This window comes from Curcuma longa, chromosome 18, assembly GCF_044706935.1.
Source record: "Curcuma longa cultivar G26 ecotype Majalengka, Jawa Barat chromosome 18, ITB_CL_G26_1.1, whole genome shotgun sequence".
Classification (NCBI taxonomy): domain Eukaryota; kingdom Viridiplantae; phylum Streptophyta; class Magnoliopsida; order Zingiberales; family Zingiberaceae; genus Curcuma; species Curcuma longa.
Genome location: NC_133878.1, coordinates 2,425,996 through 2,570,174, shown reverse-complemented (window position 1 = coordinate 2,570,174; position 144,179 = coordinate 2,425,996). Strand labels below are relative to the sequence as shown.

Sequence of the window (144,179 nt, the reverse complement as noted above, 5' to 3'; positions counted from 1 at the left end):
ACAGTTGCACTTGGAACATCAAAAATCAATTACCTTGATCCAAGGATATCAGTTGCCTGGTGCAAGAGGCACGAAGTGCCCATGGAGAGGATATTCAACAAATCACTGCTTGCAAAATTTGCATGGGCAATGGATGTTGATCCCGACTTCAGATTCTAGGACATGCTTGCCCTGATCGATGCTTATGCAGCAAAGACAAGTTTTGAGCCATTCAACTTTCAGTTTCAAGTAAATTTCAACAGTGCTACAAAGTCTGTTCTCCCACGAATGCGATGACAATTGTCATGGGGCATTCTTTTCTTTGTTTCTTTTGGTAGTTGGCAGATTGCGGCCCTGCGTGCCTAATTTTTTATTTTTCTTTTGATATATTGTAACCAGTGTTAAAATATACACGAATTTTAATTCAAAATCATTAGCAATAAACTAAATGTCCAAAGTTAGATTTGCTCAAAGTAGGACACTATGAGGTTGGCCAAATTAGTATTCAATTCAAACTCAATTTCTAGAGGCGAATCTCAAAGTAGGGCACTATGGAGGTTGGCCAAATCCTATAAATTTTCTCAAGAGTACAATAAAATTGTCTGTAACTTATAGAATTTGTTGCTAAAGTTGCTAAAGAAGAATCTATGGTTCTCTTGACTTGAAGACAAGGTAACCACCATGAAAGCTATGCCTTTTGCAGAACTAGCTTTGGTCCGTATATGATTTAGTTTTGGATTCACAGCTGACTAAACTAACCGATTTGATCCGATTGTGAAAATGCTGAACTCCTCTGTTGCATTCATCACCATCGAAGAAGCCTGATGATGTACTCATCAATGAAATTATCTTTACACCAAAGAGAGAATGGATAACAAGACATAGCAACAAATAATCCGAGAGAGAACAAAAAATGTGTTCATTATCATTAAGTCGAACAGAAGAGCACCATTGTCCTTGCCGTGATGATAACACATTAGTTCTGACAATAAAAACAATAATAAACCCACGAATTTCCCAATCTTTGGAGAATTCTATTGAAATTCTGATTGCATTGAAGTTCAGTCAAATGACAATACAATATATTGATGCTTACATATCGGGATTAAAAGGCGTCGAAATTAATTCGTGTTGCGAAATGGTTGATTTTGCCGTTGGCGGAAGGGCTTGCAGCTCTCAGTATGGAAACCTACAATAACACACAGCTTTTATCAAACAAAAATAGAAGGTGAAGCCTCGAAGCTATGGAGCTCTAAGTACTCAAAATCAAGTTAACTGGGATTTATCATCATTTTTTTTTCTAAATACTCAAAATCATGTGTTGTTCTTGCTGACATACCCACCACCGTCGGCAATTTTTCTTTTTTCCTTTTTTTAAAAAAAAAAAAGAGCCATCGGACGAACTGGTGGTTTTGCAGGTCCTACTTTATAATAAACAACTCAAAATCAGGTTCAAACACATTTTTCTATTGATTTGGGTTAACCAGTTGCTGTTTGGTCTAGTTTTGGAAACACTGATTAGCGTGCATAATTTAGAACTCCAGATATGTAAATATTCAAAAATTGAATGATGATATCTCGAGAAGATAACATGTTCATTATGCATGGACTTTACGTCTAACTAGTCCATCGAACCACTTAAGCTTCTTAGGATTGTCTAACAAACTAGTTGCTTTTTAGAATGTTCATACCTTCGGATGATCCATTGAGCTTCCGAAATAGCCGACCCCAAAGGAGGACGACGAATAGGCAGCCACAATCTCAATTGCTTTCAACAAAGATACATTTTCTTGAGTCTGCAGAAGAAAAAACAAAAGCCTGAAATAGACCCAGAATCTTCATACGAAGGTGTAAGAGATGAATACCTTCACAGTATCTGCCTGGACTAGTAGCAAACCAGAGCCTGTATCATAAAAATTTTCACAGCAATTCTGGGTAACAGCGCGAAGGATTTTTAAGCAAGAAGCGGCAGGACCTGAGTGTGATCTAAAATCAAAGAAAGTTATTAGCTAAAGATGGCATTCAAAAGTGCAAAAACAATTTAAATGAATGGCAGCACATTTCAGCTATCAACATGCTGGGAAAAAAGAATAGGATTTATAGTACACAAGAATGGGATCTAGGCAGGGTGACAGTCAGTTGTAGCAGCAATAACTCTTCATCTTCACCTGGCCTAGGTTATTAAGAACACTTGTTGAAGATTTCTAAATCAATACCCTGACCCTGCTCCATCCTCTAGTCAAGGTTCAAGTCCAACCAGGGCAAATCTGAAGGTGAGGACATGAGGCTTATTTCAAAGTACCATTACACTCGATACTTAATAACTGTTAGGCTTTCAGTGCAAGAAAATACTCACTTAACCTGAAGTTTCTAACTTTAAGTGAAGAAACTTCCAACGGATAAACATTTAAAAATAGAGCAAATATTCGAATAAGAATTTCTTTAATATCCTTTCCTGATTCTTTAACTAGACTCCACATTTGCAGTGAAGTGACCCCGGTACTCCTGTGTCAAAATCAAAAAATTGTCTACTCTAAATCATCATAGGCACACAGTTGGCAACTTATTTTAGATAGAGATAGGCCATCATATAATTAGATGAATAGAATAGGAAGTTAGATTAAACCCAATTAGTCAAATTTAAGCATCCTGTTGAATCCAGAGAGTCAATCTATGCATGACGTAACCAAACAAAGCTTTGATATGAATTATATGATAGTGCATGAGATCTGAAGACTGAAACTTATTAAAAAAAAAAAAAGGCTTCCGAAATGATGTTGATATTCTCATCTACTAAAGCACTTTGACTTGAGGAAGAGTATTTGTCACTCCATTAAGTTTTTCATTCTAGAACAACTCATAATCTGGAGTCAAAGAATTGTCGGCTGAAGAAAAGTAGACAGCTAGCCCCAGTAAAAGTTGGCAGATGCTTTAGTGCAGTAATTGTCTAAATATAAATAGCACAACCAAATTGCAATCGGGGAGTATATCTGAGTGTTTAGTAAGGCGAGTGCTTATACCTTCACAGTATTAGTATAATTAAAGTAAAAGGATATTCAAGATATATTTGGATTTCTATGTTTCACTAGGATGTTTGGTTGAGCTACTAACATACAAGGAACAAAATGGATAACGTAGTAGAACTGACCGTCAACTCAAAATGCTTAAATTCAAATTAATAATTATTCGAACATCTAATAGCTATAACCCCTTCATTAACTCGTAATGTTTCATAAGCGATTAAGCTGAGATTTACACTCTCACCTACCTAAAACTAGGCATCACTATTCCCATCAAGGTCCACATTCCTAATTACCTGAAAGTTGCTTGTTGATCTCTCTCTATTGGTAGGAGAGGAATCCATCAACAGTACCCTTTCCATTCCTTTTCCTTTATAATACAGATCAAAACTAAATTGATCACATTGAACTCGGTTTAATTATAAATTGGACCAAAAAAGTTTGAGGTTGATTCAACCCTAAAGTTGAACTGAATCAATAATCCACTAATGTAACCTAATGGAATCTGATTCAAGTCATTTAAATATACTAAACAATAGTAGGAAAAACTATAAAATATATAGCAATAAGTAATAATTGTGCCTACTTTCTATATAATGCTAAGTCAATTCGCTATGAAATTTATTTTTTAAATTTTTTGTAGCTAAATTGTTGAAGTCTGGAGATCAAAGAGGTGCAGCCAATCTAAAATTAGGTTGGGATGGTCGGACATCCAACTAGATGGATTGTACTCATATAAGTTGTCAAAATAGGTACCAAAACTTGTGTCAATTTACAGCTGGAAAATCTCACTTTTCCTAAATATAAACTTGCTATAATACCAAGTATTACTCATCCAAATTAGGGAACTAGTTAATCAATTTTGATAGACAAAAACTAGTCTAAAATCATTGAACCCAATAATAGTTGACCACTTTACCTAACTCATAAAAACTTCCCTCAGTAGCTCACAACTTTGCTTGTGGGGCTAAATTGAGATAATATCTTATCATCAAAAAAATTTCTTGGCAAAGAAGAAAAAAGGTGATAATTTATGATACAATCTAGGAAATAGGTATGAAACACGCCAGTAAACATAACACTCACAATGTAATTATACTAATTGGTGTTGCCTAAAATAATCTTGAAATGGTGTAAGTAAAAGCATGCAAGTCATGGAACATACAATGATGATGAGACACAACATTCGCGTGCTGCAAATCCTTTAATCAAACACTCTCCAACACCAGTTGCACAGCAACCAACCACACAAGTACCACCAAAAGGATCCTTCATTGCAGCCCAGCATCCTGAACCATACATTGCAGCTAATCCAACACGCCCATCTACCTAAAAGCCAAATTAAATGCTTTCATATTTACGGAATCAAATGGTAGTGTTACTTGGGGTAGAAAAAGAATATATCACTTTATTGAAAGATGAGGTATATTTATATACAAGACTAAAAATCCATTTTAGAAAACTAAACTTATCTTAAGAAACTATCTCCAATTAGGAAGTTAATAAAGTTAATTAATAGTTAACATAATATGGTATCATATATACAGCTAATACTCCCCCTCAAGTTGGAGCATAGATATTAATCATCCCAACTTGTTACAAAGATAATCAATCAAAATTCCATTTAAAGCTTTTGTAAAGGTGCCCTTTAGTTGTTCACTAGCCATTACATATCTTGTAGAAATCAAGTTTTGTTAAATCTTCTCACGAACAAAATGACAATCAATTTCAATGTGCTTAGTTCGCTCATGAAACACAAGATCCGATGCAATATGAAGAGTAACTTGATTATCACACCATAGTTTTGCAGGTACTAAAGTCTTAAGTCCTACTTCAATCAAGAGTTGATATATCTACATTATCTCACACATAGACTGTGTCATAGCCCTATATTCTGCCTCTACATTGGATTGTGACACAACATTTTGTTTCTTACTCTTCCATGAGATAAAATTTCTTTCAACAAAGATACAACAACCTAAAATAGATCTTCTATCCATTTTTGAACATGTCCAATCTGCATCTAAAAAACATTCAATATGAGTGTGTCCATGATTTACATACATGATACCTCATCCGGGTGCCCCTTTCAAGTAACACAAAATTTACTTTACTGCTGCCCAATGATGAATTGTTGAAAATGACATAAATGGACTAACAACACTAACTGAATATACAATATCTGGACGAGTTACAGTAAGATAATTCAACTTCCCAACCAATCTTCAATATCTCTCAGGATATTCGAATAGTTTCCCATCTCCCGTGAGATGCATGTTCTGAATCATTAGAGCACTACAAGGCTTTGCCCTCAATTTTCCTATCTTAGTTAATAGGTCAAGGATATATCTTCTCTAAGATAGAAATATACCGTTTTTGCTCCTTATAATTTCAACACCTAAGAAATATTTTAGTACCCCCAAGTCCTTCGCGTGAAACTGAGTATGAATAAAAGACTTAAGAGATGAGATTCCCATAACGTCACTTCCGGTGATAACAATATCATCCACATACACAATTAATAAGATGATATCAACAGCTCCTGATTGCTTGTAAGACATAGAATGGTCAGATTTACTTTTCATCATACCAAAATTTTCAACAACCTGACTAAATTGTTCAAACCAAGCACGAGAACTCTGTTTCAAACCATACAAGAACTTTCGAAGACGACAAACTCGCCCTGACTCCTCCTGAGCAAGAAAACCAGTAGGTTACTTCATATACACTTCTTCTTGAAGATCTCCATGAAGAAAAGCATTCTTAATATCAAGTTGATGTAAAAGCCAATGATAAGTAACAACCATTAAAATAAACAATCGAATAAATATCAATTTTGCAATAGAAGAAAAAGTGTCAGAATACTCCACACCATAAGTCTAAACAAAGTCCTTTGCGACAAGACGGACTTTTAATCTGGCAACTGATCTATTTGGGCTGACCTTAACTGTGAACATCCATTTGCATCCAATAGCCCGTTTCCCTTAAAGTAAATCAACCAAGTCCCAAGTGTCATTGTCATCCAAAGCATTCATCTCCTCTATCATCGCATCATACCAATCAAGATGAGATATGACTTCATGGGTAGTTTTAGGAATAGAAATAGAGTCAAGTGAAACAATAAAAGAACAAGAGGAAGACGATAGGTCGTAAGAAATAAAAGAAGTAGGATAGGTACACTATTGTTTACCTTTGCGTAACGCAATAGGAAGATCATCACTCGGGACTAGATCAACTGACGAAGGAAGAAGTGCGGGACCTAAATCAAGAGGTTGATGCTTGGAGTAGAATTGAATAATAGAAGGTTTGACATCATCCGATTCCGAGATAAGTGCTGAGGATTTGACAGAATATACCAACAAATCATCATCCTCCCTTTGACAAGACGGAATAGATGAAAACTAAAAATAAGTTGCATCTTCCATGAAGGTTCCATCAATTGAAATAAGATATTTGTTAATAATGGGACAATAACACCTATATTCTTTCTGAAGACCTTTCTGAAAACGAGAGTAACCAAGGAAGACACACTTTAAAGACTTGAGGTATAATTTAGTAATATGCAAACTAACATCCAAAACAAAACAAGTGCTACTAAATATCCTAGGGTTAACAGAAACAATGAGAAAAAGAATTTTAAAAGGGATCTCACCATGAAGAACAGAGAATGACATGCGGTTAATGAGAAAACATGCTATAGAAACTGTATCAACCCAAAATGTTTTGGGAACATTCGTTTGAAATAAAAGGGTTTCTGTGGTTTCAAGAAAATGTCTATTCTTCCTTTCTGCCATACCATTTTGGAATGAAGTATCAACACAAGAGGTTTCATGAAGCATGTCATTCTGACTCATATAAGATTGAAATAAACCAGACGTATATTCTTCGACACTATCACTTCGCAAGGTGCGGATGGACATATCAAACTGAGTTTTAATCTCAGCGTAAAATGCACAAACTAGAGAAAATAACTCAGAATGACTTTACATTAAATATAACCAAGTTACACAAAAATAATCATCCACAAAAGTAATAAAATATCTAAATCCAGGTTTAGACAAATTAAGACAAGGACCCCAAATATCAAAATTAACTAATTTGAAAGGAATAATAGCACGCTTATTTACTCTAGGACTCGAACTAAGACGGTGGTGTTTTGCAAACTGACATGACTCACAATCTAATAAAGATACCATATAATATTGTAGACAAAGCTTCTTGAAGAAAGGGAGAGATGGATGGCCCAACCTACAATGAGTCTCAAAAGAAGAAGTGACACTCGAACAAGCAAAAAATTGTGAAAGTGATATGTCAAGAATATAGAGGCCTCCAGACTCATGATTTTTACCAATAATCTTCTTTGTTAAAATATTCTAAAATAAACAATGATTAGGAAAAAATGAAATGCAATAGTTAAGATTACAAGTTAATTAACTGACAGAGAACAAATTAAAGGATAAATTAGGTAAATGTAAGACAGAGAACAGAGAAAGCAGGGTAGTATTGATAGTGTTGACCCACAAACATAAGATGGTGACCCATCAGCTAAAGTAACAATAGAAATGTTAACTTTGGACTGAAAGTAGAAAAGAAATTAAAATTACCTGTCATATGATCTGTAGCACCAGAATCAATGACCAATTTTGTAAAATACCGAAACTTATAGGGACTAATTTGTAATAATATAAATTAATCCCTGAATTTTGTAAGGGTTATTAGGGGCTAATTAGGCTTAATTAGAAAGCCTAATTAAACAAACCAATTGATTAAGCCCATATAGCCCAATTAAATCTTAATAGGTTATTGGGTTATGGGTTATGGATCCAAACCCGTTAAACACAGATCCGCCCATTAAGAAACCATAAAAGGCTCAAAGTCGCGATTCTCTCGAGCTCTTCCTACTCTGTTCGTCGCCCTCTTTCTCTGTTCGTCCTTCGTCGTTCCGATCGAGTGTCCACAGCGGAGCTCCGACGGTGCCGACGACAAGAGGAGGCCACAAGGGACAAGGGGTTTCCATCTAGGGCTCAGCTCTTTGCTTGGAGGTGTGCGGATCGGGCAGCAAACGGTGGCGCCGAGAAGGAGGAGATCGGCGACGCGGTGAAGGAGGAAGAGGTAAGTTCGGTAGATCTTGGATTTTTAGGGTTTATTGAGCTAAGATCTGTGGTTTCTGTTGGTTTCCATAGATCTCTTGGACTGATCTTGAATCAGTGAGGTTTCTTTGTTCGGATCGGTGGGATTGAGGTGTTTTCGGCCGCGGGTGAAGAAGAAAAGGGAGCAGCCGACTTTGTAAGCTTGATGTAAGATCCGATCATTCGGATCTTGTTGGAACCAGCCGAAGCTGTGGAGAAGGAGGAACTTATTTGGTAAGCAATTGATTCGTGGATCTTGGTTGTTCTTATAGTTCCTTGGGATCTTGATTCGAATTCTTGAGTGGAAATTGTATTCACAGTTAGGTTGAATTCCTTCGGTTGATTGAGCTCCATACCTTGATTGTTGGATAGGAAGGAGCAGAGAATTCTTGTTAGTCTCGGGCACAAGGAAGAGGGCAGTAACTTGATTGAGCTAAGCTAGGGCAGAGGATCTAGGGTTAGGCTCAATTTGAGGTAAGATTTGATTTTGATTAGTAGATGGGATCTAATTAACCATGATTGGTTTAGTTGGATTAATATCTATTAAACCTAACATAGATAAATTAGGGTTGATTAAATGGAGAATTAACTATATTAATGGATTAATGTAATTAATTAATTAATTGGTTAATTCCTATTTAATATCAACCTAAAGATTTAATTAGTCTAACCTAAGGTTGATTGATTAGCTTAGGTTTGATTAAACATGATTTTAGTTGTGTTGATCGATTCGATTAATACAATTAATTGATTGATTAATTAAACCATGTTAATATCAACCTAAAGGTTAGATTAATTTAACCCGAGTTAGGTTAACGAGATTGAGTTAAACTAACCCTTAAAATATAACTTAGGGTTTATTTGATACATTCTGGTATTTAGGATGTGATATTGTATTTGCAGGTCCTTGATTGATTTTGGGACCTTCGATATTATACGGGATTATATTTTCTGGAGGTTCTTATTCGACATACGGTTACCAGGTGGATAGTCTACTGTATTTAGTCAATACAGTTTCTTTTCTTCTTTACAGTACATGCTTCCTTTCATTTCTAGTGATTAGATTACTTATCATGCTCTTATACTTGTTATAGATTAGATACTTTCGATACTCATGTTTATCACATGCTTGATCTTATTTCTTTGACCTTGTTATCAGTTCTGTTTATACTCTTTGATGCTTGAGATCATCGTGTATCTATGCTTATGATTACTGTCTCTGTTTTGGTTATGTTATCATCATGTTGATACCTGTGATCAGTAGGACTTTTCATTAGTACCTACACATGTTAATTAACACGGTGTTAATTAACATGGTAGAGGATGATTATGCTGACTTGATCATGTCATCATTACGCATGAGCTTGATTGTAAATCCCAAAGATGTGGGTGTATCTTGCCGGTAGTTGGCCTATAGTGATATAGGTGGTTATTACCCTTCCATCATGGTGATGGGGACTGTATGGCCTGTACGCAGTCCGGCTGTATGGCCTGTACGCAGCCGAGTCAGTGGCCTGATCTCGACACCGCGATGGGGTGGTACTCAGTCTGGCTATATGGCCTGTACGTAGCCCGGCTGTATGGCCTGTACGCAGCCGAGAGTTATTCTCTGGACGAGTATTGAGGACAGCACTGGCCATAGGTATTGTACGTAGCTCTTGTCGGGGCTACCTACTGAGGGTGCTACCAGGTTACTTTGTTGTAGTGCTGGATTCATAGCCCCGCTATTGTCTTACACCTCCGACTCATTAGACATGAGGCGCTGGAGTCAGTGTAGACTGATGCATTACATGCACATATTTGCATGATGAGATTTATATACATGCATTGGACCGTATGTGTGTGCATTACATTATGAAGTGATTGTGTATTTGTATTGATACCTGGTTGACACATTGCATATATGATCATGCATATGGATTACTACGTGTACCTGAGATATGACATTGCTTATATGATACCTGTAGGAGTTACGATACCTTACACTGTTCTTCTGTTACTTATGCTTCTTCCATATCTGCTCTATTATGATTTACCCTATTGAGCATGTACTTCTTTCTGATTATCCACTGAGTATATTTGTACTCACCATTTGGACTCTGGGATTTTTCTGTCTTCCCAGATATCAGGTAGGAGTCTACAGCTGATGCCGAGGAGATTCTGCCAGTCATGCTACCTCACAGCAGCTTGTGATTGATTTTTGTATTGTGGACTTGTGGTGGTTTATACATTGTTGTAGTAGTTTCTATTGTCGTGATTTGCTTACCGTTGAGTTTATTCATCGTATTGCTACTATGGACTTTATTACACTGCTTTCATCGTATATGTGGTTACGGATTTTATTCTCCGTTCGAAATTTTAGTATATTGTGTTTTCTGCTGCGTGTTATCTCTTTTGCGAAGAATTAACGAGTTTTATACGTTAATACTTTTACGGATGCATTGCATATATAGTAGGATGTGTTGAGTGGCCGTGTGGGTCACATTTACAGTTATTTTACTTGTATAAATCCATAGCCTGTTATGGATTGGCCGTGTGGGCCTTATATATGTGTATGTATCCAGGGAATTGTCATAGATACAGGGGAGATGCTGCCGAAATTTTTCGGACAGTCCTCTCCCGGGTCGTGACATTTACCAAAGCACCACTAAGTGAAACAGGTGTAATACTTTCTGTGCAGAGAATTCGACTAAATACATCTTGTAAAGAGGAAACCTCAGAACCAAAGAGAACTTGTGACTTAGCAGACTCAAAATCAGGAGATAGACCAGCGAGAAAGGTTATAATAGCCATCTACTCTGATTGGCATTGTCGAACCTTCACATCAAGACTAAAGAGCAGCAACATATTAAGTTCCTTATATATCTTCTTGAACGTCATAAAATAATTGATTAAAAGTTGATCTTGTTTTTCCACATGGTAAAAGGCTTTGCAAATCTCATACATGAGAAAGAGATTTCCTTTTCCAGAGTACAAAAATTTCAAATAATCCACCATTTTTTTAATAAATTCACAATGGTTGATCAAATTAATTACCTCACTATCAATACAATTCCGAATCTGAAGGAATAAGCGAGCATCCTCTCTAAGTCATGTCTGCTTTGAATCATCTTTAGGAAGATCATCAGTCAAATAACCATCTTTATTAATATTCCGTAAATAAAGACGAACAGTTTTACTTCAATCCAAATAGTTCAAACCATTCAGCTTATAGTCGGTGATTTTAGACATCACAGGCACCACATCCATTATAATAGAAGATTTACTCTCAGCCTGATTTTTTAATTGATTTATTATTGGGCTTTTGCATGAAAATGATTATTTCTTGAATCGATTTGATCATATTTGTCCTATATTGCATAAATTGAGGCTTGATTATAATTTTCCTGATTTAATGGCAATTTTGGCATTAATTTGGTTTTAATTGATTTTAGGGCTTGAACCGGACCCAACTCGAGCTCAACCGCGGTCAAATCGAGTCAAATTCGTCAAATTGATCAAGCCAACATGGAGGACATGACTTAGATCGAGACTGATCAAAATCCCTGAATTTTTTGGAAACCCTAGACTGCCCTAAAGCCTAGATCAAGTTTGCACCGTTGAATCAAGATCGGACGGCTGAGATTAATGGGTTAATCGGCAGTATTTAAAGCTCTAACTTAGGACGTGAACAGTGGCTCGCCGACACTGTTCATCGTCCCAAAACCCGCGATCGCGCCCGCCTCTGCTCATCGACGTACCTCCACAGGCAGCCCCTTCCTCCCAAATTTCTTCCATTGCGTTCCTTGATCCACGAGGAGTCCAAAACCGGTTCGTTGGTTAAAATCTAGCAGCTGGAGAGCGCACGACGGCAGGGGTTCTACCGGCGGCGTTCTTCTCTGATTCAGCTTGTTCCGGAAATCCACTGTGAAAGACGAAGCCGCCAACTGACGAGGGGTTCTCTAAGGTTCGACGAGCACTCCGGAATCGTCATTGAATTGATTGGAGCAAGAAGAAGAGAGAAATCCGGTTTTTGCAGTTTAAAGGAGCTGTTGCACGAGCTGTTCTTCCGGAGAGGGTTTCTTCGGGGTAATTCAGCATTCGGGCAGCGAGTACAAACACCAGCAACGACGTTGAAGACTCCAGATGGATTGTCGAGCCACATTTCTGGTTTCGACAAGTTGTTGACACCAAATTGAGAAACCAAGGGAGAAGAATGGCCGGAAGTTCATTGTTTTTTCAGTTTCTGCACGATTTGTTTGTGAAGTTTCTGTTTAATGTTGTTTTTCTGATTTCAGCAGCCTCTAATCCATTTCTCAGCAATTTGTTAACTTAGGTTATGTGTTTAATGGCTAGCTTTGGTTTGAGTTTAGATTTGGTGAGTTTAGATTCGGTATTGTCTGAATTCATTTCTGAAACCTGCAAATGCAACCACTGTTCCGTGCCAAAAGGGTTTAAGGTTTTCTTGTTTGTGTAGCTGTAGGAATTTGTATTTTTGAAGCTCATTACGTTTGGTTAGTTAGATTTAGTTCATATAGTTGAATTTTGTTTCTTCCTCGCTTATGAGTTAGGATTTTGCTATTCTAGGATTTATGCTTGACAAGAATAGGTTTAATTTTTGCATTTTGCATTTAGTTATTGATTTTCATTTATATTTCATTGTAAAACACCAAAAACCCCATCTTATTCGAAAAACCCAAAAAGAACGACATCGAAAGCTCAATTCACGCAATTGTCTACTAGTCCTTGGAAAAACACGACTCGAGGCCCCTATACTTCATTTATTTGAATTTCTCGTGGGTTTTCGATAAAAAAATCTAAATTCTAATTTGAAGCCCTATCGTGACACCTAGTTAAGGGCTTTTCAATATGCTGGGTGCACATTGGGCCTCATCATCACATATTATCCGTGATAAGAAGGAATCCTGACACAGTGACCAGATCACCTTTACAGCTGGTGATCAATAATACACACTTGACAGATAAGAAGGAATCCTGACACAGTGACCAGATCACCTTTTCAGTTGATGATCGTACCAATAATACACACTGATATAGTGCACTAAACATAGTGCGCTATATACCAATAATACACTCAGACATAGTGCGCTAATAATACAGATGCGCATTAGGACATTAATAATTCACACCACGGATAAAGGAGAATCTTTTCTTTACCGAGTTGGAAGGAGGCAGTTCTTTTGCTAGCATCTTCTGTTAACTTTACAGCTGTTTCTAGCTGGTCATCAATTTGTCATATTGTGGGAAGCCATTCACCCCACCAGTTGTCCTTGCCTCCACTTCTGGCTATCCAGGCTTGTAATTTTAGGGAAAGTAGCAGCCGAAGCTGCTGGAGGGCTTGGATTGCATGTTTAGATGCTTGTTGCTGGATCTTCTGTAGGTGTTCAGAGTTTTGCTTACATTCTTCGAGGGAAAGTCCTCTGTGAACTTTTCGCTGTTCCCCAAGGAGTTGTTCTTTAAAGAGTAATTGTTGGTATTGATAAGAGAACTGTTGATCTGGTTTAGGACTGGGCCATCTGGTCCTGGGCCTCCTTGGTTGGTTTCTCCTGGACCTCTTGTAGAGTTGCTGCTACCAACTCCAACCTGCTCAAAGTTCCTTGGCTCGGCCATTCTGTCAAAATAAGAGAATTAATTAGTCTGGAAAGGGCATCAAGTTCGGCTTGGTGCTGGTAATAAAGTTTGCGAGGACTCTGGAAGGTTTATTTGTGGAAGATTTGTCAAAGAAGCTAATAATTGTTTGGCAATCAGTATATTTCAGAAAATAAATCTTTAGTGCATCCAGGGAATTCATAACAGCATATATTTCAGCATCAATGGCAAACTTTGGTGGATTGAATTTACCGCTAGCATATGCACAAATTTTTTCCATTCCTCTGGGATCATACCTTTTGAACTTCCATTTACAAATTCTACCCCATCCTTCCATGCAACCATCTACTTCAAGAAGGACAAAACAGTCTTCAGGTGGAACTTCTAAGTCCGACAAATTTTATATTATTTTATTAATTTCTTGCACCAAAGCCCATTCTTGATTATTCATTCGTTTGTCTCCTGTTGGGCTTGTGTTGGCATATAATGGACATAGTAGTATGCCAAGATTAGGTATATAGTTTTGGGCATAATTTAATAACCCGAGGCACGACTTCATACCTTTGGTGGTCTGTAAGTCTTCATTTCTGAACTCAGTTATCTTGGAGATAATGTGAGGTTGTAACTTTATCCTTTTGTTACCAAGTATTGCTCCAAGGAATTCAATCTCTGGTACAACAATCTTCATTTTGGTTGGGTTAAGAACTAACCCATTCTTCTTACATATTTCTAGCATAGTTTCCAGGTGTTTGTCATGCTCATCCAGATTTCTAGAAAATACAATAATATCATCAATATATACCGCAATAAAGTCAGAAGTACCTTCAAAGCATTTGTCCATTTTTCTCTGAAAAATTGCTAGGGCGTTTTTAAGTCCAAATGGCATTGCCAGCCATTCATATAATTCATCGGGTACCCAGAAGGCACTCCACGGTATGGACTCTAGATGCATTGCTACCTAATGGAATCCACTTTTTAAGTCGAACTTAGAATAAATTTTGCTGTTACTGACCTTTTGAAGGATAATGTTGATTCTTGGCAAACTGTATTGATCCTTGTGAGTTAAATCATTGAGACGCTTGTAATTAAACACCATCCGCTCCTTTCCTTTTACTTGTTTGCCTGTTTTAGGGTCAATAGAGGTACCTGAATTAGCTATTATTGTCGTTGTCCTATGACGACTGGTGCTTGGACGAATTACTCCAATCTTTAGCAAATCTTTTACATGTTTGGAAAAAGACTCCTTTTGTTGTGGTGTTAGGTGCTTCAAAGGCCTATCTTCAATTGTGAAATCCAGGTTTTTGATGTCAAGGTAACACATAACTTTGGGGAGTAAACTGACTCCTTTTGTTGTGGTGTTAGGTGTTACAAAGGTCTATTTGCTCAGAATTATTTTGTGAATCGCATGAAATCAATTCTTCTTCTGTAAATAGTAGAATCTACCACTCTAGCGGCTCCACACGGTCGGTCCATGACCATTTGTAAAGAGGCAAATCGAAAAACTACAATTGGTCACGACGGAAGAGCGAGAGTATTATCTTGACTTCGTCGAGATTCAACCATTGTCCCCGGGGCAATGGTGCAACGGTAGGACATCCAGGTTGTGACCCAGGGACCTGCGGTTCGATCTCCAGCTACGGCGTATTTGCAAGAATTTTCTTCCAAATGGGGAACGCAATCAAAGGATGTTGGGCATCTAGATTGGCCGCCGTATGCGCTTCCCGATTTACCCTGGTGGTCGGTGGAAAACTTCTGTGAGACCGGATCGGCTACCCCTAGGGATTGAGTCCTTGAGACTGACTGGGATTTTTTTGTTGAAGTGTCTTATCCCAAGTGGTAAGCATGGAGACACCTGTTGCTTGAGGTTTCGAGTTCAAATCCTCTTAGCAACATATATTTGTTGACTGAGGTGCTGTGCGATTCATGTGTTAGCTCGGCTAAAGTACTGTTTCGGCAGTATGCTCTTATCAACCTAGTGGTACCATGCCTCCAAAAAATCCTTTAGGGGGTTTTCTGATATGGGGCCGTTTCGACGGTGGGGTCGGTCACTATAAAAAGTTTACCCACTACAGTTTTTGTTGAAGTGTCTTATCCCAAGTGGTAAGCATGGAGACACATGTTGCTTGAGGTTTCGAGTACGAATCCTCTTAGCAACATATATTTGTTGACTGAGGTGCTATGCGATTCATGTGTTAGCTCGGCTAAAGTGCTGTTTCGGCAGTATGCTCTTATCAACCTAATGGTACCGTGCCTCCAAAAAATCCTTTAGGGGGTTTTCTGATATGGGACCGTTTCGGCGGTGGGGTCGGTCACTATAAAAAGTTTACCCACTACAATTTTTTTTTCCCCGGGGTAATGGTGCAACGGTAGGACATCCGGGTTGTAACTCACGGACCCGCGGTTCGATCCCCAACTACGACGTATTTGCAAGAATTTTCCTCTAAATGGGGAACACAATTAAAGGATATGATGCTGGGCATCTGGATTGGCCGTCGTATGCACTTCCCGATTTATCCTGGTGGTCGGTGGGAAACTTCCATGGGACCGGACCGACCACCTCCAGAGATGTGGCTACTGGGATTATCATTTTTCTCGTGTTGCTCCTATTTTGGTGCTATCATAGAAAAAACCATTTATGCTGCAAAAGGTTGGAACCGCCAACCTAGCGGCCCCCCCACCCCGGCCCCACAAGTATGAGGGGGAGTAAATCACGGTGAATGCGGGCCCGATTACAACATGGTGGTTGAAGGCATTTGAACATGGACAGATATTGATGTTATCGCATTTGCTGCCATGGACCTTCGAACCGCCTACCTCATGCTGCAAGCATCCATGTCGTAACCGGCTGACCCCGCCCGTGGGGGCTAGAAAAAACCATTTATGCTGCAAAAGGTTGGAACCGCCAACCTAGCGGCCCCCCATCCCGGCCCCACAAGTATGAGGGGAGTAAATCACGGTGAATGCGGGACTGACCTAGAAAAAATCATTTATGAGTGCATAAGTGGTGGCTTTGATTTTTGAAAAAAAAAAACAATGAAAACATGACCATTTATTTATGTGTGGGAGAGATCATTTTTTATTTCTTCCTTCACGTTGAAGCAATTTATAAAGCACGGGTTGAAATTAAATAGCATGACTTAAGTGGTACCGTAGGTCCACGTGAAGAAATGATGAAAAAGGTTAGTTATATTTACTAGAAATTTAAAAGTTCCTATGACTAATTATAAATTAACTGGCCCATTCAATTCAAATGCTAAATTGGCATCACACTGGTGTCTTCTTCACATCCATCCTGCAATGCTCACATCCATCGTGCAATAAATTAATACATTATTGATAGAGGGACATAAAAATCACAGTATGCATTCCTATGTATTAAGTATGATCGTATTGATATATGCTCTCGAAATATAATTGAGTTAGTTACGATAGAACAAAATTATTAAAATGGATAAAAATTGGATCTTAACGATATTTTTCTAAAAATTTTAATTTAGTCCTCGATTTGGCACTAATCTATAATTCTTCATAAATTTAAATTGTCTCTAAAATATTTTTTTAGTTTTTCATTTCATCCTAATTTTTCTAACTAAATTACATTTTTTAATCCTACAAAGTTCTCATTTTTTTCACTAGATAAAATTTATTTTAAACCTAAAAGATATATAATTTAACTATTTACCACAATTCTATATAAAATTCTAATTTGATACTATATTTTTCATTTTAAAAATTTCCCATCACCTCCTAGGTTTATAGTTTTTAAATTTTCCTTAAAAAATTTTATTTTTATTTCCTCCTCACATATTTTCATCTGAAATTACACTTTTTATTTCAAAAATAATCAAAATCATTATGAGTAAAGCTTAATTATTTGAAGGTAAATTCTTAATGATGAAAATATATTTTGGTTAACAAATTGTAGGCAAGTCAAAGAAAAGACAACTATTTTTTTTTATACTGATGCATGAACAACAAGAGGCACTGAATTAATTTATAATATTTTGTAAATAAAAGATAAATATGTATAAATTCATCAAAACATGTCGTATTGGTTTGGTTAGTCACTTGTGCCCAACGAAGGGTCAACTTTAAATAGTAATCCATGGTCAGTATACATATACTAATATAACCTAAATATCAATTGTACAATCAAAATAATTGGCATCAAATAGGGGCGCAACCAGTGCTTGGCTGCACTAGGCTAAAGCCCAGTGTTGCTTGGGGCCCAGTGTAGCCCATCAATTAGAGTCAATACAATCCAAATTCAAAAAAAAAAACTTATCAATAAATGACTTGTTTCAATTAATAGAAGAAAAAAAAGAATTTTCTTTTGTTTGCCATTTGACGCATTGAAGAGTAGTAAATAGGAGCAGCTTAATCTCAAAAAGTACAATCTCATAATAACAACAGGGGCAGCATAGTTGGGATCCATTTTTCAAGCCGTTCAATGGGTCCAAGGTTATCTCTTTTCCTCTGTGTTCCTTTTTCTAGTTTAGCAATTGAGTTTTATTTTACAACCATTTTCTCAGTTATAGTTGCCACAACAAGTTTTGAAGCTTGTTATCATTTTTTCTTTCAATTTATATTGTTTCCTTAGCATTAAAGAGAAGCATTACATTATTCCTTTATTGAAGAATTTCTATTAAAGAGAAAATATAAATATGTAGGTATAGACAGACAAAGTGGCATTATCGACAATATTTACATTTTCAATTTGTATATTTATTCCTTTTTAAAGTCTTTTATTTTGATTTCAGACATTTCAAATTTCAGCACTACACTGGGTTTTACGGGTAGGTAGTCAACTTTTCTTATCTTGAAGTGATAAATTATAGATAATTTTAAAATTTTAGTTGTCATTTTATTTGAAACTATTTAAATTTTTTAAATTATCTAAAAATTATGACTCTAATATTTGAGAATGTTATGATATAATAAATTAATTTATTATTATGTTTGAGTTTGTTATAATTGATTGGTAGTCATTTTTATTACTTAGATTATAAATAATTAATTTTTAGTTATTTTTTGTCCTTAGGTTATAAATAGAACACCAACAACCTTCAAATAAAAAGTCAAAAATATTATTATCATTTTTTAGGAAGAGAGATGATCAATCTAAATCTAATAGTCAATTGTAATGTGATATACCTCTGAGACCAATAGTTGTACCCTCTACTTCTAATTTACAATCTCATTCTTACTGTCATTTTTTACGAAGAGAGATGATCAATCTAAATCTAATAGTCAATTGCAATGTAATATACCACTTATACCAACAGTTATACCCTCTACTTCTAATTTGCAATCTCATTCTATATCTAGGCCAATAGAACAAAGAGAGGAAGAATTTTATATTTTTTCTATTGAACGAGATCAAAAATTGGAAAGCAAAATCGTCGATTTCAATATGATTGGTTCAAATAATTTCCTTGACTAGAATATTCACCTTCAAAGGATAAAATATATTATTTTCCAACTTTCTTTTTGAGAATGTAAGTAATTCATCGGCTTGTTCTGCACTTGTTTTTGAAGGGTTTAATAGTTGGAAGAGAATTAATGATGAAGAAAAATATGTATTTCTTATTCATGTTGGTTCATTGTCTTCATCACATAATAGATGTGTGAAATGTGCTCAGGATATGATGAAACCAAAGTAAAATATTGACAAAGTGATGAATGCTCAATCTATGAAAGAAATTATAAAGAATATGTTGCGTCTAAAGGCAATAATTGAAGGTTTATTATGGCTTGTTACTCAAGATTGCCCTTTTAGAGGCTATAATGAATCAGAGAGTTCCTTAAATCGTAAAAATTTTATTGAATTGTTGAAATTTCAAGCACATTTAAATGATAAAATTACAAAAGTTGTGTTACATAATGCTCTGCAAAATGCTAAATACACTTCTCCACAAATTCAAAAGGAAATATTAGATATTCTTGCTAATAAAATAAGAACAATGATTCGAGATGAATTGAGAGATGCCAAGTTTTGTATTCTTATTGATGAAGTTCAAGATGAATCTAAAAAGGAGCAAAGATTTGTTAATAATTTTGATTTTTTGGTGGAATGTTTCTTCGAGATTTTGAGTGTTGAGGGCACAACATTAGCAAACCTTAAGAAATCGATTTTTGACATCTTAGTTCACAAGGGTATGATGATGTTAGTAATATGCATGGTGAATGGAATGAACTTCAAATATTATTTCTTAAATATTATTCATGTACCTATTAAGTACATTATTTTGCTCATCATTTATAGTTAACATTGGTTGCAGCAGCTAAGGATGTGCCTTTTATTTGGCAATTTTTTCTTATTTGACTTTCATTGTAAACTTCATGACTTTGTCTCCTAAATATCTTAGTGATTTACAATCTACTTAATATATAAGCAGAGATTGCATATATGTTGGCTATTGGCGAGCGTAAGTCTGGTACATGGGCTAATCAAATTGGTACAATGTATAGACCTGGTGTTACTCATTGGAGTTCTCATTATAATTCTGTTAGGAATTTGATAGACATGTATTCAACAACTTGTAAGATCCTTGGAAATCTCAGTGAAAATAGGTAAAATGGTGCAATACGTGGGGAAGCTAGTGGTTTATGTAACATAATTATGAGTATTGAATTTATATTTATGTTGTTTTGATAAAAAAGATTTTAGAAACCACTGGCATTCTTTGTCAATCTCTATAAAATAAATTACAAGACATTATGAATGCTTTAAAATTTATCTAAGCCACAAAAGTCATCCTTCTATAATTTAGAGAAGATGGTTGGGATGAATTTTTTGAGAAAGTAAAGACTTTTTGTGAACAACATAACATAACATTGAGATGCCTAATATGAGTCGTATTTATAAAGTTAGTCGTTTTGTCAACAATGAGATCATGTCACAATTGAGCATCATTATTACTATGATAGTTTTAATGCTGTAATAGATTTTCAAATGATGAAACTAAATTATAGATTCAGTGAAGCAACAATGGAACTTCTTGCTCTTTATTCGGTTTTAGATCCTACTGATTCATTCCAAAACTTTAATGTGGGCAACATTTGCAAACTTGATTCAAAATTTTATCTTATTGATTTCACTCAACAAGAAATTCATGCTTTGAAAGCTGAATTGGAACACTATCAACTTGACATAGTTTGTGATCTTGAGTTTCAATAAATTTCTACTCTTTCTTCATTATATAGAGAAATGATTGTGACCAAAAAGGTTAAGAGTTATGTTATGATTTAGAGATTGATTCATCTTGTATTGACTCTTTCTGTATCAACTACAACGGTAAAGAAAGCCTTTTCAGTTATGAAATTTCTCAAAACGACATGTTGCAACAAGATGGATGATGATTTACTTTCCGATTGCATGATTTTCTACATAGAATGACAATTATCTAAGAAAATAGATTGGAATCAGTAATAGAGAGTTTTATACTCTTAAATCTCGTCAAGCACAACTTAAGTAGATATTGAAGTATTTTATATGAACTATGTAAAAGAATATTGGTATCTAAATGTTATATGTTTGTTAAATGTTCATTATACATGTATGTATTATTATTTTCATAATTTAGCCTAGGGTAATTGAAGATCCTGACTATGCCATTAGCATCAAATCCTTGCAGTGTTAAGTATGATTGGGAAATTCCTGACCACCAAAATGCATCCTCTAATGCATGCTCCATCCTTTCATGTTGCACAACCACAAACCATAGCTTCCTCCATGTTTCCGTCCACACCAACTCCTAAGCACTTGAGCACTACCTCCCTCCATTACACCTAAACAGTCGAGCGACCATATCTAGGTGTATGCCTGGTGATTACTTGGCTTTCTTAAGATGTCGAGCACTCGCATGCATCATCCATAATATCCTCTTCTTTCAACTACTCTTTTCTTGAGCAATAGAGTTATTCCTAGGTGCTCTATATTCAGTCGGGGCACTATGCTCACCTGAGCACCTACCTCCTTTACATCTGTCTGAGTGACTCGTCAGAGTAGATTTCTAGAGTCTAGTAAACATGGACTTAGATATTCTAGAAGACCATCTCTGTATCAATCTGCATCCCCTCAAACCTTTATCAGTTATTCCTTGTAATCCAGACATGATGGATCATTCTGTTGAATTATTTCTAATTTGTGTATGAGCTTACATGTTAATTAACAACATACGGATATGTCATTACGGATATAACTCGATATAGTGATCTTGATTGTGGGTTTATGTGATGTTGGGTGTGAATCATATATATGACACCCATTAACTTGATATCGTTAATAATGATGGGTTGTTAATGAGTTTTGGGTCTAAAGTTTATAAGAGGTGTGTGTTGGATCAATAAAGAGCTAGAGGGGGTGAATAGAGCGCTTCGTACGCATTCAAAAATCATTCGAATTCAAATCGTTGCAACAAAAATAAAATAAATTAACAAATACACAAAGTTATTTTACTTGGTTCATAGCTACTTGGCTACTACTCCAAGGCCCACAGTTAGTTTAACCACTTACGTTGGATAATCACTATTCATCTTATTCTCAAACGAGAAAAGGATTTATTTCTTTACAATAGTAGGGTTCGGTAACAAACCTACCAACCCTTAGAGATTAAGTTCACAAAAGAAACGTAAAAAAAAGTAGCAACTAACAAGGCATTACCAAAGACTAGGCTCATTTAATCTCGTAGCAATTCCGTGGTGTCGTTGCGTTGTTGAAGTTTGAGCACATCATCTCGGAGACTTCGATTTGCAGAGTAGCACTTGGATGATCAAAGAAGTTGTTCTGTAGCTTTGATCGAACCCTACTTTTATAGGGTTATCTGAGAGCTTGGATCCACATCCGGGTGCCTCCAATGAGGCCAATCCGATTCAATCTGATCTTATCGTTGACTTATCCATTTTCGAGCGTTTGGATCCCTTTTGGCCCTTAGAATGCTGATGTGGTGGCTATTGGATCAGACTTTGCTTTGACTATGACTTATCCTTTTCTGGGTGCTTGGATCCTTCTGGATGCTTAGACGATTACGTGTGCCAACCAATCAAAACCTCCCAACTCAGCTGCTCACTGTGTTTTATATCATCTAGGCGTATAAAACCATTCCAAGTGCCTGGAACACTTCTAGGGGCTTATAACTCTTTCTAGGCACTTAGATTTGCCCAGGACCAAACTTCAAAATGCATTCCAATTTACCTACATCGATCACAGTGCTACTACAAGCATAATATAGTGAGTATGAATGACAACTTTTAGCTATCCGATCTCAACTTTTGATCTTTCATGAAATCTCAAGTTGTAGAGATATGATATTTGATGAAAGAGCCATGTTACAACATACTCAGGGGGAAGAGAAACAAATACCATAAAATTGCTACAATGATAAAGATATTGTGTAGGTGGAGCTAGAAACCCAGGGTTTTGATGGTGGTAGCTCAAAGCACATAAAACATCAGACTATAGCTGGAGATAGGACCGATGTACAATCAAGCCACCTACTAGGTATGATTTTAAGGACTTGATTTCTTATGCACTCATTACCAGTAGCAGAAATCCTACTACTTTTCAGGAGGTAGTACACAACTTAGAGAAGGACAAGTGGATAGGTGCTATGATGGAGGAGATAGAGTCTACATAATAACCAAATGTGGGATCTGATCGAGCTTCCTAAAGGGAAGAAGGCTTAGGATGCAAGTGTGTATACAAGAAGAAATAAGTCATATTAGAAAATATAGATGGAAAGTTCAAGGCTCGGCTAGTAGCAAAGGATTACTTACAGAGGAAGGGGATTGAGTACGATGAGATATTTTCTTCGGTAGTTAGACATACATCTATTAGGATAGTGTTGGCTTTGGTAGCACATCATGATTTATAGTTGGAGTAGATGGATATGAAAATAACGTTTTTTAAGGTAATTTAGAAGAACAGATTTATATGTCACAACCAGAAATATTTAGTTAGCCCCAGCAAGAGCACTTAGTCTATAAACTAAAGAAGGCACTTTATGAGCTAAAATAACCTCTAAGATAGTGGCACAAAATGTTTTGATTCGTACAGGGTTCAAAATAGGTACAGAAGATGTGAGTTTGATTACTACATTTAAATGAAGAACCTTGACAATGATTCATTTATCTTCTTGCTATTTTATGTGGATGATATGTTGATAACTACGAAGAGTATGACTGAGGTCAATAAATTGAGAAGCTGTTGAGCAAGGAATTTGACATGAAAGATTTGAATGTGGCCAAGAAGATTCTTGGGATGGAGATATATAAAGATAGAGTTTCTAGGAGATTATGACTATCTCAATGCAGCTACATTAAGAAGGTGCTAGACAGATTTAACATGGGTAATGAGAATACACCTCTAGCGCATCATTTTAAATTGTCCATTGCATAATGTCGGTGCAGTTGGTTGTCTGATGTATGCCATGATTTACACAAGACTTGATTTAGTGCATGCTATTAGTATGGTGAGCAAGTTTTTTTTTAAATCCTAGTCGACAACATTGGAATGTGCATTCAAGTGGATTTTCAAATACCTAAGGAATACTATAGATTATGACATCATGTTCAGTAGACAACAAAATGATCTTTCAGTTATAGGATATATAGATGCAGACTATGCAAGGGATTTGGATGATAAGAGGTCTACTACATGGTATGTGTTTACTGTGATAGGAGGACCTATCTGTTGGAAGTCCATGGTGTAACCCATAGTTGCATTATCCACTACTGAGTCAGAATACATGACAATAACTAAATCAAGTAAGGAAGCATTGTGGATTATAGGGTTAGTCAGAGAATTGAGTGTACAAGGTGGAGTAAATTTATATTACGATAGTCAGAGTCAGAATTAGCGAAGAATAGATCTAGCTTAATGGTGAAGAATCATGTGTATCATGCGAGAACCAAATATATATTGATGTGAGGTTTCACAAGATCAGGGATGATTTATTCTAGGGAGATTATACTTGATAACTTCCACACTTCTGAAAACATTACATATGTTAACAGAGTCAGTTACCATAGAGAAACTCAATTATAGCTTGAACTTGATCCATTTCTCTAGTTGCTAAAGCCGAACTCGATGTTCTAGGTGGTATTCTCAGATGCTCATGTTTCTTCAAAGAGTTGGATATTTACCAAGATGGAGATTGTTGAGGAGATGACTCATTTGCTTAGAAGCCAACATGGTCGTGCCTGATGGCACTGTTAGGGCATGTTAACTATTACGAGACGGGACACCATGCCGAAAACACCGTTGCACGCCGTGCCATTGGACACGATTGTATTGTGTCTAGGTCTTAGCGCATGGGCACACCCAAGGCACGAACGTGTACAAGGGCACGACCTAGTCATTGCACCGTGCTAGAGCCGTTGGGAATGAGATTTTGACAAGACTAGTTTTTTTGGTCCAAAATATATATATATGAATTGTGATGTATAAATAGGATCATTAATTCAAACTTTAAACCTAATTTTAATTAGAGAATTCTTAGCTATTTTGTAGAGTAGACATATATCACCGAATCATGTTAAGTCTCCGTGCTCTCTTTTTTCTCTTTTTTATCATTTTTAATGTTTTTTTCATGATTATTGCGGCGCGATCTCAACAACCTCCTAGATTAAAAATAAAAATACTAGATGTACCAAATTATTAAATTAGCACAATAATTCTTAATGCAATAATCTTTCTAAAATAATTGTTTGCATAATTGAAAAATAAATCATGTCTAAAGTTCATATTAGGATGACATATGCATTGAAAAAAATTAATTCTTAATATATGGTTGGACGTGTTACCAAATGCCAAATTAGCATATTATAATTAACTAGTAAAAGATATCAAACTGATTTGACCAAATACCAAATTATAGATAAAATTTATATAAAATAATTTTCACAAACTTAATTGAATAAAAAAAACTCACTCTGATAGGAAACTCAAGATCATATTTTGTCTAAACTCAATCAAGGTGATGAACAAATAAATGCAAGTCTTAAACACTCTAACCCTCTTTTTAGATAGTGTAATTCTTTTAATGAAGTGTGTATTTAAGTACCCCAAATGCCACTATTTATAGGCATGTTCTAACTATCATAGAATATATCTTTAAAATTATGACAAATTAAATAAGATAATGTTTTTAAATATTCTTTAAAATCTTGATATATGACAATGATAATATTTGATAAATACCTAACAAATATTTAATATATTTAAATTTCATCTAACCTATTTGATAAATTCAAATATTCATCTAATATATTATTTAAATATTTATTTAGTCGAATATATCAAATCATATATCAAAATCTCATGTTATTATATTTGACATAAGCAAATATTTATCTATTTTGGCATCATCATGATCATCCATAATTCTCGGATAAAATCAAATACATTGAATGGGCCTTAAACAGGCCTAGACAAGCCCAAATCTAAATGGGCTAACAGTTGGCTGGTTTTGATTTTCCAGAGCAAATCCACCATCACCATCAAATTCTCGATGCCAAGTTCGCCTCCTCTCTTCTTCTCCTCCATCTTCCCTCTCGCTCTCCAGTTGCCGAATCCAAATCCCTATCGCCCTCCGATCGATCTCCGATTCCTCGTCTCGCCTCCCCGATCCCCCTCGGCCGCCGCCTCCAATGGGAAGCAACGCCAGAGACAAAACGCTTCGAGGCGGCCGGAAGCCTCGCCGCGCCGCCAAGCACCCTCCGGAGCCTACCGCCGGGGCGATCGCTCCATCCGACCCTGTCCTCGACGCCCCTTCGTTCCCTCCCGATTCGGCCTCTTCTCCCTCCGATCCCGACCCCAGCTTCGGGATCCCTAACCCTAGCTCAATCCCTGGCTATGGCGATGCGGGGTGGGGCTACTGCACGGAGGAGCAGCTGGAGGAGCTCCTCTTGACGAATCTCGAATTTTTGTACAAGGAGGCGCTCGCGCGGCTCGTCTCTCTCGGATACGACGAGGACGCTGCGCTCCGAGCGATCCTCTGCAACGGCCACTGCTATGGGTCCATGGACGTTCTCTCCAATATCCTCCATAACGCCATCGCTCATCTCAACTCGCCTCCGGCGTCCGCTGCTGCTGCGGCGCCTATCCAGGATACCTCCACAACCCTCCCTGCCGCTGCGAACGGGTTCACTGACCTCCGCCATCTCCAGGAATACTCCCTTGCCGGGATGGTCTGTCTCCTCCGGCAGGTGCGCCCTTCTCTAACCCGCGGCGACGCCATGTGGTGCCTTTTGATGAGCGATCTGCATGTCGGCCGCGCCAGCACTATTGAGATCCCGACACTGCCACCGTCGGTCACTACCTATCCCTCTCCTACTCTGGCCCCACCCGCTGCTCCTCTGGTCGCCTCCATCCCCGGTGCCGATGAGTTCACTCCTTATAATATTTATAAAACCTTTCCTGCAGATGATGCCACGACACCTTCTGTTTGTCTTGACAACGTTGCTGCGGATCCCAGGCGCTATGATCTCTCTCCTTCTATGAAATATGCTATGAGGAAGAATGCTTCCACTTTCCCTCCTGGTTCTGGATTTCGCCCCTTCGTAAGGCCATCAGGACGCCAAGGGGTCTCTGATCTATTATCAGAGCAGTCGCATCCAAAGGGAGACAATGCTGTTGCCCCTTCTGATATAATGGGCAATGATTCTCTCAATGTTGGCGTTGTTGATTCTGTCCTGGATGCCTTGGACGGTATGAGTCTAGAAGACAATGGCACCGAGGACCCTAAGAAAGAGATGATCATGGATGTCATTCGCCAAATTCGGGAGCTTGAGGTGCAGGTGAAGGACCGGAAAGAGTGGGCTCAGCAGAAGGCATTGCAGGCTGCTCGCAAGATGAACAATGACCTTACTGAGCTGAGAAATTTGAGGATGGAAAAGGAGGACAACCTGCGGTTGAAGAAGGGAAAGCAGGCATTGGAGGATACCACTATGAAGCGATTGACTGAAATGGAGAATGGACTAAAGAAGGTGAGTGGGCAGGTAGACCGAACAAATTCTGTGGTTCGGCGGCTGGAGACAGAGAATGCTGAGATAAGAGCTGAGATTGAGGCTTCCAAGTTGAGTGCATCAGAATCTGCAAAGACATGTGCAGAAGCGGCAAGGAGGGATAAGAAATGTATTAAAAAGATGATGGCTTGGGAGAAGCAAAGAGAGAAGATGCAAGAGGACATTGCAGAAGAGAAGAAGAAGATTAAACAGATGCAACATCAATTGGATCAGGTCAAGGATGCAACAAAGGGATATGAGGTAGGCAGGAAAGAGAATATATTTACTTATTGTTCCTATTAACTTGTTAAGCTCTTTCTGAATATTGCATGTGTGTGGTTAAATATCATCCTTACTAAGAATATTAATTTTGATGTTTGAGATCTCAGTACAAGACCAAATATTTTTGTAAGGATCAGGGAACAAAATTAATTGCTTCATATAACAGAAAAGTAGAAACTCAGACTCAGGACTTCATGTTGCAAAAATAAAAAAAAAAGGTGTTGTAATGAGCTTTAAACTTGTAATTACTGCATCACAACAAAAGGCTTGAGCCACTAGTTGCATGAAATTCAGGAGCATAGAGCAAGTTCTAACTGCTTGCATTGGAATGATTTTATTGAAAATTTATGGTTAAACCACATGACTTCTCTGAGAAACTAATTTATGTTGCATGATAAATTTGAAAAACAAAAGGTTGAGCCACTAGTCGCATGAAATTCAGGAACATAGACCAAGTTCTAACTGCTTATATTGGAATGATTTTATTGAAAACTTATGGTTAAACTTCATGACTTCTCTGAGAAACTAATTTATGTTGCATGATATATTTGAAAAAAAAAATCACAAAGTGGGGCATTTAATTGTTAGGTTAACATCCTTTAGTTATTCAGAAGCAATAATTCTTTGAATCTCTAATTTATACATAGGATTGTTCATCATCTAGTGATATATTACTAGCCTCAACTAATATATTGTAAACTGAGATAATGTGGTGAGTTTAAGTTTTTATCCTAGATAATTTGCATCATTGCATTGTTGGTCTCCTTTGTGGATATATTGAATTCTAACACTTACAGTAATTATTCTTTATACTATATAGTTCATCCTTCTTGCGAGATGTACTGAAAATAGTTATTATTTTAATCAGGGTGACTTCATGTATTAAGAGGACAGATCTAGTATGTTGAATTTTCATGTATTAAGAGGACAGATCTACTATGTTGAATTTGTGTATCTTATTGTGAAAATAGGATACAGACAATGGGCTGAGAATATAATTTAGGATCAGAATTTTGAAATGAATAAAGTATTGGAAGAGATATGATTCGTTGATTGTTCCATTTGGTAGAGATAGTCATTAAGTGCCCTGGTGTCAACCCATCTCATTGTTTCTAACTGTGTTGGGTTAGGAATAAGCACAGCTGAGATTGATAAATAGTTATCTGGAAGGAAGTTAGTGACAACTGTCATGCTAGAAACCAGTCAAAATAATTGGTACTTCTGAATTTGAAGAAATTCCACCCGTTTGGATGTGAAATTAGTAATCTCCATTCTAAAGAGTGGCCACCATGTTAAATAGAAGAAAATTGCGTTGGTTTCCAAGTTACCAACAGAATGCATTGGAGGAACCAGCTTGGATTCATCAGAAATGTGAGTGCCTCCTTTGTGTTTTCTCTCATGGGTTGCTGCTTCTTATGGAACTTCTTGGGAACCAGGAGCACTCAAAACTCTCAAACTCCTTGGGACTGCCTACTGCTAGCAATGTACTCATGAAGGACGACTTAAATATTAGAACTTAATTGTTTCACAGACTATTTGTATGTTTGATGCTTCAAGATAGATTTTCTATCAACAGAGATGATTTTCCTAGTCTCGCTCAGCTTACTTATTAGTTTATAGCAGTTTAGTCCAGGATCAAAACATAGAAATCTAGAGATATCTGTGCATCTGTATCTTTGTGTGTTTTTTATTATCTAGAATTACTTGTTCTTCCAGCATAGAAATAAAATTTTCAAATTTTGATGCCTCTAATCTATATCCAAATGGTTCATAAGTGTCCTTTAATAAAAATATAACATCTTGGTCTTCTGTTCTGCTGAAATAGTTCAGTATCATGTCAAATTAAGATACTGTAATGAGGGAACCTTATTTGTTAAAAGTATATGGGTATTTATGAATTAATTTCTTTTGTTCAATGGGCCATTATCTTGTCTGTCTTTTCCCCCTTGTTTCTAGACTTGGTCCTCTTATGGTCATCCATATTGAGGTGTGAGGTGACATGAAACATTATCAACAAAGCAGCATTGGTGAAAACAATTCTCTGTTGGAAATGCAAATGAGCAGGTCTATTTGGTTAAGATATAATCACTGGCATGAACTAATGTTGGATAATGTTTGTTAAATTAACAGAACCACATTCCAAGCTACTTTGAAGAATCTCAATTATATACCAAGTTAGCTTCAAGTATACTACAGTTCTAAAGTGCTTTGTGTGATTCAATGAGTTTTTTTCCCTATAGACTATACACCAAATTACATGACCACATCACCACAATGTCATATGCATGCACCTTAATGAGACCATACCCCAGACCTAGTGGCTCATACCTGTAAATGCACTATCCAAGCTAATTGGCACATGCTAGATAGTTTTATGTTAGTGTTTATACTTTACTATCACTAGGAATCATGCACTAGCAAAGTGATTGATATTTGTTCAGAGTATGAACATTGGAACATTTGCCCCAATATCTGATTATGTCATGCTGTATATGTTTCTCTAGCACTCCACCATGTCAGCAGTGATTGATGATTGCAATTATGCCTGCTCACTCTACTTTGTTCAGTTGTCTATGGTCTAAACAAGTTCAACCGTGCAGCATGGTTTAGGGGTGATGAAGCCTGTCTAGTACTTCATTGTCAGTGTATTTCAGGGAAAAATAAGTTTACTGTGTGTAGACAACATCAAGAATCATGTTGGAAATTCATCAAATAATGAAAAATTCTCCTAGCAAAAAATTCGATAGTTGCAGCAATACCTGACTCCATTGACATGAACATTGGTTTTAGTCAACTTTAGGATTTAACATTGGTTTTAGTCAACTTTAGTTATCTGATATATACAAAAACTTACCTTTAATGATTGGGGCATAATTTGGTGGCTTGTGTGCATTATATTTCTGTCAGTTAGTTAATCCAAGTTAACATCCTTCATCATTATTTTCCCTTTCAAAATAGATAGTCCAATTCTTTTCTCTTCTTTGCTTTCATTTTCTTGGTTCCATTTTGGCATGTTCACTTGGCATTTGGGAGCACATCAATTATGTTTGACAAATGAAACCATAAACTAGACCTAGATGTCCTATTTTATCTGGTGGTCACACTTTTAACATTTCAAGTAAATTTTAACGTCCAGGTGAAGTGGAAACAAGAGATAAAGGCCAAGGAAGAAGCAATCACATTGGTTGACGACGAACGTAGAGCCAAAGAAGCAGCTAGGGTCAATGCCAGCCGAAGACAAGAGGCACTGCGGCGAAAGATTGAAATAGATTTTCAGCGCCACAAGGATGATATTCAGAGGCTCACAGAAGAACTTGATCGACTCCAGACTGCTGGAATGAATCTGCTCATTCCTCCATCAGTCAATGCCATAAAAACAGCAGGTACAGATGCCAAATCTGTTAAAGAGGTCAATGCCAAGCCACCCACTGGATTCGGTAAACCACAAGACTCTCCGAAGAAACTAAATCGCAACAGGGTGTGTGTCATCTGCAAGAAGGAGGAGATCTCAGTGGTCCTCTTGCCTTGTTCCCATCAGGTTCTTTGTGCAAATTGCAACGAGATGCACGAGAAGTTGAAAGCTTGTTGCCCCGGTTGCAATGCCAGGATCGAGGAGAGGATACTGGTTTATGGTGCAAGCTCCTGGACCTAATCTTGTGCTTCTAATCAACAGCAATGGCTTTATGCATATATAGACCCTTGGTTATTCGGGTTTCAAATGGCCTTTTGTGCCTTTGCTAAATGCTGAATAAGATCCCCAAACCTTGGTAAATGAACAGGTAAATAAAGAAACTGTACTGCAATATGAGGCAGTTTTGGTGGCTTAATAGATGTGCTATTTGGAATGTTCTATACTATTTAGGAGACGAAAATGAATTTTGTGCATTCTAATAACACATTTCAATGATAGTTGGGAATACTCTCAGGTGTGCAAATGGACAATGAGTGCCTGATTCTTTCTAAGAACATTTAAATGGAAAGCTATTTTCCAAGGACACTTACTCCCAGAATGCAATGCAACAGTGATTAAGTGCTTTAAATTCCATGATTTCAGTAACAGAAATGAAGGGCAATGAGAAAATGACAATTTCAGGAATTAGCATTTCTATTTTATTGTTGATTGAACATAAAATTAGTTTCTAGGATCTTTAAATTTTAATGGATTTCCTCTTGCTATCTTTTTTCTTTTTTCCTTTTTCCTTTTTCCTTTGATTTCAGCAATTACTTAATATATTAGTATATTTAAGCTATTGATTACATTCTTCTGATTATATCTAATCAATTAATTGCATCACTTTGATTCTTTCTCCTGAAGCAAACGCGGGCTAAATGGTAAGGACTTCCTCTACTTGTGTTATGTTGTGTCATCTACATTTTGATAATAATACTAAAAATTCAAAAATTTTATATTAGATTAAATAAGTTAAACTTGAAAGTTAAGAGTTCTACACGGTTTGGAATAAAAATTTTATTAATTGATTTGAAGATTTAAATTAGATATCAATATATAGGTTAATAATTTTCAAAATTTTATTGAATGATCATCTTTGAATATTAATACAATAGAATAATATACTCATCTAATTTATAGAATAGTGTTAGGATATGTATGAATTAGAGGAGAGAGAGGGGTGAATAACTTCAATCGCTTCGTCATTAAGAATGTAATGGAAACTTGAACCAAACTCAAAAGCATGACGTGAATATTATGATTTTATTTGGTTCACCACCTCCCAAGGTGGTTTGTACAAGACCTAATCTTGTCCACGGGGCCATGGTGCCGCGGTAGGACATCCAGGTTGTCACCCAAGCATCCGCGGTTCGATCCTCAGTTACGACGTATTTGTAGGAATTTTCCTCCAAATGAGGATCGCAATCAAAGGATGCTGAGCATCTGGGTTGGCCGCTGCGTGCGCTTCTCGATTTACCCTGGTGGCCGGTGGGAAACTTCCGTAGGGTCGGGCTGGTCACCTCCAGGGATTGAGTCAATGCGACTAACTGGGATTATCATTTTTTTTACAAGACCTAATCTTAATGACTATTCTCACTAATTCTTATTTTCAAATACATTCCGGAGGTGAAGAAATTTTTTACAATTTATTTTTACAAGAACACAACAAGAATACAAATGAAAACACAAATAACTCTACAAATAAAATTTTATTTTGGAAACTCTCTTGATGCTTGGAATGACCTTTTGTTGGTCTTGAAATGTAATAACACTTTGTCCTCAGATCTCCAAGAACTATCATTACCTCTTTCAAATGAAACCCTACTTATAACATTGCTGCTCGGGTTAATTTCTTCCAACTAGTCGATTGATCGTACTCACCAATCGATTACTGACCGTTGATTGTCTCTTGAACGATCACTAACATTGAATAACGGCTGAGATTATCTTGAAATTTGAATACCAATCGGGTATCACTAATTGATTGGTGGGCTATGCTTAGTCGAACTGACCAATCGATTTGGTAAGCTTTTATTTGTTCAACACATTCTAGCAATCGATTGGCAACCCCCAGTCGAATAGGCAAGTCGATTCAGACAACTTCTGTTTACTCGATATAGTTTACTAATCGATTGCTTTATCTCGGCAATATATTGCTTGACACCAATTGATTGTTATCACATAACAATCGATTGCTCAAGCAGCAAATCGTATTTGGGATTTAGGGTTTATCAATCAATTGCTACTTCTTGACAATCGATTGCTAACCATAATTTCAGCCTTTTCACAACTGAAATCACATCTTGCTTGGTATCTGATTGACCTCACTCTATTAAGACTTCCTTTGCTCAACATCTAGTCATCCTTGACCTATCAAGACTTTTCGTTGCCTAATATCCGATCAACCTTAACCTATTGGGATTTCGCCATTGCCAAACATTCGATCTTCCTCAACTTGTTTTGACTTCTTGCTTATGCTTAACATCTGGTCAATCATGGCTTGTAGGACTTCTCCGCTATTAAGTGTTCGATCAACCGTGACCTACTTAGACTTTTTTATTTTGTGCCAAGTGTCCAATTCTCCATTACATACTTAGACTTTCCATTTTGTGCCAAGTGTCCGGTTCTCCATGATTCATTTGGACTTTCTATTTTGTGTTAAGTGTCCGGTCCTCCATGACCCACTTAGACCTCCTCTTGCATACTAAGTGTCCGATCAACAATGATCCACTTGGACTTCTCATCTTGTGCCAAGTATTTGGTCCTCTATAATCCACTGGACTTTCTGTCTTATGTCAAGTGTCCAATCCTCTATGATCCACTTGGACTTTCTCTTGCATGCCAAGTGTCCGATCAATCTTGACCATTTGCACTTCTCCACTATCAAGTATTTAGTCAATCTTGACCTACTTGACTTTTCTTCACTGTCAAGTATCCAATCAACCTTAACATATTTGTCATCTATCTAACATATTGATCAAATATCAAAACCCAACTCGAGTCAAACTGAATTTAGTCAGACTAGTCAACTTTGACATGAGATTGATTGTGTTAGGACCTTGTGATCTAGAGGGGGCATGAATAGCTCCGATCACTTTCGTGTGCTAGTCTACAATTCATTAATACACAGTGGAAATACAATAACACAAAACACAAGAAAACACAAGCACAATACAAACTGATTTACTTGCTTCACCACCTCTCAAGGCAACCACATCCAAGGCCTAGCCCTAGCGAACTATTCCCGCTATTCTTCTCCTTATTGGATACCTTCCGAAGGTGGAGAAGCCTCTTACAATATGATCTTGCAACAAAAACAAGCAAATACAAAGATACAAATGAAATCAAAATAAACACGTTTATACAAGTGATCTTTGCTTTGGATGCTTGTTGTTACTTTGAATTGTCTTTTATTAGTCCGAAAATGCAGCAACACTTTGTCCTTAAACTCTTAAGAATTAGTGTCGAAAATCTCCGTGAAATCCTTCTTTTATAGCCTTTAGGTCATGGCTGATTTCTACCTATTAGTCGATTGATCTTACCCATCAGTCGATTGATCCATTGTAGATTTGAATGTTACTCTAACCTATTAGCTTAACGACTTTGTCCATCTCAACATCATTCGACTGATACGTTATATTTGAGAGGTGTCCTAAGGCAATCACCTTACAGTTACACTATTTATTAGATAAATAACAATTCATTATTTGAGTGCATATTTTCTATATATTTAATTGGATCTTAAACTCATTTATTGAATGGCCGCAATACAATTCATAGCATGAGAGAATTTATGATTGGATCACAACTAGTGAGCGTCTCTACATGTGTAATTATGAATACATTAAAATTATTCCTAGTCGATGAATCGTTGAGCATGAACGTCATCAATTCTATTGAAATTAGCACGTTTTAAACTCCTTGGTTTGCCAAACAATTATTTTCACTAGCTGGAGACATTGGATGTTGAGAGTTAAATATAGATGCTAGTTAAAGGTAGCTAGTTCATTGGAGTGACCTACCTTAAAACTTCATATAGTTCTATACATGTCACATCCCGAGAGACAATCGTCCAAAAAATTTTGACAGCATCTCCCCAGTAACCATGACAATTTCTTGAATACATGTATACATAAAGGCCCACACGTCCTATCCATACTACATAATATGGATTTATGTATAACTAAATAATAAAAATGTGACCCACTCGGCCACTCACACATCCTAATGTAAGCATAACAATGTAAATCTAAATCTAAATCTACACAACTACTAACGAATAAACTCGAAAAGTAAAGAAATATGAAGTTACGCATGAGGAAACATAAAGGATACAACTATAAAATCACGGATAAGAAAATACTATAGTCTCAAAACACTGATACGAATCATAAATCCGAAAGTAAAGAAGATAGAATAGAAAGTGTCACAACTCTATACTAATACATTCACACACAAAGACATAACAAATATCCTCTGCTGTGAGATGGCGTGACTGGCAGGATCTCCTCGGCATCAGTTGTAATCTCTTACCTGATATTTGGGAAGACAGAAAAATCCCAGGGTCTGAAGAAGTGAGTACAGGATACTGAGTGGATAATCAGAAAAGACAGTGCATGATCAAAATATATAATCAATAGCACAGGTATACAACAATAACAGGAATCAACATGTGATCAATAATAATCTATAAGTAGTATATATACCAAAATGGATCTCATAAAATGCATCAATCCATATGAATGATCATGCCATACCGATGTATCAATTAATAAACAATCATGTATATATCCACATTCCAATGCAATATATATATATATATGCACAGTCCGATACATAATATCAAGCACGCAATACAATGCAAGCATATGCATGATGCAGCTGCCTACACTCTCTCCAGTACTCACGTGTCTATATGAGATTGAGGGCGTTCGACATCCAAATGGTCATACATCTAACCCTACAATAAAGTAGCATGGTGACCCAACAATAGGTAGCCATTTATAGCTACGTACATCCTATGGTCAATGTTTGCCCTCTAATACTCATCCCTGAGTATTACTCTCATACTCTCCGAGTACCACCCCTCATCGGTGTCAAGGTCAGAACATCGACTGGCTACGTACAGGCCATACTGTTAGAATGTATACTATAACCTAGCTTTTGTATGAACATCTATTTTGAAATAATTTGAAATGAGAATCACTTTGGTCAAATATTTACATTTTATATTTCTGATATATGTTAATGCAGTTGTCCACTTAATTTATATTGTAGATAGTATAGTGTGTGGTGCCACATAGAAGATCATGTTATAAGTTCTTTATAAATTATAAATAGTAGCTCACAACCAAGATGGATTGGGACAAACCATTGGAATGGTTGTAGTGTAATTAGTATTAATATATCTTGACTATAAAATTATACTAGTACACTTTGTATGTATTGAGCAAGATCGTTTGAGGTTGTTCGATTTATACTGACTATATAATCGAACTAGACCTCTATTATTATAGATGTGCGTTCTCTTAATTTTGATATAATAACAAGCATATATACTTAGTATTTATTTCTTTAACTTGTCAAAGGGTAAGATTTATTCCTTAAATCAAAAGGCCTGATGAGTTGGGAGATAGTACTATTTATATGGTGTGTTGTTGATTATAGAAGGAATCTGTGTCTTAATTATTTAGGCTGATGATGTCCCCTTGAGGAGCTCATAAGAATTATCATGTAAACCCTGCAGGTGGACTTAGTCCGCATGATAATAAAGTTGAGTGATACTACTCTTAGAATTAGAAGTTAATTAATTGAGTTGTCAGTAATTCAATTAATTAACGGACATACGATATCTTAAACACAGGGAGATTAATGCACTCATAATAAGAAGGAGCCCATATTGTAATATGGGATTGGTGCGGTAGTTCAATAATAACCCTTTAGTGGTATGGATTATTATTGATGGATTTGAGTTGGGTGTTCAGGGAGAACACAGGAAGCCCAAGCCCATCAAGAGGCCTAAATCAATTCCTCCTCTAGGTCCCTATTGTAGCCTCTGGATAAAACCTTGTATCCATCCAACAAGAATTATGTTAATTTTGTTATCCAATAAAATTCTGTTATCCAATAGAATTATGTTAATTTTGTTATCCAACAAAATTCTGTTAATTCTGTAATTTTTTCCTAAACTTCCTAAAGAGGCAAGCCTATAAAAGGGGAGGAGAGGAGGCGCCTAACCAAACAACATCTCTTCTCATCTTGTGCTAGGGCCGGCCACCCCCCCCCCCCCCCCACCCTTGGTGTTTCTCCTTGGCTTTTCTTCAAGCTAGGGATGGCGCCTCCTTTAGTGGTTTTTCCTTGTTCATTCTCCTTCTCCTAGGGTCGGCGCCACCTTGTCCCTCCTCTCTATTTCCTAGGGTCGGCACCCCTAACCTAGGTTCCCCTTGGTTGGTGGCGGCTTGAAGAGGAGAGGAAGAGAAGAAGCCTTGCTTCTCCCTTGGTTGGTGGCGGCTTGGAGAGGAAAGGAAGAGAGGAAAGGAAGAGCAAGAGAGGAAGAAAGGAAAGCAAGTTGGGTGGTTTCTCTTGGTAGATCGTCGCCCACACGATGTCCAAGAAGAGGAGAGGAATACAACAGAAGATCAAGAGGTCTTCGGGTAACGAACCATCTTCTATACAATCTACAAAGGAAAGGTACAACTATTTTATTCTGCTGCGTAAGTTATTTTTCTTTTGTATGGATCCTGAATACCAACACAAGAGGTCAACGATCTTATGCTTCGATCAAGGTGTGCTTCGATCGGTCAAGAACTTGCTTGATCGATCAAGCACATGTCTGATCGAAGATCTGGGTTGCTTGGAAAGGTTTCGTCCCTATAAAATTTTTATCTGGCAGAAATTGAATAGGACGAAATTTTAGGCACCTTCAAGTGGTATCAGAGCTAAGTTCTGGCTCTGTGTGATTGGTTTCAGTTAATTTATGCACTTTTCATATATAAATTTAGGTAGGAAAATAGTAGGATGTGCAAATAGATTAACTCTGTGGTTGCAGGCATCCTAGTTCCAACTATTATTGCCTAATGTGTGTTATATATTGTGTGTTGTGCATGGATGTAATGTATGATTGGAACCCTCGGGCATGTCGAGGTTGTTGTGCATGTGTGTAATTTTAATTTACTGTTCGATCTAGATTACATGTAAACTCCTTCGTGGAGTATAAGATCGATGGATGTAAATTTCTTTTTTATTGCGGCTTGTATCTTTGCTATGCGTGGTGCTATTTTGATGACCGAAAGCACAGCTGAGAAGGAAGCAAGATAGACTTGACTACATGTTCCATTGGCAGCATATTGAAGAACAGCTGATAATTGAAGAGGCCATAATAGTTAGAAATTTATTTTTTTCATATTTATTGCATGTTGTTTTGATATGCTATTATATGCTACTATGTGTGTGCATGTTAAAATTTCTCATTTCAAATAACTAAGTGGGAGAGGGATTATTTAAATAAATCTCATGGTCTCCATTACTAGTTTGTAAGTGATACATTCAAACTTGCGCGTTGGCTTTAAGTGCCTTCCTCCATATCGGATGAGTTTATTTGCGGATCACTAGATCAAACTTCCTTTATGGATGATTATAGGAAATTATTTAGGAACGTGTGATCTTCTCCATCTGAAGGGGCACAATCCTAAATAATGGACTTAGTATCAAGTAATGGTATACACTTAGACGCATTTAATAGTATCCTCCCCATCGGAGTTACTGCTATTATTCATTTGAGTGACCCCAAAGTATTACATGTTAAGAGTACAGTACTCTTGGATACATGTACAAGTAACTTGAATCCACAGGACAAGAAAGCAGCTTGGGCTAGGTGTGACGTAGTCAGCCTAGTGGGAACTGACACATAGACCATGTCCTGAACCAAGCGGGTATAAGACGGTGAAAGGAACGAGGCACGATTCAGTGGAGCTACTGAAGGGTTTAGAAGATGTTCTGGAATCAATCGTTGATTTTTTGGTCAATTGGGGATCATGATGTATTACTAGGTGTCACTCATGATCGTTCCATAATTAATAGTTAATTACGGATGACCAACATAACCGGAAACCTATTGGGTCACACGTACAATAAGTTCTCCGAATAACTTAAAATGAGTTTGAGAATTGGATTCTCAGAACGAGAGAGATAAAGTCTGGTTGGACTAGACAAAGGACAATATGATGGAATTCGTCTTATGAAGATGAAACGAACGAAACTGATTTTGTTTAAATCAGAGACCGTTTGATTAGTGAACCAAATATTTTAGTTTTGAACTGAATTGAACCAACTTGGTTTGGTTCATGATGGAAGAGATATTGGCCAAACGGATGCAATGAGAAGCTTCGTCTTGGGAAGATGAAGTGAATAAAACTTGTTTGGGTCAAATCAGAGTTCGTTTGGTTAGTGAACCGAGCGAACCAAACGAATACGGTTCGCTACAGTAAATCTAATCCGTTTAAATGATTTTGGTTTATTTGTAAAGCCGATGTGGGTTTTAGGGTTTTTGCCAACCCAAAATTATTTTAGGCTGTTGCTTCCTCAATAATAAAGATAAATCAACTATTAATTTTATCGACCGCTGCTCGTGCCAAGGCGGAGAAGAACATAGAACGGCGAGTGCAAGGTGGCTTCTTCCTGGCGGGCGCGAGACAGCTTCTGGCTGGCCTGAGGCAGCTTCCGACGAGTGCGAGGCGGCTTCCGGTGGGCGCGAGGTGTTTCTTCCCGAGCGGTGAGGCGACTTCCATGTTGGCACGAGCGGCGACCAGTGGTCGGAACATGGTTTCTAGCGGGCGCAAAGAGGACATCCGCTCCTTGCTGCTGCTCTGTTTCCTCGCACGAAGTTTAGCCACCTTACTCGTTTCGTGATACCAAGCAGAAGAAACCAGATGCCACTCCGATTCCTATCTGCTGCCGGTTGAAAGCTTGCCGCCGAGAGTTTGGTTGTGGTAGCTGAGGAGTTTCTCTACTTCTGAGTGTCAAACAAAGGATGTTTCCAACTCACCACATGTCGAACAGAGGAGTTTCTTGCTTCTTTGCTAAACAGAGAAGGTTCTTTCTTCTGTTGCCGGACATATTGAATTCTTTGTTTGTTGAAAATTGTTTTCAACTACTGGAGAAGTCATGTATAGGTTAGCCATCGAATATTTGTCCATTATTATCGGAATAGTTCCATCATGATGTCCAAAGGTTTTCGACGGTCTGTTATTGGCAGTCAATAGTTGACCACCGAAATTATCTCGGAGAATACAATTCTCGATGATAGTTAGAAAGCCCCGGAACGATCATAACAAACATTGTTGCGTGATTTTTTGAATAAGGCTTCTCTCGATTCGATCGTCATCGATCATCGGCTAGTATCGAAGACGATGACGCGACTCGTGGCTTCCGAAGCCGTCTAGATGGGAGCTTAGCATGGATCACCAATAGAGGTGGGACTTCGACAAGGACCGCTCGATTGATACTAATCATGCTCAAATGTCGATACCGTCAGGTACGCATTTAATTGAATAATAATTATTATTTAGAAAATTTTAATTTCTTGCATGCCTTGTACACCATAAAGTTATGTTGACAAGATAGTAAAATTAATGGGTAAACCTCCTCTTACAAATGTTTGAATTCGTATACGTCCACACTATCGTGGCATACAAAATTTTCGGTGTTTAAGGTATTGGTGAATTTAAATTATATTGTTTAAGGAATCAATATTATTTTAAATTCTAAAGTTTTGACTAAATATGTTATTTTGTGATTCTCAGGATTTCATTATGGCTTTCAATCCACTTGCTGTTATTCTAAAAGAAAACAAACTTAATGGTCCTAATTATATTGATTGGAAACAGAACTTGGACATTGTCTTAACTGCTGAAGAGTACAAGTTTATACTTTTCGAGGTCTGTCCTAGCGTGCCTAATAGAGATTCTAGTGAAGAGGAGATAGAGAGACATAGGAAATGGGTTAAGGCAGATGAGATGGCGCGGTGTTACATTTTGGCTTCTATGTCAAATGTGCTGCAACATCAGCATTAGGCCATGCCTACTGCCTATGACATGATGCTCAATCTCAAAGAACTCTTCGGACACCAAAATCGGGCTGTCAGGCAGGAGGTCATGAGAAACTTAATGACGACCACCATGACTGAGGGGACACCCGTGAGAGATCATATCCTCAAGATGATGGCTCATTTAAATGAGATGGAAGTCCTTGGAGCTGAAATCGATGGGGAAACCCAGGTCGATATCATTCTACAATCGCTGCCCAAGAGTTTTGAGCAGTTTCGCCTGAATTACAACATGAATAAAAGGGTATATTCATTGGCGAAACTTCTGACAGAACTCCAAGCAGACAGAAGGGCTATTTCGTCAAAGTTCTCAAGTTCACATTGCTGAAAACGTTTCTGCTTCTAAGCCGAAAGGCAGAAAGAAGAGGAAGAAACAAGTTGGTTCGGCAAAGAAGGTGATTGGACCTCAAGTGGCTGGGCCGCAGGCAGGTGTGAAGAAGCCAAAGGGCAAGTGCTTCACATGCAAGCAGTCTGGACATTGGAAGGTGGACTGTCCTCGCAGAAAGGAGAACAATAAAGGTATATCTTATTCATTAGTTGTTGAAACATGTTTAGCGGTGTTATCTACCAGTACCTGGTGTGTAGATACGGGAGCCACTGATCATGTCTGCAATTCATTGTAGGGGTTCCAGGAAACCAGACGACTACATGAAGGGGAGATTACCGTCTACATGGGCAATGCTACGAAAGTGGCGGCTATTGCAGTGGGAGATGTTTATTTATCTTTTGAGAGAAATAAAACTTTGATTTTGAGGGATTATCTTTATGTACCATGTTTTAGAAAAAATTTAATTTCAGTTTCTAAATTACTCTGTTTTAAACCATACAAGGACTTTCGAAGACGACAAACTCGCCCTGACTCCTCCTGAGCAAGAAAACCAGAAGGTTACTTTATATTCACTTCTTATTGAAGATCTCCACGAAGAAAAACATTTTTGATATCAAGTTGATGTAAAGGCCAATGATGAATAGTAGCCATTGAAATAAACAATCAAATAGATATCAATTTTACAACAGAATAAAAAGTGTCAGAATACTCTACACTATAGGTCTAAGCAAAGCCCTTTGCGACAAGACGGACTTTTAATCTGGCAACTGACCCATCTGGGTTGACTTTAACTGTAAACATCCATTTGCATCCAATGGCCCGTTTCTCTGAAGGTAAATCAACCAAGTCCCAAGTGTCATTGTCATCCAAAGCATTCATCTCCTCTATTATCGTATCATACCAATCAAGATGAGATATGGCTTCACGGATAGTTTTAGGAATAGAAATAGAGTCAAGTGAAGCGATAAAAGAATAAGAGGAAGACGATAGGTCATTATAAGAAACAAAAGAAGTAAGATAGATACACTGTCATTTATCTTTACGTAACACAATAGGGAGATCACTTGGAACTGGATCAACTGACGAAGGAAGAGGTGCAGGACCTGAATCAAGAGGTTGACGCTTGGAGTAGACTTGAATAATACAAAACTTGACATCATCCGATTCCGAGACGAGTGCGAAGGATTTGACAGAATATACCAACAAATCATCATCTTCCTCTTGACAAGACGGAATAGATGAAGATTGGAAATAAGGTGTCTTCCATGAAGGTAACATCAATTGAAACAACATATTTGATAATAATGGGATAATAACACATATATCCTTTCTGAAGACGAAAATAACCAAGGAAAATACACTTTAAAGACTTGGGGTATAATTTAGTAATATGCAAACTAACATCCAAAACAAAACAGGTATTATCAAATATCATAGGGTTAACAAGAAACAAGACTTATTAGGAAAAAATATTTTATAAAGGGTCTCACTATGAAGAACACAGAATGACATGAAGTTAATGAGAAAACATGCTATAGAAACTGCATCAGCCCAAAATGTTTTGGGAACATTCATTTGAAATAAAAGGGCTTCTGCAGTTTCAAGAAGATGTCTATTCTTACATTCTGCCCAAGAGGTTTCATAAAGCATGTCATTCTGACCCATATAAGATTGAAATAAATCGGACGTATTTTCTTTGACATTATCGCTTTGCAAGGTGCAAATGGACACATCGAACTGAGTTTTAATCTCAGCGTATAATGCACAAAATAGATAAAATAAATCAGAACGACTTTTCATTAAATATAATCAAGTTACACGAGAATAATCATTCACAAAAGTAATAAAATACCTAAATCCAGATTTAGACAAAATATGACAAGGACCCCAAATATCAGAATTAACTAATTCGAAAGGAATAATAGTACGTTTATTTACTCTAGGACTCGAACTAAGACGGTGATGTTTTGCAAACTGACATGACTCACAATCTAATAAAGATACCTTATTATATTATGGACAAAACTTCTTAAGCAAAGAGAGAGATAGATGATCCAACCTACAATGAGTCTCGAAAGAAGAAGTGACACTCAAGCAAACAAAAAATTTTAGAAGTGATGTGTCAAGAATATAGAGGCCTCCAGACTCATGTACTTTGCCAATAATCTTCTTTGTCAAAAGATCTTGAAATAAATAATGATTAGGAAAAAATGAGATACAACAATTAAGATTACGAGTTAGTTGACTGACAGAGAACAAATTAAAGGATAAATTAAGTAAATATAAGACAGAGAACAAAGAAAGCAAAGGGGTAGTATTAATAGTATCAGACCCACAAACATAAGATGGTGATCCATCAGCTAAATTAGCAGTAGTAGTGTTAGCTTTGGAATGAAAAGTAAAAAAGAGACTAAAATTACTTGTCATATGATTTGTGGCACCAGAATCAATGACCCATTTGGAAGATGAGGAAACAAGACATGCGTTGTGTTTACCTAAATCAACAATAATAGTGACAGAGAAAGATGAAAACTTGAGTGATTTCTGATATTCTGAGAACTTAACAAATTCATCTATTGAGCTAAGAACTGATTTATCAAAGGCATTATTGGTGGACACAATATAGGTCAAGCGTTTTTGCTAATTTTTATACTGAAGCTTTCTATACTCAAACTTTGTATGACCTGACTTACGACAGTAGTTGCACAAAATATCACCAGAATTCGACATTCAAGCTTGAAAGTCCTGTAAGCCTCCTCCTTTGTTTCTACTATGACTAGTTGATATTCTAGGCATATTAGTATTGCGATTTACCAAATCATCACTAAATGGAACGGGTGTAATACTTTCTGTACGAAGAACTCGACTAAATACATCTTGTAAAGAGGAAACCTTAGAACCAGAGAGAACTTGTGACTTAGCAACCTTAAATCAAAAGATAGGCCAGCGAGGAAGCTCGTAATAGCCATCTACTCTGATTGGCATTGTTGAACCTTCACATCAGGACTAAAGGGCAATAACATATTAAGTTCCTTATATATCTTCTTGAACGCCATAAAATAATTGATTAAAAGTTGATCTTGTTTTTCCACATGGTAAAAGGCTTTGCAAATCTCATACATGCGAGTGAGATTTCCTTTTCCAGAGTACAAAAATTCCAAATAATCCATCAGTTTTTTAACAAATTAATAATGATTTATCAAACCAATTACCTAACTATCAATACAATTACAAATCTGAAAGAATAAGCGAGCATCCTCTCTAAGTCATGTCTGCTTTGAATCATCTTTAGGAGGATCATTAGTCAAATATCATAATTATCAATACTCCATAAATAAAAACGAACAGTCTTACTCCAATCTAAATAGTTCGAACCATTCAACTGATAGTCTGTGATTTTAGACATCACAGGCACCACATCCATCATAATAGAAAACTTACTCTTATCCATAAGACTTTATCCCAAAGGAAGTCAAATAAGAGAAGAATCTGAATGAAGGCCAAGACATAACGGCTAATGAGCGGCGAGATGAGCATGAGGTCGCGAGCTCGTCGTGTTGGTGCGCAAGCGTCTGAGGCAAACGTGAAGGGGTTCATGGGATGTGTCAACGAACAAAGGAAGAAGAGGCGGCGGTGGTCGCCTTTGTCACATACTGATAGGTGGAAAACAAGAGGGTAGCAACGGCAAGGATGGAACCCTAATTTTGAATCTCTAATGCTCTAATACCATGTTACTTAAGGTAGAAAAAGAATATATCACTTTATTAAAGATGAGGTATATTTATATACGAGACTAGAAATTCATCTTAGAAAACTATCTACAATTTGGAAGCTAATAAAGCTAAGTAATAGCTATATATATATATATATATATATATATATATACACACACCGCTAATAGGTAGCAATTAGTGATAAAGAGGGATTATAATCAAGCATCATAATTCCTACAACTTAAAACATAGTAGAGGATCAAAAACATTAGCTAAGAAAACAAACATCAACTTTAAAATCGAGATGACTATAAGTCCTATCATCACAAAAATACTGCTCCATTTCATATCCAAAAACATGACACTAACTTAAGTGTGGTTTATGTCAATTAATTTGCATCATTGAATAGTCTATAAGTAAGCAACTTCAACTTGCAATGTAAATGAAAAAGGTTGCCAGGTTCATAACTTCCTATTATAAAGAGGTCAAATCAAGGAGGAACCATATGAAGTTAATTTTCAAAAGAGTATGGAAATTGTTTGAGCTACAAAAAATAGATACTAAGAAGATAATCTTCAAGAAAGAGAAACATTAAGGGGGGTATCACCGAATACTCTTCTTTTCACTGTGAACATTGTACCAAAATAATTTTCCAACAATGTACTCGAAAGATTAAAAAATCTTCCAATATTATGGAAGCTAAGTTCATATAAATTGCATCTAAACTTAGATCTCACCCAAATTTTTTTTGTCCAAATTTGCAAACAATGATTTTTTTTTTATCATAATCCACTTAAAAAATTATTGTCTTTTAAATTAAAACTCTTTCTCAATAATATATCTTCACTTGAACATATCATTAAAAAAAATCATTGTCCAAGTGAATTATCGGGAGAAACGATAATACCTATTGTATTTAGCAATTTCCATTCTCTCCTTCAATGAAATCCTTTGAATCATTTTGTATCAATCATTAGATAGTCAAAAGAACTAGGGTTTGTTCCAGAAAGATATTGTTTTGGAACTGACCACTACAGTCAAAACATAAGCATGGAACAACAGTCATTACCTTCAATGCAATGCCACCACTTGATGCTCCTGATGCTATATTTCCATTGATGTCAATGCAGACAGCCCCTACTGTATCCGCAATAAAATCTTCCTTTTCATCTGTTTTCATGAATGGACATCCATCCAGTTTAATTTATTGCAGTTACTGAAGAATGGTCTTCCACCAGCATTCAGAATGCAAAAACGGATGAAGAAAAGTTATATGCCTTAACTTGTAAACAAGATTTAGGTACATACATATTAGCCCTCCATGGAGTTTGAATACTATCATGGTTGAAAAATTCACTAACAATTTACGTCTGCTATTAGGTATGAAAATAAGATAAATATTACACAAGCAAATGTTTGTATGAAGTTATATACATGCATTTCTTATCATAACTGATTAGCCATCAACTACAACTTCGGAACTTATCTAGCATCTCTGAAGCTTTTGGTATTAATGATTAGCCTATCAAAATTTTGTGAAATACCAAAGAACATGTAAAAATAGTTAATCATTATGGGCCTATTGTTTAACTAATCATTATGGGCCTGTTCATGCAAACGGCATGCCTATTTGGCTTACACTCTCTTTACTCCACCCAAGATGTATTCATTCGGTTAAGAGATTATGTTACATAATTTTTTTTAGAAATTACGAATTTTCCCAGTTGATCATGTGTTTTATGATAAGTGGTTATTGAGCCAAATCTAAGGTGTACCAGATACAAGTAAAGATCATCTCTGCTGATAAATCTTATCAGTACAGGTACCATCTTTTATGTTTCTGCAAAGGTCATATGGACCCTATTACAATCCAATACATGAGTAGTATTCTTGTTTGATTGTGGCTTGTGAGAGTGGATGCTTCATAATTCCTCCAGAACATGCAAATGCAGGGCAAGCCCATGCAAGGTTTTGGTTATATCAGATTCCACAAAAGAATACAAATGGAGCTTAACACCATATCTGTCCCAGTTATATTACTAATCTGACTAGCAGTCACTACTTCGAAAAAATATAATATCAGTAAATAACCAAATTATTCTAACTCTTCTACCCATACCTTACATACACAATTGAATTTTATTTCTTTTATAGGTGCCATGATAGTACAATAAAGCAGTTACTTCACTTCCTAGTAACATATTATTAGAAGGAAACTTAAAATAAGTTTGTGCACTATTATTTATCAGAAGATCATTCAATAAATATCATTCACTCATCAACAGTTCGACAACATGCATGATGGAGAAAAGAATAAAGTAAGATATATTGTTTACTTTTAGAAGTACCCTAGAAGGTGATTGATTAATAGCACTAATAAAATCACACCCTCAAGGTCGGATTTATTTGATGCACAGACCCTTTAATTATGCTTGGAAATTTTTAAGTAATACCAATATTAACACCTGGATATAAGGAAGCATTAGTTTGAGGTTAATTGCGCACAGGATGCAAATGTAGCAACACTTAGGATTTCATTACAAGAAGGCTTTAGTGTATCCATTACGAGTTTCTCATAGTTGGAGCAAATTAGGAACTTTCTATGACAATGGTTAGATCAATCAAAAACTCACCACCTAATCTCCTGGAGCATTGTCTGTAGACTGAAAAGGCATGGGGAGCTGGGATTGCTAAATCTGAGATTGACCAATATGGCATTGTTTTGCAGGTGGTGGACGATTTGGCTAACAAAGCCATTTGACTTGGGTAAGGCTCCTTACGTTGAAAACTATCTCCAACCTAGCATCTGGATGATTGAGGCTGATAATAGATGGTCTCAATTTGGAAGGAACTACTGAAACTCATGATTTTTTGCTATCCAAGTATTACAGTGGCAGAGGGGTGAGATGGGTAAGATCTGTTCTGCTTTATGAGATGGCCAGATGGTACTTTGCTGAGAATGCAGATGCAGGATATATACTCTGTGGGTGATTTGAAGATGATCTCGGTACGGGGGTGCTAGCTTCAATTGTCCTCTAGAGGATTGAGTTTTCTAAGGCCAGTGAGGGGAGCTGACACTTAGGCACTTGTTGGGAGGATTCAGCAGCCAGCTGGGATGGTTGGGATATTATGCACGTTTGAGATGAAGTGGCAATGGAAAATTCAGTGTTGCTACAGATTATGAAAAGTTGGCGGATACATAATTTCTGCAATGTTCTGTTTCTTTTGTTTACTGGAATCTGATGATTGCTTTTAGTTCCCAGCCATTTGGCCTCTTCAGGCTACAGATGGGCATGCTGCAGCCTGGAATTGCTTCACATTTCTAGAGCTTTTGTTGTGTTGATGTTGGGTACTTACTCTGGTGGTATTTGAGTAAGAACATGTAACTTAAGTGGGTGTTTAGTTGTTTTGTATGGGAGGGTTGTGTGTAGGAGTGGGATGATGGAGTGCTCTCATTATCATATCATAGTATTGAGGGAGTGGCTCTCACCTGAATGATGTCCAGGGAGAGAATGTAATGATGCTGTTTTTGTGCTTAACCTGATTGAAGTGACCTTGTTCACTCATCATTTTCAAAAAAAGAAGGCAGCAAAGAAGTTTATATTTTACTATGGCTCAATATGCAAAGCTACTACAGTTTAAGAGCACCTTCTAGCAAAGCTGCACTACCACAAGCAACGGTGGGCCTTTCATCAGGACATTCACTCTTTTTTTCAGCATCGGCAAGCATTGATTTGTATTTAATCCATTGTGATTTTGCTTTTTCTGTCACCAGCCACTGGTTCAAAAAAAAAGTTATTTTGCAGCCTAGCAGGTAACCCGAATAAGAAAAAAAACACAATATTAAACAATCAAGACACCAACAGTTTAGTTCAGCAACACAATCCATCAGAAAGGGAAAAAAATGATAGGGAAAAGAAAGGATGGCATACAAGCTCTGCTTCTGAAATACTAACAGGCATAGTTATGCCCTTTGACTTGCCCCATTCACGTGCGCCTTCACCAACCAAGAACCTGAATGAGTTCCACATAGAATAATAGTCAGTTACACCACAGAGATAGAAATGATAGCAAGCCATTGAATTAACCACCGCAGATGGAGTACTGATTTATGCATCATACAGTCCGATCCCATCTGACCATGAAGTGGTTTGAATACATAAGTCAGGCCATACAACATCTATAAAATCAGACCTAGCTGACGTTTTGAATGTTCAATACAAGATCAAAGGCATGCTGCATAATGTATAGTTTTTATCTAATTGGTGCATTTCACATGTTAGTTCAGGAAAACATATGGAACTGACACAAGTTGGCTGGAACCAGTGCAATATAATCCTTCTTTGTCAAATAACTTTAAGATGCTTACAATTTAGCAACCTTGTATGTGAGATGTGGTGTAAACAAAAATTCTGCAGTTCTCTCTTAGGGAATTTAAGTGGGGAAAATAACATGTTCAAAGGCAATCAAAAAATTTTATAGTTAGAAGAGTTGCATTTAATAAAGCGCATAAAGAGTGGAGGTAAATCAAAGAAAATATTAATCAATGGAGAATAAGATTCACCTAGACAACCCTAAATAGTTGAGCAAACACCAGCTTGATGACGATGAGACAATGACATACATTTAACTCAACAGAAATATCATCCAAAATTGCATGAAAATTTGGAAACACTTGTGATTATTAATTAATTATGTTAAAAATAAATCGAGACAGATAAATCTCTAAAAGGATTGCAGGCTTGTAGCTAGTTTCAGTTGCAACCAACTTTCCCAGTATAAAATCTTGGATTATCCAGATGCGCCAACTTGCCAAGTTTTATACTATTAAGAATGATCGTAAAGGCATCAGGTGAGTGACTAGCTAATTGAACAAATCAGACTACATTCACCATATGAGGTGCTGAAGTTTGAAACAACGCACATGAAAGATATAAATACATGAAAATTTCTAAGAGCGGACCTTACTGACAAAAAAACAGCGCAAGGTCATCAATGTGAAAGTGTCAAGTGTTAGTTTGTTACTATATTATTCTGAATTTAAACTATTGCTGGCATAGCTCAGACATAGTTGATAAATAGGTGAAGTAATCTTTTTGAGAAACTAAGTTGGAGGGCTATGAGAATAAAATAAGAACTCTTCTTCTGTACAGAAGCACCAAATGTGAAAACAGAATCAATATCTATAAAAAGACCATGTACATTCATTTTTGTCAATATTGATATAATATTACATTGGAGGAATTCGACCAAGCAAGGATGATCCAGTTGTCTGTTCTTTAGCCAAGTTTCTAGCAATTTCAATGGCATTTCGTACACCTGGTCTATGAGAATAAAGGGATCAAGGCCTGAGTCTCTTCTGGCACAAAAAGTTGTTGGAATTCAATCATAAGTTAAACGTGTTAACACCTCTTACAGCTCCAACTGCACCAAAAGCTCCAGAACACCCATCCATGATACTTGCATCACATTCTACATGACCATGTTCTGTCAAGTTTGAACCTCGGCCTGCATTCGTGGTTGGATCATCCTATAAAAAGAAAAAAGTAAGTATCACAGCCATGTTAGGTATGTCATACCCTTGTAATGATAGCAAACCAATAAACCAGAAATGGATATGCAACTAGACATCTCACTGGTCATACTATGGAGGTCCTGAACAATTCATAGTATGTGAACACTAAAATTGCTGAAGAAGATTTTTTTACAAATATTACCAGCATAATCATTGTATAAGTTGACAGTTTACAAATATTCTCATCATGAATGAAATTCAATGTATTATAACTCCAAATATTAAGGTTTCATCTTTTTGGTAATATCAACCTTTTAAAGATTGGCTTAGGTGGAGGCTGCATAGGCACAAGGACTGCGTTGCATATGAAACATGAATTTGTCTTCATTATGCAGGGCCAGATTATCTAGGCAGCTACATATGTAGCATATGAATCCACTTCATCATGTGGCCTGCATGTCTGACACTCGGTACAAAAATTGTGATTCATTGGGATTGAACTAGTTTAGGTTTATCAAACCAAATAAAATATCCTAAGCATTACTTGCCTTGGTTCCTTATAAGCTAATTTTTCTTACAGTGACGTATAAGTGTTAATTAAAATACTTCTTTACTTATCAAGCCGAGCTGAACTTATTCAAGCTTGTTTATGTACTTATTGAGCTAGTTTGTTAAAAATCTTATCGAGCTCAACCTTTTTATCAAGCTCAACTAACAAATTTGTTGTCCTTATAAATTAGTTAAACATAAACTTTTATTATTTTTTATGTTTAATATATTATGAATAATTTCATATTATAAAAATTTATAAATTTTATGTATTTGAATAAGAAATAAATTTATAATTAGATTTTACTTAATAAATATGTTTATTCATAAATTGTTCATGAACTTTGTACATAAATGTTAACTAACCAAGCTTACTAGTGTTCAAACTTGTTTTTTTTTTTTACTATTGAACATACATAAATGAGTCTTATCAAGTCAAATACCAAGCTTATTCACGAATATTCTTTTCATTTACAGTCTTACACATCATGCCCACCCCATTTGATGAGAATGAAAAACAAGTGGAAATTTTGATCCAATTCTCATTTCCTTATTATTGTTCTTTATGTACTGAAAACCAAATGAACCCTTGGTTGGTAATTGTTCTTTACTCTGTCATGCATCTCACTTTCAAGTTTCAAAATTAAGTGCAGTAAATGAAATGGTGTTTAATTTAGCTTTAAATTCATTTCTCTTGAGTAGATCATCACAGCAAGGACCCATCTCAGGTAACAATTCTAGGTTGTGCAGTTCTGAGCACAGAAAATCCTGTACTTGCTAATCAAAATGGACTAATTGTTTTCTCCATTGCTTGAGGAAATTCCAGAATCTTCTTAATTGTCCTGAACACACAGAAAAACTATACATAGAAAGTTTGAGCCCAAGTTCTAGGTCTCTCTCTCTCTCTCTCTTAACCTAAGACATTGAACACTTGCAAGGATCATAGGTCTGCATTTGTTATGAAATTGTAGTGATTAGAAGGAATATGTCTCGAGAAAATATATAATATGAATGTCTGAAAGCAGGTAGTCTCACATGTTTTTCTTCCATGAAAATATAGGGCCATAGGTATTTAGCTGCCATGAATTGTCACAAAATGAATTATCATGAAAATACAAGGCAATAGGTATTTAGCTGCCAAGTTACATAAAAAAAACTAGCTTACATAGGAAAATTATTTTTAAAAGTCAAAAAAGGTATCAAATATACCTCCAACACTTGGATGGCAGCTGAAACAGCATCTACACATCCACCGTTACCCTAGAAACAACAGAAACCATCAGCTAAACCAAACAACATGGCCTGAAGTGGAACATAAACAATTTAAGAAGCAAATTGAAAACAAACTAGTTTCAATTGGATGGCAAAGAAACTGAACACTACAATCAAAAGGCATAAAGAATAAAAAGAAGTTACTAACTCATGCATTATCTTATAACCTAGAAAACCAGAGTACAAGATATATCCATGGAAGCATGGTCTAGAAACCCATCTATACCACCCAATACAAGAGGTAAGTATCAGTATAATATGATGTTGATTCTCGAATATCCAATTTCAGATGGTCCACAGGAACCACCTGCTGTACTCTTACAAGGTATAACAACTAATTTAAAATGGTATACCGCTGCCTAATGCTCAGTCTATGTCACTGGGTCCTAGCTGCAAATGCAATGGTGAAAAAATGACTAGTTTGGTAAGAGCCTAAATTTTAAATGGTAATTAGAAGAAAGAAACTTAAAAATAACCTCTGCTCATTTTATACATAATAGCTGTCTCAGTGGTTATGGAGATAAAACACCCAGTTAGGGGCACCTGACACTGGACCATCTGGATTGTAGTGCACTGATCCATAGAGCATCTACACAATATCCAACACGGACTCATATAGGCACAATACCAAGATGATAAACCTTGCATAGCAGTATATTATATTACATTGGATATAAAACTCAAGTGGTGCAAGCATACCTACCATCCAAACAACAGGATATCAATTAAGGAAAAAGCTCTTTTCTGAAAAGGAAAAGTTGCAATTTGAAAATTAATGATTTTCATAGATCTCATTTCAATTTAAGCATATTGCAAAAGTTAAAATTAAAAATGTATCTACAAATTCATTTGGACTTCTTAACTAGTAGCTCAAAAAAAAATTGACATGACTATTCAGGGCAACCAATGTAGCAAAACTTTAAGTTGCATGAAACATAAAGTCATTTGAGGTATCTAATGTTTTATTATATGTTTATGTAATTAAGAAAATTATAAATACAAAGTTAATAAATAGATGGTACAGTGGTGGCATATACAAAATAGTCATCTCTTTCTACTTATTCGTTTGATCACTGTTTGCCAAAGAATTATCATTGACACCAATACCCGCAGAACTACAAATAATGCAAGATAAATTTTTGCTTCATAAAAAGTAAGGTACGTTCAAGATTTTTAAATTTTTTGTATACTTTTAAATTATCAATAATCATGATGAAAAATAATTTTAACTTAGTTTTGGGCGGTAGATATAGATAGTTACATATGTGGCATTTTCCAAAGAAATATAAATGCAATTTCCAAAGTGGCAGTCCGTTTGAAGTTTGGACGTCAAAACTCCCAACAATAGCATTAATAATAAGGATAGATGAGCAAAACGAGACTAAGTGGACTACATTTTAAATTTACATTGGTTTCTTTTCCACGTTGTAAAAAATTCAACTTGTAACAGCCATTGACATTCACAAACACAGCCAAAACAGTGGATTCGATCAACCAGATAATTGTTCCTCCCTCAGGATCGCAACCCAACAACATAGCGAGGCAAGACGTTGGGGTAGAAAAAGGGCGGCTCCTAGAAAAGGGGGAAAAAGTGCAAAGAATACCGCGCGAAGAACCGCCGCGGCCGCGAGGCAGGCGCGCTTCATCACAATCCTGTAGGCCTTTTCGTTGGTAGGAGAGTGGAAACCAGCGCCTACATGGACGGCGACGAAGAACCGATTGGTGCTCCCTTCGCTCTTGCCGTAGTCCGCCATTCCTCGCTACTCGACTCGCTCGCGGCTGAACCCAAAAAAAATGGGGTTTTGGTTCGTAAGATTTTGTTATTTCCCCAAAACATGGAAAACACTTTCACTTTAGCCCCTCAAACTTTAAGCGTCGTAGATCTTGCCCTTTCTCCAAAAATTCCCAAGGGAGGTAATTCCCCCTTATAAAATTCCTAAAATGTCCTTTTAATATAAAGGTTTTTTTAATAACCCAAGTATCCATGCTTCGCCTGACTATTCCTAGAGGTGAGCGGTCCACTGAATATATTCAGAAACACTTGCAGTAGTGCATCGATAGTCGATCTTCGTCGTTCATATAAGATCATTCCAACATGAGAGCTTCGACTTTAAAAGAATATCCTCAAATTTGAAGTTGTTGTCTATGTTCATTTTATTTCATAACGGATAGATTATATTTGAATATGAATATTGCAATTGGATAGGAGCTAAGTTACCTAGACAACTGCCCCTATGATTATAGTGTGATAGTAAGAGATAAACGTTTAAATCTCATCCATGATATATTACACCTAGACAGTTTGAAAAAATTATGACACTAGGTCGTCCGTTTGAATTCATCTACGCTTTTCAATTTACTCTGATGGTTGATAAAAAAAACTTCTGTGGGACAGGATTAATCACCTCCAGTATTAATCGGATTGTAAGAATTGGATACTTGAATTATAAATAAATTACCTAGACAACCCATTTAACTTAGTCACCAAAGTATCAACTTTAAGGAATTATATAAATTCTAATTGGAAAATATTGAATTAATATAGATATTATATTGTTTCATATGATTAAATGATGGTTTGGCGTCATTAGTGATGATATGTCAAATATAAAGAGCTTCCTCCCATAGTGGGTTGATGAAGGAAAGAAAGTCCCCAGGGCAATGGTGCAACGGTAGGACATCCGGGTTGTGATCCAGGGACCTGCGGTTCGATCCCCAGCTACGGCATATTTACAAGAATTTTCTTCCAAATGGGGAACGCAATCAAAGGATGCTGGGCATCTGGATTGGCCACCGTATGCGCTTCCCGATATACCCTGGTGGTCGGTGGGAAACTTCCGTGGGACCGGGCCGGCCACTCCCAGGGATTGAGTCTATGAGACTGACTGAGATTTATCATTTTTTGATGAAGGAAAGAAAGTACGGAAGCAATGACGGAGCTAGAATTTCGTAGCCTCCGGGCTAATCCCGAACTGATCGAAAGCCCCCGGGCTATCTCCCTCTTTCACATATATTTTTTATTTTCTCTATAGTAAATTTAAACTATAATTCTCCTTTAATCCTTTTGGGCCCCCGGGCTAGAGCCCAGGTAGAATAATACCTGGCTCTACCCATGTACGGAAGGACCTTAAGGGAAGAAAAGAGAAAAAAAAACCTCAAGATGAAAAGAGAAGGATGGTAGGGCCGCCTCCACTACTCGTGGTGAGCACGAGCGCGAGCGCAATAAGCACAAGGTGGCCGACAAGCAACAAGCTCCTCAGCGTCGACGACGCCACATGTGGCAACAATGCGCTGACGATGAAGGGGCTTTCTCTAGAGTGTGATTAGAGTTGATGTCGTTGGTGCAGAATTAGACAGAGATGCCGCTAATCATGGGGGCGGAGATGGGCCTGCAAGAGTTTGTGGGAAAGATCTTGTAGGTGTGCCCAGAGTCGGTACGTACCTGGACAGTCGCTACCAGAACATCCTCCAGGCGGAAATCAAGAGTAATAGTCAAGAGATCTTAGAGATCAGTCATTGAAAGACAATGAACCACAACCCTATCTTGCCCTCTTGGTTGCTCTCGACCACCATGGTGGACCGCAGAAACAACCCATCAAGCACTCAGTAAGCACCTAGTGGATTCCTCCTTATCCTACTTAGTGGAGGATAACGTATAGCATTAGCTGTAAAGAAGATTCCTGAATGGATTGGGCCCCGGGGAGCCATCCATCCAGGAAAGTAATGTATTATTGGTGTGCATTATTAGTGCATTAGCTGTAAAGTAGTGAGAACATCTGTAAAAGAAAAGAGTGATGGAATGTCGATGGGGCCCAATGAGCACCCGGTTCCCCACTTTCTTTCTTTAGTTCTCTCTATATAAGTGAGTTAGTGTTATCGTTGCAAGGCACGCAGTGTTGGGATGTATACCAGAATCCTAGCTATCTATGTGAATAAACATTCTGAAATGAGAATTACTTTTGGTCAATGTTTGCATTTAGTTTTTATGCAAGTGTCCATTTAATCTATATTGTAGATAAACATGGTGTGCAGAGTGACACACAGAAGACCATGTTGTCAGTTCCTTATAGATTATAAACAGTGTTCACAACCAAGATGGATTGGACAAACCATTGGACTGGTTGTAGTGTAATTTGGTCTTAGTCTGTCTTGACTATAGAATTACACTAGTACACTCAGTGTGTATTGAGCAGGACCATCTGAGGATTGTTCGATTTATACTGACTATATAATCGAACTAAACCTCTGTTACTATAGATGTACATGCTCTTAATCCCGATATAATAAACGGGCACCTATATTTAGTAATTATTGCTTTGATTTACCAAAGGGTGAGATCTTTCCGTCAGATCAAATATTCTCGGTAAGTTGGGTGATGTTACTATTTATAGGGTGTGTCGTTAATTATAGAAGGAATCCGTGTCCCAGTAGGGCTGATGATGTCCCCTTGAGGAGCTCATAAAGGATTATCATGTAAACCCTGCAGGTGGACATAGTTCCGCATGATAACAAAGGTTGAGTGGTACTACTCTCGGATTAGAAGTTAATTAAATTCGAGTTGTCAGTAACTCATTTAATTGACGGACATACGATATCTTAAACACGGGGAGATTAATGTACTTATAGTAAGAAGGAGCCCATATTATAATATGGGATTGGTGCGGTAGTGCAATAATAACTCTTTAGTGGAATGAGTTATTATTGATGGACTTAAGCTGTGTGTTCGGTGGAGAACATGGGAAGCTTAAGCCCATCGGGAGACCAAAACCAATTCCTCCTCGAGGTCCCTACTGTAGCCTCTGGAAATCCTCAAATCCACCTAAGGAAGAATTCTTGGAGACTTTCGGAAGAATTCTTGAAGACCTCTTGGAGACCTTCGGAAGAATTCTTGAAGACCTCAGAAGACCTTGAAAGACCTCCGGAAGAATTCTGTGAGAAATTTCGGATAAGGAAATTCAATTTATAAAAGAAAATTTCTTGAATTTTTCCGAATTTTTTCGAAAAAAATTCGGATAAGAAAGAAATTTTTTATAAGAATTTCCGCTAAGAAATTTCGTCTCTTCTCGTACAAAATTTTATTATAAAATTTTATAAATTAATTTTGTTAAATTAACAAAATATTAATTATGGAATCTCGTTAAATATTAGCGAGATATAATTAAAAGATTTTGTTAAAGATAAGAACAAAATTAATATAATGGAAATTTATTAAAAAGATAGCAAATCTTATCCGTTGGATTTTATTAGATTTGTTTTAATAAAATCTTATTAAAAAGATTTATTTCTAAATAAATCTGGATAAGATAAGATTGTTAGATTCTTTCTAATAAAATCTTATTAAGAGATTTATTTCTAAATAAATCTAGATAAGATAAGTTTATTAGATTGTTTCTAATAAATTCTTCTTAAAGATTTTATTAGATTTTTTCTAACTAAATCTGGATAAGAAAATTTATTAGAATCTTTCTTAAATTTCCATGATGGCTTAGCTATATAAAGAGGGCTTGCACTTGGAAGAGACAACTCTTGGATCTCTCCTCCCCTAAGCCCGGCGGCGTTTATGGAGCGATCAGCTTGGTTTTTCTTTCAAGCATTGCATGTGGCGATCGGGAGAAAACCAAGATCAGTGCATGGCTTCCATTACGTTGATTAAAGAAGGCTAATTGTTTCCACCGCCCACTTCATTGCATGCAATCACGTTGGAAATTCAATCACGTTGGAAATTCTCCATGCAATCACGTTGGAATTTCTCCCATTGCATGCACTCACGTTGCTTCCACCAAGATTAATTGTTGCTTCCACCAAGATTAATTGGAGCATGGCTAGCAATGGGTGGATGCATGCATGGAATTTGCTTATGCATGGCTTCCATCAACATGCATGGATTTTGCTTATGCATGGCTTCCATCAACGTGCATGGAAACAAATTAAAAAGTGGGAGTTGCATGTAAACAAATTAAAAAATGAGTGTTGCATGGAAACAAAGCAAGATGGGCGCCTTCTTCTTGCAAGCCATCGGAGAGAAGAGAATTGGTGGAATCATCTCGAAGGATCGTTGCCCACACAACGTTCGAGAAGAGGAAAGGTTATACAGTTGAAGATCAAGGGGTCATCCACTCCTTCAAAGACAATCACGTGAGAAAGGTTCAATTTATTGTTTCCGCATTTAATAAATTATTTTTCTCTTTGTGGATCCTATAAACCAAACACAAGAGCCCAATGATCTAAATGCGTCGATCAAACTTTGTTTGATCGACTATGAGGGCAACTTAAATCCGTTTCCGGAAAAATTTTTGTTTTACAAGGATTTACCGGAACAGGTTTCCTAGTGTTTCCCAGCAAATATGTCGGGGTAAAACTCTTAGGACAGGATACTAGAGGGAGGAGCAAAGGTTAAATTCCATAATAGTATGAATTCTTGAATATTGGTAAAAGGACAGATCCTAACTTGGCATAAGGGCAAGGATTGCCGAAGAGTCCAAGGGCACATCTGTATGAACCAATCTCTTGAAGGAATACTAAAATGACTTAATCTAAGCATCCAAACTAAAGTATCCTAGTCTTTATCTTTGAAGACTTATTTCTGTTTTATGAAGAGGAGGACCCAAATAGCTAATCAATCAAAAGTTTTTTTGTGTTAATTCTTTAATAGTGAATTTTTCTGACTAAACATCGCGGATGGTCAGGCCACCAGTCAATGAACGGTCCAATGTGTGCGACCTCTAGAGAGATCTTGTTGGAGAAGATGAAGAGGACTTGAAACTCACTTCAAGAGGAGATTAGACTGGTGTCAGGGAGCCTTGATAAGCCACTCTGACGCTCAAGTTAGGATTCTGAAGAAAAAGAGACGAGTTCTTGTGAAAAGAAGAAGAAAAAATTGAGGCTAGAGAAAGGAAGCTAAAACTGCTTTTGGAGTTTATATAGTCGTCCTCCTCCCTTGCTACCCCACTTAGAGTGTCTTTATTATGGGATCATGCGAGGAGATCACGCCCGTTGATTGCTTCGGTTTCTTTTTGGCATTATGTGCAAAAAAAAGGTATCTAAAGGAATCAGATTCGACAACCTCGTAACTGCCTTTTTGTTCTTCTACTACCACGTGTCTTAGGAGTGTGCATAAAAGAGGGTATCTAAGGGGACCAGACCTGACAACCTCATAACAGCTCTTTTCTTCTTGTACTGTCGTGAATCTTAGGAATATTCGTAGTCCCTGTTCATTGGCCCCTAGTCGGGATATGGACCAGGTCTGTGACTAAAATGACATCTGAGACCGATATTATGTAGGCCGAGACTATATTTGAGACCGAAAGGGTCTCAAGCCGAGATATGCCACGAGTGAACCTCAAATTAAATTTATAATAAAAAACCCCTTAGCTCACAAAACAAATGAAATATAGGGGTCTCAAGTCGTATTTTTCCAAGGACTAGTAGAAAATGTCTAAGTCAAGCTAGAATGCCGTTCTTTTTGGATTTTTAAATGTAAATGGGTGTTTCTTTTCCTTTTGATGTTTCAAATGAAATGTAAATTCAAATGCAATGAATGAATGAAGAATGCAAGTTTATTAACCTAAATCTGAAACAATTGAAACTAAGTATCAAATAAACCTAGGAATGCAACTCAATTCAACTCCAAGTATCAACCTAAACTAATTAGAATCCAAACAAGCTGACACTAATCATGAAATATGAAATTCAATTTTCCGTAGCTTGTGGGAAATCAGAACCCAAGCTAATGACTATGACAATCAAAACTCAAGGCTAATGACCATGAAACCCTAATACAAGGCTCACAAATTCAATAAGAATATCAAATCAGCAAATGAAACTTAACATGCTATGCAAGACAACAAGTAAATACAAAAGCAATTTCAAAAGCCAAATTTAACATTCCATGCAATTACTAGCTAACATCACCAAATGATTAAGCTAATCAATCTCAAAACCTGATACATGAATTGACCTAATACTGAACAGTACCAAATTGCAGAGTTTCAGTAGAATTATTTCAGATACAAGAGAGTTTAAAATGAAGCTAAGAAACTCTAAACAGATCAGGACAACCAACAATAACGAAAGCATTAATCAAGCAACTAAAATTCAAGAATTGTTGATAGATTCGATTAACAAGAAATTCAGAATTGCAAATACAAAAACAGAAAAATAGAAGCAATGGATGTTGGTGCAAGATGCACTAAGATTTTGCCTAGAGTTTCGATGTTTGACAATACACCTAAGTCTGGTCAGTTTGATCAAGGGTTCACCCAAACAGGATTTGCTGTTTGGATGTGTGAAAGTGAGTGAAGTCTAGTTAGACAACTAGCGAGAAGACCTAGTCGGTTAGACTAGGCAGTGGAAGTCTTAATCTGGAAAATTGGGCAAGGGAAGTCCTGGTGAGTGAAGCTGGGCAAGGGAAAGTCCTAGTTGTAGGCTAGGCAAAAGGAAAGTCCTGATTTGGAGGATCAGGCAAAAGTCTTGGCATAGTCGAAGCACTAGGTGAAGTCTGGGCTGGTCTAGGTGACCGAGTCGCAGCATAAGTCTAGGCTGGTTTAAGTGACCGAGTCGCAGCAGAAGTCTGGGCTGGTCTGGGTGACCGAGTCGCAGCAGAAGTCTGGGTTGATTAGAGAGAATCGAACTGCAGCACAAATCCTAGGGGCTGAGGACAGAGCCGATCAAAAGTCCAACAAGTCTGGAGGACTTGGTTGGCATAAATTCTCCTGAGTGGAGTGGGTAAGGGCGCGTTTCCGGAGTGGAATAGAAGGCGTTAGACTAACCCAGGATTTCGGTAGAAATCCGAAGTTAGACCCACAAGGTAAGACTTAGGATTGTTTGTATATTTGTATGTTTGTCTTGCAGGAACCAAGGAGATGGAAGCAAGATGGAGAAAATATAAATGAAGCAAACAAAGCAAAGCCAAACCAACCAGTCCAGAAAATCCAGTCGACTGGGACTGGAACCCAGTCGACTGAAGGGCCAGTCGACTGAAGGGCCAGTCGACTGGCATGTGGATAAACGAGTAGGATGAAGTTCTATCTGCCACACAAGCTGGAGTCGACCTAGATTGGCATCTAAGTCGATTCAGGAGCAGTATAAAAGGAGGTGAACGTGCAGAAACAAATTCATTCAAGCCATTAACCTCCCTGCTCAATTAGTGGTGTTTCTGAACGCGAACGGGGTCAGACACGTGCAATCGGGGAAGATCCTGGAGGAGTACGCGGTGCTCGGACTTCTAGATCGGCGACTACTTGTTTGGTTTAGTTTTTCTCACTTATTATTTCTGTATTTATCTTGTTTGCATTATTGATTGGACTGTAAGACGGTAATATACTTTTGGTTTATTACAAACAGATTTCTGTATCATCTTAAGAAAAAAGTGAAAAATAAGGCACATGTTGAAGCGTCTATTGTTAATGCATATATTATGGAGGAAGTAACAACGTTTGCATCATATTATTTTGAGCCTCACGTCCGAAGCAAAAGACAAAGAGCGGGGAGAAATGAAGAAGGACCCATTGATCCCAATTTGATACCAGTTTCAATTTTTAATTACCTTGGCAGGCCAAGTGGACCATGTAAAGAGAGATACTTAACTGGTCAAGAATGGCTCGCAGCCCACACATATATTTTACTGAATTATCCAGAAGTAGACCCATATTTTGAGTGAGTATATATTTTATATTATTTTCATTCGGTTGTAAATAATTTTTGTTTTAATTTTTGTTGGTTTTATAGGATTTTTCAGAATTTATATTCAGGAATGACAACACAAGAGTTTAATACCTTCTGTGATAAAAAATTTGCACGATGGTTCAAAACATATGTGAGTATAAAAATTTAAATTTGCTCTCCATTGAATTCATCGCTAATTAATTTTGGAATTTGATTTTAGATTCAAGGTAATCAAGTTTACATTGACTCCCAATTATTATTTCATCTTTCATGGGGTCCAAAAGCAATGGTACGGACTTGGCCGGTATATTTCATAAACGGATATAATTTTCATACTCAGGAATATGGAATGGGCAAGACAACAATGAATAGCGGTGCAACCCCTCCTCATTCAGCTGCAGCCCCCTCTACTTCTGGTGCAGCCCCCCCCTCATTCAGGTGCAGCCCCCTCTACTTCTGGTGCAGCCCCCCTACTACAAGTGCAGCCCCTTCTACGTCTGGTGCAGCGGCTTCAGGTGCAACCCTCTCACTTTCAGGTGCAGCCCCCTCGCCTTCTGGTGCAGCTCCCTCTCCAGGACCTTCCCCAGGAGCTATAGCAGGTCCTTCAACCGGACAAACCGCTGCACAGACGCGAGTGTTGATAGTCCCACTCGATGATTCGTAAGTATTTTAAATTAATTATATTGTCAATTTTATTTTGATAATTCTTTAACATTATTTATTTGATATTGTATAATAGTTTTATTGATCCTATACGGATTGTTCACGATATTAATCGAATCGTGAACAATCTTTGGCGAGGGGATTCGATGAGTTTTAGAAGCACTCCTGGTTCCACCAAAGAGTTGTGATGGAGTGAATTTAAGGTAAACTATTCATTTAATTATATATATATATGATATTATTGTATAATAGTTAATAAAATTATTATTATTTCTTTCAGCGGGCGTTTACTTGGGATCCGACTGATGAAGCCAAGATTAGACGCATTTTAAAAAAAATACGGTGATCACATCCGACATATTCTAAATCATGCCAAAACAAGGCAGAAAAAACTAACTTGCATCAGCGATGAGAATTGGGTTAAGATTTGTAAGGTTTGGGAAACTGAAGAAAGCAGAAAGATAAGTGATCAAAATAAGGTTAATCAAGCTTTTAATACTGGTGCCTCATCTGCGACGTATGCGGGCGGCTCAATCAATATTGATGAGCATACGCATAGATTGGTAAAATTTTCAACTACTTCAATTTAATTTTATTTCATATTAATGTTTATAATGTCTAACAATATTTTTTTAGGCTAAGAAAATGGGGCGAGATCCTGATTTTATTGATAGTTTTACTCGCACATTCCAAAAAAAAGACAAGAGTTGGAGCGAAGGCCGAGCAAAAGCTATGAAGGTTAGGTTTTAATATGTATTTAATTATTTATGTGTTTAATTTATCAAATATTATAACATATTAATATTTATTTTGATAATACAGGATAAATATTTTGAGCTTGAGCTAGCACAGCGAGCTTCAGCTGGTAGCTCCGAGGGATCTGAGCCCTCAGTTGGCAATGAATTGAGTATGTGGTTGGAGGCGAGTGGGGGATGCAAAGGTGGTGGAAGGATTTTGGGTATGAGTTCTTTGAGCGAATCCATAGAGTTGCTGGTAGCTCTTCTATCACCTCCCCTGTCGTCACATCACATATACATAGTTTGACAGAGGAGGTAACCTAGTTAAAAGGGTTATTACAACAAAGAGATCAGGAAATGCTACAAAGAGATAAGGAAATGAGAAGATTGTAAAGAAAACAAGATCGGATCTTGCAACATTTTCAGTTGCAATCTATTCTTGGTGATGACGACGACGACGACGGCGACGATGGTGGTGATCCTTCATGAGTTTATTTGCGTATGAATTTTTTATAAGCATTATTTTATTTATTTGGCATTTTATTAGAGTTGCAAGTTAATAATTTATATATTGTTGGTAATGTTATTTATTTTTGTTAAACAGGTTCTTATAAACAAATCCAAAAAAATAGGTAAGTCTTTACATATTTATTTTATAGGTTTTAGTTTTCTTTTTAAGAATGATACTTTCTCTTTATCTTATTTTTGTATGCAGGCGAAGACAAGATAGTGACGAATCAAGCAGAGTCTCCGACGGACCACGATGATCTCTTCTATCTTTTCTTCATATATCCTCAGATTTGTTTATATCAGTACTTTGTATGGATTTGCTGGATTGGTTAGACTTTTAGACATGTATGTACATGTCTAATGTAGTTATTTGTTAGATTGCAATACTTTGATGGATTGTATATTATACTTGTTATGGATTGTAGATGTTATGCATATTTGGATGTTATGGATCTGCGTATGTTATGGATATTTGGATGAAATGAATGGATGTTATTGATTTATTTGTATTGGTCTATTGTAGATTTGATCTTATTGTTTGTAACAAGTTATATGTATTTTTGAATCGATCCGATTGGATCGATATTGTTTGTATACACAGGGATAATCAACAAACAAACTGTTCTGTGAAATTTTTTTTTGTTTTGCCATGAAATTTACGATGAAACTCATTTTCGTCGTAAATTGGCGATGAATTTTACAACGAAAAGACATTCGTCGTAATTATATCGTAACAGGTTACTATTTATCGAATATTTGCGATGAAATCCAAATTCGTTGGAAAGTTTTTCGCCAATTGACGACGAATTAACAGATTCGTCGCCAATTGGCAACGAAAACATTGATTCGTTGCCAATTGGCGACGAATTAATGGATTCGTCGCCAATTGGCGACGAACTCTTTCATCGCCAATTGCGACGAATCAGGATTCGTCGCTAATTGGCGACGAATTTTGCAACGAATTCTGTGTTTCATCGCAAATATTTACGATAAATATCGGTTTTTCGTAGCAGTATTTGGCGATACCTTTATTGCGACGAATAATTTTTCATCGCAAAATTCGTCGGAAACCTTTTTGCGATGAATTTTTTTAAAAAATTCGTCGTAGATTTCGTCGCAAAAAGTAGTTTTTTTTTGTAGTGCAACCTGAATGACTATTTCAATCGACCTGAATATCGGACTCAACCCTGATAAGATCGAGAAGATCGGATCAGATCAGATCCTATCCAATCGACCTGATAAAGATTCCAATTGACCGAAATGAGCTATAAAAGAAGGATGAATATGCACAATCAAGGATATCAACTAAAAGGTCATCCTCTCTTTCTAGTGGTAATTCAGAGCACCAACGGAACAACCGAGGAAGATCTAAGTGGAGTGCGCGGCGCTCAGGACTTCCAGATCGACAGCAACTTAGTGTTTGATTTATTTCTTTCTTACTGTCTTGTTTGTCTTTATTGTTATATTATTATATGGGTTGTAAGATCAGTTTCTCCGCCTCTAAACAACGTTCAGAAAGGAGACTACTAGTAGGTGGGCACCTCCCGTACATAGATCTTGGACGTACTTACCCTGAGAGGTTATGAACCAAGTAAAAATATGTGAGTCTCTGTATTGTGTTACTAATTCTGTTGTAAGTTTCTTAAGAAAATAAGAAGAAAAAACTGAGACCGAAGAGAGGAAGCTAAACCTTCTTTTGGGGTTTATATAGCTGCCCTCATCCCTTGCTACACCACCTAGAGTGGCTTTATTATGGGATCATGTGAGGAGATCACGCTCGTTGATTGCTTCTGTTTCTTTTTGACATTATGTGAAGAAAAGAGGATATCTGAGGGGACCAGATCCGACAACCTTGTAACTGTTAAAACCGATGGAATCAAAATATCTCCACAATGGTATAATATTGTTCACTTTGGGCCTAAACCCTCATGGATTTGTTCTTGGGCTCTTCCCAAAAGGCCTCATACCAATGGAGATACTTTCTATCTTTTTAACCCCATGATCTTTTTTATGTACTTTAGATGTGGGACTATGTTTGCACCATTGCAACCCAACAATCCCCCCCTCAAACAAAGGACCACAGGCCCCTCCAACGTCGTTTTGATGTCTGAATCCTCTACCCACCAGGACTTTTTGCCCCTCGGTCCACCCGACCTACTAGGACTTCCCACCTAGCCGCAGCTAGGACTTTTTGCCCCTCGGTCCATCCGACCTACTAGGACTTCCCACCTAGTCGCAACTAGGACTTTTTGCCTTTCGGTCCATCCGACCTACTAGGACTTCTCACTTGGTGGTCACAACTAGGACTTTTTTTGCCTCTCGGTCCACTCGACCTACTAGGACTTCTCACCTGGTGTCTGGTTCTCTTGATTCAGACACGGGAGCACCCACTTCCTTTGTTTAAGGTTCAAACCACATGGTTAGATCTGGATCATGGCTCATCCGGCGGTTAGTCTGGTAAAGAGCAACCTCGCTCTGATACCACTTGTTAAAATCGATCAAATCAAAATATCTCCACAATGGTATGATATTGTCCACTTTGGGCCTAAGCCCTCATGGATTTGGTCTTGGACTCTTCCCAAAAGGCTTCATACCAATGGAGATACTTTCCATCCTTTTAACCCCATGATCTTTTTCATGTACTTTAGATGTGGGACTATGTTTGCACCCTTGCAACTCAACAGTAACTACCTTTTCGTTCTTCTATTGCTGCATGTCTTTAGAAATATGCGTTGTGTGCAAAAAAAAGGTATATGAGGGGACCAAACCTAATAACCTCGCAACCGTTCTTTTCTTCTTGTACTACCGCATATTGCAGGAATATTCACAGTCCCTATTCACTGGCCCCTAGTCGGGATATGGAAAGGGTCTGTAACTAAAATGACATTTGAGACCGAGACACGCAGGCTGAGACTATATTTGAGACCGAGAGGGCATCTTAAGCCAAGATAGAGTCTGAGACTGAGATAACGTCTAAGACCAAGACGGTATAGGTCAAGACTATATTTGAGACCGAGAGGGCATCTCAAGTCGAGATAGAGTCTGATACTGAGATAGCATCTAAGACCAAGACGACGTAGGCCGAGACTATATTTGAGATCGAAAGGGCATCTCAAGCCGAGATAAAGTCCAAGACTGAGATAGTGCATGGTCTTACCCAAGCTTCACATGTGATGTGGGTGTGATGTGGCCTCCTCCCGGAAAAGTCACGAGATGATAGTTAAGAGTCAAGCAATGGTCAAGTTTCATGCTGACCTAGCAGGGCGAGTCAACAAAAATGACTCCACCCAAGTGAAGCTTGGGCAAGACCATGCCCTTTTGGTCTCAAATATAGTCTCGGCCTACAACGTCTTGGTCTCAGATGCTATCTCAGTCTCATACTCTATTTCAACTTGAGATGCCCTCTCGGTCTCAAATATAATCTCGGCCTGCACCGTCTCGGTCTCAAACGCTATCTCAGCGCTGTGTCCTCTCGGTCTCAAATATAGTCTTGGCCTGCACCATCTCGGTCTCAAACGCTATCTCAGTCTTAGACTCTATCTTAGCTTGAGATGCCCTCTCGATCTCAAATATAGTCTCGGTCTACACGTCTCGATCTTAGATGTCATTTAAGTCACAGACCCTTTCCATATCCCGACTAGGGGCCAGTGAACAGGGATTGTGAATATTCCTAAGATACGCGGTAGTACAAGAAGAAAAGAGTGGTTACAAGTTTGTCAGGTCTAGTCCCCTCATATACCCTCTTTTCTGCACACAATACATATTTCTTAAGACACGCGGCAGTTGAAGAACGAAAAGATGGTTATGAGGTTATTGGATCTAGTCCCCTCAGATACTCTCTTTTTTGTACATAATGCTAAAAAAATGGAAGCAATTAACGGGCGTGATCTCCTTGCATGATCCCAAAATAAAGCCACTCTAGGCGGTGTAGCAAGGGAGGAGGATGGCTATATAAACCCCAAAAGAAGGTTTAGCTTCCTCTCTCCGACCTCAGTTGTTTCTTCTTCTTTTCATAAAAGCCCATCTTCTTTTCTTCGGGATCTTAACTTGAGCGTCCAAATGGCTTTCCAGAGCTCTTCGATATCAGTCTAATCTCCTCTTGAATTGTGTTTCAAGGATCCTCTTCACACACATTGGATCATTTTTAGTAGGATCTCAGTCAATATAGGTTATACATATCGGATCGTTTGTTGGTGTTTGCGTCGATTGATGGTTTGATCATCCGTGGTGTTCGATTAAGAGTAGTGTTGTTGAGGGCAGTGAGTGACGAGGAAGGAAGGATGAAAAGGGGCATTTCGTCATATTTTGGTGGATAAAAATATGGTCATAATTGGACAATGGATGTCTGTCCGTTATTTTACAATAATTAAGGATTAATAATCTATCTTTTTCGTGCAGAGCATAAAGAATTGAGAGTGACTCCCCATTTAAGGAGTTGCTCTTTCTTTTAAAACAATAATAAAATAATAAAATTATTGATAATAGAGAGATATAAAATATATTATGTATATAAAATATAAATAAAGAGTGATATCTATTACTTGTTGGAAGAGTAAAATTTTGTAGGGTCCATAAAAAAACCTTACGACAACTCCTACAATTGGGGACGCTCTTAGTAGTTTTTGACTTTTCAAAAATATTTTAATAGGTATTTTTGACCAAGGTTAAAACTTGGTCAACTAAGTTGGTCATTTCATTAATAGTATTTAAAAATAACTATTGGATGATGGTTATTTATTATCGAATAATTCCTACCAATGTTTGTCAACTAATGCTAAATTTTAGTTGACTAAAGTTTGTAGATAAGATCGATCTAAGATGTTATAAGGGATCTGGAGGATTCCTCTCAAACATAATCAAGATCTTAAAATCCATTGTTTGATTGGAGTGTTGATCAAATAGAAATTGACTCTAAGGGGTTTTGTATGCATTTTGTTCTTATACCTCTCTAGTATGGTAACTTTTCTCCTCACCATGGTTCCTCTTTTCATAATCTTGGAGTGAGACTTAAGTTTTTTTTTCATTTTTTTTCCTATTTTTTATACTCATATGAAAATATTTTCTAAAAGAGACATCATAGATCTTAGATCAATCTAGAGGTTTCATCCTCTAAATTAGATCTTAAAATTAGGGAAATATGAATTCGAGCTTATAAAACATATGTGATATTCAAATTCAAAACTTGAAAATATAAATAATTTTGGCTTGAACTCGGTTCGAAATAACATTCGAACTCGAGTTCGATTCAAATTATTCGAATCTTAATTCTAGCATAATTGAACTATAATTTGAAATAATTTAAATTCGAATTCAATTTGAATTATTCGTTAAACATATTTAAATTAAAATTGTATAAAAATAATTCAAGTTTGATTTGAATTTGACTCGTGAGCAGCTTGTAGGCAATCGAACAAAATGTATGAGTTCGAATTTGGCATGAAAAAATTATCAAATATGTTCGAGTTCGACTTAAGTTTGAACATGCACTTGGATCTAATCTTTATTTAAAGTGTTTGATTTTGTATGAAAATCTCACCATTTATTTACTCCTCTAGCTGATCTATTAGATTCGTCATCAACATGGTCTGAAAAACACATTCATATTCTTGGTAATGAGGGTTCAAATCTCACTTAGGATACATTACACTTGGTAAGTTTGAAAATTTTATAACATTGGACCATTTGTCAGGATTTATCTGCGCCTCCCGATTTACCCTAATGACCGATGAGAAACTTCTATGAGATTGAACCAATCACCTATAAGATTAATCGGATCATAAGAACTAGATATATGGATTATAAGAAAAAGAAAGAACACATCCATACTCTTTTCCTTCTTTTTTATAAAGGTAAATTATATTAAGAAGTTGTCGTGATCTTATACGGGGAGCACTCAAAAATCAAAAAACATGCGTTTGAACCTTCGTGAACATTTTCTCTATACTTAGGACCCCTCCCTCATATTGGCATCGATTGCGAGTTTGTTAAATCAAGTAGATCATATATATAATGCTCAAGTGTCACGCCGTGTTGAGAAAGCTTCCTCCATAGAACTGCCTCCGAATAGATCCAATATATCTGTTGTTGTCCGAAATCAATGGCCCATGTGAAGGCATCTTCGAATATTCACCCATAGAGGTACAATGATCAAGCATGAGAAGAAAAGGTGGTTAGTTGTCTCGTCCTCCCATTAGCATAACGAAGACATCTTGCATTCTATGTACACCAATTGTCCTTGGTGCGCGTCTTGCCATTTGTAAGTAGCCACATGACGAATTGATGATTCGGCATGATATATGACCTCTATATTGTTAATACCGATGGAATCAAAACATCTCCACAATGGTATGATATTGTCCACTTTGGACCTAAGCCCTCATGGCTTTGTTCTTGGGCTCTTCCCAAAAGGCCTCATACCAATGGAGATAATTTCCATCCTTTTAACCCCATGATCTTTTCCATGTATTTTAGATGTGGGACTATGTTTGCACCCTTGCAACCCAACAATCCCCCCCTCAAACAAAGGAACACAGGCCCCCCAACGTCGTTTTGATGTCTGAATCCTCGACCCACCAGGACTTTTTGCCCCTCGGTCCACCCGACCTACTAGGACTTCCCACCTAGCCACAGCTAGGACTTTTTGTCCCTCAGTCCACCCGACCTACTAGGACTTTCCACCTAGTCGCAACTAGGACTTTTTACCTCTCGGTCCACCCGACCTACTAGGACTTCTCACCTGATGTCTGGTCCTCTTAATTCAGACACGGGAGCACTCGCTTCCTTTGTTTAAGGTTCAAACCACATGGTTAGATCTGGATCATGACTCATCCGGTGGTTAGTCCGGTGAAGAGCGGTCTCGCTCTGATACCACTTGTTAATACCGATAGAATCAAAACATCTCCACAATGGTATGATATTGTCCACTTTGGACCTAAGCCCTCATGGCTTTGTTCTTGGGCTCTCCCCAAAAGGCCTCATACCAATTGAGATAATTTCCATCCTTTTAACCCTATGATCTTTTCCATGTACTTTAAATGTGGGACTATGTTTGCACCCTTGCAACCTAACATATATAACCGTTGCCCATGGCTTCCTATTGCTTTTTGGCTTGAAAAAGTCATATGCTATCATAATGCCTCCACTAACAACCATGGGTGTCAACCTGTGGTGCCCGATCATTGTGCTAGGTGCCTCCGCTCCGCAGACAGCCTCCACACTAGGTGCCTCCGTTCCGAGCACCAACAAGACATTGGGTGCCTCCGCTCCACGCATCACCTCTGCACTGGATGCCTTCACACTGCACACTTGTATGGCACTAGGTGCCTCTGCTCTGTGCACCCATATAGCATCGGGTGCCTCTTCATTGGATGTCTCTATACTACTCGCCACCACGAATTGGGTGCCTCCAGTCTGCGCACCATCATGCCATGGGTGCCTCTAGTCTACGCACCATCATGTCTGTGGGTGCCTCCATTTTGCACGCCAAGAAGGAATTGTGTGCCTTCACTTTGTGCACCGCCTCTACACTGGATGTCTCTATTCTATGCACCAGCATGACACTGGGTGCTTCCACTCTGCTATGTCGCTGTGCTGAGGCAAACCATGAATCCAGCAAGCCGACAGCCTGCTGAACAGAATCTATCCGCGCTCGGACAGCTTAGCGAATCTTGATGATCTTCTTGATAAGTGGACTATCGAACACTTTGGCATGCCATTCCCACATTCCGATTCACTAAAGATATTGATGATAACCCCACCGGACCCATGAAGAGTCCTTGTATTGAATATTCCATAAAAATTTGGATAACAGTGCAGAATTCCATGTTCATAGATCACATAATCCATATCCACCTTCCTCCTTTGCTAAGCACATGGTCGCCCAAGATATTGGCAAGTGCTTGGTGTTCCATACAAAAAGCGGCATATGATGTAGATCATGTTGATAACCACACATGGAATTGGTAAGATCGAAAGCCAAAAATATTTGATACCTTGAAGCACCATCTTCACCAATTCTAATTTGTCAGCATAAGATAATATTTGCTTTGGCCATAAAGCGAACTTTCTCATGATAGCCTCCATCAACGAACCGTAATTGCTCATACAAAGCCTTTCCACTGCGATAGGGATGCTAAGATAGTAGAATGGAAAGGTTCCACATTGAAAATTGGTAATCTGCAACAACCTCTTCATTGTTCATTCATCCCTGCGATGTAAAGCCTTGACTTATGGAGGTTTGAGTGGAGTCCAATTATGCTCCCAAACTCCTCTAGACAGCCCGCCACTGATTCCACCATTGATTTGTCTGCCCAAGCGAAGATGAGTAGATCATCAGCATATGTCAAATGGGTGATTTGGACACCGACGCACATAGGATGGTAGTGGAATGTGTGTTGCCTTGCTATCGCCTTGAGTGATCGTAAGAGCACCTCCAAAGATAATCCAAAGAGAAAAGGTGAGAGTGGGTCACTTTATCGTAGTCCCCTTCGGCCTTTGAAGAATTCATAAATGACACCATTGATGCCCACCGAATAAGAGACGGTTGTGATGCACTTCTCTATCCAAGTCACATATGTTGGATTGCAAGGGTGCAAATATAATCTCACATCTAAAACACATGGAAAAGATCATGAGTTTAAAAGGATAGAAGATATCTCCATTGGTATGAGACCTTTTGGGGAGAGCCCAAGAACAAAGTCATAAGAGCTTAGACCCAAAGTGGACAATATCATGTCATTGTGGAGATATTTTGATTCCATCGGTTCTAACAAGTGGTATCAGAACAAGGCCGCTCTTCACCGGACTAACCGTCGGAAGAGCCATGATCCAGATTTAACCATATGGGTTGAACCTTAAACAAAGGAAGTGGGTGCTCCTATGTCTGAATCAAGAGGACCAGACATCAGGCAGAAAGTCCTAGTTGTGGCTAGGCAAGAAGTCCTAGTAGGTCGAGTGGATCGAGGGACAGAAAGTCCTGGTGGATTGAAGATTCAGACATCAAACGGAGACTTTCCGTTTGAGGAGGAGTCTGTGGTCCTTTGTTTGAGGAGGGATTGTTGGGTTGCAAGGGTGCAAACATAGTCCTAGCAAGATATGATTCCATTGCTTCAAGGAGCACTCCAACACAAACCCTAAACCCTAACACATCCATACTCTTGCTTTTGCACCACAACATTACAAGTGTTGGATTGATCTCTCAATTAATTGCTCGTTCATCTATAATAATGATTTGTAGACAGCGGAGAATAAATATACAAAATAATAAGATAAAGAACAATACTATGATAAAGATTCTGTCGATTTCTAAACTTTTGAATCCTACTCTTTGCAATTCACTACCTTTTGCGTTCTCCAAAATTTTATGGAGATGAAAATACCTTCTATACTCTTCTCTTAAAATGATTAAATTTAAGCTGATAGCCCAACTACTTATGTTACAAAACAACTTAAATCGTATCTTATATTTCTATTTCTGGAACATGGATGGTTCTGAGTTATCCCAAAAAAATAAAAAATTATACTATTCAAATTTAAATTTGATTAATTATCTGCTATTTAAACTCACCTAAAAATTCTTGTAGGGTGATAGCAAGTACCCAAACCTACATAGAAAAAAAAAACTTAGGTGCTCAAGATTTTAATTAGCAAACCAAATCCTCTAAGAACCTAATTATTGAGCATAATTTGATGTTTGAAGCAATTAAATAGATCAAGATCAGTATCCACTAATATCTAGTCGATAAGGATTTGTTTTCATCCATACTCAATTCCTTTCAATTCTTATATCACTCCCAATAAACTAGACAAATCCTTTTTTTATCGACACTCAAAGAATTGGCCAAGGATTCTTAATTTTTATAAAAGTAGATGAAGAGTTCAATATCAGAGGCTTCATCAGTGTTTTCTGTGAGAGGAAAATGTTCATCATCATATGTAAATAGAAATACCTTCAATCAAACCGACGAGTATAGAATGATTTGAAATGCACCAAATGCCTAATATGTAAACTAAGATTTGTAGCTTTAAAAAACTTATTACCGCATCGTTACTACTGTATCATGATATCAACATTGTTTGTTGTTCAATAGACTAAGATATGGTACAACCCATTTGTGTATGTTGCTAATGGTCCTTCAATAAAAGGATCCTAGGGTTTATGCCTAGTAAGCATAAGTGAAACTGAAAAGATACAGTGGTGGAGAGACATGCAAAAATCGAGCGGAATGACTTAATGGCTGGTTCGATAAATAGTAGTAATTTTGATAGGTTGATCTACTATGGTACACTAGGTCAAAATTAATCTATTGCCTGAACCATTCTATATTCTAGCATATGAGACATCAAAAGAGAATTTCCTTCCCCATCTTTACTCATGCCAAAAAAAAAAACATGAACAATCAATATGGTCCTACAAAGTTATCTACCAAACCTACCAAGTTCAGTTTGCTCACAGAAAGATGATAGATCACTACAGATTAAGGTCAGATGATCCGACCACAGCATGGTGATATTAACTAGAGAGCAAACACTTACGATAAATTGAAAATAAGGCAAGACGATGCTTATCAACCACCAAAACTTGTGCAAGCCTTGCAAACAATTTTTGTACTCAATTATTTTCCTATTATTGAAGTATATGTTTATAGACATGATAGTGCACACCTAGAAACTTGAAACTAATGTATTTCCGACATTAATACCAAATTATTCTTATGATAAACCATTTCTAGAAAGTTTGCTGGACAATGCACAACTACAAGAAAACATGAATACAACATTATGACCATTTAGGAGTCAAAGACTTGGTGATGAAAGAGAAAAGTATAAGACTTGGCAATGAAAGGAAAGAGATGGTATACTCCCAGCACGACAACAAATAAAGCAATGGAAGAAAGAACTATTTGAAGATGGGTATAACAATTATTTTCTTGTCTCTCTTTTGTTCGCCATCTCCTGCAACCAGTCTGTCTCATGAATCTCTTCCTTGTCATTTGCCACAGCAATTCTCAGCCATCTCACCCAAACAGCCTTGCCCTAGCCAGAAGCACCATCAATGCTTCACCGGACGTGTTTTTTCTAAATCGATCAACCTTCTAAGCTAGTGTGACTAGAATAAGATAGTATTCTCAATCGATTGACCTTCTAAGCTAGTGCGAATAGAAATACATAGTAGTGATAGACATGCGCATGGGCACAAAAGACAGAATCCTGGTGAGGATACCCATTCCAACACCGTGCCTTAAGGATCTAATCTTGCACCAAGACACATAACAAATTGGTGTGTAAGCTTACTAGCAAGGACTTCCAACAAAATTTTGACTCTTGCTAACCAAATAATGAAGGGACAAGAAAATTTCGCCATACAAATGGTGGGGAAACATACCCCAGGAATAGTCAACCAATGTACCAAAGACCTTTACTTCAACTTTGACAAACAATTCTCAAACAACCACAAGAGAAAGCTGCTGTTCATATTGGATGAAGTCAACAGAGATGAAAAACCAAAGGAATCACCTGAATAGTCACTGAAAGACATGCACGATGCTCCTATTTTTAAGAAATACAAATACCAACCACTATCAACTTGCACTCATTTTTTGTCCCAGATGAGTCTACCACTATCAACTTACACTCAGTTTTGTCCTTATTGACACTGGAAGCACAAACAACTTCATCAACGAGGGCCTAGACACTAAACTAAACTTGCAATGTGAGAAGGACAATACATTCTCCATCTTTGCTACAACGAGCAACACCAAAGCTCAAGGAATTATACAAGGGTTTCTGTCTACCATTAGATACCGAAGGTATAATGACTGACTTCCTTGTTATCCAGTAACAAAATTTGATTGCATATAGGAACTAGGAACTGAATGGTTGAGCATGTTGGGTTGCATCCTCTTGGACTTTGACACCATGAGCATGGTATTCACCAAAGGACAAAATAAGTAATGTTGCAAAGAACATGACATCTGATGAAGTTAACTTTATAAGAAACATACAACTTGATCGTGAAATGGCATTGCACTGAAAGCTTGATCAACTACTCCGATGTTTTATTCTATTGCCTTATTCTGAAACATAAGACTCGTGAAAGGGGGGGGGGGGGGGGGGGGGGGGGGGGGGGGGAAACTAAGGTGTTAGACGAGAAGTCTACCATGTTCTTGAGGACAAGAAATCAAATAAAGAGAAAAGAGAAAGATGTTATGATCCTTGTAGCAGCCAAAGACTCAGCCATATTGACAGTAATCTTGATAAAGAATCAGATTTAAAAAAACAAATATTGAAAATTATAATACAAGACCAAGTAACTAAAATTACAAAACTCACTGATAGAAGGAAAGACATGCTAAATCTAGACACAACAACAAATAGAGAAAGCAACGGAAGAAAAGACCAAACAATTAAAATCTTCTTAGCCTAACTTGTAATTTTGCATTATGAAGAGGGTTTATGTAGTCTGTTGTCCATTTGGCTGAGTATTTAGCAGCTAGAATGATTGTAGCATTTCTCATCTAGATTCTTAACTTTTTTCCTTCCATGAGTCTTCTATTGAAATGGTCCTCAGGCTCTCGAAGTAAGTGATCAAGCTTTTTGGGTTATGTCATTATTTAGTGTGTTGATATGTATTTTTCTTCCAAAGTTATTAACTTCAGCTGATGCTTGTGTGACTTGCAACTTTACTAGTCATCTTCATTTGTGATTTTCAAATTCACAGTCGAAGTTCCAAAGAATGGAACTCAACATAACAAACAAAGGATAGGCGAGCATTGGTCTATCTCCCTGTCCCTCTTCCTTTCTCTACTCTAAATATATCTCTTAATTCTCTCTTTCTCCTTATACTACTGCCCCTGGTTCACAATACCCAGAATCGTAACAGACAAACCCCCCACATTAATTGGCTCCCTTTCTACCTTGAATGCGAAAGCATCAATGATCAATCATGCAGCAGAATAAAAGAGACAAGTAAAAAACCTTCAAGCTTCAAACAGGACACCAACAAAGAACACTGATCCCAAAAGAGCAGTTACAATAAGGAACACAACTCTTATTTACAGACTTCATATGCACAAGTTGAGAAATGTAACACTAATGCAAGGTTATGCAGGGAAAAAAAAACAACCCAGAGGTTTCATTCTAAAATTATACGTATATATCAAACCTCGCAGTGCCACGCGATTCGATAGCTAAAGTTGCTAATTTCATCCACACGACAAGCAGGAAGCAAAGAAATCGACTTATATCTCGGTATATTGCAGCGATAACGCAAGGATCAGGAACTACACAGGGGGGAGTTTGTCGGCGGAGCTAGGGTTTGTGGAGAACGGAAGGGCGGCAGCGGGGTGGTGGGGCTCCCCCTCGAGGGCGACCAGCTTGGTGAGCATCAGAGGTCGATCCTTGGCCTCTTCCTCCTCATCATCGTCATCGGTGGTGCTGAGGTTGATGCAGGAGAAGCGCTCGAGGGAGGCGAAGAAGGCCGAGGAGACGCTCGCCCCGACCCAGTTCATCGCTCGGTCGAGTTTATCACAGGCGACGAAGCTCGTGTTCTCCATCGACGAATCTTTCCTGATCGAAATCGAGGGAGAGGAACCCTAGCGATTGCAGCAGCCGCAGCAGCGGGGAAGAGACAAAGTCAGGATCTGAGGCGTGTGAAATGAACGAGAGCAAGAAGAGGTCATTAACTTAATATACGAGGAAGCGTGTGCTTGTTCTCTAGCTTATACGTACAACTCTCCTCGTGCGGTCGCTCGACCAAGTCTTTAGACTGTTACCCGGTTTAGGTGAGGATGAGAGAAAATAAAGTATATGTATTTTTCATCTATTCATTATAAAATAATTTAATGTGTGGTATGCCAAATTTTAATTATTTTTTCATTTGTTCAAAATTGAGAAGAATAAGCATTCCTTTCTCCCTTCGCTGTCAACCTCTAATCTCTTTTATGGCGTCGTTGCTTGCGGTTGCCGACGAACTCGTAGTAGCCACACACAACCTCACTTGCAATTGTGACTTCACCGGAGTCATCTATTTTCATTTTGTTTCTTTTCTTTTTCTCTTGTTTTTTCCCCTCCATTTTTTCTTTTTATCTTTATTTGTATAAACAGAAGAAGGAGGCACTGTTCTCTCCCTGTTCAAATCCAGCAGAACTCCCAACCTTGGCACCAAATGCCGACGTGATTGGCATGCCCTTCCGACGGTCAAGTACTGTCAGTACTAAACTAAAAGATATTGAAATGCTCTCTTGAGGGAGAAGAAAAGAAAAGAGCTTACGAGCTTTACTGAATCATCGTTGCATTGTCACTGTTAAGAATTTCTGAATCATTACAATTTTACTAACGTTGCAGCTCACAGACTATCATTATCCGTTACATTATCATTTTTCTGGTTCCAGCTTGCCAACAAGAGTCCTTTTCCTCCACAGTTGTGTCATTGGTAGACTACACAGGCAAAAATGCCATTTCCCTATTCTGCAACGGGGTTTCAGTAAAAATAAATTTCTGAAAAACACAGCATAGAACTAGAGAACAATTGAAATGCTGAATAAGATATTCATTATAGATTCTTAGTGAAAGCAAATTATCTTAGAAGCTTTATGATGGGTGGAATAATGACTAATTGAAACACCGCACCAATTAATCATCATCATTATCACCATCAAATTATGTAATCACAAGTAATTCCACTCGGCACATACAACAGTCCATCTTTTTATCTTCATGGCTTGGCACTATAATAGTTCATTAATATTAACAACAGTTTGCTTGATCATTTAAACATCAACTGGAACTACAATTGATTATTTTGATAGAATATAATTAACATGAGTGGAGTCTATTTCCTTTGGGAATAGAAGAATATTTGAACTAGTTTATTTAGCATTTCTACCGGACCTTTTATAGAATTTAAACATTAAATTTCTTTTGAGTTGATAACATAAATATTTATACAAACAAAAAGGAGCAATAAAATTGTGAGACAAGGCATTAACAGCAGATACCGAAAACAACTCTCATCCAGAAGCCTTCAGCTTCTTTTTGTAGTCCTGGAAAGTCCCTGAAAATGGTGCCACTCTGCTCTCTGAGACCGCCCACAGCTCACCCACACTTCCGGCAATCAAATGTTCGTCGTGGCTCACCTGAATCGAACAAATGTCATAAATAAGCTGCTGCATAGGCTAAAGACTAGGCTTACTTGGGATGAAAGATGCGGGGAGGAGTGACAGAAATAAATGGGCGAGCAAATCATGCTCCATGTGCAACTGGGTGACCGTTTCACTCCAGTGTTTCAACCCAGTAAACCAGCCTAAAAGAAATCAAATCTAAAGGATTATGGTGAGATTTATACCATTAAAACCCCTCCTTGAAAGATCACAAGACCCTGAATGAGTGCCTCAACAGCATCTAAATCCTGCGATAATGAAATGAATACATCTCTCAGGCAACTGCAATTCAATGATGGAAAATACATCTAGGACTAAAATCTTGCATCACAGTTATAAAGATCGATCAAACATGTGTCCTATTATTTTTTATCCTTGGCCGCATTAAAATATACAAAGGGTTTACTAAATAAATCACCTACTCTAGACAGGACAAAGTCTTCTTTTAAAAGTAATTTAGTTCCATCTGCCACAACATGAAAGAATTTCGGGGCCAGCACAGTTAGGCCCAATGCAACAAAATCAGCAAAAAAAAAAAAATATTGCAAGGTGATGTAAATAGAGATGTTGGTCTTGTTTCAAATTGATAAATGAAAGTTTGCTCGCTCAGAATGTTCAGAGTTCAGAAATTAACAAAAATAAGTTTAGGGTTTAGGGTTTAGGGTTTAGGGTTTAGAAAAATCATCTAGTTTATAAGACATTTGAACTAAATAAATCTGGTTTTCTAAGCATACGGTTGTCATAATTGGACTTGCTTTGAACTAAATGTGTAGCCAACAAGGAAAATAGCATGGTTGACTTTGATTTACTTACTAGATGGTTTGATGGTTCATCAAGGAGAATGATGTGTGGTTTTTTGAAAGTGATCTTTGCAAATGCTACCCTGCTCTTTTGACCGCCTGAAACAGAAAGCAGAAGCTTAAAACTAAGATAATAATGATGAATTCATGTGAATATAAGTAGACTTGTCGGTACTAAGATTCAGTTATAAAAGACACATGAAAAGTGCTCAAATAATAACAAGTGATAATCAGAATGTCACACCTTGTTTTCTAAATTACCAAAGGGTCAACCCTATTTTGACTATGATCGAAGGGAAGACCTATCACACTCAAATATACCCATTATACCCCTTTTTAGAGTTATTGAAATATGAACAGTATTACTGAAACCATACCTTTTTGCTAATTTGAAGCAAAAAAAATCATTTTAATTTCTCATATAATTTTAAAACTGCTACAAAATCTGAAAATTGATATTTGAAATTCTTAACCTAACAAAATTGAACAGCTTTAATAAAATTATTCGCTTTTTCTAATTTGCAGCAAAATCTTATTAAACTCCACCTGTGAATATTGGAAAGTGAAAATAGGCTCATTTTTGCATCAAGCTAACAAAGATGAACAAATTCAATGACATTGTTCATTTTCCAAGAAATCAATATAAAGAGAGATATAATGGGCATATTAAAAGTGATCACTTTGATAGTAATCAAAATATGGACATCCCTTTCAGGATTTTGAAAATAAATGGCACCACACAAAATTTGGCCCAATATAACATAAGAATCTCTGAATATTGGAGTATTGCACTATACACCACCATACACTACTATTCTTCCTCTTTAATTAATAGGTGAACCAAAATGATAATTACCTGACAATGTATACATTGGCTGAAGAGCTAAGTTGCCCGTAACTCCAAAGGAACCCAAATGAGCCCTCAGTTTCTGTTCAGGTACACCCTGCAATGCATGAAAAATGTCATTCAGCTACAAGATTATGCAAACTGAACTGCATCAATGCTCAATTTGTTCATTTTCATGACGCTGAGGAATATAGAAACCTAGCAGAAATTGATATTTAAAGCCATTTTAAATCAGCACTCAGAAGAAAGGTAAGAACCCACTTCATATAATATTTAATAACCATCACTATCAAGCTTTGCCCCCAACTATTTACTATAGTCTTATTCATCCAATGAGCTTTTACACAACACTACATTGCTAGTAATATCAACATCTTGCAAAACACTTTTTATTACATTATTTTTTTTAGATCGCACTCCACCCCTTACAGTTTTTAATTAGCTTAACCTATCTCCTCTCATTTTATGATCTATTAGAGTCTAATTATTCGAATATGAATAATAATTTTTATTTTTATCTTTTCTTGTAACCCACATAAGTCTATCTTAACATTTTCATTTCAACAACATTTTATATTTTTCATAACTACCCAACAGTCTTGACCTATGAAATACAACTGTTTGTAGATAATGTGATAAAATTTTCATTTTAGCCTAGGGTCATGACATCAAACAAGACTCCAAAAGTACATATCCATTTCATTCCTCTATTATTTGTCCTATAATGATATCTTATCTACTTGCTCAATGATAAATCAGAGATATCTGCAACACTTATAGAAGTTTTTTATCCATTGATCTTAATTATTCCCTCACATTTTCTCTTATTGTACATTTATACACAATTTTATTTCGGAAAAGAAAATATGGTTATACTTGGTTGAATTGTGATATAATGTATATATTAAGTTTCTGTAGAAAGCCATGCATGTTTAAGAAATTGAGAAAAATGGGAAAACCGTACTTAACCCAATCAATGCTGTCAATCCCAATTTCCCATTTATATTAAAGTGCCAACTAGAAACTATTTGTCATTCCAATGTTCATTTGTTAAGTGGACTCGTGTTCAATTTAATTGAAGGCAGATTAACTGTGTCTAAACACCAAATATCTCGTTGGGTAGATGAAAGACGACAGTTACAAAGTGAACTATGAAAAAAGGAATTTTTTCCAAAGTCAAATAGGTATTAAGCACTAATTCAGTTTCCATAAAAATAGAAAAAAACATGGGAACTTGGATATGTTTGAAATTCTTATGATAGTTATAAAATTTAGTTTTACAAAACAAGTTTCCTTTTAGAGAAGGTTCCAACAATTAAAACATCTAAAAGGTTCAAAAGGTTGTAGTATGGGTAGAGGAAACAAAACAATTTGTATGTATTAAATAAAAGAAGAAAAAAACTCTGTAGAAAACTTATACTGTATGTTTTCAAAATGAATCTTTTACTAGCTTCTTTGAGTGGATAAAGATAATAGGACAGAAGAGAAGGACAAGACAGATATTTTTACCTCCTCCCCCCCCCCCCCCCCCCCCCCCCCCTTCTTTCCTTTTAAATGCCAAGCAAACAAGATATTGACACAATGTGTGGATATCTTAGAAATGAAGCACCGAGTGGTGTAAAATAAACTAACCACCTTACCGGATAGCATCTCATCATGTAAAGTAGTGGATTTGAAGATAAGTCAAGGCCATCTACATGGTGTTGACTAAATACAGCCATGCGCACCTGTGGAGACATTAACAATGTAAAGCAACTCAAATCTAATAATCTACCCAAGACAGATATTTAGCAGCTCAAAGCAAAAACAACAATAGAGGAGAAGCAAGTGCAAAATCAAGTAGGCCGATGTAAAAGAAAGAGTTAAAAGGACTGTTTTCATGCAATGATAGGTTACATAACCTCTATTCCTGCAAGTTAACTATCAACCTCACATAGCAAGGTAAAAAGGAAATCCTTATGGGCATTGAAAGCCATAATTGTCCAATTTTATTCTTGTTTAAATGGATGTGCACACTTTTAAAAGGAAATGTGCAAGAAATTCATGTAACAAAATATAGCCCTATTTTTCTCCAGACCTTTGTTTCATACAAAGAAGAAAAAGCCTTTGATAACCGGAAGGGAAGACTATAATTCTGGACCTGTATCACTGCGAACAGGCATCCAACAAAAGTTTGCTCAGTTTGTAGCCTCTTTTACTGTCAAAGTTTTATTATTGACAGATTTAAAACCAGAAATTTGGTCATTCAGTGATAGAAGACCAAGAGTTTTTAGCAAGGAAAAAGAGAGAAAAGTGAAGAGAGTGAGAGCAGGGGAAGGGAAAAGTAAGTTTTTTCTTTATTTGGAATCAGCAAGGAACTTTTCTTGCTAAACTTACCTTTTATTATGATTAAGATGGATAAGAGGGAAGTAATAATTCATCACATACATTCACTCCCTTTTCACTCATTATCCTCAAATTAAATGGGTTGGAAAAACTTGGGATTGGAGAGAAAAAGAATAAACCCTTTACCATACAAAAGACATCTACAAAACGGATAAACTCCCTTCACCCTTACTAAAAGAAATACCAACAACAGATAAATCCCTTTACCCTCCCCTCTCTTCTTTGCCTCTTTATTCATCCACCCCAAACACGGCCTGACAGCATCGTAAAAATTCTATCCTCAAAAAGCACAACAAACTAATGTGAAATAGTTAACCACCTAAAAATTTCTAACAAATAATCCTGGTAGACACGGGAATAGTAGTTTTATACAAAAAACAAGTTGTGTTCACAAGGTTGCAAAAGAGGCAACCTTATAATGACACCAAGACCCTTTAGCAAGACACTTGACTATGCTCCTATTAACTATATGCAAATTCTGTTTATAGTTAAAACAACATGAAGTTTCCATCATGTAACTTGGGTCATAACAATGACGTGCTCAATTGCTGCCCTATAACACCAGAGATCAGAAGGCATCAAGATTCAGCTATGGATATTTGAAGAACTACTAGAAGTGAATTACAACTTAAACTAAATCTGCAATTTACAGACGCATCTTTTGCTGAGTTTAATTTCTTTCTATTACCAGCCAGTCAAGTTTGAAAATTATACCGCTAAAGGACACATGGAGTTAGAGGGAGAGAAAACAATTAAAGCATGCTATAGTTCTTTAATAATTTACAAAATTCCATCAAGGGTAGAGGATGGAGACAATTTTCAAGCAAAGTGCATAATTACTAATGCTCATGATAGCACATTACTGACATCCTCACTGATCTCATGGTCTCCACATGGCCTGGTGAGTTTTCTCTCTCTATTGAAATTAAGTCTGGAGTTCAAGGTTGCTCTTGGTACAAGTGAAGATTTGCCTTACGCTTAACATTGTCGATCAGAAATAAAAAGGTAGTGCAGCCAGAAAAAAATTCTGCTACCCATGATCTTACACTAATTTCTCATCACCAAAAAAAAGGCCCAAATTAGATTGAGAAAGACGGTTCATGTCAATTTAATTGCTTCTTATCTCTTGGTTACCCACAAGAAATTGAATCTTAGATTTTTGTTCAAAAAATTGTTCCCAAGAAAGAAAATTGGACATAATACACCAGATAGTAGAATCAATAAAAATTGTAGTTTTCCCCCAATTTCTAACTTCTTTCTCGCTTCCCCAGTTTATATTTCATTTACTCCCACTTCAACATCAACTTGTCTTGGTAGTTCGAATGACAAACTAATAATACAAACTGTTGACAATTAGAAACCAGTACTATGACATCACAGGAACTTAGTCTTTGACTACAAGAAAATAACAGTTGTAAACTTAATATGGAAAATAGAATTCTTAACAACCACGTTTTATAATTCAATCAAGTGATGCATAAAGCTAAGATTTAAAATCTAGTTTTGAGCTGGGGTTTCAGTCCCCAACCGGAATGAAACAATTTCATATGGTGTTGATCACTCTGATGAAGAGGAGAAAGAAGAAGAGAAAGAAAAAAAGTGAAGAGGAGGAAGAAGAGGAGGAAGCTTACCTGGAGATGTTGCAAGCACTAGAAGATAAAGCCTCAACATCTCCCTCATGTTGCCTCATATTGCAGCCAATCAACCAAAAAGAAAGTCGGATTTTGGGTACTGCATGAAGGGAATCGAAAGGAAGAATTGCGACAAAAAATCATGATGAAGAATAGTGAAGAAGGGTTTTGGGTACGGCGTGGAGGAAAATCATGAGGATAAATTAGAGGAAACCACTGAGTCCATGTCGTCGCAATGAAGGACTTCAGGTACCACATGGAATATCGATCACAAGGAGATTGTGTCAGTGTACATGTCAATGTTAGCAGTTAGTACTGCAGCAGAACAAAAAATCTCATCGTGCTGACTGGCATGGCTCGTTGAATCAATGCATAAAGCTAACATGTTAACTTGGGCTTCTGCAACAGCCCACTAGAAGTATGAAAGAAAAAGGATAGAGTTCAAAATTTTAATCAATGTATAAAGCTAACATGTTAACTTGGGCTTCTGCAACAGCTCACTAGAAGTATGAAAGAAAAAGGATAGAGGTGCTTGAACTGGAAAATACAATTATGAAGAGGCTATGAATAATACCTTTGCGGAGCGAAACACTGTCCCAGAAGTTGGTTGAAGATCCCCAGATATAAGTTTGAGTATAGTTGATTTGCCAATACCATTGGGACCAACCACTGAATGCAAAAACTTATGTTCTTACTAGGGACAAAAACTGAAGAGGAAGTGACAACATACAGATAAATACTCTACCACTAATTTATACACATAAGACATGCCAACTAGGAGTAAATATGAACAGAACTAACAGAACTATTAATAAGAAGATTAAATGTCATGGATACGAGAAACTCTTACCAATAACTAGAGCATGTTAGTCAAAAAAGGAAAGACGAGAAAGAGAGCATGAGAAGCGTATATAAAAGGACTACACTTGCAAAAACAAGATAATGAAGTTTATTATAGCTTTGACAATGAAGATCTGAGACAAGATTCCCATCTTCAAAGCATGAGAAGAATGAACTAGTATAATTCACCATAATATGGTAGCTAACTATAACACATTATTATGCAAGGAAAGATATTTCATTGCTTACTTGCTATCCGGCTGTCAAGATCTATGCCAAAATTTAAATTCTTAAACAAGATTGGCCCTCCTGGATAACCAAATGACACATCACTGCAACCACATACAAGTTTGTAAGCTTATCCTCCCAAGATAATACCAAACATCAACACAAATTTAGAGATAACAAAAGAAAGCACAACAAAGAAACATAATGAAATCTGAAAGGCAATTGACAGCATGACAAATAACAATTTTTTCTTTTACTCCAACTTAAATATGATAGAAGGAAATGGTAGTTTCCTATATTACAAAACAACTAATTTGCAAAAAGTCTTGAGCATAATAGATAAGAGTTTCAAGCTCAAAGCCAAGATAAATTACTGGTAGTAACACAAATATAAAGTGCTGACATTTGAAAATATTCTAAATGCATTCTTGGAATAATTGATTACAAGCAAAACTCATAAATACAAGTCAAAGATTCTTCAATTAAAAGCATTAAGTAAATAGTTTTGTATAAAATGATGGCAATTATTGGTTGCATATTTAGTAGTAATAATAAAACACCTTTCAGTAATTTCAAAATAATACCTAAAACTTATAATTGGGGGGCCAGGTCTGTCATCTGGGGTAGGGAAATCAAACTTGTAGCTGAAACAGAAAAAGAACTTAGCGCCAGGAAAATATTGGGTTACAAGTATCTTTGTCAGTCTGGAAAGAGAGAATACTCAGGATCATTAATAATTGCATCTACAATCCCCATCCTGTCAAGTGCCTGAATAATTTTGTATTCAAATCATCAGCAATACCATAAAACAATACAAATGTTTAGAAGTACAAGAAAACTCTGTATCAGGTCTAACTAAACCTTAGCCTTGAAAGGTAAAAGACAAATTTTCTAAGTGATGCACAACTTAATGACCACATAGATTTGGACTGTATAATAACCTTGATTCTGGACTGCACAAGAGATGCCCGCTTGGCATTGTAGCGAAACTTATCAATGAAAGCCTACACAAAGAAATACATAAATGTTAAATCATGGTGGAAAGATGACCTTTATAGCAATTGTCAACGTGTAATGCCAAAACAATAAACTGAGAGTTGTTAGTGACAAGATTACCTTCTGGGTTGTAATTAAAGATGGAGCTAATGCAGAAAACAATAAACTATTTAAATGCATGTCATTTGCCAGTGATTTTGCAGCTTACTATAACTATATTAAGCATGACAAATGGCTAACAAGGTCCAACAATTCTAAGAGTTTTTTCCAAAGCATTCAGAGGTCATTTTTTCACTCAAACTGTAAATCACAGATGAAACTTCAGTGGATGTGGATGAATCCAGAATACAGTCTAGAGAAAATAGACCTGCATATGTGCTCTAGCCTTTTCATTTGCTTCAAAGGCTTTTTGTTGGTTTTGAAGCTGTTCAACTTTTGTTCTCTCAAATGTATCATAGTCTCCTTTGTATGAAGTTAACTGTTTCCCATGTAAATGAAGAATATCCGTAACAACCTGACATTTGTAACCATGTTAATCAATTCTGAGGAAATATTCCTCCTTCTACAGGAACTTGTTAAAGAAAAACAACTGTGAAGAATTTGTATCAGGAAAATATGAAGATACCGTATTAAGAAACTCTCTCGCATGAGAAACCACAATGAATGTCTTTGGCCATTTCACTAGGTAAGACTCCAACCACAATACAGCATGAAGATCAAGATGGTTCTGCAAACATACAATTAGTTTAATTTAGTCAACGAAAAAAAAGGAAAACTATAATCTTAACAATTACTGTTGGTTCATCAAGTAATATGAGATCAGGAAGGTAAATTATAATCTTAACAATTACCGTTGGTTCATCAAGTAATAGGAGATCAGGCTCGACAAAGAGGGCACGTGCTAAAGATATACGCATGCGCCATCCACCAGAAAAAGCTTTTGTAGGTTTTTTCTGCATCTCAGTGGTGAAACTAAGACCCTGAAACAAAATCATGATTTTGAAAACACAAACACACATTCATATGTATGCACCAACAACAAATGGTAGTTGAACAACATAATAAGGTGTTTTTCCATCTTTACTTACATAGGTCTAGACACAAGTAAAAAAAAAGTCTAAGCACCAAAAAATTACAGTACAACAAGTATGAAGGCTAGTACATGGCTACATGCCGATTCTAATTTTCTCACAATTCAGTAATGAAAAAAAAATGGGAAGAAGGGATATAAATAGTTGCAAGACAACCCACTCAATGTTCAAAATCTCGAGTCATGCCGAAGTTTCAATTTTTTATTGGAACAATAATGTTTCAGTATCATGCCGATGATATGATTAGTTGTAAGACAACCCACTCAAAGTTCAAAATCTCGAATCATGCCGAAGTTTCAATTTTCGATTGGAACAATACTATTTCGGTATCGTGCCGATGTTTCGATGCATGACATCGATAATGGATTAAAGTTGAAGAAGAAAAGATATGAAGCATAGAAAGGAGACTTGTTTGTGCCGAACATGATTTTGAATCTTATACCATGCCGAGTGAAACGGTCGAAACATATCATTCTAATAAATTATCGAAACTCGATACCACTAAGTACAAATAATGTCTTCTTCCTTTGCTTTATCTCCTGCAACCTTCAATCTGTCACTAGCAGCATGCATCGGAGCGTCGATACGATACTAGAATAATATCTTTCTAGTTAAAGATTGAAACTATGGCACGGCTTGAGATTTCGAACATTGATTATGAATGGTATCGAGTTTTGGTGATTTACCGAAACGATACGTTTTGACTGTTTCGCCCAGTACGATACAAGATTTCAAATCATAAACCCACTTACATTAATCAATCCCATAGTTTCTAATGTTCCAAAAATATCTAAATGTCTCAGAATCCCAAATTTTTCAATGTGCAAACTGAGACTCATTGCAAGGGCATAAAACGAGTTGAATTGATGCATAAACAAGGTGATGAAGCACCACTAACAAATCTCACAAAAAAGGAAACCATTACTAAAGCCAAAAGATGGTTGTTTTATAAAACGAGGAAAAAATACTACTCCAAAAAGATGAGGCTTAATTTATTCGGTGCGACGACAACGACCAAACCTTTATCCAACTAAGTGAGGTCGGTTATATACATCCTCCTACGTCATTTACCTCGATCACTAATATATCATCCTCTATATTTAAATGAATTTTATTCTGCTTTATCATTGCTAACTAAGTCTTCTTTGATCTTCCTCTTCCTCGATTACCTTGATTAATGTGTGTATTTATCAGTCTCATATCGCCTAACTCGAGCATTTATTGGTCGGCAAATACATATTCATATCATCTTAAATGTGTCTATCAAAATTTTTCCTCAATAAATACAACCTTGACTTTCTCTCTAATGTTCTTATTTCTTATCAAATCTATCCTCGTATATCCGCACATCCACCTTAACATCCTCATCTCTACGACTCTCATCTTCTACTCCTGTGCTCGTTTTATAGTCCATCGATTAGCTCCATATAACATAGCAGATCTAACCGTTATTTTGTAAAACATCCCTTTAAACTTTAGAGGTACCTTAAAAACACAAAGAACACCTAACGTCCTCCTCCATTTCAAATACTCTACTTGTATCCTACGTAAAACATCTATCAACCCCTCCATTTTACAAAAATGATCCTAGATACTTAAAAATTTCATTTATAGGTAACTCGTTATCTCTTATCTCTTAACATTTACTCCACGAGTTTCATTGACTAAAACAATGTCATCTACAAACAACATGCACAATGATAACTTATTTTAGATGTGTCCAATAAGTTCATTGATAACCAATGTAAAAAGATATGGACTTAAAATTGATCCTTGATGTAACGTTATTTTTATAAGAAACGTTTCGGTTAATCCGATTGGAGTCTTCACTTTGTCATTACATCATCATACATATCCCTCCTTGTCTTAATATATGCTACACTACCACCTTTCTTTTCTATAATTCTCCATATAATTTTCCTCGAGACTTTGTCATAAGCTTTTCTAAGTCAATAAACATCATGTGTAAATCTACTTATTTTCTAATACTTTTCAATCAATTGTCTAAGAAAATATATAACTTCTATTATCGACTTTTCGAGCATGAATCCGAATTGATTTTCGATCACATTGGTTCCTTAATCTTTTTTCTATCACTTTTTCCAAAGTTTCACGATATGACTCATTAATTTAATCTCCCTATAATTTCACAATTTTACATATCTCCTTTGTTTTTATATAGAGGACTAAATTACTTACCCTTTACTGATCAAAGCATTTTCTTCATTTTTAACATCAGGTTAAATAACTTCGTCAGTCATTCAACACCCTGCTTTCCTAAGCACTTCTATACCTCTATTAGAATATCATTCAGTCCAACTATTTTTCCATTTTGCATCCCATTTAACACCTATTCTACTTCTAAAATTTAAATTCTCTGATAAAAATTTAAATGTCTATACTCTTCTAACCTACTTAAATTTCCTATGCTAAGTTCACTTAACCCTACATTAAAAGGTTAATAAAATACCTCTTCTATCACTCTTTTATTTTCTTATCCTTCATTAGTACGCTATTGGATTTATCTTTAATACATCATCTTATTCGGGTAAGATACCTTTTTTTCTTCTCTCTCACTTTAGCTATTATATAGATGTCCCTTTCTTGTTCTTTTATATCAAGTTGTTGATACAAGTGTCCGAAAGCTTTATTCTTAACTTCACTCACGCCTTTTTGGGTCTCTTTTTTGGTTACTATATACTTTTTAAAAATTTTCTTTGTTCTTTTTCCTTCAATTTTTTTTATACTTCCTCATTCCACCACCAATATTCTTTATTTGATAGTGCTTGTCCTCTTGACTCACTAAGTACGCTCTTAACTATTGTTTTTAAATTTGACATTCTCTTATCTCATGTTATATTCAAGTCGTCATGTATTTCTCCTAATACTTGTGTTTCTACCCTCTCTTTAAAAATACTTTACTTCTCATGCACACTTTCCTTCTAATATTATGCTTGAGGTACGTATTTAACACCACTAACCTATATTAGGCAGTTAAATTTTCTCCAAGGATGACCTTGTAATCTTTATAAATTTTTTTATCCCTTTTCCTAACTATAAGAAAGTCAATTTGTGACTTGTTGTTCCCACTTTTGAAAGTAACTAGGTTCTCCTCTCTTGTTAAAAAATGTATTACTTATATAAATTCATATGTTATCACAAAATCCAATATAACTTTTCCTTCTTCGTTTCTTGTTCCATCTTAATTTTATTCAGTCCATAATAGAGAGATTAAATTTTGGATCAGATTTACAATAACATTAACAAGACCCGGTGAATACCATAATGTCTTGTTGAGGAGGGCAACGGGGGTGAAAGAGAGAACATGCACAATTGATGACAAGCAAAGGAGTAATAACGCATGTGACGAATAGTTTTGCGAAGGGTTATGGGAGTGATTGGGAAAGATGAAGATAAAGCCTTCCTTACTTTGTCGCACAAGAGGCAAATGTAGATTCACCTACCCTAGTGGAGGTGAGTTGGATGGCTTACGAACAAGGGATTGCAAGAGGTGGAAAAGGAGAGGAGGGTATTCAGTTGTTTGTTGGTAGTGGTGAAAGGTTCAGCTCTAACAATGGCAAGAGCAATATGAAGAGAAGCACTAAGTTAGGGAAGGAGAGCAATTTTTGAGGTGTGGATGAGGGAGGCACAATGAGTTGCTATGGCCTTCCATTGAGGGGACACCTACTTCAGCAAAACACCCAGTGGGTAGGAGTGTTGGATTAAGGTCAGCAATAATGGCAAAGAAGGCAGTTGCTCAGGAAATAGGAAAGGGTGATGCCGATTTGGGAGAACAATGCATAAAGGAACCTTTAGCCAATTCCAGTATTAGACTCTACTAATGGTGAGGACAAATTTCCAAGAGAAAACTCAATTAAAGGTGAAATATCATTACACGAGGGGTTACAGCATTGCTAATAGAATAAAGAAGATTTTAGATTTAGGCTTCCTTTAAAAAAAATTAGTTTTAAATTTTTGTAATTTTTGGATTTTAATAGTTGAAAGTTGTTTAGATTTTAGAAGAGTTTTTAGATAAAATAGATCATTATTTCAGAAACAATATTATTAATTAAAAATAAATTAATACAAAAGATCCCAACTCTTTTTATATACTAGGACTATGACCAAATCTTCAAGCCTTGTGACGCTTCAAATAATAAGTGCAGATCATACAATTAAGGTGCTTCTGTGGAAGATAGTTTTAGTGCTTTTGTTGAATCTCAATAAACAAGTTTGGATGTCATGTGTTATAATTCCTCTTTTATAATACATGTGACTTTCAATATCTAGGAATCTTTTCAAGTGGACAAAGTACCTTTTAAAAAAATAAAAAATGTATCCCAATAGCCACATCTCTGGGGGTGGCCGGCCCGGTATAAATCGGGAAGCGCATAGGGTGTTAGGATTCCTGTAAATACGCCGTATTCGATCTGCATATGAATACGACCTTCTCAATAGTATGGGCCAACTGTGATGAGGAAGGGTTGGAGTCGAAGTGATTGAACTACTATACATGACCAAATCAAAAACAAAAAGAGAGTGTGATTGCCTCTCGATAAAATATTAGATCTATATTAAGAATTGCATTAATTCTTAATTCAGGTGGTAAATCAATAATATAAGCATTAGAATGTATGTTTAATGACACAATCCAAGATTTGGGATAAAATTAGGGTTTCCTTTAAAATTTTGAATTTTAAATTTATGTATTTTTAAAATTTTAATAGTTCAAAGCTGATTATATTTTAGAAAAGTTAATTAAAATTTTGAGATAAGCTAGGTCATTATTTTACAAAGAATTAGTCATCTTCAAAGCTTGAAAAACACATTAGGATCCTATGTATTTGATATCTTTTAATTTTATAATAAATCCTCCTTGTTCAGAAAATTAGAGTTTTGGGTGACACAATTTGTTCATGTTGTATCAAGTGGTATAGAGCTAGAATTCATGTGAGGATTATGCCTGAGCAAGCTTTCTCTAATTTCCTGAAATAGGAGTCATTGTTTTGACAGTTTCTAAATTCTCCCTATTAGGTTGTAAATAAACCACACATTCATGAACAAACTTGGTGTTCAGTTCAATAAAACTCATTTGTGTTGGTTCAACAATTAAAAATATATATAAAATAAACAAGTTTGAACACTAATAAACTTGGTTCATTAACGTTCATGAACAAAGATCATTAACAATTTATAAATAAACTTATTTATTAACTTTTATAAAATTTAATTATAAATTTATTTCTTATTTTTTATTCAAATACATAAAAATATAATTTATTTTTTAATCTTAAATTATTCATAATATGTGTAAAATAAAAATAATAATAATATAAGTTTTATGTATTGGATAAATGTTTCATCTAATTTATGAGGAAAACAATTAGTTGAGCTTAAAAAAAACGTAAGCTCAGCTCAAGCTTGATAAGATTTTTAATAAACAAGCTTAAATAAGTAAATAAACAAACTTGAACACAACTAAACTTAGCTCGACTCATTTACACCCCTACTCCCTGTACGCAAATTCCCCAACCAACTTCAAGAAACCTTCAAATCCAATGAATTAGCACCTTACGCCATCAACCTAGCCTATTTCTATGGTGATCAACAATCCCTTATGCTTCTTCCACCAAAGTGATTTTGTCCTTAAAGTTTGCCAACCATCATCCATGCAAAATCTTTCACACATGTACCAAAGCCCACAGTACAACATCCTGACACTGACTCTCATGTGTCTACAGTCGCTAACACACCCATAGCTTCCATTGCCACATTGACCGTGTGATCTCCAATCATAAACCACCATTTTTTTCATGCAACGAGAGGATACACCACTATTGGTGCCACCACACCACAAAGACCCATGATCAACAACCCTCTCTCAGTACTGCTGCTTATGCACGACCCTATATGAGCAACTTTCAAACTTGTTGTCAACCAAATGGTTGCACCCACCCCCACTCCTGTGGCATCCCACACAATACAATCTTTTATCCTTCTCAACTCCTATGAAAAATCTTACATAATTAGTAAATTTTAAATTTAGACTAATACAAATGTTTAAAAACAAATCACAACAACAAATTCCTTAGAGACTAAATTAATCCTTGGGATGGATTCTATAAATATTTATTCTAAAATATCATCTTAGAAATCAATAAAGGAAAAAAGTCAATAGCAACTCCTTTGCTCTTAATACCATTTCCTTGAGTTCCAGACATGTCTATGGCAAGTGTTATGTATTTCTAACAAATGTATTCTAAGAATATAAGTAATTGCAATAGAATACTATAATAATTCTATCTCATAGCATCACACTATGATAAGAAGCATGTGACAACAAATAAGTTCTAATTTGGCATGAAACAGACACTTGAAGTGACAATTGGATGGGATTTACAACTGACCGCCAAAATTGATGCTGCACGTGATTCTGCAGAATCTGCATCTATGAATTCAAGCCTTTTGTATATCTGCTGAAGCTTATTTGAAATTTCAGTTTTATCCATGCCACCATTAACCTTTCCATTACTCTTTCCTGTTTCTGCCTCATACTCCAGATCCCTCTTCAAGAAATAATAATTATATCAATAAAATAATGAAGCAAATAAAATATATGACAAAAAATAAAAAAGATGAAAAGGAAAAGCATCAACCTGCAAGGAAAGTAAACGAGCTTCCTCTTCCAAAAGCTTGAGCCTTTCAACATCAGAATTTAAGACACATTGCAAGGGTGTTGTATCATCTCCGGTAACTTCTTGTTCCACATGTAATATCTGGCAATTCTTAGGAATACCATCAATAGCATGCATGGCCATATGTCGGAGAAAAGAAGTTTTGCCAGTACCATTTCTCCCAACAAGACCTGATTCAGGATAAAATTGAGAGATTAATCAAGCACAAATATCCATCATGCAAAAATATAAATCTATTAAACAACGCCTAGGGAAATTTAAGTGTGACAAGATACAGTTCCTGTGAACTTAGATAAAAGTATGAGAGGCAAAAAATAATATGTTAACTGTACACGTTATTGTTTCATTCTTGGTACATTATTCATACCTTCAAAGAATTTCCTCATCAAGTTGCTAAACCTTAGCGACAAAAAGATGGATTAAGGGGATGATTGGGATAAGAGAATCCTCATTCCAAGGTTATGAAAAATCTACCTTCACAACATGCAGTAGGCAGAAGGATATGTCACTAAGATAAAGCAGTTACAAGCAACACATTATTGAGCAAAAATACCAATCCAATCAGCCTTATTTAGTGTAATTAGCTGCCTGGTGGGTAGCTTTATGACAGTTGAGGCACGAAAGAATAATTCTTCACATCTGAATAATATTTCCCATGAGACACCTGGAATTCATTCTGTAATAATCCTCCAACTTTACCCAGTTGGTGTTGCATGATGCAACACTTCTTCGATTGCATAGGCTTGTATTTTGTAAGACATATATGTCATAGTGATTCACAAGTGCAATATATTGTTTTCTATCGTCTCTTGCACAATCCCAACATAGAGTCATTTGTGACCAATGCTTGAAGGATCATCATAACAATTGACCTTGATATGCCCCTAATGGCGTTGACTTTTCTTGTGGCCTTCAGATTCAGCATAAGAAGGAAGAAGACTAGTTGTGGTTCTAAGAAAGACAGAAAGTTGAGATTGCCTCCTATGAAGGTGATCTTTATCATTTCTCATAAGCAGACAGCAAATGTAGTGATTACAACAGCTATCAAAATGTTTGAGAATATTCCAACAATACTCTTATTCTACTAACTTAAAACATATAGGTTTAGTTAACAGAGTTATAAGTGTAGCGGGTTTAGTCACATATTGACAATTTAGGTCTAGGTTTTTATCTAAAGTCCTCTATATACATATTATTGTCCAGTAAGATAGCAATATAAATTATATTTTCCTTAAATTCTACATGGTCACCTTGTTAGTAATAGCCCTAGAGCCAATTATGTGATGATTGACTAGGGACTTTTGTATCATATTCTATTATTAATAAAGACAAGAGTTTTTAGTTATTATACTTACTTTATGTTTGTGTCAAATAACTAAGTATAATAATGTCCTTGGGTAGTTAGTTCTAATCTACATCATATCGATTGTTTGAGTCGATAATGAGATGATGTAGAGAACACTACTCTTAATCATTCTTAGTCAAGCATTAATATTCAGAGGATGATATTAATGCGTTGAGACTAGCATGTAGGTCAACTGGATGACTTGATCTCACAAGTCATGGATATGGGATATCGAGTTGACACATGAGTATACATTAGAGAATGTATACTGAATTGACCCGCCATGAGAAAGTTTCATGAATCGTTATATAAGTGTCATAAACTTTCTCATGTGACTATTGATATGAATAGTCCTTTGACCTGAAAGTCACTACGGTTCCCTACATAAGGAGTTATGTACTTTAGTGTCGTCAAACGTCACCCGTAACAGGGTGGACTATAAAGGTGATCACTGGGTATGTAACAAATTATGCGGAGGGATGTGAGTGATGTAGATGGAATCTATCCCTCCCATATAACGGGAGTGATATCTTGCGGCCTCTTGATAGAGTAGAACCACGAAATGCATGATCATGCTCAAATGAGTCAATATGAGATATTGAGCTCATTTGCTTAAGTGAGTCTACTTGGGGATCAAGAAACACAAAGATTGATAAGGGGATGACACAGTCTATGCCTCATTGATCAATCTAGATATCGAGGATAGAAGGACATGATCATACATTATCATAGTCACGAAGGTTATGTCGGATCTCGACATTCTTGTCACTTGGGTAGCAATGATGCATTGCTAGATGTCACTCATTGCTTATGTTTCTAAAATGGGTTTTAGAGACATTGCCAACGTTACAAGAACCTATTGGGTCACACACAAATAACATTCTATTTTGGAGATGGGTTCATTTTAGTTTGACTAAAAGAACAATTAAGCTCATTGGATGGCCAAGACTTGAGTTAGACTCAAGTTGGTTGAATTTGAGTTAGACTCAAATTAAACCAAGTTGATGAATGAAGGTTGATTCATCATGCATGATTAATGTGGATTAATCATGCATTGAAGAAGAGGAAGTTATCATGCATGGAAGTTATCATGCATGATTAATAGGATTAATCATGCATTGATGAAAGAATACCAAAAGCCTAAAAACCTTTGGTATTCATGGCATGAGTATAAAAGAGTTTTTCTTCCAAAAACTCAATGGTGGTGTTCATCTTCTTCCCTTTCTTCTTCTTGGCCGAGCACATCACAAGAGGGGTTGCTAGCACAACCCAAATTTTCTCCAAAAAGTGAGTGTTAGTGTAGATACGCATAGAGGCACGGACACTTGAACGTGCAAGAGATCCGACAAACTTTGGACAAGCGGGATAAGCGAAGGGCACGCTCCAAAGGTATACCCTATTAGATAAGATTTTGTAGATCTACTTGTATGAGTTTTCTTTCGCATGGATCGCTCAAGGGATCCTTTTTCCGCTGTGAATTTTTATTTATCGCATAGGATTCCCTACACAACCCCACACAAGAATCCACCACGCAAGCCTCCTACACACTGATGTTCCTCTTCTAATGTTGCACCTTCCAACTCCAAGGCCCCTTGCACCAGAACATGCCTCCATTTCCTACAAGAACGATGTTGCTACCCTTGAGGCACCCACATTTGTTTAGGTCTACTACTACACCCCACTAGTGGGATTTCCTTAGCAAACCAAATCATTTGAAGGGAAGTGGAGCATTTATCATGAATAGAATAAGCTACAAGAGCATGAGGAGTCTTGCTAAGGGAAATTGTGCAGTACTATATGTTAGAAATTGATTTTCATAACCAATTAGTTGAATAGGAAAATGGACTAGTTATTTTGTGAGTAGACTATTGTAAATCAATTTTCTAAGTGAATGATAAATTAATGTCTAAAACTATTCGAGTGATGGAGGAAATCATGATATTTATCGGTTTGGTACGGCAGCAACTTGTACATGAGGGTGGTCCATGGACACATAAATGCTAACTCGAGTATGTAAAAATATTAATTCATGTCAGACTAACGACATGAATTAATTGCACATGAATAAATACTAGTGTCAATTGACAACTGATATAATGGGAATCATGTCATCCAATACCATGCAAATCATTGGTTGAGGAGATGAAAAGAAAGATTTGTCTTCTTTACTTCAATAATGGAGATATTCCATTCACATTGTCTTGTTCATTCTACCTCTTCATCACTACATAAAAACCAAAAACTTCTCTCTCAAATCACTTAAACTAAAGTTGTTGTGGTCTCTTCTCTTCAGCACTTCTCCTCTCCTCTCTAAAGAATTTCAAGGCTTCAAAAGTTCAAATGAACTTGAAATTTGGGATGCTTAAAGTAAAGAGTTCACCCCTGCTTAGATTTAAAAGTCTCCTAAAAGAGTGTGTCAACATTCAAATAAAGGTGATTCAATGATCGACAATATTAAGTCAATACCGAAAAGAATACATCCCACCCAAAGGGGTGTGTTGAGACTCTAAAGGGGCATAGTCCACATTGTCAAACTGACACCCCACTAGTTTGAATCGTCAACTTACTGACGAGATGACTCATCAAACCTGAACCAATTGGATCAACTTTAAAGGATCTCATCAACAATTTAAGATGATATTTTACGATTATGACTATTGTGAATGTCACTCGTTTTCTAGAATTGACTTCAAGCGGTGACACAATCATACTATTTTACTAAAAAACATTGTACCTCACAAGGGCTCATATTAAAAAATGCCCCATAATTTCCAATAACCGTCAAGCAACAGAAATATTGATCACATGAAAAAAAGTTTTTATACACAAGAATTATATCATCGACATGCTAGAAGATAACGGAAATATTGATTGCATGGCAAAAAAAATGTCTTTATATAAAAGAATTATATCTTCAACATGCTATACATGTATAGTACAACAATAACCATCAAAGCTTGATGAGAGTTGTTAGACAAAAAGCAAAAAACGGAGGATACAAACTTACAGAGTTAAGCTATCTCAAGCATAAAATCCGAGAGGTAAGGTTGAAAAAATTAATCATCTAACTCCATAGCGAATAGGATAATAAGGTATAGAAAAGAGGACCAATGAAAGGCTTTCAATGGAAGCATGAGCCCACCTAGCCGAACTACGAACCAACAAGAACACCTAACCATAAAAGCAAGGTGGACAATAGAGTATCTGAAAAGAAGCCCAATAAAGTATTAGCCCATCTAGTTGAACTACGAACGAACAAGAACACCAAACCACAAAAGCAAGCATTCCCTCTCAAAGAAGTAGAAACTAGGTCTCCAAAAGCAAAAGCCCCAAGGTCAGGTGCACCTTACCGACATACTAGCTCACAATTAGAGTGTTAGATCTCATGTTCACCATGGTGGTACTCAAAACTAATATGGTTGATACCATAAAGGTTGATGGATTGACACGGGAGTGATATAGTATTCTCTTCCTATAGTCACTCTCTGGGCTAGAGCTCTACATGGGCAACTCTTTTAAGTCCAAGATTGTAGGACTAGGTGGGATCACATCCTCCTCAAGAATAGAGCTAATGCTTAATAACATCCTACTACACATTCTTGATACACAGAAAAATTAATATCTAGATCATTGCTATTCAAGAACCATATACTCCTAGTAATTGATGTCGACCAAGTCATACTTACAAAAATAAGACTTCATAGGCAAGAGATATCTTGAGAGAGGGTTACTCAAATCAACACTTGTAGAACTTAAGAAATAAGACTCCACTTACTCATTTGACTAAGTCATCTAAATTTTAACATATCCATCTACGGCATGTCAACTTTAACACTACGTAATCTAGTGAAATTTGAGTTGTTAGCCAAATGTTAAGGTCAACTCAAGGTACAAGTTCAATACTTGTGAGGAGGCTAAAATGACCAAATTGCTCTTCCTTTCAATAGAAAGAAGCACTACACCTTTAGAACTAGTATACAATAATATCACATTTAGAGGTGAAAAGAAGTACTTTATCACATTTACTGATGATTGTATGAGATATTATTACAGGATTGCTGAGAAGTAAGAACGAGACCCTTAAAATGTTTAAAACAATAAGAATGAGGTAAAAGTGTTAATTAAGTAAAGTCATCATAATGATCGAGGAGGAGAATATGGGAAGCTGCTTAAGGGATTTTACTATGAGATGAGCACCATGTAACAAACAAGTGCATTTTACTCATCATAATCCAATGGTGTTGTAAAACACAACCACATGCCAAAAGAAATGATAAATGTTATGTTAATAAGTTCACAATTACCCAAAACTTAAGAGGAAGCTACCCTCTTAACAAATCACATTCCAGACAAGGTACCCCACTAATAGGGATAAAATTCCCTATAAGTCATCCAAGGGTTACAAATCTTGCTATGAATACCTCTAAGTGTGGGGGTATTTGGCTAATGTAAAACTACCTAAATCCAAACAAATTAAAAATTGGACCTAAACCAATTGATTACATATTTGATAGATATGTAGGTAATAGTAGCACATACCATTTACCAATACACATATTAACAAACATGCATGTAGGTACAAAGTCAAGGAATGTGATATTCTTTAAAAATAAATTCGACGCAAATGTAAGAAAGAGATAAGTTCTAATAAAAGAATGGTAATTCAAGCAACCGTGGTAGCAATTGTTTAAAAGCACCAATGGGACGGTTCATATAAACAATATGCACAATTTACACTATTTAAAGATATTTGATTGTACTAAAGGGATATGGCAATAATAACTAAATATTTGATAAAGTGGTTACATGTTTATCATCGGAGTAGCGTACTGAAAGCCCTCAAAATAGACTAAACTTAAAATTGGAAGTCCAACAGTTATGATGATAACCAAGAGGCTCTGAACACAATATAAAATAGTGTGAATAATGATAACTCTTGACACATTCGTTGATGATAGCCAAGAAGCTATGAGCAGGGTACAAAATAGTGTGATTAATGACAGGTCTTAACACATTCAAGATCTCAAAATCATGGTTCAAAATGAATGAATAAGCTATAAAATTTGAGTCACCTAAGAGTATATCCTCCAACCTTTCTATGACACAAAGGTACAACCTGTAAATGGGCAAAGGATGAACAAAAGGCTCCTAATGATTTAAATATTGTGTTACAAAAAGTACAATGGAATATTGCAGGATAGTTTTAATATGAGATATGTGAGTTTCTTCAAACTATAAGCACTTATTAATTCCTAAGTGTTATCAATAGTCAAAACAGAGACGATAGAGAACCAAAAATAGCCTAAGAGGCTACTGTGTAGGATAATTGTCTTGGTTTATATAACAATTGAACAATTCAAAACATTGTTCACTGGACAGCCCTAAATCCAATGACTTCATATGCAATAGTTTCTAGCTAGAACTTATATTTGAGACATTTTTGAAACTTGTTCATAATTCCATTCATATGGAGATTGTTAGAAATTGATTTTCATAACCAATTGGTTAAATAGGGATGTGCATGAGTTATTTCATGAGTAGATTACCCATGCATGAGTTATTTCGTGAGTAGATTACCGTAACCTAATTTTTTGAGTGAATGAGAAATTATTATCTATAATTATTCAAGTGATAGAGGAAATCATGATATCATTAGTTTGGTTCAACTTGATTGAACGAGAGCATGAGCTTGTCCACATGTGTGGCTCATAGATGCAAATGCATGAACGCTAACTCGAATATAAGCAAATATCAGCTCATGCAGGACTAAAATCAAGGGACTTCTAGGACGCGCATTAATTGCACACAAAAGAATAGCAGTATCAATCAGCATTGCTAAAATCAGTGTCGTTTGATACTTGCTTACACGATGTTGAAGGACATTGTTGAACTAGTGTCATCACTATCTAGATCAGTCTCCCTTAGTTAAGAATAGAGATCAAAAGAAAACTATGCCTTCTTAATCCCAAAACTCCTCTCTCAAATCACTCATAGTCAAGTTGTGATCCCAATTCTTAAGCACTTATCCTCCTCCCCTTTCTAGAGAGTTTTCAGGCTTCAAAAGTTCGCTAGAGCTCAAAATGTGGAGTGTTCTTATTTTGAGTCATAGACCATCATTCTACCCTAGAAGACAAATCACCTATTAGCCTTGGGCGGAGTAATATCGTCTTAAACAAAGAGGGTTCACCCTTCCCTTGGCCTTAAAATCTCTTATTTGAAAGGATAAATTGACACAAATGAGTGTGTTGACATCCATAAAGGTGATTCAATGATAAACAATATTAAGTTAGAGACAGTAATAACAATACCAGACAGGGTATATCTAACAATTGAAAAGGTGTCTCGACAACCGAAGGGATGTGTCAAGAATCTAAAAGGACATGATCCACATTGTCATATTGGTGCCCCACCGATTGAGCCATCAACTTGCCAACGAGTTGGTTGATCAAACTGAACCAATCGGACAGTAGATAGATTTTCAAAAGAAAGCCTTTTTTGAATAACCCAATTTATATGGGGACCATATAGATCCTTTCCTTTTCCAATTAAAACACTAATCATTTATCTCTGAGTTTTCACCACTCATAACACAAGATGCCGAAGGTACTCTTGTGCTCTCCAACATCAATGTTGACTACAACTACTGCATGCTTGCCGCTACTGAAGATAGGTGACTAACTCCTTATTGCACTTCTAATTGAGTCTCCATGTGTTTTATAAATCAAGTTATTATAGCATCAGTGTTACTTCAGATGAGCACCAAAATCCAATCTCCACACTGCATTATAGTGGTCATATTGTCCCTTGAACCTGGAAGAGGAGCTCCTTGCAGTGCTATATTGGTGGCATAAAGTTTATCGACATGTAAAAAAATCATGACAAGGTAAAGGATATATAGGTGCAAAAGGGGTTGGACTTCTAGATAGGGTTTAGAGTCTTCAAACACTTAGACTGGATCGAGTGACCTTTCAACTCTAAGATGTTGAAAAATAAGGGCCAAACAACTAGATATCTCATTGACCTTTATTTTGCATTGGTTGATGAACTTCTAGAGATTTAATCATATCACAATGGGGATTCCTTTGACATTTGTCTTCCTCAAGGTGTTGCCAACACTAACTATTTTTTGCTATCTTTCATCGCTCTTTCAACCTATCCTATTTTGTTTTGTTGTGTGTCGCATATGCATTGCCTAAAATTCAAAGTACACTGGAACAAAAGAACATATTGTTCTCATTTTTCTACCTCCAACGAAGGGTCAAGCCAATCCATCTATCTTTACCAAGAACCTCGAGTGTTTTCGTCTTCCCTCTCTTTATTGTGTTAATATACCCATTGGTTTAGGGAAAAGCCCACTCCAGGTGATCCCTCTTCATTGGTTGTGTGCTCCCTTAATTGAATTTTTTCCAGCATGCATGTGAGCATTATAGTATCATTTTATTATTGTCATGTTAGTTTATGATTTGTTATGAGATCTTTTATCATTCATGTAATAAGTAGGACATAGATAATATCAATGCTGTAACTTGAAGGAGAATGTTAGATCATAGAGGTATTAGGTTGATATATTAATGTAGGGGGTTAAGTCACACATTGATATCATTGATATTTTAGGTCTAGATTTTCTATGTTTTAGTCCTATATATAAATGTCATTTCCTAGGTATAGCAATACAATATTCTCTTTTCCCCAAATTCTACAAAGTACAACCTATATACTTTAAACAAAAGTAGAGTATACAATGATTATGCATTCAAAAGTATAGAGTTTGATCATCATGAAATAAAGGTACTAGCCTACTTTTGCATTGCTACACTAAAATATGCAGTATTTTTACTTTATTTTCTTTCAGCATTTTCAATAAATTATAATAATGAAAGCAATAGAGAACTTTGATGCAAAAAAGTCTAAACAAGTTAGAGATGTCTAGTACAAAAGATTAAGCACTAGTGATCATGCATTAGATAAATGACATCTCCGAAAAATATCAATTATCGTGTCAACGGAAGTGACCAGCCTGTATAACATCACTAAATGTGAAAGAATGCAGTATTCACAAATGCACTGCAGAGAACAAACCAAATTTTGCGTAAAAGGTACAACTGACATCCATCAGGAACTAACCATAATGCCTTCCAAATGACAGGGTTACTGAAGCATCTTGAATGAGATCCTTTCCACCAACCGAAATTGTGAAGTTCTCCATGTGGATGTCCCTAATAGCTGGACCATTGTCGTTGCCACCATGATTTACATAGACAACTGGCATCCCAGCTTTTACAGCTTCCATCTCTGCCAAATGCATTTGGTATTGGGCCTGCACAGAAACATTATTAATAGAAATCTCAACATACATAGCACATTCTAACTATTACAAATATAACACATGGTAACTATTTTACTGGATGAAACTATCTCAGAAGCATATGCTAAGAATTTTGATTCTATGACAGAAAATTTGAATATTTGATCATTTTTCTTACGTCAATAAGCATTCTGGTTCTTTTGAATACAGAATACAGAACCAAATGCAACAAGTTGCAAGGGAAAATGGTACACACTTCACTTGTCCTTAAGAATCTAATATTATCAACCAAACACTTACTTCTCTTTGCCGCTCATCCTTTCTTTTCTTTCTTTCAAGCTTTGCTCGATCACGTTCAGATAGCAATGGACCATCAAAAACTTCTGGTTGTTTCTTGGGTGCTTCATCATCCATTCCATCAAACATCCGCATCGGTGTTGCTAAACTTCGAACAGCTTGTTTAGGTTTCACGAGACCATGTTTCCCAAATCTTTCTGAAAGCTTGTTGCAAACCTGTATTTTATCTTGAATGAAATTATCGGCATTAGGAACAAAGGTAAATATACTACTCTTAAGCTATCCTCTAGGGTAAAAGGAGAAAATGTTCAATTCAACATTGTATTTCAAGAAATGGACCAACGTGAAATATGCCAGAGATTTTGTATTAAATTTTTAATAGTGGTAAAAGCTCGGAAATTAGGGAGCAATAGTGTTAGTTTAGAAAAGCAGAGTTTGATACTCATTTTCATGCATATAGCTAATTGTTCGATTATGAAGACATTTTAAGCAATGCATATCAATTGGATATGTTAAGAAAACAAAAGCAGGAAAACCTGCCAATACAATCGTGATACATCTTCCATTGGGTCCATTCAAAATTTATGTTAAAAAAGTAGGAACCACAACTAAACTATTTTTTCATTATTGACATCCCAAGTTATCTCAAATGACTCCATATGCTTAATTCTTTCCCCATAGTCAAATAATATGATTCGATTCTCCACATTTACTTTCTTTTGGTGAACTCTACAACTTGATATAGCAGTGGAAGATTCTCAAACATCCGTGTAGGATTCACTAAAAAATGAGCAATAAATGTCAACCAAATAAGTCCTAAAATTTTGAAATGTAAAAAGTCCATACACCTACAAAAAAAAAAAAATCTAATTAGTTTATCAACAAAGCCCTCATAGTGACAGATCATCAACTAGATTACTATTGATTTATAAGTTCAGTAGCTATTCATATTGGAAAAGCACTAGAGACGAACTTGACTCCAAACTGGCACTGCATCATCAAATTTTGGTAGTGTATGGGAGGTTACGGAGTTAGAGGATGGAGGGAGGTGGATACGTACATATCGACACTCTTCGTAGTCCTGGACGCAACCGGAGTCGACAAGGAGCTCGCCGAGGGCGTCGAAGGCGCCATCACCGTCTTCACCGAAGTCGAAATCGTCATCGGCGAGGACGTTAATGATGTAGCTGACGATGGGCGCATCTACTTCCTGCAGCTTCTGGCCCAAGACCTCGTGCACCACCGTGCTCGCAACGTCCACCATCGCCGCCTTCCACTCCCGTTGCTTCTCGCGACCTCTCCCTTTTCCTACCCTTGAGATACTTGAAAATCGGGGTTGCAACTTGGGCCATTAACATGGGCTAGGTTTAATCCATCTCTTGGGCCCAGAAAAATACTCAATTTTATAATTAAAAAAATCAATTCCCCAACTGTAGCTGTTTTTTAAATAACCCTACGATTTCCTAGGGGCAGTTTAGTTTAAGTTATAATATATAATCTTTATTATATTATCTAATAATTACATAACTAAAATTATAGAAAATAAAATATAACTTATGTTGTTTGGTTCAATTCTAAACTTAGTAAAACTTGTTTGGTTGAAGGTTCTAATGTATGTCTTAATTTCATATTCACAATATTATCCTTCTTCTCCGCTCAGCAGAGGAGGCGCAATCGTTGGCGCTCAAAGTTTGATATTTTTGTCTTAAATGATAAATATTGAAGGGTATTTTTGAGAAAAATTTATTATTAACCCTAGAATTGTGAAAAAACCTTACTCTGCTAAGGTTATCATATTCCGGAGTTATAACTCATTTTGCTGACGTGACAGTAATATTGTATTACTCAAGAATCATTAATAATCTAAACCAAACAAGATTATCATTGATAACCTTGGACAGATAACTCTCTAAATTATTATGTTTCATAAATGTTATTTCCTCTGTTGTGTCAACTATAATTTCTCGATTTATCTCCTCATAAATGATTATGGGACCAATCGTATGGAGTTGCTGGGATGACAGATTCTATCTTTTATAAAAATAAATGTTACCAAAATGTATTAACTGTCATTTTACATTATACCACACACTTTTATCAATATTGTCAATTTACCCTTTGTTCATGCTCATACGAGAGGAAAGGTGAATAACATCATCTATAAAAGTATGGAGATCAATGACAATAATAATTATAAGAATATTTCAACAACATACATTTTTTTATAATCGGATATTATACAATAAAATATAATATCCAAAGATTCATTTACAAAATAATCCATCTTTTTTTTATTTATTAAATGGAATAGGACTTTGTCACCTTTCCAACTATCTCTCTGTTAAATAAGATTTTATTAGCTCAAGTCTTTATTTGTTGAAAAGAAATTAGAATTGACTCTTACAAGATAATTAATCCGATTAATCTCAAAATGTACAATTCAATCCCATATTTCACACACCAAATAAATCTAAAAAATAAAATAACTACTGACATGACACTTCAAGATCATCAATTATTCAAACGACACATGCATACATTGTGTGAGTTTCAAACCCTTGCCCCCACGGGCGGGGTCAGCTGGTCAGGGCATGGGTGCTTGCAGCATGAGGTGGGCGGTTCGAGGGCTCATGATTGCATTTGCGATAACATCAATCTGTGTCATGTTTCCAAATCCCTCGGCCACCATGCCCTGGTCAGTCCCGCATTCACCGTGATTTACCTCTCCACAGATGGTCAGGGGGCCGATCGTGTGGGGCCGCTAGGTTGGCGGATTCCAACCTTTTGCAGCATGAGTTTCAAACCCTAATTATTTAAGTAAAACACTTAGTCTCTTGTCACCAAGTCTTTTACCACCACACCATGCTCAAGAGAGCTTCAATAACATATACAAAAAAAATGATAATTCTCAATCAGTCTCATGGACTCAATCCCTGGAGATGACCGACCCGGTCCCACAAAAATTTTCTACCGACCACCAGAGTAAATCGAAAAGCGCATACGACGACCAATCCAGATGCCCAACATCCTTTGATTGCGTTCCTTATTTGAAAGAAAATTTTTACAAATACGCTGTAACTAGGGATCGAACCGCAGGTCCCTAGATCACAACCTAAATGTCCTACCGTTGCACCATTGCTCCGGGGACTTCAATAACATATACATGATTGTAGAGTAAAACAACAATAATAAAAAGGGGAGATCAATGACAATAGTAAACTTCAAACTGTAGTGGTTATTTCGAAAAGAATAATTAAAGAATGAGAGTAAAAACAAATTTTATTAGAAACAAAAATTTGTAGATTAAAAAAATACTTGAAATCAAAACGAATTTTTTATTCAAAACTCAGGAAAAGACAAGGAATTTTCCCTATAAATGAAAAGACAAGAAAGAACTTTCCCTAGAAATTGTGTGCATAGGAAATTTTCCTCATTTGCCCTGTAATTTTTTTCACCTTCCAACTAAGAATATTTTCGAAACAAAGTTTAATCTCTCTATGTTTACATCTCTCTGTTCATGTTCAAGATACATAAAACTATATCACGCAACATTTAGCTAAAAAGAAGTTACATTGACAAAGCTAATGGCCTCAATCTGATGAACTTATCTCATTTGCATCATAAAAATGCTAACCGATCGAATATTGATCCAGTTAATTAGGAGTATTCACTGATCGAAAGACTCCAATAGCCCATCCAACCACCAGAGCTGATACGAGCGCGAGAATAGCAAATAGAAAGTAGAAAGTGCTGGTTTGTGATCGCCCAGTTTGGACTGCTTTGGTTGAGTGCTGTTTTCTGCATTCAACAGCAGGAGATGGAGATGGTAAATGTCCATGAACAACGTCCCAGAATGATCTGGCAATCATGGCGCTTGGTGTAGTTTCGAGATCAACTACTGTTGAGACCTCGATTGGGGCTTCCATTGACATCATCTCTTTGCAGTGATCTTTTATATCCTGAACATTGACGAACAATGAGATAATCATTAACTACCACAATAAACATTGTTACTGAAATGAGATCTGAGAGGTAGGAAATTAGCAAAGTAGATTTCTTGCAAAGGTTGATTGAAAAGAAGGATGCCTGTAACAAAAATAACCGTAGACTGAAATAAAATGAACATGGATTAAAGATACCTCAGAAGTCTCTGATGCCTGTAGATAATCGCATATGAATAGGCCATCCAACCAGGGAACAAGTACTCGTCTCGGAAAAGTCAGGGAACATGGTTTCCTGTCAGAAAATAAAATGCAATATATCAATTAAATTTCAGAAGGACGTAAGAGAGTTTTAGTATGTATGATGTTATGAATAATCAAGATGAGAAAACTCATTTAGAAGTGAACCAACCTAGTCGGGATTTCTATGATTTCAATGTTAAAATGAGGCCTCTCAGATGGCAATATACTCAAATATGACTGTAAGATAGGCGATGTCAAAAAACAAAGGAAATTAAAAGTCAAAGGAGGTAGTATAATTGAATGTCATGGCACAAAAACCCTGAAAAATCAGATAGACATTTAAACCAAGCTAAGCTCTTTGGTGGAAGAGCGGTGTTTGGAATGATGATGCCTTGGTGAAATCCTAATTCACGGTAATGTGATCAAATCACACAAATATAAGGAGAGGAATTCGGAGGTCACAGGAAACAGTATTACTGACGGTTGTATAATATTAAAATTCTAGAAATTCAGATCAAAGACTTAGATTCTAAAACAAATTTTGCACACAGAGTAAACAGGAAAATCAAAACATGAAGATGTTCAAACTTGAATATTAGAAATTCTTAAGTTGTTAAAAAAAGGAGCTATTTGTTGAAAGAACTCCTCCAATGTTCCAATAGTTGGACAAGTATTATATGTTGGAATACTTGCATTATCTTGTATGTTTCATATCATCAGCATGGCCTAACAAAAATCCGTAATTGCCATATCAAACCCATGGATATGGCTTTAGATTAGCTCAGCATTTGACAATCAGTTTGGAGTATAGGAAAGAACCACATATTGATTCGTATGAATGCTTTTCATGGTAAAGAAGAAAGTCAACCTTAGCTCATCCAAAGTAAGTTGATGGATAGGCTTCTCTGCTCCACCGTTAGTGGACAAAGCATCTTCTTCTGCCTCATCAGCAATCATTTCCAATCTACTCCTTAATGTGGAAGTTATATCACACTGAACATAAGAAAGCCACATAAGTTTTTGAATGGCACAGACTTAAGTATGACACCAGAATAGAATGGCTACTAAGTTCAACTTATAAGTGGTAATTTCTGTTGCAGAAAAAGACAAGTAAACATAGAAGATCCACAGAAATGCATAGAGGCCTTAAGGAATAGAACATTGGAGCTGATAGGAGAATAGCAAAAACAGAGACAAATTAAGTTTTCATCAAACATATTATTATTTAGGTAAGAAAAAACTACTCACTGAATTGAGCAATAACTTATGTAGAGGTACTTAGTCAAACTCTTAAACAAACAACACTGAAAACTCACTTAGAAGCATTCAACATTGTGCGCATACACAAGGTAAAATACCGTCTCCCTACCTCAAATATGAACCATGTTTCCAGTAACTAGTTGATTAAAATAAGAAAGACAGACATTCAAGACTAGCATTCTATTATTAATTCTACAATTAATCTAGCTCTACACCAAGAAAGAAGTCAAGATAAACCAACTTTCATCATAGTACACAAAGTTCCAACCATGGCTGTGTAAACAGAAGTTGTTAATGATATTAAACATGTGCTTAAACATAAATCACTAGAAGTATTTCATCCAAATTAATAGTCTGAGTTTGAGGAAATCAGAGAAAATTATAAAAAAGGAAAAATGGGTTGATGGAATGACTGTGCCCTGAATTGTCTCAATGTGAGCTATGGTACCAATATAAAACACAGACCTTTTTTAATCTTCTGAACATGGAATACAATATGTATGGACCAATAAAATTAATGAATCATTGCTGTTTTTCTCATCTCATGTGGCAAAAGGTGATAACGCTCATTCCAAAAGCTCCTCAATGTCGGCCCCATAGCGATTTGAAGGGACGTAAATTACAATGACTAAGCGGCCTCTTCAGGTGGGAGGGATTTCATTCCTCAAGGGATTGTTTCCCCGAGGATTCGATCCCTACTTTCATGTGACAATGTTTTTCTCATCTCAGGAACCATATAGAAGAAACCATAAGAAAAATGGCACAATTCTTCCCTGCATAGTTTCTTGGCTTGACACAAGTTTTAAGATAAAAAATACATGAAGTACCTTCAAGTCTGATATAGCTTGCAAAATAGGTTCTCTCGGAGCCAAGTATGCAAAAGCAGCGACCGAACCATTGAAGGAAACTAGGCCTGCCACCTCCTCTGAGCTAAATTCTTTATATGAAATTCCACAGTATTAGTATATTTCAAATCATAGCAGAAAAATGAAATACTTGAGGGAAGTAGTGAGGCATTCTCTTTCAAAGAAAGGCAAGCACACCTCCACTAGACATAATTTTGTTGAAAGGAATGAGGAACTCAACGTCATGTGTGCTTTTTGAAGATAGTTGTAGGTCCTCAGTCACCTAGACAATAGAAGGAAAATGAAGAGAATTATATATATGTGAACATGGGAGCATAACTAATTAATTAATATGACATTGATTGGAAGATGTTTGTTATAAAATTCACAATCATTTTAGTCATGGCTGCGTGCTAATTGTGGACCAAAGGCCATAAATACATTCCTGGAAAGTGGAAACGGATTTAGAGTTCACTACTCTGTGGAAGAAAGGCTAAAACTAACCTTGAGGTTAATTAATTACCGGAAGCTTTTAGATAATAGTTAGAAGGTAAATAATAAACACGTTTTGGGTTTCAAGTTCACACAGAACAGACAGATAGTGATGAATTCAGTCAATACAATTTTTCCTTTATTAAGACATGGAGAAATAAATATGCACATCAAATGAGGGTCACAAAAAAAGACTTAGTTAGAAACAATAAAAAAATTATTTAAATATAAATGATAATATAATAGGAGATAGAGCTTAATATCGCAGAAAAATCTATATAACCAACCCCAGCTAGTGGGATAATGTTTGGTTGTGGTTATTGTTGTTGTTGTTGTAATATATGGAGAAGACCAGAGGTCGTAAACAATTCCATTCTACAAAGAATCATTATCCATATCTTATATAGTTCTACAATGTTTTTATTGGAACAAAAAATAAATAAAAGATAAAAAAACAAACATATAAAATTATCGTGATGCAGAAAACTGAAGCTATAAACCTAAGCAATGATAGCTAATCACAGTTCATTTACAAAAAAATAAATATGCAAAACATTATCATCTTAAAAAAAGAATTTACCAAATGACCATTTATCAAAGATCTGGCACATTGTAAATCTTTCGAAAGATTAGTAATTCCTTTGTATATAATGTCCTTCAGAGCTACCCCTAAAGTACCATCTTGATAAATAGGTAATCTGCAATATAAAATCATGACAACATAAGTCAAAGACATGGAAAAAAAAACATTAAGGTTTATTTGTGGCATGTCATGGTTAAATTATAGTGCCAGTATAAATCAACTTCATTAGTAGAGTTAGCTCAAGTAAATTTGTAAACACAAGCTGCCTTCATAAGTGCACAAACATATTTTCCACCCCTGAGATCTCAAGAATTGTGCATAAAAATAAAAATTGAAGGTGAATAGATAGCAACCTTTCTTTTCAATTCTTGTGAACAATAAAGCTCAAACAAAATGTTAAATATAGGGGTGCGGGTGTTGATCAATATCAAAATGTGAAATCTTCGACACAAATAAAAGAGAATTAACCATAATAGTTTGAGGGGAGCTTTGCTTTTCGGTTACTTTTATGTATTCTATTAGTTTTTATTGTTGATAACTTGAATTAATTGTCAAACATCAAAGAGGAAAACATTGTTGAGACAATGAATCCTCCATTGTGATTAGGTTTAACCACCATGTTTTAATAGTGTGGCAATATAATTTAAGTTAAACATTTGTGTTTGATTAGTTGCTTAAGTGTGCAAGACTTCTCATGTGAACTCAAGATTAAAATAATCAAGCTTGGATGATGATGGACTATATGGATTGAGCCATGAGAAGCTTCAAACTCATAGATAGTCATCCAGCTTGAAGATGGAGCAATTGTTGTAATCTTGGATTTCCTTGAAGCAGATTGATTATATTAACAAGATTTAGTTCATAGGTAGAATTTGTTACCTATGGAGCTTCATCCTAAGCCCTTGAGTTGATAAGTTGTCTCTAGGTTTCAATTTGACCCCTAGTTATTGGGTGGCTAGAAACCAAGACAAATCTTTACCAGTGCCGGCTTTAGGCATAGGCCATTAAGGCCTATGCCTAGGGCCCCAAATTTAGAGGGGCCCATTATTTTATATATTAATTATTATATATATATATATATATATATATATATATATATATATATATTAAGAGAATAAAAATTTATTAAAATATTTTTATTGAATTTTGAAAAGATTTTGCATGATTATTGAATTGTGTAGAGATTTGGTATGATTCCAATATATTTAATATTATTTAATTTTCAAAACTCTAATTTACTAGTTTATTTATATTCCTCTCCTCCTTCTTTATTAACCTAACAATCTATTTTGCTCAACTTCAAACATTTTTTGGTGATCATCAAAACATTTCCGAGATCATCACAAGGGGTGCAAGGAGAGGAACGATCAGAATAAAAAGTCTTTGTTACAGGTTTTTTGGTGATCTTAAGACCTATTATAAATGTATCACCTTCCTTATTTCCCTGTCAAATTAAATTCTTTTCCTAATGCATGGATAACTTATATAATATTACTTATCATACCTGTTAGTATAGCTTTAGCGGAAAGAAGTTTTTCAAAATTAAAATTAATAAAGTCTTATTTACGTTCAACTATGTCTCAAAAAAGATTAAATAATTTAGCAATGTTATCAATTGAAAAAAATTTATTATTAAAACTTGAATATGAAAATTTAATTAATATAAGAAAAAGCTAGAAAATTTAATTTTATATAAAAAATTTATTTATAAAATTAATATTTTAATTTATTTTAAAAAAATTTTAAACCCACCAATATCGATCTCAAGTCCGAATAAAAAAGGATGAGAGAAAAATTTTTTAAATAATAATAATTATTTAAAAAAAATTTCGCCTGGGGCCTCTAGGAAGCTTGAGCCGCCCCTGATCTTTACACACCTTCATATGAAAGTTGTAAACATCAACCTAATATTGGCTATCAAAAACATGATTCTCAAAATAAATATCCACCAAAATTTGAAGTGTGTCAGCACTGTAGTGAGACAACATGGCATTTGAATCTTCAACAATGATATTTCAAATGTTGGTTGATATAAGTAAGTTTTTGATTGACACAAGTGCTTAAAAGTCTCTTTTGGTGAATCATTTGGCACTAATGTATGAAAGAAAATGTTTATGATCATCCTCCATCTTACTCAAGTTCCAAAAGGAACACCATGAAACTTAAGAAACAATGTCAAGAATTTATCCTTGGATTTGATGCTCACTTGGCTAACAGTTCCCATCTACGGATAGATCTTTATCTTTAGGGGTTAATCTTTAGGATAAGGTTGAATTTTTGAGGGTGTATCCAAAGGATATTTAGAAGCTTTTCGTTTGTATTTGATCATATGGTTCACTAGAAGCTTTCAATTTTTTGGGTGAACGGTAAATATTACAACGTCAAAAAACTATTGTACATGTTTAAATGTCTACAAAATGATAGACATGTATCTGCACTTTGCAAAACATCCTGTCTATACGAGGCACATTACATTATTAGCATCTATTCCTAACTTGCCACAAAAGATATATCATGCATGTAACAACCAAAAGTCGCGCCTTGACCAGGCGCCCATTGCCTCGATACATCCTTCGAATGGTGCATAATAGTCTTCGAATGCTAGGAACATTCTGCCAGATATACCTTTGTCCATAGCTCCATACTGATGGGGCATTGGAAGAAGTGATGTTCCCTCAATTCATCAGCTTGTTGGCACCGTGGGCAAGTCTTGCATGGTTCATATGGCAATTGATCTTTTGTACGTAGCCTTCCGTGGGCTAGCAACCAAAACATAAACTTGTGTTTGGGCAGGAAATATGCCTTCCACACAGTTTTGACCACCCCTTGCTTTTCTGAGATGTACTAGTCAATGAGTTTCATGTTGGCACTGCTCTGTCCGCCTATTTGCTACACAATTTGGTCCCGCAGTTGCAACATGAGATAGGCCGGTAGTCCGATACACCCTCTGCATGATCACTTTTTGGCACAAGGTATATTAGAGAATGATTCCATTGTTTCAAGAGGTTACCTGTCCCAAAGAATTCTTGAATTGCGGCAACAAAATCCACTCCCACAATATCCCAAGATGAAGTGAAAAACTTGGCGCCGTAGCCATCCGGTCCCTGGGCTTTTTCACTCCCAATATTGTGCAAAGCTGTCTTAATCTCCTCCATCCCAACCGGATGTATAAGGTTGTTCCTTTGGGCATTATTGAGTTTCCTTCCCGAGAGGGCAACACCATCTAGAGGAGAGCATGCTTCCGATTGGCCAAGAATACCATGGAAGTGATCTAAGAATTCCTCCGCAACTTCTTTGATGCTTGTTGTTCTTTCTCCATTTCTCTTTGTAAGCATAATAATCGCATTCCTTTTGTTGTTCCTCTTGACTACATCATGGAAAAACTTTGTACATCTATCCGAACTCCTCAAATATGTGTTCTTCGCCCGTTGTTGATAAAACATCTTTTCCGCCTCCGAGAATAGGATTGCACGCTTCTTTACCTCTCCATAATTTGCGGGTGTGATGTCACCCGATAATATATTCCTTTGCACCTCTTCTAACTCCATATTTGCCCTCTTTGCTTTCTCCGAAATATGGCCAAACTCCTTCTTGTTCAGCTCCCTCAAACTAGCCTTCAATCTAAACAATTTAGTCTTTAGCCGATATTGTGCATTGCCTTGGACCGGTGCCTCCCATGATTGTTCCACCACCCTCTTATAATCTTGATGTAAAGTCCACATGTTTAAGAACTTAAATGGCCTTGTTGCTGCCCTCTTCTTTGTTAGAATGTGAACCATGGCACAAGAGTGGTCCGATAAGCATCCCGGGGCTAAAAATTCCGCATAAGCATCAAACTCCTCCAAGAGCCAAGCCGAATTCACCATTACCCTATCCAATTTGCAAGTCACATCACCTTTAGACCAAGTGAATTGACAACCAACGGATCGTAAGTCCACCATTCCACATGCATGAGTGAATCTTTGGAGGTCCCTCATCTCATAATTTGTAGCCGGATTGCCTTCTTGTCTCTCATGAATAGCCAATATCGAATTGAAGTCCCCCATGATCATCCAAGGTCTGGGAATGCCTCCACCAAGGTCCGTGAGATTCTCCCATAGTGGCCTTCTACTAGTCACCGAGTGAAGTCCATATATAAAAGTAGCATAGAAACCCCGGCTAGAAATCCGACATCTAACATATGTATGAATGAATTGCTCCGATGTATTAATAACCTCCACATCAGCCCGCTGTGCATCCCAAATAAGCAAAATGCGACCATGGTTAGAAATACCAAAATTATGCACATACTCAAAACCTAGAAACCTTCTTTGCATGATTGGCATAATGGATTGTTCATTGAGCTTAGTCTCCAATAATGCTAATACTTGAATCTCCTTGCTCCTCAAGAGGTGTTGGACACCCCCATGCTTTAGGGATTTGTGAAAGCCCCTAATGTTCCATGCGGCCACCTTCATTGAACACCCCTTCGGGCTGCTCGCACCCGTAATCTACGCCCACTTGTTGGCACCGGTGTGATGTTCCCCACCTCCTCGATTGCATTTGTTGAAGTAGCTGATGGTAATGAGGAAGAGGATGCCCCTGAGGTTGTGTGGGATGCCTCATTAGCAGCATTTTCCTAAACAAGTGGACCGTGCGTGTGTACTGGTCTAGAGGGCTTGCCACACTCGCCTTGCGATTGTCATGGAAGAGGTTTGCTCACACTTTTGGTTGTTCGGTCCGTCCAACAGTGTTGGGTAGATTTACCACCCTATCATGTTCGGTAGTCTGATCTATAGCACCATCATATTGTGCTCTCACCACTACTGCAAGTTGAGCCACATCGGATTATGGAGGCGCCTTCTTGACTACCTCATTGACTGCCACATCAACTACTGAAGGACCTGCCACATCAGCTTGTTGGTCATCAGTTCCAGGATTAGCTAGGACCAATGGCTGTGTAGACAATGCTTATGCTTGACCCTGACCACTGCTCTGACCAACCAATGCTTTTGCTTGATCCTGACCACTGCTCTGACTTGGTAATGCTTCTGCTTGACTCAAGCCACTACTTTGACCAACCAATGTTTTTGCATGTTCTTAACCACTGCTCTGACTAGCTAATGTTTCTATTTGACCTTGACGACAACTTTGACTTACAGATTTCTTTTTCCTGACCATGTTGTCTGTCACTTCTTGACTCGGTGTTGTAGGTCTACCGCACAAGGAGTGGCAAGGCAATCTGCCTCCACCAACTCCCGCCTCTAACACTAACATATCTTGTGCAGAAAATCCTTAACGCAATTAGTGGGCAATCTGCTCCCCCCAACCACTGCACCAGAACATCCAAGAAAATTTTAAAAAGACAAGAACATGCCTTAGAACTCTGCGAAGTCAAGGGGAAGCTCCCAAATTTGCCGGAGAGACATTGAGGCACTGCTTCCTTGCACCCTCAGCCTTGCTTACTGGACTACACAAGCCATACACACCAACAATAGGGCTTTTCGACCACGTCACTGCCACTCCCTTGACTACCAAGTGACACACCAACAACCTTGCTGCTGGCCTTACCACTACTGTGCACTAAGTTGCATAGGCGACAACCTGGTGAGGTTTCCTAGTCCTGCACCACTATGCATAAATTGCGCACCACTTTTGCACCACCATCGACACCACTCTATACGCACCACACAATATTTCTGCAACACCATCAGCATCACTGCTTACCTCTGCTTCCACTGTACACTATTGCTGCAACACCATCAGCACCACGATACCACCTCGCGGCACAACACCACCACATAGCAGAGCAACACAACCTTACTGCACAGCAACACCACATAGCAGGACCACCGCACAACACCACGACACCACCACACAACACCACACCGCACCACAGCAGCCTCGTCACGTGGCACCACCAGCACCCTCTCCTTGTTGATCAGTAGAAACTCAACAACAGAAGAAACTACAGAGCAGTGTGCTACGGTGTAACCCTCAAAAGCCCCTACCAACTTCTAGTCACCTTGCTCACTAGGAATTCTACATAGGAGTTTCTCTCTCTAAACAGAGAGGTAGAGGACTAACTGAGAGCTCTTTCACGATGACTTTCACTCTCTAGAAGCTTTCAAGCAATGACAAGGTTTCGCCATAGGACAACTAAGGTAGGTCACAAGAAATGAGCAAGAAGTTGGTGATTTGCTCTGGTAGAAAGTATCTATATGAAAGACGGGTTCCAAATCAAGGGTTTGTTCAACTAAGGAAAGTCTAGTTGAGGATACTTCACCTTTATAGCTCATCATTATAATGAATTCTAGCATCATCTCATATTCATTGTCTCATTTAAGGAAGTAGTAAAGGTGACATATCAGATGCATCACAAGTTGTGGATTTCAAGCAGAATCTTCAAACCATGTTATATCTTATTGATAGTGTGGTTATGGAGGAAATAACCTCATAACATTTTAAACATATTCAAGATTACATGAAGTGGAACGTAAACCTAACACTATTTCGTGTAGTAGTAGCGCCTAAGGTCTATACTTCTAATTTTGACAATGATCATAGGGATCAGATTGGAAATACTAAATAGATCTGCCAAAACTCTCCACAAGGACCACAACCATGAAAAACAAACTATTCTTTTTTTCAATGGATTACATCAGAGTGTTCAGAAACTTGAAAGAAAGAATACCACTGGAAACATGTGCAAATGCATTATATTGCAACCAAAAACTACCTTATGTCAAAAGTGTAAGTGCATTTAAAAGCTTGAAGTGAGGCTATAAGCTTGCTCATCTTGAAGTCGCATGGATGCAAACTGCCTGCTGACACGGTACAGATTCGGCAGGACCACCTATGTAATGTAAACAAACATAAATTGTTCAGCAAAATTAAATAGATGTAGAAACAAATCTAAATGATTCTTCATATTGCTTGATTATCAAAAGTAATGACTACAAAGATTATGTGCATTATGGTGAATGTCTTGGGAAAAGGATCACAGTTGCTAGAAACAAGAAAGGAAACGCAGAGAGATTTGACTTTCACAAAAAGAAAGCACAAGACAAAATGAGTATTTAAAATCACTTTTCAACCCAGACCAACAGGGATATGGATACAGAAACAGTACAATGTTTGTAATTATTCCAAAAAGAATTAGAAGTTTGCAATGCAAGACTGTTCAAAACCTCTACAGCATAGCAAAAAGGTTCATAATATTGCAGAATTGTTATATTTTTCATTTCTGAAGTACAGAACTTTGTTAGATTATGCAAAGACTAACTGATACAGTTGCATTTTTGTTTCTCCTATTCTTTCAGAACAGCATGAGTTGTATCAGAACCAATTATATAACGATAAGCATCAGAAATCAGTATGAACAGGATACTTTTTCATTCTTATAGTATACAAATATGTAATACCTTAAAGAGGGCAACCAGGATTGGTATCCTTTCAATAATCACAATTAAAACCTTAACACTTCTAAGATTCTATAATCATCATGCAGAGATCAGAGTACCTAAACTCTATCCTTTCCAAGTGTCAGATTTAAGAATGGAATTTATGGCAAACCATCCAATTTCTAACTATCATATAAAAGTTACACTATAATTTAGTTTTGTCTATCTCTTTGTCATCAAAAAACAATTCATACACCAGTATACAGTGGGATGTCCACTGCAACTTAATATCAATCCTCCACAAGACGAGATGTGTTTATTATGAAGAGCAAGGAATTGCATGCCATAGACATCAGAGTAATATATACCCAAAATCAACAATGTACTCAATGGATAGATATATAGCAAAAATTTAACACTCAATTCTTTACAAACTAGAAGTAACACTATCGTTGCTTCTATATGCATGTTTAGCTTTGTTTACGAATTTTCAAGATACCATGAAATTCAAAAGGGCACATACATGAATTATCATGGTGAGGATACTTATGAATAGTTGCCCATCTATGTTGAAAATATACACTAAAGAGATATGGATGATCTAGGGTTGTATAGAATATTTGCTACAAGCAAATTTACTATTACTTCTAGGTGCAAGACTCGTAAAAAAAAGTTTCCAATGTAATGAACTTCTAAGGAGGAATCATTAATGAACTTAGTTTGGCATAGAAATGATCAGAAAAAATTACCACAAAAGATTCACAAGAGTAATTCCAGAATAATATTCATTCGAACTTTCACAATATATTCGACAGACAAGAAGAAATGACGAACTGCACCTTCTTGGGCTATAGCATACATGAATAAGCAATCTTTCGCCAAATTCACTGTCATGAAAAGGTGCAGCTTGTGCAACCCTTTTAACAGCCTGAAAAACAATTGTGATACATCAACTCAAGTTTGGTGTATAGCAACAAAGTGGATTTGGTAGCTAGAATGTTATGCATCTAAAAGATCTGGAACTGAAAGTACTAAACCACAAGAAACCATCCTATAGTACTAAATTAAACATAGATGACTACCGGAACCCTTCCACAGTTCCACTCTAGAAAACAACAACTTTGTACACTCCTTCAATTCCCAATAAGAAAACAAGATGGAAAAAAGGTGCTCCTATATTCCTAAGTCATCAAAAGAGATACTTTGAGTTTCATTCTTAACCTCTTGCCATACCAAGAAAGTTTTGAAACTATAAGCTTTAATTTGGGGAATTTGATTCATGTAATAACCCTTGATGGAAATTGACTTTCACAACCAATAAATCCAGTAGAAATTATTGATTCATTAACAGACAAATCAATGGACCAAGGATCAAAAAGTGGATTTGTGCAGAGTTTCAGTCTTTGACACGGTATTATTTAGGTATCATGCCAACATTTTAATGTATGGAGCAAATTGAATGTTGAAAAAAGGAAGGAAATAAAAAAGAAAAAGAAAAGCCAACTATATACTTAAGTTCGGATTTTATGTTCCATCTGGAATGGTACACTAATCTTGTATCGACAATAGATAAAAAAATCATATTGATTTATCTTAATTTATGGCATGCCAAGGTGCATCAAGTGTTGGCATAACACAATTCTCAACACGGTGACAGAGAAGTATGTGCCAAGCAATATCGAGTTTTTCTAATTAATTGGAACGATAAATTTCGAACATGTTGCCTTTCAAACCATGCAATGGAAATAGACAATCTATTTCACAAGTGGATTGACATAAAATTAATTTTTCAACTGAGAAATTAATGTCCAAAAAATGAGTTACTCGAGTGATAAAGAAATCCATGAATAAGTCATCAGTTAAGTCCGAGTGACCAGATGAGAGCACAAGCTCAATATATGCACGAAGTAAATCCATGGGCACGCGAAAGTGCATGATCATGTAGAACACAAATAAATGGATGAAAAACTCTTCAATGCATGGAGAGACTTTGGGGCCTAATCACCTAAATGGAAACATGAATAACTACATGTTGCAGCTGATGGGATTGATGTGTTGACTGTGCAAACACAGTCCAAATGGCCTTTTGCGTTGAGTGTTGACTAATTTAAGGTGTTAACCAAACAAAGGTTAGCATGCCTTTAGCCTTGGTTTTGGTATGCATGCATGAAGCGCCAAAACGCCAACGGATGCTCAAGCTTGGTGTCGATGGTTGGTTGACCAAAAGGTCGATAATCTTTACCTTGCCATATTGCCATGTCACAATGCATGTGTGAATTGTGCATTAAAGAAAAATGCCACACATAATCCGAAACACTCAAGAGAGACATACACTACCAATTTGTCTCTTAGTTGCACCCTTCCATCCTATAAATAGGCCTTCCCTCTTGCATTTTGATTCAGCCAAAGCATCCAAGCAATCTCCTCTCTTGGGTTCTAAATCCACTCTTCTCTCTTTCCAAAGGAGTTTTAAGTTATTATAGGTTGGCAGGATCCAGAGTGCTCCTATTTTGAGATAAAGTTGTTGCACTCAAAAGACAATTGTTGATAAATTGTGAGCACCAGACAATATCTTCTTTAAGAGAGATGCCCAACTCTTGCCTCAAGCTTATGATTATTTTCGCAACATTCCCACATTGCTAGTTCACATCGGATAGAACTTAAGGTGCTTTGACCAACTGAAAAGAGTTGTCAACCATTAAAGGACTGTATTTTCTCCAACAATGCTTGATTCCTCGTAGCACACAATAAATTTCACACATCAAGGGTTGTTTGCCTCAACTATTAGCAGTCAACTACATAGATTTTCCTCTATTTAGCTCTATGCAATGATGTATCACTAAAAATATAAAAAATATTGAATAGTATTTTCTATGATCTCCCTCTACCATTTACATCTTACATTCTAATAGATTCAACTCTTTTCACAATAGAATTTATCCACTAACGGTGTTCATATCATCGCAACTTAATTTTTTTCTCATTTTATAATCTATTAGAGATACACATAATTGCTCTTAGATATTTGTCTTTTTAAATTTTATATTTTATAATAACTTCACATATCCATCTTACCATTCTCAATTCTGCCGTGTTAAACCTCTTTGTATGTGTCTCTTCCATTTTATCCTAACTGAAAAAGATAAAGTGGTGCTTTTTTGCTACTTAACCAAAAAGGATCTATCGTTGATTTTTTGCAGGAAAAAATGAGAGAGAATAACCTAACTTCCTTGCTAACATAATCAAGCTGCCAAAAAAAATGTATTATAACAGAATCAGAACAAAGCTATACATCAACCAAATCAAGAAGTATCGGACCTGAGAAAGCACAGCAGGTAAAGTGGCCTTAAAAGTCGCCTCAGAAGCCCATAAATAGATCCCAGCAACGCTCATTCCACCCAACAGCATTCTTGAAACCTGAGATGAAGTTGTTGAAAGAAGATGCCAACGGAGAGTAAGAAAGCGTCAGGGGGGTTGTGCCCCAGCATCCAGAGCCAATGTTTCATCTTTACCTGCCTAGCGTGCTCGGCAACCCAATCAGTGTCGATGACGAGAGAAGGCGGCACCTCGGAAGCCGGCTTCGCACCCTTCGATCCTTTCTTCCCATCTTTGCCAAAATTTCCGGAGACCTCACGTCTAAGTGAGCACGCAGGTCCTCCCCCATCGGTGGGTGGCGTGGGTATCAAATAGTATACAAATCCTCGGTCGGAATTGGCGCTCAGCTTCCCGATCACAAGCCCAACCTGAAGGTAGAAAAAGGAAAAACCCAACCCAAATCCCTGTAAAAATAGAGACCACAACCGTAAAAGATGGTCTGCCGAATTACGAGACATACCTCGGCGGAGACACCGGATTGGAACAGGCGATCCTCCGCCGCCTTCAACTGGGCTTCGTCGCTGACCACAGTTTTCACCATCTCGACGAGCGGAGCGGAGATCGAAGATCTACAGAGGAATACAACTGAACCGATACTTAATCCCGGTTGAACCACCAAACCGGCCGTTCCATTGCACGGGGAACAAGTCCGGTTCGACCGCTCCCCTCGCTTATCCTTCCTCGTCGGGCCCTTTCCACCTGGAGGCTGGTGGCGCGCGCCTCCGCCGAAAACTCTCCCTCCCGCCACCGCGATTTATGCAGACGCGAGTCCGCCTGACGCTTCCGCTTCCGCTTCGCCAATTCCGTGACTTTCTCTCGTGGCATTGAACTCTCTGCAGACTTGATTGGTGACTGATCACAGCATATCCGAAAGCTGAATGCTAGATCGATTCCACTCACCGCCATCATCTCCGACGCTCTTCGCTGGGTCAGGAGCACTTATGGCGGTCGGGTCGATTCCACTCACTGCCTCGTCGTCTGGGCAGCAAACGACTGTGGGTGGAACGGGTGTGTGGTGGATTTTGTGGCGCCCAGCGCCGCCCTTTCCGCGCCCTTCTCTATTCTTCCCTCGCAAAAGACCGCCACTGTGTTGTCTGCCGCCTCGAGTCTAACTCAAGGCCAGTTTATCTCACTCAAGCCCACCTCTCTTTAAGTTGCAAATGTGTGAACTTTGACTCTTTTTACCGGTGATTCACAACATTTTGGAAGCTTTGGATTTGATTGTTGACGGCGCGAGGATCTTTCCGGTGATCCAGGAGCAAGCTCGGTGGCGGCGGCGAGTTTTGCTGGCTGACGCAGGAAGAATTCGTCCACCTTTTCCTCAATTTCAAACTCCCACCCCTCTTCTCCTCTGTCTCCGAGCTCTCCATCACTCACGTCGTCGTGCCTCGTCCGCCATCAAGACCCGCTCCAGGCCCTCGGAGAACCCAACCTCCGCCATCACAACATATCATCAAACATTAAAAAAAAACAAAAAAAGTGAAAAATTACTAGGAAAATTAGTTCCTCCGTGATTAAGATTAATTATAGTTTTGATATTTGACAAATATCAATAAGTGTTTATGATTGATAGCCCCAAGATCAACACATCAAAAGTGATAATTGATGGGAAGGAGGATTGTGCAAAAAAGTGAATTCTCTCCCTCCAGCGCCTCGCCAGTCACAGGATCAACACGAGGAGTAGATAAAATGAGAGATGAGTAGATGAGTTGTACCTAGGTATAAGGATTTACGTCCTGCTAGCCTCTGGATTTGACTTTTGCTCATTGTACAAGTATACCTTACCATCTCAGCTAAGCCCGTGGGGGCTACCTCAATGATGATGATACCCCATGCAGATTTGCGAGGGAGTACGATGATGATACCCCATGTGGATGTACGAGGGAGTTAGTACTAGTTCCTGGGGTAATGGTGTAACGGTAGGACATCCGAGTTGTGACTCAGGGATCCGCGGTTCGATCCCCAGCTACGGCGTATTTATAAGAATTTTCTTCCAAATGAGGAATACAATCAAAGGATGCTGGGCATCTGGATTGACCGCCGTATGCGCTTCCCGATTTACCCTGGTGGTCGGTGGGAAACTTCCGTGCGATCGGGCCTGCCACCTCCAGGGATTGAGTCCATGAGACTAACTGGGATTTATCATTTTTTTTTTGCGAGGGAGTTAGTACTAGAGTTGAAGTGGAATGGATATTCTTTGAACTACGTCTAAGCAACTTAACCTACCTTTGAATACGTAGGACCCCCTAGCCTGAGCACCTCCTCACAGATGGTCGAGGGCTGAAGCCGAACCACCTTGCAAAAGAATAAAGAGCACTTGAGCTCAAACACTTGAGAACTTGAGCTCCACTTGAGAACTTTGAAGGCCCAAGCCTAAGTGACAAAAGGCGAATTTGAGGATATTATCTTAATGGTACGTGGGACCCAAACATGAGTAACAATAGTAACAGATAAATAAGGAGGTATAGTAATGGACGATGATTATGACCAATATGCTACATCGGTTACAAAGGGCAATAGTTACAGAGAGAGGGAGATATCAAGTGCAGTAGCCTAAAACAAGGAGATAAGCAAAGACTCTCGATATTCTTTTCATCTTGCTTATCTGTGTTTCTTCAGTTCCAGAAGATTTCTTAAGCATCGAAGGGGCTTCATCGGATTACTCTGGTGTCGTTGGACATGAGTTGATTTTGAATAGGATATTATTGTGGAGGTTGAAAACGATCAAAAGTGTTCAGGAAGGGGGCACAAACTTCAGCCACAACAAAATTGACGTCATTTATGAAAAATATTGAACTATGACATTGAGGATGGTATACACTCACTGGAACCCTCAAGAAAGGCTGGAATCGTCAAGGGAGATGCAATAACCTCAAGAGGACGAGGGGCATGGCTATATGGGGCCTCTCATTCGTAGCCAGCTTACTCATTTGATCATGATGATGGTGGAGGAAGTTTTGCAACATCAAAATCCTCCTCTAGTGGGGCACTTGAACAAGCAGGAGTGTGGACTCTCGTAGGAGCCTCAACATAAGGTTATGGGGCAAAGTTTGTAGGAGGTTCCATCTCATTGAAACCCTCAATGGGTCTTGGGGAGATTTGATGAAGAGAATATTCTAGGTAAGGTTGTACCTAGGAGGTTGAAGAGCTTCCTCCTCATTTCTATCCCTTGCAAGTGGGGGAATACGATGGATCATCCGATCCAAAGGAACATTAACCTTGCTTCACTAGTATACCGACAAGGTTAGATGTTGAGTTTTCTTAACGACTCTAGTAAATCCAACACATCAATGGTTCAACACTCTTAAGCCCAACATTATTTGGTCATTCGAAGAATTTTGCTCAACTTTCCCGCTTCGCTAGTTGCAAGAAGTAGCAACAAACATCACTCAATTTATTCAATTTGAAGAAATAAAGATCGAAGGCATTATAGAAATATATATAGCATAACAGTTCAATAAGGTTTCTCTGGAAGTCCCCTCCGGTTTAGTGAGGGTGACTTCTTTTAGTCATTGGTTGATGATGTAAACCACAAGCGCATGGTTGTCATTAAGCATAAAGATTATCATCCTCAGGGACCATGGAGTTGAGTATCGATTTACATGCAATGGAAAACTATTTAGATGAATCGAAATTCAGAGAATTATTGTGAAAGCAAATGCACTAAGAAAATGGAATTAAAAGATGGGGAGAAAACAAATTCTTTGAGACAATTTTAGGACATTGTTTCACCAAGACGATCATTGACAATGTAGTTGGGAATCTCTCTTTTACCTAAATGTTGATCATGCTTAAAGGTGGTCTATCCTAAGGTATTTGATGCTCCCTTTCGAGAATACACCAGTATATCTATGCTAACGTGGCCCCTATTTTCATAATAGTCAAACTAGGATAGACTCATTACATTATGTGATAGCCAATAGTGCCCTCTAGATAGTTTGAACTACTTTCATAAATTATCCCTCAAGTTTAGTTATTATAGGTTCGAGATTAGAGTTCACCTTTCGATTCTTCCTCCTCACCCAAAAATCTATGCTAACATCTGTAAAAACATATTAGCATGTTATATATACTAACAACTATATCAAGGATCAATACATCATGCGATAAAAGAGATGAATAGAAAACTATAATTATCAATTCAATGTTGAGTTACTTCCTAATTCTAAAATTTAGGAGATTACTCCATCACAATAGAGAAACAAGTTAAAGACATCATTAAAAGCATTCTACAACTCAAAAAAAAAAAGAGGTGAAAGAAGAACTCAGTTTATAGATGTTGATGACACTTTGGGATGATCTCTATATGCTACTTAACGGTCAGAATATCTCGCTCCTTGGAATTCTTTGAAGATGACTCTCTTTTGGAATCTCCTATCATGAAAACCTTGTGATCCCTTGAACTGATGCCCCATGGTTGCGTAAAAGACTCCAAAAATTATCAAATATAGTATAATTTTCTTTTTTTCTCCCTTGGGGCAGCATCAACAAACCTGGTGGGCACCACTACCTAGTCGTGGTGGGATCTGCGCCACATCTCATTGAATTTCAAAATGAAACATGACCATGGTAGGTGCCAAAGTCTAACCGTGTTCCTTGCTGGTAGCTCCGATTATTGTTCCAATGCCAAGTCTTCATCCATGGGTGGTACACGATTATGGCAGGTGTCACAGTCAAGTCGTGTATCATGTTGAGTTGTCACTCCAATAACTTTTCATCTTCAAACTGTAGGATCGTTGAGAGTGCTAAAGGGGATGAATACTGTTTTTGTAGCATTTTTGAATTTCATAAAATGCTTGTAAATTCTTACGATCAGAGTAGTGTAAAAATACAGCGGAATAATAAAAGAACATAAGAAAAGAGCACATCGATATTTACTTGGTTCACAGTCACAGGTTATTTCTCCAACGTCCACGATCAAATAACCATTTTCGACATATAATCAACTATATAACTTGTTGGGTTGCAAGGGTATAAACATAGTCCCACATCTAAAATACATGGAAAAGATCATGCATTTAAAAGGATGAAAAATATCTCCATTCGTATGAGGCCTTTTGGGGAGAGCCCAAGAATAAAGCCATGAGGGCTTAGCCCAAAGTGGACAATATCATGCCATTGTGGAGATATTTTGATTCCATCAGTACTAATAAGTGGTATTAGAGTGAGGACGCTCTTCACCGGACTAATCGCCGGAAGAGTCATGATCCGGATCTAACCATGTGGGTTGAACCTTAAATAAAGGAAGTGGGTGCACTCGTGTTTGAATCGAGAGGACCAGACACCAGGTAGGAAGTTCTAGTAGGTTTGATGGACCGAGGGGCAGAAAGTCCTAGTTGCGGCTAGGCAGGAAGTCCTAGTAGGTCGGGTGGATCGAGGAGCAGAAAGTTCTAGTTGCGGCTAGGCAGGAAGTCCTAGTAGGTCGGGTGGACCGAGGGGCAGAAAGTCCTGGTAGGTCGAGGATTCAGACATCAAAAACGACGTTTGAGGGGGGACTGTGATCCTTTGTTTGAGGAGGGGATTGTTGGGTTGCAAGAGTGCAAACATAGTCCCACATCTAAAATACATGAAAAAAATCATGCCTTTAAAAGGATGAAAAGTATCTCCATTGGTATGAGACCTTTTGGGGAGAGGCCAAGAACAAAGCTATGAGGGCTTAGGCCCAAAGTGGACAATATCATGCCATTGTGGAGATATTTTGATTCCATCGGTACTAACATAACTCCCCTCTTACAAAAGGGAATTAGCGATTACAAAATGTAGGATCGGTAACAATGATACCGTCCTTATAAAATTACGTATAAAATAAAATTATCGAAGGAGTGAAGATGTCAACTTGTTGTGCAGCTCTTTGGCTTACGACGATGTTCCTGGTTGATGCTTTGCGTGCAGACGATTGTCGCTTGTTTGTAGAATGATGCTTCAAGGGATCTCCCTCGAGGCTATTTATTAGGCTGTCTGGGCGCTGATGCGGTGTATTTGCATGAAAATATTTTATTTATATACATTTATTTCCCTTTTATTTATTTGTCACTTACACCCATCAAAATTAATTATTTATTTAACCAAACCTCTTATTATCGTTTAAATTGGTATATGGAGGTCCGGGTCGTCTCTCTCGGACTCAATGACTGGATATTATTCTAGACTTATTGTGGGATTTTATTGTATTTTATTCATTCCTAATTATTTATAAGATTCACTTATTGATAATTAAACCCTACAATGTGATAAAAAACATATGATACATTCAATCAACAATCTTATTTACATTGATATATAACAAGTTCCATAAATCTACAAATTAATCTACAAACATGCTATATACATCATCAAATTATTATTATTACCTGCAAGGACAAGGCATATGCACAAACATACATGTTAGTTACATACAACATACACCTTAAACACGAACATGCACAACATATATAACTACTAATTACAACATACACTTCGAGTTATCCATAAGAACACTAATTGTTATACAACATATACAATTAATTCACAAGTTAGTTTACATCTACACCATAGCATGCTAAACAACCACACCTAATTTACAACATTTTATCTAAATACAACAACAGTTCTTTATTGAATTAAAGAATTTCATTTACAAATTATTGCTATTTACAAAACACAGCATATGAAAATCCTTCAACAGAGCACTCAAGTTCAAACAAGAATCACACACAACTTTCATCAACCTAGGCACACCGATTATCAAAATTTCAATGCTCTGCCTATTCATGCTACGGATCAACAGCAAGTCAGGGCATCCAACAAAGCCCATAGCATAGGAAATCAACAATCAGGGGGGGTTTTGAGTGAATCCAAATTAGCAGCTAACAAACTTAAGGAAACAAACAAATAAACAAACTAGGGTTAGAGTTAGGGATTAATGCCTTCCCTTTCGGTTTGACACAGAGAAGAAACAGGGGATGAGGATGAATGGCTATGGCAGTGGATGGGCGGCTCCAATCAGCACCAAACAGAGGTAAGGCAACCACCAGTCGAAGAACACTAACAGGAATGGAAGAGCGCCACCGGAACTGGCCGATTCCGGCGAGCTCCGATCGAAGAAGAATGAGATCAGTAGCCGCCGCCCAGCTCTCTCCCTACTGAAACCACAGACAGGGATTAGAATCAAACGGAAACACTTACCTCGTGTCCTCTGTGGAGAAGATGGTCGGAAAATCAGAACAGGGCTTCCTCCGCGTTCACAACCACGTTGGCGAAGGCTCCACTGCTCGGAACTCCGGTGGATGCGAAGGGATAGAAAGCTAGCCGGAGCAACCACTCACGACCTGCTCTCTACTGTGCGGGATGGACGTCGACCGCCGATAACCAGAGCTGGCCACTCTAAGCTATCTCTTGCTGCCGACGGGGACAAGGAGGGCATCACGTTCGCAACCACGTCGGCGAAGCCTCCTGCGAGTTGTCGACGATCGTCGATCGGACTCCAGCTGCCAATGCTCTGCGGCTGATCGGAAGGAAGAAGGAGAGCTTGTCGCGACGGTCGGAGCTCGATGGCGGCGTCGCAACGAGGAAGAATCGGGAAGAAGAGGAAAAACCTAATTACGCGAGCTGCTTTCTCTGTGAACCCTAACTTGGCTTTTAAATCACGCGTAAACCACAGCTTGAACCAGCCTGCTGAACCGCCAAATTGGAATTGAACCGGGCCGCAATTAAAGGATTGAACCGGGTTTGATAGTTGATTGGGCTGGTGGCTGGTTTTAATTGGATTTGGACCGGAAATTGAAGATTTAACTAGTGCATTTTTGAGAAAAGCAACTGTACGATATAAAAATTTTACTTTAGCACTATCTATTACCTCATCCTCACTTGAGGAGGATTCGTCGTCGCTTGATTCTTCTCCACTTGAGGTGTCGTGGTCACTCTCTCGTGCCATGAGCGCCATGTGCCGGGTGATATGGCACAACTCCTCCTCATCATCCGAAGAGTCACTACTTGAGTTGTCCCACGTGGCTTGAGCTACCATCACCTCCTTCTTCTTGTCCTTCTTCTTCCTTTCTTTCGTGTCTTCTTTCTTCTTCAGATTCGGACAGTTTGGCTTGATATGTCCCTTTTTGTTGCATTCATAGCAAGTCACGTTAGGGTTATAATTCAAACTTTGAAATTTACCTTGGGGTGGTGTGAACATCTTCTTGACATCTCTTCTAGTGAACCTTCTCGATTTCCCCATCATTCTTTTAACGTAGTGTGCCACCTCTCTAGCCGACATCTCTTCATCACTGTCGGAGGATTCTTGATCGGATTCGGATGATGCTTCTTTCTCCTTTTTCTTCTTCTTGTCCTTCTTTTCTACAAGCAAAGCTATACCTTTCTCTTTTGTGGACAAGTTAGCTTGTTCGTGTAGCTCAAATTCACAAAATAGTTCGTCTAGTTTAACAACGGACAAGTCCCTTGACACTTTATAAGCATCGACCATTGATGCCCATAGAGTGGTCCGGGGGAAAGCTTGTAAAACATACCTTACCAAATCGCGATTGTCGATTTTCTCTCCTATGACGTGGAGCCCATTCACAATCTCCTTGAATCGTCCATGCATTTGGCTCACATTTTCGTTAAGCTTCATTGCGAAGGATTGTAGTTGACCCACCAAAAGATCTCTCTTGGCTCGCCTTGATTCGCTTGAGCCCTCGTTGAGTTCAATGAGTTTCTCCCACAATTCCTTGGCCGAGTTGAATGGACCGACCTTGCTCAGTTGCTCTTTGGAAAGTCCACATTGCAGAGTAGTTGTGGCTTTCGCATTTGCTTGTGCTTTCTTACATATCTCCTTCGACCAATCTTTGGTAGGTAGAGGCGCTCCGGTTGCATCCTTGGGTTTTTCGAAGCCATCTACAACACTAAACCAATTTTCAATATCGTTCATTAAATAGTACTCCATCCTACCTTTCCAATACGCGAAGTCATTGCCGTCGAAGTAGGGTGGTCGTGCGGTGTTGTATCCCTCTTGAAACGCCATCTGATGTTTCGGTTGAATGTGAGTTCGTCCGAAACTAACCTGCTCTGATACCACTTGTTGGGATCGGTGCGTTCGCTAGAGGGGGTGAATAGCGATTCTTCGAATTTCTCTGCGAAAATGTTAGCGGAAGCAAAATAAATATGAAAAATAAAGAACAATCGCTAACCCGGTTGTTTACTTGGTATCCACCTCTTACGAGGTGACTAATCCAAGGATCCACACACACACCGACGACCTTTTCACTATGAAAACCCTCCTTTTCGAAGCACGCTTCGAAGGTGGAGAAAACCCTCACAATCTGATCTCTTCCTTTCACAAGATTAATTAGTGAAGTAAGGAGGAAGAGTAGTGCTTTACAAAATCAGAGAATTGCCAGAGAAAAATGATGAGAGAAGAAGATATTTTCTTCGGCGTCGTTTGCTATTTTTATATTTTTCCGTACACCAGTCGACTGCTCCAAGGGCCAGTCGACTGATGGGCTTCAACGGCTCTTTAATCTGCATTTAATCAGCCAGATTGTTGCCTCAACGGTCACCTAGCAGTCGACTGCACCATGAGCAGTCGACTGCTCCACTGCTCCACTCGACTGATCTTTCTGTGACTTCAGTGTGTGCTTCTGATCAACCAGCAGTCGACTGCTCCAAGGGCCAGTCGACTGCTCAAGCTGAAACTCCCCATTCAGCTCCTTTTTCAGCCCTTAGCCTTGACGCAAGCCTTCAAACGCCTTCCACAAGCCTCGTGCCCTTCCTTGCACTAGCTTGAGACGTTTCCCTCAGCTTCGTCGTGCTAAGTCTCCCTTTGCCAAGAGACACCGTGCCTCCGGGACTTCATCCTTTGCCAAGAGAACTCGCCTCCGGGACTTCATCCTTTGCCAAGTCTTCCAACCTGGACTTTCCTGTGGACTCAAACCACACAAGTTAGATTACCAACATTGCCTAACTTAAACTCATTTTAGCCAAACATTAAAATCCAAATCACTTGGGGCAAGATTGCACCAACATTGGACCCAGAGGTGAATTATTCAAGTGACCATCTGAGTTCACTGATTTGGGTCCTCAGTTGGGAATTTTCTTCCTCGAGTCAAATCCTCAACAAGATTGACCTGAGTCAGTGGTTCAGTGTTGACTTTCTCCTTGAGGAGTACTAACTCCTCTTGGAGCGATTCAACTAAGGCGTTGGACCTAGCTAGTTTCTTTGATAAACTAATGATTATTGAAAATAAACATTCATTACTTACAGCGGGGGTCGAACCTTCTGAACCGGATACGGATCCGTGGCTTTCGTCGCTGTCCGAGTCGCTGTTGCTCCGATTAGGTTCGTCCCGAGCCGGAAGAGCGAGGAAGCTGATCGTTGTTGGTTCCTCGTCCGACTCTTCGGTAGATGATTTATCCCAAGTTGCCTTGAGGGCCTTCTTCCTGGTCCTTCGGTCTTTCCTTTGATTCGGGTAGTCAGCTATGAAGTGCCCTTTCCGACTACACCCGTAGCACCTCATCTCTGACTTGCCGATAGACGTCGATTTTGCCTTGTTGACAACCTTTTTGACCTCTGATCGTCTAACTCCGTGCTTCTTTCGGAACATCTTCCGGACGAGGTTCACTAACTCCGAGGTCACTTCGTCGTTCGCCTCGGATTCCGATGATTCAAAATCTTCGTGTACTTTCTTCTTAGCCTTCTTATCTTGATCGGTACCTGCAATAAGGGCTATACCTTTCTCCTGCACTTCCGTATTAGATTGTTCATGCAGTTCAAATTCTGAAAAATATTTTGTCAAGCTTAACCTTAGAAAGGTCCCTGAAAACTTTGTAAGCATTCACCATGGATGCCCATAAGGTATTCCTCGGGCGCTTTTAGAGCGTACTTGATTACGTCGCGATTCTCCACCTTTTGTCCGATCACGTGTAGGTCGTTGAGTAGATCTTGTATTCTTGCATGTAGGCCACTCGTGGTCTCCCCATCTAGCATGCGAATATTATAAACTTTATTTAAAAGAAGGTCTCGTTTACTTACCTTTATATCAGAAGTTCCTTCGTGGAGTTCAATTAACTTTGTCAATAGGTCATTCACGCTGATGTCCACAAGTTCCTTTGCATTCACGCTGATGAATGGGCCGACGCGGTTCAGCTCCTCCTTGGTTAGACCACACTGGAGAATCTGGGTCGCTTTTGCGTCTGCTTCTATCTTTTTTCGTGTTGAAGCATCCCAGTGCTCGCAAGACTGTGGAAGTCCATCACTATCAGTCGAGATTGTGAATCCCGTCTGTATAATGATCCACGTCTCCACCTGTGTCTTCAGGTGACATTCCATCCTACTTTTCTAGTAGGCAAAATCGTCCCCTGAGAATAGTGGAGGTCTTGCGGTGTTGAATCCTTCTTGATGAGCCATTTCTCTAGCACACAAGAAAAGACAAGCAAAAAAAGTTCCAAGACTGGGTCTTGGATTAGTAGTGCGGGAAGAGAAAAAAAAATTTGAATGAAAAAAAAATTCAAAAAGCAAATCAAAAATCTCCTCGATTAGTGGTTGCACTGGATTCGAGGACCCCGCTCTGATACCAATTGTAGGATCGATAAAAGCGCTAGAGGGGGGTGAATAGCACTTTTATACTTTTCAACCGATTTTCGACGACGAGTTAAAATGCGTGCGGAAGCGAGTACGAGTGCGGAAGTAATACGAATGCGAAAGTAAATAAATTAAACACAAGAACATGGGTCGATTTTTTTACTTGGTTCACAGCCCAAGGCTGCTACTCCAAGGCCCACGGTCTTCGATCGTTTTCGACGGGCAATCCACTATTAGACTTGTTCCTTATGGACACAAGTCGAACGGTACAAACACAAATTTGATAACAAGCTTTAATAAGATTACAAATTTAAACTAAAACATGTTACCCAAGGTGCCGAAGTTGCTTGATCTCCATTTCCGTGCGATTTCGGCGTTGCGGCAGCTTTAGGGTTGCTCCAGTTTGCTCAGGGCGCCGTCGTCTCGACAGAGTAGTCATGTATGAATAATCAGAAAATTGTTACAACGAGCCTCTGGTCGAGATCTTCTTTTATACAGTGCTCAGGTCGACTTGACTCAAACTCAAGTCGATTCCAACTTAGCGTAGATCCACGTTCTCCGCGACGACTTTATCCTCAGGTCGACTTGAGTCCCTACTCAGGTCGACTCTAGTCCGACGTGGAGCTTTCCGATAACTTTTCCTTCTCGCTGTGTTATCCAGTCTTCAAGTCGACTCGAGTACCCTCTCAGATCGACTCTAGTCTGACGTGGAGGATTTTTGAACTACATCGACTTCCGTTACGGTTAACCAGATTCAGGTCGACTTAAGCAATACTCAGGTCGACTCCAACATTGAAATTCTAGAAAACTTTGCTCGGAGTCTAAGTATTCAATCTCTCCAACCCTGCATTGAAAGTTAGCCAAATAACATGCAAAAAATAATAGTTGGAGAGTCAGTTTCTAGAATCGTCTCTTGTTCTTAACTTTAGGTCTCCAGTGAGACCCTGGGTTAGATCGACGCTTAATGTTCCCCTTGGGAACGCATCCTGATCCACTCCACTCAGGAGAATTTTATCTTGTGCCAACCAAGTCCTCCTGACTTGTTGGACTTTTGCTCGACTCTGTCCTTAGCCCCCAGGATTTGCTGCTGCGGCTCGGTCCTCCTGACCGCCCAGACTTCACCACGTCCTCTGGTTCTCCTGACCATACATGATTGAATTTTTGTCATGCCCTTTGGTCCTCCTGACCCTGTATGGACTTTTCACCTAGTGCCTTGACTCTAGCAGGTCTTTCGCCTGATCCTCCAAATCAGGACTTTCTAGTGCCTAGCCGCAACTAAGACTTAGTCCAAACATGTGCTCCCTGCATACTTAGATTAACCATGTTAGCTCAATAACACGCTTAGATTAACCATGTTAGCTCAACAACACACTTAACTTGAACCTAGTGTCATTATCAAAACTAAGGTTCGATCATCTGATGCTCCCCGCACTAATAATCTCCCCCTTTTTGATTATGGCAACTCAAGTTTCAAGTTAAGTTAAAAATAATATTAACAAATAATAGATAACTTTATAACAGATAACAAAATAGAGTTTTAACAAAATGCTATGCATGAAAGTGCAAGTGTCACTCAAACTCCCCCTGCTTCAGAACTCCCCTGAATTTTTACTTAGTTAAAAACAAGAAAGTTTTGAAAATAAATAGGTTTTTCAATTCTCTCCCCCTAAACTTGATATTGCTTAGCTTAAACAAACTTAGTAAAATTAATCAAGTCCTTAAAATAAAACTTTAAGTTTTGAGAACTTTTGAAAATTTTGAACTTTTTCAAAGAATTGAAAATTTAAGCTTAATTTAAAAATTACTTTCAAAACTTTTCAACAATTTTTCACTTAGCCTAGAAAAGTATTTGAATTTGAATTTTGAAAACTTAACTTTTGAAAACCTTCAAATTGTTTGAAAAATTTGAATACTTAACTTTTGAAAACAACTTGAAACTCTCATTTGAAAATTTTGAATACTTAACTTTTGAAAAAAACTTAACTTTTGAAAACAACTTGAAACTTACAATATCTCCCCCTTTGACATAATCAAAATATAACCTAGGGGTTTGAGTCCAAGCTTTAATAATAAAAAATAGTTAGACAAAAAAAATATTATCCATGGGGCGTGTGTCCAACTTGGATTTTAGCTAACTACTAGAATGTAGTAGCTTGACCTAGTTAGCCAAGTTTAAATGTATCATCCCATTAAACTTTTTGACTTAGGACACTTAACTTGATCACTGTATTTTAAAGCCTAAGTAAGGTTCGATGCACTGATTTAAGCATCTTGTACTTAGACTAAAATTCTATGCATCTCACACCAGTCTATGTTTCACAAACACAAGCAAAGTATCTAGTGTGCTTTGTGAGATGTCCACCTAAATCTATAGGTACATGCTTTCTAGGGGATTGATTCTAGTCTAAGGCTAAAACATCAATTCCTTAATTTTAAAAATAAAATAAAAGTTTAAAATAGTTTTTTTTAAATAAAAAATAAAGTTTTTAAAACTGTTTAAAAAACTATTTAATAATAGATTTAAAAATAAAAGAAATGTGAATTTTAAAAACTTTCATTTTACTAGTCTACAAAGCAAAGTTATGCTAGGATCGAGGCATTCACTAGAGGGGGTGAATAGCATCTTTCGATTTTCTCTGCGAGTTTGTTAGCGGAAGTAAAGAGATAAAGATAGATTACAAAGAAACAAACGCTAACTCGGTCGATTTACTTGGTATCCACCTCAACGAGGTGACTAATCCAAGGATCCACACACACAACCGACGATTCTACTATGAGAAAAATATCCTTCTCGAATCACACTTCGAAGGCGGAGAAACCTTCACAACACGACGTCTTCCTCATACAAGATGTTTAGTAAAGTATGAGAGGAAGAGAAGAACTTTTACAATGTCAGAGAGCAGTAAAGGAGATGTAAGAATGTGATTCTTATTCTCTGCGACGTTGACCGCTCTTTTTATAAAATTCAGTGCACCAGTCGACTGCTCCTAGGGCCAGTCGACTGATGGGCTTCAACGGTAATTAAATATGCATTTAATTCGCCAGTTGTCACCCCAACGGCAGTATATCAGTCGATTGCTCCAAGGCCAGTCGACTGTCCACTCGACTAATCTTTCTGTTCTTGGCTGTGTGTTCTTCGGATCAACCCCAGTCGATTGCTGGCAGGGCCAGTCGACTGCCCAAGCTGAAAACTCACTTTTCCAGCTTCTTCTTCATCCCTTAGCCTTGACACAAGTCTTCAAATGCCTTCCACAAGCCTCGTGCACTCCCTTGCACTCGCTTGAGACGTTTCCCTTGACTTTGTCGTGCTAAGACTTCTCTTGCCAAGAGGCCTCGCCTCCGGGACTTCACCTTTGCCAAGAGGCCGCGCCTCCGGGACTTATCCTTTGCCAAGACTCCATTCCTGGACTTTCCTGTGAACTCAAGTCACACATGTTAGATGAACAAACATTGTCTAAACTTAAACTGATTTAGCCAAACATTAAAATCCAAGTCACTTGGGGAAAATTGCCCCAACAATCTCCCCCTTTTTGATGTTTGGCAAAAATCATTTAAGTTAGGTATTTAAATACAACATGTATAATATCACCATGTATAATCATGTTTTAAACATAATTAATCAAGTAAGCGTAAACATTTAGCAAGAATAAGTGATTATGAAAGCCTAACTTTCCATCTCATTTTTCCCCTTTTTGACATACAGCAAAAAGAAACAGGGAATGTCAGAGCAAATAATGAACAAGTAGTCAATTTTTTCAAGAGGAATGAATTATGACTAATGTTATAATTTTCTCCCCCTTAATCCTTACTTCTCTTTTGTTCAAGCACTAAAAACATAAGATTAAACACTCAAGCTCATTAGTGATCAAGGAGTATATTAAATAAATCAAAAATTCATTGAAAAGTCAGCATAATTCAAAAAACAGATAGATCAGTCGACTGCTTATCAACACCAGTCGACTGATGCTTGATAAATTGATTTTCAGTGCCAACTTTGAAAAGCCTTAATTAATTCATGTTAAATTAGAAAAATAAGAGATTTGACACTCTGAATTAATGACCCATAAGTAATTATGGAAAAATAGTTTCAACATATTTTCAATCCCAAAGATATCGTTTTGATACTATGTGCCAAAAGAGTTTAAATTTTCAAGAAACAAGCATTAGTATCAATATATATTAGGGTATTGAGATGTATTTTAAACCAGTCTCATTTACTATTAGAGTGATTATAGAACATACATCAAGCGTTTGATGTCAAGGAATGGTCAATTTTTAAGAAAATAGGTCAAAATTTCAATGGCACAGATATATCAGTCGACTGATATCTGTCACAGTCGACTGTGTTAGGAAGTATACTGAAAAGACTAGGTCTTTTGTATATAAACATTTATGAGATCTCCCCAGTAACTATGACAATTCCCCTAATACATATATGCATACACAGCCACATGCGGCTGAAATAAGGACTACACGTCCTTTAACACATCACATCAAAATATCACAACAAGATATGAGGCCTACACGACCGTAACAACTACAACACATGCACAATGCTACAAAAAACGAAATCAATATAACGAAAAACATCGTAAATCCGAAACAACCAACAACCACAAGTACTACCAACACAAACTACAACCTCTATCACAACCACAAGTCTCAGAATGGAAATACAACTATAACTATAATAAAATGACAACCCGACAACCAACATATACCAAAACCCTCAGGTGTGAGATAGAACCAGCCGACGGAATCTCCAAGCTCCAAGTACCTATCTGCTACCTGAGGAGAAAACAAGGAAAACCCCAGGGTTTGGGTAGTGAGTATATAATACTCAGTGGGTACAGGGAAGAAGTGCATATAAAGAATATCAACAGGAGTAATAACAACAGAAATACAGAAGATATACATGTGAATAAATGAGGAAAGATAACTACTAATCAACAGGTAACAGGGATCATGGTAATAGAACATGATGTATCAACTGAGGTAATAAAAAGGTATACAGTCTCTACAAAGGATACATAAGGAAAAGATAACTACTAATCAACAGGTAGCCGAAATCATGGTAACAGATCATGATATATCAACTAAGATAACAAGGGAAGATCAACACGGTATAACAGGTATAGGAATCATGTAAAATCATGCAATGCATGGCATGACATACAATGCAGCAGTCACAGATCATACAAGTGCAACAGTCATACACAAAGATACTGTAAATAACAATGCAGTATAATATACAACAAATATATACTAGCACCCACACAGGCAGTGCAATAATAGTCGCACCCACACAGGCAGTGCGAAGCACCCACATAGGCAGTGCTATATGCTTCGCACCGACACAGGCAGTACGATAATGATCGCACCTACACAGGCAGTGCATAATGATCGCACCCACACAGGCAGTGCTATAATGATCTCACCCACACAGGCAGTGAGATATAACAATCAACAACAAACAACATGCATATGTCATGAGGATCATCTCAACATATAATAGTATAGCTAATCAGCATGCTCAATATGAATCAAAAGGAATCATCATGAGTCAACGATATCAGTCAAAGGTCAACCAGCATATGTCAAGCGACAAATCACACAAGGTGTCAACTGGATGAATAACATAAGTCAACATGAACCAAGATAGGTCATCATAGGTCAACGATACAAAATCGAGACTGTACTATCAAAGGATAGATTAATCAAAGGTCAACCATCAGGTATCAAGCAACGAATAACTCAAGGTATCAACGAGGTCAACAGGAGTAGCAACAGAATAGCATTAGATCATGTCAAAAGTCAACTAGGTCATCAAAGATCAACTAGATCAACTAGATCAACTAGCAAGTATCTAGCAACAAGTAATACAGGAGTATCAACATGATAATAACAGATCATAGTAAAGGTCAACAATATGAATCAAGCAACGAATCCAACAATGAATGCCAATAGGATAACAACATGATAATAACAGGATAATGAATAACAAGATAATCATGCACTATAAAAAGAAGACCTGTGTTGACCAAGCATAGGAATACCCACCTGATCAGATGATCGTCCACAACTAGAACCCCCTGAAAATAAGCTCACTCCGTATAATAGGACCAATAAGAATCAAGGTCCTGCAACAACGATAATACAACACTTACTACAGCCATAACGTATCAAATGACAGTAATTAAATTCATGGTTTAATCCAAACCATCCAACCAATCCCAATCCTAGGTTAATAATCAACTCAACATTTAACCTAACCAAATCGACATGTATCAACTTAAATCTATCTCTATTAATGTCCAACAACACCACTAATTAACTTCCAATGGTAAACATGATTAACCTCAAATCCAACGTCAGTAATCAACTAAACAAAACCCAAGTTACCCATATGAATCTACCCAATAAACTATAATCCCTTACTAATTAGAAAAAACTTAATCGGATTTCAACGAGCTTACCTCACTTCTATTCCAAACCAAGCCTTAGCCCGCAGTTGCTCTTCAATAGCTTCACTCTTCCCACTGCTCTGTTCCAAAAACAATGCAATCAAATCACACTAGTCACGGCAAAGCATGAGTATCCAACTTAACACCTTGCCTAAACAACCTAAATCAAAATCCAGAACCCTTACCTTAGATTGAACCCTATAGAGCCCTGATCAAGCTTCTGTTCTTCTTCTCCTTGCTGCTGCCGTAGCCCAAACCAAATCCAACCGAACCAACTAGCCCCAAGGATCTTGCTTCTTCTTGCTTCCGATCAGAATCGAGGAACCTTCACTCTGACCAGACCTGAGGTGATACCAAGAATCCTAATAAGATTCAATTTACGAAGCCAAGACAGTAATACCCGAACCCTTGCCTTACCTATTTGTCGCCGGCCAAATCCCAAACAGCTCCGACTCCTCTTCACTCACAATCGAACAGGGAAATCACCTGATTCAACATCAAACTCTGAAATCTAACTCAAGAAACCCTAGATCTAAGCTTAAACCAAGTACAAACCGAAAATCCAACCAAAAACCCTTACCGATGGGCCTCCTTCTTCTCCGATTCGCCGCCGCAAGCGCTGCCCCTCCACCTCATGGTTCAACTCCTTTTCGGTGAGATCCAATCCTAATCGATTATGCCCTAGGTCGTCGTTGCTTCCTCCTTGGCATCGACGGCCGACCTTCAGGCGTGGGCGTCGGAGAAGACAAAGAGGTGGCGGCGTGGTGGCGGTCGCGAGAACGCTCGGAAGGTAGGTGTCGCGAATAGGTTGCTACAGAACCGGTTTTAAGACACTCCTTAACGGATCGGGTTCTAGAATCCATTAAACCATTAACTCTTAATCCTTTAACCCATTGATATAATTATATGAGTTAGGGTTAGATAAATCAAACCAATCAACCCATGATTAATTTAGTTAACTCCATCTTCCATAAAACCCCCCTAAATTAAGGTTAATTATATTTTATTTTTATTTTTATTTTTTTTTACGATTTACCCCTTTTTTGTTCTAAATTGTCACGCCCCGAGAAGGCCGTCCGAAAAATTTCGACAGCACCTCCCCAGTAACTATGACAATTCCCTTAAATACATGCATAAATACACGACCACAGGCGGCCGGTGAATAGGACTACACGTCCAACAGACACACAACAATCAACAGATATAAAGTAAAGGCCTACACGGCCATACAACCACCAACACATGCATACTACACAACCCAGACAGGATATAAGGCCTACACGGCCACATAACATTATCACATGCACCATAACCAGAATATGCAAAGTCCATAAAGCCAAATCATCGAAAATCCGAAGTAACGAATACCCACAATGCAATCCAACATAATTACAGTCATAACAAATCCAAACCATAACTACATGTCCACGAAATAGTAAATATAACTAGAGACCACGACAGACTAAATGCAACTAACAGGAAAACCTTCCGAAGTGAGACAGCAGCAGCCGACCGAAACTCCAAGCTCCAAGTACTTATCTGTTACCTGGGGAGAAAACAAAATAACTCCAGGGTCTGGGTAGTGAGCATTAGATGCTCAGTGGGTACAGGAAATAGTGCATGTAGAGATATCAGAAAGGATAACAAAGATATAACAACCAGGATAATCAAGTATAAAAGAAACAAGATGTACATGGTAGCAAGTATCAACAGAGTATCAAAAGTATCAACTGATCAAACAGGGTATATCAACTGAGACGATACGAAAAGATCAACTGTGCAACATGGTATAGATATCAGGTACATGTAAGCATGTATGCAATGTCATACAAGTGCAACAATCATAGCAAGTAAATGCAACAATCAACATGCATATGAATAAAGTAACTATGTAATAGTCCTACCAACAATGCATATGATATGCATCAATCAACGCAACCAAAATATCCGTCATTGTCCGCACTCGTCGTCCCAGTCACTCTCCCAGAGCTCAGTGAAATGGGGGCAAGACATGACATACTGCACAGCTCCGACAACTGGCCACTAAAGATAAGTGGGGAGGGGCAGTGTGGCAGGAGGGCAATGTAGTCAGTCCTGGTCGCACCCAACTGTAGTGCAACCTCTTACCTATGTGGCACCACAACGCGGTGCAGGTAAGATCCATCAACAAACAACACCTACAACTACTATGGATGCATGATGATCATCCCAACATGTAATAGCTAATTAATTAGCATGCTCAACAGGAATCAGCAGGGATCAACATAGGTCAATGATATCATGGTTAAGATTATTCTAGTCATGAATAGATCAGATGGAGATCATACAACAGGTAATAAGCAACGAATAAGATGAGTACCAACTGGGTAAATTCTACTGAAACAAAGGTATCAGCATGATATCAAATAGATCATTATAAGATCAGACAACAGGTATCAAGAAGTGATTATCAAGGGTATCAACTAAATACTATCTATAGAGCATGGATAATTAACAAAATAGATAGAAAAACAACAATACATGCACAGAAAAGAAATTCCTGTATTGACCAAGTACAGGGTACCCACCTGGTGTAGACGATCGTCGTAGAACCCTCAGAACCTCCTCCGTGTACAGCAGGATCGATAGATCAAGGTCCTGCAATTAACAATAAATCTCTGCTAAATATTTCATTTTTCAATGAAGTCAACCCTGGTTGATTCTAAGATTAATCTAACCCAATTAATTCAACTTGGCAAGATTTCATCTAACTAAATCACTCCATCGGATCAAGAATTTACCCTAACCTAACTCCACTCATCATTTATTAATCCCACGTCTAATCAAATTAACATACGTAATTAGTCCCTTTTTACTTACATCTTAATCACCTATTAATTAGTAAATCAAATTAACTAATAATTAAATCTGTAATAATGAAT

The 144,179-nt window shown here is 37.3% G+C and overlaps 6 protein-coding genes across 9 annotated transcripts in view; 2 read left to right on the top strand and 4 right to left on the bottom strand.

Annotated features, from left to right (window-relative positions):
• The window catches only part of LOC141812257 (DNA topoisomerase 1 beta-like), a 1,845-nt gene extending 1,530 nt beyond the window's left edge, over window positions 1–315 (top strand). The window contains exon 1 of the mRNA XM_074700313.1: window positions 1–315. This exon is cut by the window's left edge and continues 1,530 nt beyond it. Coding sequence (XP_074556414.1) covers window positions 1–159 — 159 coding nt within the window. The 3' untranslated portion in view covers window positions 160–315.
• A 613-nt stretch (window positions 316–928) lies between these two features.
• LOC141812175 (putative threonine aspartase) lies at window positions 929–54,711 on the bottom strand. 2 transcript variants are annotated; one of them, XR_012600251.1, is made up of 11 exons: window positions 54,542–54,711; window positions 52,875–52,925; window positions 51,011–51,131; window positions 50,836–50,920; window positions 49,534–49,615; window positions 49,250–49,379; window positions 46,671–46,771; window positions 4,165–4,328; window positions 1,845–1,965; window positions 1,671–1,797; window positions 929–1,168 (listed from the first exon to the last, which is right to left on the bottom strand). XR_012600251.1 is itself a non-coding variant. In XM_074700209.1 (11 exons), the coding sequence occupies exons 1-11, from the start codon at window positions 54,689–54,691 to the stop codon at window positions 1,085–1,087; spliced, it is 1,194 nt and encodes a 397-aa protein (XP_074556310.1). In that variant the 5' UTR covers window positions 54,692–54,711; the 3' UTR covers window positions 929–1,084. The 2 variants fall into 2 exon arrangements, 1 of the variants encoding a protein (XP_074556310.1); XM_074700209.1 differs by having other exon boundaries at window positions 1,671–1,775.
• Window positions 26,240–31,833, top strand: LOC141812174 (MND1-interacting protein 1-like). Its single transcript, XM_074700208.1, has 2 exons — window positions 26,240–27,985; window positions 31,143–31,833. The coding sequence occupies exons 1-2, from the start codon at window positions 26,369–26,371 to the stop codon at window positions 31,656–31,658; spliced, it is 2,133 nt and encodes a 710-aa protein (XP_074556309.1). The 5' UTR covers window positions 26,240–26,368; the 3' UTR covers window positions 31,659–31,833.
• A 22,775-nt stretch (window positions 54,712–77,486) lies between the features above and the next one.
• LOC141812267 (uncharacterized) lies at window positions 77,487–78,173 on the bottom strand. Its single transcript, XM_074700321.1, has one exon. The coding sequence runs from the start codon at window positions 78,061–78,063 to the stop codon at window positions 77,791–77,793; it is 273 nt and encodes a 90-aa protein (XP_074556422.1). The 5' UTR covers window positions 78,064–78,173; the 3' UTR covers window positions 77,487–77,790.
• Window positions 78,174–78,804: 631 nt separating this feature from the next.
• LOC141812266 (ABC transporter F family member 3) lies at window positions 78,805–106,444 on the bottom strand. Of its 3 annotated transcripts, XM_074700319.1 has the most exons (19): window positions 106,189–106,444; window positions 105,132–105,344; window positions 104,651–104,843; window positions 95,143–95,351; window positions 94,894–95,052; window positions 88,247–88,375; window positions 88,021–88,122; window positions 87,763–87,909; window positions 87,341–87,403; window positions 87,121–87,167; window positions 86,984–87,043; window positions 86,421–86,503; window positions 85,906–86,000; window positions 82,956–83,042; window positions 81,325–81,412; window positions 80,482–80,567; window positions 79,854–79,916; window positions 79,507–79,644; window positions 78,805–78,976 (listed from the first exon to the last, which is right to left on the bottom strand). In XM_074700319.1, exons 1-18 carry the CDS (start codon window positions 106,390–106,392, stop codon window positions 79,519–79,521), a joined length of 2,154 nt encoding a protein of 717 aa, XP_074556420.1. In that variant the 5' UTR covers window positions 106,393–106,444; the 3' UTR covers window positions 78,805–78,976; window positions 79,507–79,518. The 3 variants fall into 3 exon arrangements, with proteins under 3 accessions (XP_074556420.1, XP_074556419.1, XP_074556421.1); XM_074700318.1 differs by lacking the exon at window positions 78,805–78,976 and having other exon boundaries at window positions 79,255–79,644; XM_074700320.1 differs by lacking the exons at window positions 78,805–78,976; window positions 105,132–105,344 and having other exon boundaries at window positions 79,255–79,644.
• A 2,211-nt stretch (window positions 106,445–108,655) lies between these two features.
• On the bottom strand, window positions 108,656–123,803 carry LOC141812206 (uncharacterized). Its single transcript, XM_074700249.1, has 11 exons — window positions 123,710–123,803; window positions 123,387–123,617; window positions 123,193–123,291; window positions 120,714–120,802; window positions 119,211–119,327; window positions 112,490–112,607; window positions 111,616–111,700; window positions 111,400–111,509; window positions 110,181–110,305; window positions 109,268–109,364; window positions 108,656–109,087 (listed from the first exon to the last, which is right to left on the bottom strand). Exons 1-11 carry the CDS (start codon window positions 123,788–123,790, stop codon window positions 108,782–108,784), a joined length of 1,458 nt encoding a protein of 485 aa, XP_074556350.1. The 5' UTR covers window positions 123,791–123,803; the 3' UTR covers window positions 108,656–108,781.
• Window positions 123,804–144,179: the final 20,376 nt, after the last annotated feature.

What these genes read in the sequence shown, in the direction of transcription:
- LOC141812266 (XM_074700319.1), bottom strand. Translation starts at nt 106,392, where the DNA reads ATGGTGGACGTTGCGAGCACGGTGGTGCACGAGGTCTTGGGCCAGAAG. An exon ending in CTCGTTTACTTTCCTTGCAG is followed by an intron (nt 95,053 to 95,142) that starts GTTGATGCTTTT and finishes TATTTCTTGAAG; the next exon opens with AGGGATCTGGAGTATGAGGC. An exon ending in CGAGAGAGTTTCTTAATACG is followed by an intron (nt 87,910 to 88,020) that starts GTATCTTCATAT and finishes TACAAATGTCAG; the next exon opens with GTTGTTACGGATATTCTTCA.
- LOC141812175 (XM_074700209.1), bottom strand. Translation starts at nt 54,691, where the DNA reads ATGGCGGACTACGGCAAGAGCGAAGGGAGCACCAATCGGTTCTTCGTC. An exon ending in TAGTGCAGCTTTGCTAGAAG is followed by an intron (nt 46,772 to 49,249) that starts GTGCTCTTAAAC and finishes TCATGAAAACAG; the next exon opens with ATGAAAAGGAAGATTTTATT. An exon ending in TGTTGTGTCTCATCATCATT is followed by an intron (nt 1,966 to 4,164) that starts GTATGTTCCATG and finishes CTTTGATTTTAG; the next exon opens with ATCACACTCAGGTCCTGCCG.
- LOC141812206 (XM_074700249.1), bottom strand. Translation starts at nt 123,790, where the DNA reads ATGGTGAAAACTGTGGTCAGCGACGAAGCCCAGTTGAAGGCGGCGGAG. An exon ending in TTGCCGAGCACGCTAGGCAG is followed by an intron (nt 123,292 to 123,386) that starts GTAAAGATGAAA and finishes ACTTCATCTCAG; the next exon opens with GTTTCAAGAATGCTGTTGGG. An exon ending in CTTTGATAAATGGTCATTTG is followed by an intron (nt 111,701 to 112,489) that starts GTAAATTCTTTT and finishes TCTATTGTCTAG; the next exon opens with GTGACTGAGGACCTACAACT.
- LOC141812174 (XM_074700208.1), top strand. Translation starts at nt 26,369, where the DNA reads ATGGGAAGCAACGCCAGAGACAAAACGCTTCGAGGCGGCCGGAAGCCT. An exon ending in ATGCAACAAAGGGATATGAG is followed by an intron (nt 27,986 to 31,142) that starts GTAGGCAGGAAA and finishes TTTAACGTCCAG; the next exon opens with GTGAAGTGGAAACAAGAGAT.
- LOC141812267 (XM_074700321.1), bottom strand. Translation starts at nt 78,063, where the DNA reads ATGGAGAACACGAGCTTCGTCGCCTGTGATAAACTCGACCGAGCGATG.